At 40.8% G+C, this 144,179-nt stretch overlaps 2 protein-coding genes across 5 annotated transcripts; one reads left to right on the top strand and one right to left on the bottom strand.

Moving 5' to 3' along the window:
- Positions 1–37,235: 37,235 nt before the first annotated feature.
- Positions 37,236–115,031, bottom strand: LOC132828172 (6-phosphofructo-2-kinase/fructose-2,6-bisphosphatase 2-like). 3 transcript variants are annotated; one of them, XM_060845103.1, is made up of 15 exons: positions 114,944–114,968; positions 101,303–101,419; positions 100,153–100,278; positions 87,616–87,712; positions 83,135–83,201; positions 82,225–82,299; positions 81,391–81,447; positions 80,160–80,284; positions 68,472–68,679; positions 67,834–67,980; positions 67,420–67,524; positions 59,258–59,387; positions 52,321–52,383; positions 46,856–46,920; positions 37,236–37,627 (listed from the first exon to the last, which is right to left on the bottom strand). In XM_060845103.1, the coding sequence occupies exons 3-15, from the start codon at positions 100,262–100,264 to the stop codon at positions 37,568–37,570; spliced, it is 1,311 nt and encodes a 436-aa protein (XP_060701086.1). In that variant the 5' UTR covers positions 100,265–100,278; positions 101,303–101,419; positions 114,944–114,968; the 3' UTR covers positions 37,236–37,567. The 3 variants fall into 3 exon arrangements, with proteins under 3 accessions (XP_060701086.1, XP_060701085.1, XP_060701087.1); XM_060845102.1 differs by lacking the exon at positions 101,303–101,419 and having other exon boundaries at positions 114,944–115,031; XM_060845104.1 differs by lacking the exons at positions 37,236–37,627; positions 59,258–59,387; positions 101,303–101,419 and having other exon boundaries at positions 114,944–115,031.
- Positions 115,032–115,173: 142 nt separating this feature from the next.
- yod1 (YOD1 deubiquitinase) lies at positions 115,174–143,794 on the top strand. 2 transcript variants are annotated; one of them, XM_060845191.1, is made up of 3 exons: positions 115,174–115,241; positions 139,071–139,284; positions 142,917–143,794. In XM_060845191.1, exons 1-3 carry the CDS (start codon positions 115,188–115,190, stop codon positions 143,618–143,620), a joined length of 972 nt encoding a protein of 323 aa, XP_060701174.1. In that variant the 5' UTR covers positions 115,174–115,187; the 3' UTR covers positions 143,621–143,794. The 2 variants fall into 2 exon arrangements, with proteins under 2 accessions (XP_060701174.1, XP_060701175.1); XM_060845192.1 differs by lacking the exon at positions 115,174–115,241 and adding an exon at positions 135,349–135,406.
- Positions 143,795–144,179: the final 385 nt, after the last annotated feature.

The following is a 144,179-nucleotide window of genomic DNA, read 5'->3' as shown; positions in this document are numbered from 1 at the left end:
ATGGCAGCAACTGGTAAAGAGTTCTTCAACAGTCCCTTCAAAATCTGAGACTTTTATCACCTTAAAGAATAAGGGCAGCAAACTCATGGGAAACCCCCCATCTGTAGGTATCCCATAAATGACATACCATCCTGACATGAAACTTCACCTCCATTCCTTTACTGTTGCTGAATCAAAATTCTGGAACTACTTTCCTAACAGCAGTAGGGGTGTACCCTTACCAAATGGACTGCTGTAGTTTAAGTGGCTAACCACCACTTTCCAAAAGGTAATTAAAGATGAGAAATAGATGCAGGATGATGTGAGGTGAGATATATGGAGGTCAGCACACACAACTTACAATGCTCATCATTGTTGTCATCAACATTCATCAAACAGAGTCCATCTTGTGAATACAGTCTCATTAAAAGTTTCCATTAAATGTGATAACATGAATTTTTTTTGTCAATGCAAAATAACAGTGTTACATTGTAAGATGCTTGTAGAAATCTGGTGAAATATTTGTCTGATTAAGGTATGGAATTCCTAGAATTGCCAGTCTATTCAGGCAACCTACGTGCAGCCATATCATTGTTCACTGACGTTAACCATGGGATAGGTTGATTAAAAAAAAATTGTGCAGTGCAATGCCAATGCTTGTGAAATCCAGGAAGTGTTTTCTGTGACTCAAGTATACGTTATTTAACAACAGCACATGTACATGTTGAAGGAACAATGTAATCCCTCAGAACAAATTAAAAACTGAATAATACTGAAAGCAGGTAACTTGTATCCTACAATTATCAATAAATACATTTCTCAGGAACAAATTCAATCTTATGTCTTAAATATTGTTAATGTTTTCACCTGTTTTCATTCTCTCTATTATCAAGCATCTGCAGGTTAGATCATTCTGAGTTGATTGCGAAACAAACATGATACAAGCCAACAGAACACTCCTTAATTTTCCATTTCGACCATTAGTTAGATACATGAGCTGAGTCCAGGAATGCAGTAAATCCAGTTTATATATATATTAAAAATCAATTTTCTGATGAATGACCATTTATCTGTAACATCTTAATTATATTTTCTCCACAGATAGAATAGAATAAAATAGTCTGTATTGTCACATGCACTTGAATGAGTGCAGTAATAAGTTTGTAATGTTGCCTCTTGGTGCCATCTTAGGTACAGAGTATCTAGGTACACATGCTTTAAATGTTGTTACAGAATTAAAATAGTGTTTAAAAAAGACTAGCACGGGAACACAGAGTTTAAAAAGTACAGTGTGAAATAAAAAGTATCTTTAAAGTACTCAAGTTATGTTCCTTTTTTACTGAGTCCGTGCCTACTGGGTTTCAGAACACGAGGCCTCGTGTCTCCACGCACTGGCATTTGCTCGTCTCCCATCCTAGACTCGCTTTGCTTCTGCTTCAGCCATGACTTGACTCTCAGCTCAGCTTGCACTCACTCTGTCCCCACTCCAGGCAATAGTTGCTTCTCCCTTCCAGGATACGGCCCACTCTTATTCTTCTGCTGCTTCCCGCCGCAGCTCACTTCTGAGACTTGGCTCCTGTTTGCTCTGTGCCCATCTCTAATGCTGGGCTGGTCTTGGATTCCATTCTCCATCCCTCCCAGAACAGTACTTTAAGAAGTTAAAAGTTGGGGTGGGGTCAAGAAAAGCAAGAGGGAAAACAAAGAAAGAAAAAGGAAAAGGAACTGGTGAGCATAGGAGTTCCGGCTGGAATATCTCAGTCTGCTGCTATTTTAACCAGAAGATTAGCCTTACAGATGCTGCCTGACCTGCTGGTATTTCCAACGTTTTATATTTATCACATATGTTATAAATGTGTATCTGTACTTTTTTTTCTGTAGAATTCACTCCGTGTCACAATTTCCTCATAATTTATGTCTTTCTCTCTCTTTTGCAAGCTTCTTCTTCTGGTGATGACTACAAAAGAAGTGCCAATGACCTCATGATATGTCTGTAAGCAATACATAGCCCAGAAGTATCGACATTTGCGAACATCTGTAACGGTTGCAACATCTCTCCTTTCATCATCATCAGAACATTTCCAGTTAATTACTGTGTCTATGTTATATCCAATAATGGGAAGGCTTCTAGAACCATTTTCTTTTACAAAGAATGAATGCTTATGGGTTGTTAAGATGGTTGCTAAGGGAACAGATGACCTTTGCTGATTTAACACAGTTATTACTACACTTCTGGAAAATACCAAATTGAATCATATTGGATGGGAAAGGCTCTATGTTGAATGGATATGCCTGGTCAGCACTGCTTTGTGGAAGTAACACCTGTCATTTTTCAAAGGTTGCTCAAAACACAGAACAACTCGTTTCCTCCACTGATTAGGCAGAATTTTCTGTTATTGCTGATAGTGAACATGGAGACAGAAAAGGCACTTAATTAAGCAGAATATTGGTATATTTGAACCCTTTCACTTTCCCATACCACTAGAACTAGTGTCTATGCTGAAAGGCCCATTGTCGCATCTTACCCTCAATATGGTACTCAAGCAGACAATTAATGACCATTTCACATTCTGAAGGAAAATTTGTCTTTCACGACAGCCTGGGCGATTGTCTGTGTGGAGTTTGTGTGTTTTCTGTGCGGGTTTCTTCTCAGTACTCTGGCTTCCTTGCACAGTCCAAAGATGAGCAGTTAGGTGGATTGGCCATGCCAAATTGCCCGTAGTGTCCAGGATGTACAGGCTGGATGGATTAGCCATGGGAAATGCAGGATTGCAGGGTAAGGTAGGGAGTGCTTTTCGGAGTTTTAGTGTGCACTCAATGGGCTGAATGTCCTGCTTCCACGCTGTAGGCATTCTATAATTCTATGATTCTATGATTTAAGGGCTTTATCTCACTGTTATTGGGATTAAGCCAGAGGCAGCATAGTACATGGAACCTAAACTGTGGGTTATCTTGTCACCTTAGATGTAAATCTAATCTAATCTCAGTGTATGGGAAAGTTCCTCAAACCAAGGTACACTGTGTCTGTTTGAGAGACTGAATATTGGGAACAGCATTCCTGAAAAGAGGCAAGCAAGACCCCAAATGCTCTCCAAGATTTTTCAATATGCGATCTAACAAAAGAAACCTGATGAAAGCCAATTATCCACAAGTTGAGGGAAAGGCCACCTAGTATCTCCTACTGTGTCATACTGGTTTTGGACTTCAGAATCACTTTGTTTGGATAATATTGTTCATAAGACTGAAATTGGCTTGAGATAAAACACAAAAAAAATTAGCAGTCTAAAAGAGAACGCTAAGGATTGAAGAAGAGCAGTATTAACAAGTGAATGCTATTTTTGTATTTTTAAAAACAGAAAGCTGGAAAGCATTTTAAAAAGAAACTTCCAGCATGATTCCAAAACTCCAAGTCCACCTGTTAAGATTTTGTATCTGCTTATACAAAGTCATTAGTACTCACCAACATGATCTGTTGAATATGCACCTCACATTTATCCAATTATACTGCACCTGCCATGTATTTCCCCACTCACTCAACTTGTCCTAATCACACCTAAGCATCTCTACATCTTCCTTACAGTTTAGCTCCTTACAGCTTTGTGCCATCTGAAAACTTCAAAAATCCAACATTTAGTTCCCTCATTTCAATCATTAATAAATGTTGTGTATATTTAGGTTCCAAGGACTGGTGTCAACAAAACCCCACTAGTCACTGGCTGCCACTTGGGGAAAAAATTGTTTTTATTCCTACTCCATTTTTATTTCCTGTCTGCCAACACAGGTTAGGGCAGCCCCTTGCCATCCTGGCTCGGAACTGTATTGTTGGATTACTGGATTGGAATCCTTGAAGTACCTTCTGAGCAGCATTTTGGATGAACCGGCGCTAGATAGACTAGATAGATTGCAGCAGTTCAAGAAAGCAACTCACCACGACATTGTCAAAGCAATTGACAGTGATGGACATTGAGATAGCCCACCTTGTATTGGTTCTGGTGGACTCCGGAGCCACACAGTCCTCTGCACCTCTCTCTGTGGACCTTCCTGTTAGCTCACAATGTGGATATCTCTGGAGTGCCCATAGTTGAACCTCTTTCTGCACCTGTTCCTGTCAAGGTAGGTTATTGACATGCCAATTGATTCCACACCCCCCACCCCTCCCCATTACCCTGCTTGGTCGCTAAACCCTCTGTAAACTCAATGCATCCATTCATTTCTTCCCTCAGGGTCTCCCTCATTCCCAATATCCTCTACTACAAGCCATCATGACCATTCCACCACCATATCTCCCATGCACATCCTTTACTTCTGGTTATTTGCTTACATCAAGTGCACACCTTCCTTTCCTCTGTACTTCTGTGTCTGTCCCAAGCCTCCCCTTCTCCACCTGCAGCCTTTCTTATATGGATCATTCAAACTAGTCGTTTCTTGTGCAGGATTCGCTGCACTGCGGCTTACCTCAACTGCCAAATCCATCTTAGTCCACTATTGCAGACCCACACCTCAATATATCCTCCCTGTTGTCAATAACTCGCTTCTATTTTGACAGGATGGAGGGAGTAGCAGCAGAGGTCCTGCTCAATGCTGAACAGGAACTGCTATTCTGACACGATTCCGCCTCTACCTCATACATTTCTGTCCAGGTTAAACCCCCATGGCACCTGAAAGATTTGGGTCTTCTGTCCACCGGCTCTGATGCCTACCAAGAAATCCAGCCTTTGGATCCCACAGACCCCAACTCTCCAAAGGTCGCCACTCTCAGTAAAGACGAATTCTGCCTGCTTAGCAATCCTGCTTTGGCTGAATGCCTCTATACCTTACAAACTCAACCATTGTCCCTTTCCTATGATATCGCCTTGTTGCTCCATTGGCTGCCACCATTATTGTGGACCCAGCCCAGCACTCCAGTCATGCCAGATTGGTCCTCTCAGCCCCACCACACATAATCACTGGAAGACATGGTGTGGCCTTACCGTGTATAACTTGTCTCCTACTGCCAAGGAGGGGATGAAACCAGTTATTGATTTCTTCCTGCAAGAAGGTATTCTGTTACCCACCTTAATCCCTGTAATACCTCCATCCTTCCTATTCCCAAGCCAGGGAGACCAGACCAGTGGCGGTTTTTGCAGGACTTGAGGGCTGTCAATGCTATTGTTGTCCCCTGCTGGCCAGTAGTGCCAGATACCAATGCCATCCTTATTGGCCTCCTTGCCAAGGCCACATGTTTTCTGTTATCGACCTCTGTTTGGCCTTTTTCTCCATCAAATTATCACCTGAAAGTTAATACCTTTTCGCTTTCACTTATGACGGCCGCAAATATACATGAACACGGTTTCCCCAGGATTTCACTGAGAGACCCACGGTATATGCATCTTCAGTATGTCGTACCCTGCAAACCCTCCTTCTGCCATGTTGGAGCGCCTTAATTCACTACACCGATGACGTTTAGTGGCGTCAGATTCCCCTGATGCCTATATGTGAGACATTGTTGCCTTACTTCACTGCTTGACTGAGCATAGACATAAAGTGGGTATTGAGACACTGCAGCTCTGCCAACTGACAGTAACGTATCTAGGCTATGAACTCTCCCACGGTTTTCAGTCCCTGTCGCATGGATGCATCTAAGTCATCCTCCATCTCTCGCCTCCTACTACACGCACAGAGTTACTATCTTTCTTGGGTACAGTAAATTACTGTCAGTACCGGATCCCAGATTACTGCATTCTCGATGTGCCTCTGTGCAAGGCATTCTCACCAAAACAGCCTACTCACGTGATCTGAACACCTGCAATGGTGTGACCCTTTGTGGAACTCAAAAGTTGCCTCACTACTGTACCCACTGTATCCCTGGCTATACACAACCCTTTCATTTACATATTAGTGGGAAGGAGGGATATGCATCAGGTATTCTAACACATCTGCCTGGGGATATCTGATGCCCAATTCCCTTTTACAACTTCCACCTTTTGTGAGGGGAATGCTGACCTGTTTGCGAGCGATGGCAGCTGCCACAGTGATGCTCGAAAAGTCCATCCCTATTGTATTGGATAATCTGTGCACTGTGCACTGTTTTTGTACTCCATTTCAGTTTCCTTGCTGTTAAATTGGACAGCAACTCAACATTTTCTCCCCCTAGAAGAACTGGCTATGAGGCTGTCTCACTCTCCCGGACCAGTTTAAAGTTCCGGCAGGCCCCCACTCTGATTCCAGGCACCCTGCTCCCTGTCCATGATTCTCCCACTGGTGACCACGACTGCATACGTACAGGCTGTGAGGTTGTTACTCCACGCCCTGAACTGTCCAAGACCCCATATGAAAACCCTAACATGATCCCCATCACCGATCCTCTCCTTTTGCCCCTCCAATCACCAAATGTCGACTATGCAGTTTGCTCTCCTTCCAAAACTCTCGAAGCCGCTGTATTACCAGGAGGGACCTTTGCCCTTACCAGGGCCTGTGTTTTCGCTTACAAAGGATCTGCCAATATTTACACTGATTCCCAATATGCGTTTGGGGTAGACCTTGATTTTGGGGCCCTGTGGAAATCTAGAAGCTGTATCATCTTCTCTGGATGACCCTTGTAGCATGACCTGCTCATTAACAACCTTTTATAGACCATCATGCTTCCATCTGTAGTGACCATATTAAAGCGCGCAGCCCATACCACTGTTGATGATCCAGTCACCTGAGGAAATGCGTGCATGGACCATGCTGCGAGACAAGCAGCACTAACTCAACTAGTTGTGTTCTCCAAGCTCCCAGGCCAAAGCTACCGCCAACAATTTGTGATCCTGTAGTGGGCATTAGGGCAGCTCACAAACACGTCCCACAAGTGGAGAAGGATAGTTGAGCATGCATGGGGGCCAAAGAGTCTAAAGGACTAGGCGTGCTCATGCACTCCCGATGGACAAATCATTTGTCCCAAGTCTCATCTGCATGTTCATGCAATGGCTACCCATGGGATTGGCCATGCAGGAAAGGGCAGAATGCTACATTCTATACGACAAACCTGGTACGCATCAGGATTTGCAACAGCAGCACAGGTGCATGTCTCAAGCTGTTCAATATGCTTGCAGAATAATAATGCTAAACCTTTAGCAAAGTATGATCATCCGCCCATCCCTGATGGACCCTTTAATCACTTGCAGATTGATTTTGTGCACATACCAGCTAGATAGGGTCTTAAGTACAGGGATTAAGCCCTTCCTGATGAAAGGCCCCTGCCCGAAACGTCGACTTTATTGCTCCTGCCAGACCTGCTGGGCTTTTCCAGCACCACTCTAATCTTGATTTTGATCTCCAGCATCTGCACTACCCACTTTTGCCTAGGGTTTTAAGTACATTCTAATCATTGTTGACATGTTTTCCAAATGGGTAGAAGCTTTCCCCACTAGGAAGGATTCCTAGATTTGGAATCCTGGGTAGCATTAACAGTGACAGAGGCACTTTTTACTTCAGCGGAGCACTAGGCGTCGCATTGAAAATCACCTCCCATACCAACCTCACTCCTCGGATATGGTGGAACAGATAAATGGCACCCTCAAAACCACTCTAACAAGAATCACACAAGGTATGAGACTGCCATGGCTGGAGGCTCTACCATTGATCCTCCATATCATACAGAACCAGGTCAATAGAACCAATGGCCTGTCCCCATTCGAGGTATTAATGGGTTGACCAATGCCCATGGGGGCAAAACCTCCTAAATTCACTGTGGACGTGGCATTTGACACAAGAGGCCCTCCTTGATTATGTGAAGGCCTTCTGCAATATGATTGCCTGCAATCATGACATCGTAAAAGAGGCCCTTTTACCTCCTAGCGATGATTCCATGCATCCCTTCCACGCTGGGGACTATGGTATGATCAAATTGCTTGAAAAGAATTCTCTTTCTCCTAGGTGGAAAGGCCCGTACCTCGTCTTCCTGGTAACTCGCACAGCTGTCTCGGTCAAAGGCAAACCCGAGTGGATGCATGCCACCTGCTGCAAATGAGTGTCACTACCAAAGGAGCCTGAACATAAAACGCCGGAGACAACAAAGACCAAAGGCAGCCCAAGTCCAGGAACCAGTCCGCTGAAGTCACCTGAGTGACTATAAGCGATGGGCCCTTCATATAGCCTAAAGACTATACTTGCACTCTGCAGCATTATGACCACCTTTGCAGTATTGGGCCTGCAGGACAACCTGTTCTATAAAACTCATGTGCAGTTGCATGTTAATTGAACCGTTTGCTACCTTTGTTCCCAGACAGTCGAGGCATTATTTGTAGCCATCCCGGAGCAAACTCCCCTTCCCCTGTACACCACAGACTATGCTGACGTTCCCTGCATAGGTCACAATGGTTGCTTCCGAAGGTTGTCCTCAGAGCGATGCGGAGAACTGATAAATTCGAATAGAGCGCAGTCCTCTAACTGCGAAGGGACCCAGGGTAGAAACGGCACAATTTGCTCTGATCCCAAGACCTATCTGCTTTGCTTTTTGGGAAAAGGGTTTGGCTGTGCCTACGCCTTAGTCCCAACAGATACCCCTTGTGTCCAGAGTGTCCATAGATATTGCCGTGTACACAACGGATATTCACTTGCACCTGCAACAAGGAAAGATGTTTAAACATTAGCACAGGACGGCAGATCATTTGTGGGCTCTGTAATAGCAGCCATGTCAGTCCAGCCTTGTGGTCATGTCCTTTTGATTGGAGCAGGGGGGATCTCCCTGGAGATCAACTGGAGATACATGCAGTTCACGAGTTAAAATAACAGAGAGGTTAAATGTTACTGGGCCAAGCCAGGTTTAGTTTTCCTCCTTAACGGCTTCTTTACTCCAGCCACTCAAATATTCCCGGTTCTATTTGCTGTAGGGACCATAGGGCCACTCACTGTCCCATACCCACAGCGGGTACATACCCACCGCAGAATAATCACCCCAGCTATTAGCGAGGAGTTTTGCGCAGAGTGGAAGGATCCGGTAACTCTGGGTACATTCCTTGACTATGGGTCTCTAGAGACATTATCTCTCGGAGGTTCAGTGGGAACAATAGCAGCAAAGAACAGATATTACCTCACTTGTGGGTTAACTATTCTAGGAAACAGTACAATAAAGGGATTAGATGCTGTTAATAAGGAATTGGCTGAGTTACGGCTCTATGCACAGCAGATGAGATATACTGTGGTTTATCATTTGGCCCAACAAGGGGGAGTGTGCCTAATCGTGGAGGATAAATGTATCACCCATGTTACAGATGATCTGTACAATATAACCCATACTATCCAATCTATCCAGAATCAGTTGGATGATTTTGGATAAGGTCCCACAGCAGGAGATGGCTGGCTGGGACGGCTACTAAGAGGGTCCTGGGGTCTTATTTACAGCATTGGCTGTAATAATCATTTTGTGTTGTATTGTCATAACATGCTTAAATACCGGCTGTAAGGTTCTAATGAATAGGTTGATCGTGCCCCTCACTACCCCATTAACTGCACAGTTGGCTAGTATTCTCCCTGCAGAGCACTCCTACCCTGAGATGGAACCCTAGGCTTTGCTGCCCTTGGCTCCATCTGTGACAGAACTTGATGCCTATTTTTATGACTGTGTATCCCGACCACCAGATAACCCCCTGGGCTCTGGCTATGCTCCCCCATTTGTGGGCACTCCCGACCTGCTCTTTTGATCTTGTGATCAAAGAGGAAGGATTTTGGAAGAAAATTTGGCACATTCGGTCTGGCAGCCATTTTGTCACATAACTGGTCTCTGAAGTTAAAGCATAGATTGCTGACATGCTATTTTGAAGCCGTGCTGCTGAGACTATCTTTCTAAAATAACCTTGCCATTGTCTGAGAGTCCTTATTTCCCCCAGACCCTAGACCAGTTCTGCTTTCATAATGATGTATGGCTCACTGTGTTGTTCATCTGTTCTGATCAAGCTTGCTCAGCTGGATAACATCTGTGGCAATAACAGGGACTGACCATTGACTTCACCAGACCCCATGACTAATGGTCAGCCCCCTGTCTAAAATGTTATATAACCTGTAAACTTTTGTATTACTTTGGACTATGCCTGTCTCTCTCTGTGAGGCACAACATATTCCCCATGGCCAAGCAATAAAGTCTGTTAATATTCAAGGTCTGCCACCGAGAATTTCTTCAACAAGGGATGAGCAACAAATACTAGCCTTGCCAAGATGTCTACATCCTTTGAAAAAGTAAACGTAAAGCTAAATCCTATGTTTTGTGGCTCTGTCTGTGATATATTGTGCCAACAGATGAAATGGAAATCCACAAGCTTTGTCCCAAATAAGTGTGTTCACTATGTAGTCATTGAATCATACAGAACAGAAGAGGTCCTTTTGCCAAAAACATATGACTATCTACACTAGTCCCACTTTCAAGTGCTTATCTAAGTTCTTCTTAAAGTTTGTGAGGTTTTACACCTCAACTCCCTTCCCAGGCAGTGCATTCCAGATGCCCAACACTCTCTGGGTATTCTCAACCTTCCTTTTTTTACTTTTCCCAGCCTTGAATTTTAAAACCTTCGTCTGATGCAGAAATCAGGATCTAGAACCCCAAATGGAAAATCCAATTGCCAGCAGCAAGCAAAGCTGCTCAAACATGGAAATGTCTGATTCAGAATAAGGTTGTCTATTCTTTCTAAACAATGTGATTTTACCATAACTTTAGTCACTGACCTTATGGAACATGTGCATAAAACAGCCAGTTTGGGAATGATTTGTAAGTGGATCATGTCTGCTAGAAACTGGGTTAATTCAAGCAAAACTAATTACAAGTCCAACCCTTGGAGATGACATAGAGATTGATTTCAACCACTAATTTGAAGGGATCGCATGGTAAATAATTGCTCCATCTAATTCTTAGCATAAAAATAACTCTATCATTAAAGACAAGAAAGTATCTGGCAGAATTTAAAAGTTCACATTTCAAATAAGCTGTTCTTATTTAAACATAAACCATGTTTACAAACACTTTACAAACTATAATCTAAAGAAATAAACACAAATTACAGAACAACATGTCTGAATTAGTATGTATTTTCATGCGTCTTATCATTCCTGTTTATATCAAAGCCATTATTTACTTCCACCATTAGACCTTGCTCCCATAAAGCATTAAAGCAATAAATTTGTGCAATGAGGTGTTCTTGACCTTAACAAACAACCTGTAGCATTATTGCTTTGTGATTGGCACTGCTGCCTTACAGCATCAGGGACTTGGTTCAAACTCCAGCCTCAACCATATGTCTGTGTGGAGCTGGAACATTCTCCCTGTGTCTGCATGGGTTTCCTCTGTGTAATCTGGTTTCTTCCCACAGTCCAAAGATGTGCAAGTTAGTTGGATTGGCCATCTAAACTGCCCATAGTGTCCAGGGATATGCAGGCTAGGTGAATTTGCCATAGGTAACGTGAGGTTACAGGATTGCCTTTTGAGGTTCCGTGTTGGCTGAAATGCCTACGTCTTCACTGTAGGGATTCTATGATTCTAATATAGTGTGACCTCATACAAGCGTGGCAGCATTTAAACTTGGTACTGCAAACACGCTTTGATATATACCACACTTAAAATAAAATACTCCCTTAGAATAAACATTTGTGCCAGGCTGGTTTTAAGAAACCAAGTCAGAATTTGTAATTCCCAGGATATCACAGCACAATATCTATTTTAATCTGCCCTTAAACAAAGTTGGATTTGAATGTCCATTTGCAATTGAAATTAGTTTTTATAGGTGTGGAAAATATGTTTGTGAAAAATGTAAGTATTGCTTCTGCAGAAACCACAATCAGAGATCAAAAGGCTCAGTGTGGGCTATCAGGGGAGGAAGTGTTGCTTTTGCAAGCATCTACGCAGAAGCCATAGTACTCAGCTTTCAGTGAAGATGAGTGCATGCTAACAATAGACCACAGAAGGATGTGGTAAAATGACCAAGCTATGTGGTAAAACAGTCAAGCTAACACCTGCAATTTTTCATGAAGAAGGAACTGGATAGGCCAAATAAGGCAAGAAACAAACAAGAGTAAGGTGCGACAGGCTTAGAGTAGTGGGAGAAGTAAACAGAGGAATGAAGTGAGTAGCTTGTGATAGGTTTGACACTTTGCATGCTAAGCCAATATAGATAAAAGAAGAGTACCGAGAGATTCAGTTGAAATGTATAACTTGCAATATAACTGTCTGATTAGTGTGACTACTTGTTGGACACCTATTCTTGTAAGAATGTTTCAATAACTACCTGCTTCGGAATTTGACTCAGACTGAAATTATTGATGAGTGAGTGACATCTCTCACATTTGAATGCACCCATTGTTTTCTAAAGATTAACTGGACTATTAGACTTGCATCTTAGCTAAAATGTCTACACTCTATTTTCTCAGTTTCAATTTAGATTCTCCAATGGTCAGATGGCATTGTTCAAATGTAGATAGCAGTTATACATGGAGATCCTGTGGAATCTCCATTGTAGGAGCCACTGAAGGAAATTGAAGATTCTGCTGACAATTCCTCTATGCCCAGAGCCCTCCGAAAGTCTACATTTAAACTGGACAATTTGAAGTGTTCAAGTGAAATTAAGTAACTAATTTCTGGAAAAGTTGTTAAATACATATTCTTGCTCCTGAGTAACTATTCAACTAACCCTGTACTAACATCAAACTCTCCCCAACCAAATCTCTTCCAGACTACTTACAACCCCATGACCCCTGACCTGACATTCTTTCACTCCCAACCCACTCCAAACCTGATCACATTTCACCCGGTCCAGACCCTAACCCCTTCCCCAGGTCCAAATCTGACCCTCTATCCCACAGTCTGGAGCTGACCCCCAATTCATTCCCCACCACCCACTCTGGATTGATCTTCCTCCTTGCAGGACTTGATCAGACAAACCCCCACCACTGGACATCACTGCTTTCTCTGACCTGACACTCACCAACTCTCCACCACCATCAGATCCAATTTCTGCCATCCATTCTGTTATATCCTTAACACTGCGTGACATGGATGGCCTCCTTATAACCTGCACCCTACCCACCTGACATCCCAACTGTTGTCAACTTCTCCCCTATCCACTTGGCATCCTATACATAGAGTCATAGAGATGTACAGCATGTAACCAGACCCTTCAGCCCAACCCGTCCATGCCGACCAGATATTCTGACCTAATCTAGTCCCATTTGCCAACACTTGGCCCATATTCCTCTGTATCCTTCCTATCATATATCCATCCAGATGCCTTTTAAATGTTGTAATTGTACCAGCCTCCACCTCTTCTGCTGGCTGCTCATTCCATAGGCGCACCACCCTCTGAGTAAAAACGTTGCCCCTTAGGTCCCTTTTAAAATTTTCCTTCTCAGCTAAACCTATGCCCTCCGGTTTGGACTGCCTCACACCAGGGAATAGACCTTATCTATTTCAACAGAAACTTTACCTCTGGCACCCTATTTCTAATGAGGTGGCACTCTAAACAGCAGGCACACTACTTACTGAGACCCCCACCTTCCCGGCAAGTTAACTTCACCCTTACTCCATGTACCTGCCATTTGACAGCAGCTGTCAATGTGGCTGTGGGAGAATCTTGACTTTTAAGTCCCAGAAGACAGCAGCTCCTTCTGAGAAAAATGGTTTTATTTGTTTTTTCCCAACAATTCTGCCCTACAATAAAACTGTCAAAGTGGTTTTGGAAGCAAGCCAGAGGAAATGACTTGTTAAGTTTAAACTTGCCCTTTTCACTTTGTGATCCAGATCTGAACAAACACTTAAAATGTGACCTAACTAAAGTGTTACATAGCCATTCTTAGGGCAGGAAAAAGCAGAAAATTGTCTTGGATTCCCATTCATATGCCACTGCTCATTTAGCTTGTCACCACTCACTGTCACCCCACACAGAGTTGTGCTAATATTCATTACCAATGTTGCCTTGGTAGTATTTCCCGTTGAACATCAACTGATTGCATTTATGTGATACAGTCCATTTCATATAGCAAAACACCCAAGGTGCTTCACATCATATCCCATATAAGGAGATATCAGAATGGGGAACTAAAAGCATGGTCCAAGAGCCAAGTTTTAAGGACAGCCTTAATGACAGAGAGACTGTGGAGTGTCTTGGAGATTTAGAAGTGAATTCTAGATGATAGGGTATAGGAAACTGAAGGCAAGGCCTCCAATGGTAAATTAATCAAAATCAGACACTTGTTAGTAGCCAGATTGAAGGAGTGGAGACCTAAGAGTTTTGATGGAATGGAGGAAGTACTTTGATAAAGAGGTGGTATGAGGCAGACCCTGGAGTTAATTGAAAACAAGAATGAGAATTTTCAATTTGAGGTGCTGCCAGGACAAGAACCAATATCGATCAGTGAGATTTAGGATGATCAGAAAGATGTAATTTACCATTTAAATGGGGGATGTTATGAGAGAGTGTAAGATGAAAGAAAGGCATTGGAATATTGAATAGATAAGATTTTCAACAGCAGCAAAATTAAGTTGGGGCAGTGATGTCTGATTTTGGCTCTTTGGAGAGAAATAAGGCACACCTAACGATTGTCTGTAATCTGCTGTTGATTCTGTTTTTGCAATGTGTCACTGAATCTAATCATCAACAGGAGGTTCCAAAGTTCAGAGTACCATTGTGTTTGTAATGAATCCCTTGATGATGCAAATCATCTGAGTACAGGGATATAGTAGAACACACAAAGTGAAGTCATAGACAACTATGTGAGGTTTCTTTGTTATATATTTGTTTTGCAATTGTAATCATCATTGCCTTATGTTGGTAAAATGTACAACAAAGATGTTTGGATTCCACAGTTAACAGTCAGCAAACTGTGAAGGAAATGCCCCCAACAGCACTAGTTGATACAATCTTTGTAGCGAGAACTTTAATTTTCTCATGAATTGATCATACTGAGGCTGAAAGGAAATTTCCAGCTGAGAGCCATAGTAGTGCCATCAAACAGTGTAAACAATCAATGACAAGTAAAAAAAATTCTTGCTGAAAGCCAACTTGGAAAACACAAATAAATAAATCACTTCTAAAGTTTTTGCAGAGAGCAAAATAAAGTTTTGGACATATCCCAAATGAAGAAGGTAAAGGTAGAAGTTGTAACATCATGAAGAAAACGCTTGATAAAAAATAACTATTTTTTAAAAAAATCTAGTGGTGAACATAAATAGGCATTTAACAACATTTCACAAATGTAACATTGTCTCTTCAGACCAAATCAGTTGTTCAACTATATTTGTGATGCAAGTCTCTGTTAAACAGACAGATGCATTTTATGAAGTTAGGTTATGACTATGATGTGGTTTCAAACAACAAAAGGGAGACTAGGAGGAAATGGAAATGCAAGATCAATTGATTTTGCTGATTGCTAGTTCTGGAAGGGTAATCCACAGAACAACGAATTAAAATGCAAACTTCAGGACTTCCCCATTAATCTGCACTTGTACTGAATCATAAAGTTGTGGTCAATTTCAGAGGAATAATAACAGCTCACTATTCACTATCTAAAAAACCTCTATGCCTTTGCATTCTAATTTGTGTGTGGGTTAGTTCTGTAGAGTTTTAGGGATTTTATTCCCTTTTGCATTGATTTTTAAAAAACTCTACAATGCAGGATGAAGGAACTAAGGTCAAAAATTGTCCCCACACTTGGCTTCCGCAGTTTGTATGGAAGAGTGTGGCACTGGAAAGCACAGCTGGTCAGGCAGCATCCAAGGAGCAGGAGGATTGACATTTTAGGTATAAGCCTTTCATTGGGAATGTGGGGAGGGGAAGGGGGCTGAGAGATAAATAAGTGGGGGTGTGGGTTTGAGGGCAAGGTAGCTGGTAAAATGATTGGTAGTTATAGGTGGGGGGGTGATGGTGATAGGTAAGGGAGGAGGGGAGAGCAGCTAGGTGGGAAGGAAGGTGGACAGGTAGGACAATTCAAAGGGTGATACCGAGTTGAAGGGTTGGATCTGTGATGTGGGGAGGGGAGATGATGAAACTGGTGAAATCGATATTAATGTTTTGTGGTTGGAGGGTCCCAAGGCAGAAGATGAGGCATGTATCCTCCAGGTGGCGGGTGGGTTGAATTTGGTGGTGGGGGAGGCCTAGGACTTGCATGTCCTTGGTGGAGTGGGAGGAGGATTCGATGGAGTCAGCCACAGGGCGGTGGGGTGTTTGGCATGTGTCCTGGAGATGTTCCCTGAAATGTTCCGTGAGGTGGCATCCTGACTCCCCATTGTAGTGGAGACCACATCAAGAGCAACGGACACAGTTGATGAGGTATTTGGATGAGCAGGAAATTCTCTGCTGGATGTGGGAGGATCCTTTGGGGCTTTGGACGTAGGTGTGGGTGTAAGTTTTACACCTCTTGCAGCAGCAAGGGAAGGTGCTGGGAGTGGAGGGTGGATTGGTCGGGGGTGTAACGGATCAAATGGTCTCTGCGGAATGCTGATAGGGGTGGGGAGGGAAATATATCTCTGGTGATGGGGTCTGATTGTAGGTGGTGGAAATGGCAGAGGGTAATGCATTGGAATATCTCTGGAATTGTCTTACATGTCCACTTTCCTTCTTACCTATCCGCTCCACCCTCCCCTCTGACTTACCTCCTACCTGTATCTACCTACCACCTCCTTCCTCCAGCCCCAACTCACCCCCACCCTCTATTTATCTCTCAGCTCCCTTCCCATCCCCATATTCCCAATGAAGGGCTGATGCCAGAAACATCAGATATCCTGCTCCTCGAATGCTGCCTGACCTGCTATGCTTTTCCAGCACCACACATTTCGATTCTGGTCTCCAGCATCTGCAGTCCTCACTTTCTCCTATTTGCAGTTGATATGAGTACCTCAAAGAGTTTGTGATGTATTCAAACCCAGAATTGGTCACAAATTGGCTGAAGCACTGGATAGCAAACTGTGGACCAATATGACTGTATTGAGAATTCGGTGCACTTCAAACATTTCATGCAGTACCTCGAAAACTACACAAGTAGTGACACTAAGTAATTATTTTCTTATCCCTATCCACCTTACAAAATAATCAACAAAAGTAAGGTGATACTTCCTGTCAAATATGATTATATCTGTTCCTGCTTGTTCCCATGGTCTGGTGGTCAGAGTGTTAGGTATCAGCGACTCACACTGCTTAAGACTTTGAATAGCAGGAAGTTCATTGTTGCTTAAACTCTTTCAATATTCTGGCAAGCACACCATTGACTAAATTCTGGCTTGCCATATTGTCAACTATAAGTATCCCTGGAGCATCTTGTCTAGACAACCTCTTGCAATGACCCTTAAACTACCAGGCTTTAATCAAACACCAGTAAACTGCCTACTATTAGGAACTGCCGATGCTGCTCAAAATAGACTTTTATAATCATCCCATTGCCTTTGGTCTGATCAAACTTTAACACAATACTAATGAACAGTGACATATTCTTGGTCTCTCTTTTGTTCCTGTTGTATTTGTTTAAGTCCATTTGGCTTGGTGGTACCTGTGCTGCTGTGGCCTGAGTTAAATATATAAAAAAACTCCTTGTCATGCCTGGTAAGCTTTTCAGCAATTGCTGTGGAGTGCAGATCTTCTATCAGCTGTAGTTTTCCCTGTTCATATATTATCTGAGGTAAACCTTGTAAAGCAAGGTCAGAATCTCTGCATTTGGGGAAGCATTTTTGCCAACTCTGTCCAATACTAGGTGGATCAGTAGTTTACGATCTATCCCTTTGGTACTTTCAAGCCAAGGAAGTCGTCTGAAAATCTACAGCAAGGCAGTCTCCTTCTCTATGATGGCATAAAGTGTCCATGTGTCTGAGAATGACCATGAAGCATAGATCAGGAACTTATACACCCTAATGTATTCATCCCTTATCCATGTGGGCGGCATGGTGGCACAGTGGTTAGCACTGCTGCCTCACAGTGCCTGAGACCCGGGTTCAATTCCCGACTCAGGCGACTGACTGTGTGGAGTTTGCACGTTCTCCCCGTGTCTGCGTGGGTTTCCTCCGGGTGCTCCGGTTTCCTCCCACAGTCCAAAGATGTGTGGGTCAGGTGAATTGGCTATGCTAAATTGCTCGTAGTGTTAGGTAAGGGGTAAATGTAGGGGTATGGGTGGGTTGCGCTTCGGCGGGTCGGTGTGGACTTGTTGGGCTGAAGGGCCTGTTTATACAGTAAGTAATTAATCTAATCTAATCTAATGGGGAGGCAATGGCCTAGTGCTATTATCACTAGACTATTAATCCAGAAACTCAACTAATGTGCTGAGGACTTGGGTTCAAATCCCTATACAGCTAATGGTGAAATTTGAATTGAATACAAGAATCTGGAATTAAGGATCTAATGACAACCATGAGACCATTCCCGATTGTTGGGAAAACCCATCAGGACTGATGCCCCTGAGGAAAAGAAATATCCTTACCTAGTCTGGCCTACATGTGGTACCAGACCCACCAACAATGTGATTGACTCTTCATTGTCTGTCCTCGAGTACACATGTCAATAAAGGGTATTCTATATTCTATATTCATTCATTCCAGGTACTCCTGTTCAAAGGAGTTCTTAATCTTTTGCTGTTTAATCTCGTTGGCCTTTTGAAGAAATTTGAGGGCAAGACACCCATTCCTATTCAAGAGTGAGAATTTTTGATTGTGAAATATGCATAAGTTTTCTGCTATCTGACAACCTTGATTTATAGACTTGCTATGGCATGTCATTAATCATATAAAATACATCTGGATTGAATAGGAAGGACTTAGAGGATTATGGGCCAAATGCTGGCAAATGGGACTAGATTAATTTAGGATATCTGGTTAGCATGGATGAGTTGGACTGAAGAGTCTGTTTCCATGCTGTACAGCTCTACAATTCTATGACTGTGTTCGGTGCTATACTTCCTGGAACTTGTCCTTGCACTGCCATAGCATATAGACAGCATTTAGAGTCAGAGTCATAGAGATGTACAGCATGGAAACAGACCCTTCTGTCCAACCTGTCCGTACCGACCAGATATCCCAATCTAGTCCCACCTGCCAGCACCCGGCACATATCCCTCCAAACCCTTCCTATTCATATACCCATCCAAATGCCTCTTAAATGTTGCAATTGTCCCAGCCTCCACCACATACTCTGGCAGCTCATTCCATACACGTACCACCCTCTGCGTGAAAAAGTTGCCCATTAGGTCTCTTTTATATCTTTCCCCTCTCACCCTAAACCTATGCCCTTTAGTTCTGGACTCCCGACCCCGGAAAAAGACTTTGTCCATTTATCCTATCCAAGCCCCTCATAATTTTGTAAACCTCTACAAGGTCACCCCTCAGCCTCCAACGTTCCAGGGAAAACAGACCCAGCCTGCTCAGCCTCTCCCTGTAGCTCAAATCCTCCAACCCTGGCAACATCCTTGTAAATCTTTTCTGAACACTTTCAAGTTTCACAACATCTTTCCAAAAGGAAGGAGACCAGAATTGCATGCAATATTCCAACAGTGGCCTGACCAATATCCTGTACAGCTGCAGCATGACCTCCCAACTTCTGTACTCAATACTCTGACCAATAAAGGAAAGTATACCAAACGCCTTCTTCACGATCCTATCTACATGCGACTCCACTTTCAAGGAGCTAAGAATCTGCACTCCAAGGTCTCTTTGTTCAGCAACACTTCCTAGTACCTAACCATTAAGTGTATAAGTCCTGCTAAGATTTACTTTCTCAAAATTCAGCACCTCGCATTTATCTGAATTAAACTCCATCTGTCACTTCTCAGCCCATTGGCCCACCTGGTCCAGATTCTGTTGTAATCTGAGGTAACCGTCTTTGCTGTCCACTACACTTCCAATTTTGGTGTCATCTGCAAACTTACTAACTGTACCTCTTATGCTCGCATCCAAATCATTTATGGAAAAGCGCAGCAGGTCAGGCAGCATCCAAGGAACTTATGCCCGAAACATCGATTCTCCTGTTCCTTGGATGCTGCCTGACCTGCTGCACTTTTCCAGCAACACATTTTCAGCTCTGATCTCCAGCATCTGCAGTCCTCACTTTCTCCTCCAAATCATTTATGTAAATAACAAAAAGTAGAGGACCCAGCACTGATCCTTGTGGCACTCCACTGGTCACAGGCCTCCAGTCTGAAAAACAATCCTCCACCACCACCCTCTGTCTTCTACCTTTGAGCCAGTTCTGTATCCAAATGACTAGTTCTCCCTGTATTCCATGAGATATAACCTTGTTAATCAGTCTCTCTTGGGGAACCTTGTCGAACACCTTACTGAAGTCCATATAGATCACATCTACTACTCTGTCCTCATCAATCTTCTTTGTTACTTCTTCAAAAAACTCAATCAAGTTTGTGAGACATGATTTCCCACACACAAAGCCATGTTGACTATCCCTAATCAGTCCTTGCTTTTCCAAATACATGTACATCCTGTCTCTTAGGATTCCCTCCAACAATTTGCCCACCACTGAGGTCAGGCTCACCGGTCTATTGTTTCCTGGCTTGTCTTTACCGCCCTTCTTAAACAGTGGCACCACGTTTGCCAACCTCCAGTCTTCCGGCACCTCACCTGTGACTATCAATGATACAAATATCTCAGCAAGAGGTCCAGCAATCACTTCTCTAGCTTCCCATAGAGTTCTCGGGTGCACCTGATCAGGTCCTGGAGATTTATCCACCTTTAACCATTTCAAGACATCCTCCTCTGTAATCTGGACATTTTGCAAGATGTCACCATGTATCTTCCATATCCTTTTCCACAGTAAATACTGATGCAAAATATTCATTTAGTATCTCCCCCATTTTCTGTGACTCCACACAAAGGCCGCCTTGCTGATCTTTGAGGGGCCCTATTCTCTCCCTGGTTATCCTTTTGTCCTTATATATTTGTTAAAAAAACCCGTTGGATTCTCCTTAATTCTATTTGCCAAAGCTATCTCATGCCCCCGTTGTGCCCTCCTGATTTCCCTCTTAATTATACTCCTACTTTCTTTATACTCTTCTAAGGATTCATTCGATCTATCGTGTCTGTAGCTGACATATGCTTCCTTCTTTGTCTCAACCAAACCCTCAATTTCTTTAGTCATCCAGCATTCCCTATACCAACCAGCCTTCCCTTTCACCCTGAAAGGAATATACTTTCTCTGGATTTTTGTTATCTCATTTCTGAAGGCTTTACCTTTGAACATCTGCCTCCAATCAGCTTTCAAAAGTTCTTGCCTAATACCGTCAAAATTGGCCTTTCTCCAATTTAGAACTTAAACTTTTAGGTCTGGTCTATCCTTTTCCATCACGATTTTAAAACAAATAGAATTATGGCCGCTGACCCCAAAGTGCTCCCCCACTGACACTTCAGTCACCTGCCCTGCCTTATTTCCAAAGAGTAGGTCAAGTTTTGCACTTTCTCTAGTAGGTATATCCACATACTGAATCAGAAAATTGTCTTGTACACACTTAAGAAATTCCTCTCCATATAAACCTTTAACACTATGGCAGTCCCAATCGATGTTTGGAAAGTTAAAATCCTCTACAATAACTACCTTATTATTCTTACAGATCGCTGAGATCTCCTGACAAGTTTGTTTCTCAATTTCCCTCTGACTATCGGGGGTCTATAATACAATCCCAATAAGGTGACCATCCCTTTCTTATTTCTCAGTTTCACCCAAATAACTTCCCTGGATGTATTTCCGGGAATATCCTCCGTCAGTATGGCTGTATTGCTATCCCTTATCAAAAGTGCCACTCCCCCTACTCTCTTGCCTCCCTTTCTATCCTTCCCGCAGCATTTGTATCCTGGAACATTAAGCTGTCAGTCCTGCCCATCCCTGAGCCATGTTTCAGTAATTGGTATGATATCCCAGTCCCATGTTCCTAACCATGCCCGGAGTTCATCTGTCTTCCCTGTTAGGTCCCTTGCATTGAAATAAATGCAGTTTAATTTATTAGTCCTATCTTGTCCCTGCCTGCCCTGACTGTTTGACTCACTTCTGTTCTCAGCTGTACCCGTCTCAGATCGATCTCTTTCCCCACTCTCTCCTTGGGTCCCATCAACCCCCCCTTCCCCCCCCCCCCCACCTTACTAGTTTAAATCCTCCCAAGCAGTTCTAGCAAATTTATATTAGTTCCCTCCCAATTTAGTTGCTATCCATCCTTCTTGTACAGGTCACTTCTACCCCAAAAGAGATTCCAATGATCCAAAAATGTGAATCCTTCTCCTGTACACCAGCTCCTCAGCCATGCATTCATCTGCTCTATCCCCCTATTCATGTCCTCACTAGCTCGTAGCACTGGGAATAATCCAGATATTATTACCCTTGAGGACCTCCTTTTTAAATTTCTGCCTAACTCTCTGTAATCTCCCTACAGAATTTCAATCTTTTCCCTTCCAATGTCGTTGGTTCCAATGTGGACAATGACCTCTTGCTGGCCCCTGTACCCCGTGAGAACATTCTGTACCCCCTCTGAGACATCCTTGATCCTGGCACCAGGGAAACAACACACCATTCTGCTTTTTCTCTGCTGGCCACAGAAACGTCTGTACCTCGACTTCAGAATCCCCTAACACAATTGATCTTTTGGAAGCCAACGTACCCCTCGTTCCATTACAGCCAGTCTCAATACCAGAAACTTGGCTGTCTGTGCTATGTTCCTCTGAGAATCCATCACCTTCTACATTTTCCAAAACAGCATACCTGCTTGAAATGGGTATTTCCACAAAAGACTCCTGCCCTAGGTGCCTACCTCTCTTACTCTTCCTGGAGTTAACCCATCTATGGTGACTGTATCTGAGACTTTCCCCCTTCCTATAATTGCCATCCATCACATACTGTTGCTGTTGCAAATTTCTCATTGCTTCTAACTGTCTCTCCAACCGATCCATTCGATCTGATAAGACTCGTATCCAACAGCATTTATGGCAGATATAATCTGCAGTAACCCTTAAACTCTCTTTAAACTTCCACATCTGACAAGAAGTACATATCACTGCAAAGGCCATTTTTGCTCCTTCACGATCTACAGACCCAGAAAATAACACCGTCTACAAACATTGCCCCAGGTTAAATTAATAGCTATGGCTTATATTTTAAGTTTAATCAAGAGACTTATCTCCACAAACATATAATCAAGAAAGAACCCACAGTACTCATTAATACAGCCTCTCTCTTGGACAGACTTAAAACAATTAACTTATCTGATTCTGTGGTGTGAACTTCGCCCAACAGTTCCTCCAAGATTAGTTGTGAAATTCACTGTTTGTTAATTTTCCCAGATGCACTCTGATGTCCAGCAATACACGAATTCAAACAGCAAAGGCGGTAACTGTGCAGGTTCTCTCTCTCTCTCTCTCCTGCACTGTCCTCACCATGTGCTTCCTTTGTCTGCTCTTCTCCCATTTAAAACTGCTGTTGTTTGACATTTTTTTCCAACGTTGCAAAACAATACAACAGCATTAAAACAGTCATTGCTGCTCCTGGAATTTACATAATATTCAACTCCTCTATATTTCCTGCCTCACATTCTTTCAAATTATGTTACATCTACCAAGTTTTTTCCAATTCATTTAATCTGTATACATCCTTCTGTAGACCTTTGTGTCTCCTCACCACCTGCTTTTCCATCTATTTTGTGTCACACAAGACATATGTGAGAAGTCAGTAGAGTATAGGACAGATACTAGATGCCATCAATCACTATCAGAGCAGTGGAGCAAGGAAATCTCATGGGTGCAAGTAGTTGGTTGCTCAACTCTTAGTAATTAATGCTTTATCAGCCCCAGAACAGCAAGAAGTAAAATAGCTACTCACAAAAAGTTAATGAGGTACAACACCATAAAATATAAGGCAACAGATGATTCAAATTTAGTTTCTTGGCAAGAAGATATTATGTCAATGGACATGTCACTAATTATAACCTTAAACAATGGTGAGTGTCATTATATTATCAGACAATATACTATTCGTAATCCAAGATGGAGGACGGGAAAAATTTCTGGCTGTAAGAGGTACTCCTTTTTTGAGGTATTTTAGGTGTTGGAGGTGATTTCCTCGAATTTCAGTAGCATGGGTATATCTTTTAGATCTGGACAATTGGCGGATCTGAATAAGGAGCTCGGGCTAGTAGATGTGTGGAGGTGCCTTCAACCCCTGGGCAGAGACTTTACTTACTACTCTAACCCACACAAGTGTCATGCTAGAACAGATATGTTTTCTGCTCCCTTGAACCTTTTGAATTCCATGTTGTTCTGCAAAATAGGTAATATAGCAATCTTTGATCATGCCGCAGTATATATGGAAGTTAAGACTGGGGACGATGGGACAGGCCCCCGACATTGGCGTATGGATTCTTTCTTAATGAAGATAGCAAATTTATAAAATATTTTTCTCAGGAATTCAAAACCTTTTTGGACATTAATTCAGGTACGGCCAGTAACCTGTTGACGATGCGGGAGACCACTGAGGCTTATGCAAGAGGTTTGATCATCTCATATTCTGCGACCCAAAAAAGACAAAGGGGTGAACAACAGCACCTGCTCCAGGTTCGCTTGAAGGCAGTGGAGAAAGCGTGTGTTGATAGGCCCTCCATTACTAAGCTACAAAGGATCACAGCCCTTAAGACAGCCTTGAATATCGCACTTACCCAAACAGCAAAGAGGGAAATGTTATTTGCAAAGCAAAGAATATATGAATATGGCGACAAGCCTGGCAGATACCTAGCGCATGTTGCTAGGAAAAAAAAGGCTCCTCAAGCTATCACGTCCATTAGGGAAAGTGCTGGTACTCTGACTTGTGATCGTAATAGGATCAATACAGCTTTTAGAAAATTCTATTTTGAACTGTGTAAATCGCAGGACTGTGAGGATAGAACTAAGAAGATGGAGTCCTTCTTTAAAAACTTGGCCTTTCCAGATTCAACCTCAGAACAGTTGTCGATCCTGAATGCCTCCCTGACAACCCAGGAAGTACTCGACGCAATTAGACAGCTTCAGAGAGGCGAAGCACCTGGACCAGACAGATTCCAGGTTGAATTTTGTGAAGAATTTATAAGGGAACTGGCTGGTCCACTTATAGACATGTATAATTACTCACATAATTAAAGGCAGGCTGCCTCCTGCCTTTGTTGAGAGAAGCAAATATTTCTCTCATTCTTAAAAAAGGAAAGGCCCCAGAAGATTGCTCATCATATAGATCCATATCCTTGCTAAATGTGGATTTCAAAATCCTCTCTAAAATGTTAGCATTAAGATTGGAGAGGGTCTTACCATGTATCAAAAAAGAGGACCAGACGGGGTTTATCAAGAGCCGTAGATCATCTAATATCATTAGAAGGATCTTAAATATGATACAAGCTGTCAATAGGAAAGAATACCACAGATAGTTGTCTCTTTGGATGCAGAGAAGGTATTTGATTGGGTAGAATGGTCATATCGTTTTTACACACAGGAAAGATTTGGAGTTGGAGAGGTATTTTCTAAATGGGTCTCAATACTACACAATTACCCCAAAGCTGCCGTGATTACCAATTGTTTAAGTTCAGATAGCTTCAGTGTGAGTTGGGGCTGTCGTCAGGGATGTCCTCTCTCACCATTATTATTCACTATTAGCTATACGAACCGATTCTAACATAACGGTTCCAAGGGTTTGTTCGGGTAAACATAAAATCACTCTCTATGCACATGATGTTCTCCTTTTCTTAAGTAATCCTTTGATATCCATGCCCCACTTAATTCAAGTAGTCAATCTATTTAGTATGTTCTCAGTCTATAAAATCAATTTTATGAAATCGGAGGCCATGCCGTTGGGAGGTCTTGCTAGTATATCCAATTTATCGGACGGATCTTGCTTTCCCTTTCGGTGGTCACTGAAGGGTTTTCTATACTTAGTATTTTTATCACCCCAGCTGTATAAAGCCAATGTTGTGCACCTACTAGAGAAAATAAGGCAGGACTTTCAATGCTGGAGAGATCTTCCAATATCCTGGTTAGGCAGAGTAGCTCTAGTTAACATGAATATTCTGCCTCGTCTCCTATATCCTATGAGAATGCTTCCTCTGATGTTGTCGAGACTAGTGTTGCACAAACTACATGGCTGGCTTGATTTCTTTATTTGGAATCACAGACAGCCCCTTATCAAATTAGAAAAACTGCAGCTACCATAAGCAAGGGGAGGACGGAATTTTCCAGACTTTAGGAGTATCAGTTGAGCTCTTTATTATGAAATGTAGCTGACTGAGTATCTTGTGACCCACAATCAATTTAGTTAGACATAGAGACCTCCCAAGCAAAGTGTTCTCTCATCAACCTTTTATTTTTAGATAAGATGAGCGCTATTATGGACTATTGCAAAAACCCTATTGTATTAAATACAATTAAAGCCTGGAGGATAATGTGGCAAGATGAGGGTAACCTACAATAAACCTCTTCTTATACTCCTATAGTGGGAGCATCGAGTTTTCAGCAGGGCTGACAGACGCTACATTTAAAACCTGGAAGTCCAGAGATATCTCTTGCTTAGGGGACCTGTTTGATGGGGAGGTTATGATGTCTTTTGAGCAGTTTCACCAGAAGTTTGGACTGCCCAATGGAGACCTTTATTGCTATTTCCAAATACAAGATTATATACAGAAGACGACCACCTTATTAGACAGTCCCTACAAATCGGATAGGGAGAGAAGAGTGTTATGGCTAACGTGTCCACCCTCGGTCAGAACTCTTTATCACTCATTTTATAACAAGGTATTGAAAGAGATGGAGCAACTGTTTAAAACATGGAATCAGGAATTGGGGTTAGAAATCCCTCTAGAAATGTGGGAAGACATCTGGGAAAATGCCAGAAAGAAATCTATTTGTAATAGAACCCAAGCTATTCAATTAAAGATACTCCATAGGGCTCATATAGCACCTGAACGGCTTGCAAAATTTAGGGTAGGAATATCCCCAATGCGTCCTAAATGCAAGAAAGAAGTGGGCACTCTCATGCACTATTTATGGACATGTCACAAGATCCGTAGATACTGGGACAGAGTAGTGAATGCTCTGACAGAAATCTTGGGAACAGAGATTAGATTAGATCCAGTGTCTCTTCTCCTGCGCTTTTCAAATTTGCCCTCCCTGGATGTGCACGGGAGGAAACTATTTTCCATTCTCTCTTTTTGTGCAAGGAAAAATATCTTAGTGAATTGGGTAGCTGAGGGCTCTTCGCATTTGCACAGGTTAATCATGGAACACATCCCCCTTGATTTCCTCACAAAATGGTGCACCAAAAAACTGAATTATTCTATAAAATATGGCAGACCTGTTTGAACTATATCGACACAAATATTTCGGCCATATTGTCAAGGGCTTTTGTTTACCTGTGGTAATGGCTCTGGCTGGTCCGAGGACCCCCGGGAGGGGGAATCCTGTATAAATATGGGTTTAATTATGACTTGATGTTAATTCATTTTGAGTATGTACTTAATTATTTAATTATTGTTATTTTTCGCTAGTAATGTATAATATCCTATCTTATGTTTTGATTTTTTGTAGGATAGATTAGTCATTAGTTGGGGTTTTTTCTCCCTTTTTTTTGTATTTTGGTTATTCTTTATTTCTTTATATATATTTATTGTATATTAGTGTTTATACTTGTTGGTATTACTTTGTAATTTTGTTAAAAATGTTTACAAATTTCCTTTTTTTTCAATAAAAATACCTCTATAAAAAATGGTAAGGTCCTAGGGAGTTTGCTGAACAGAGACCTTGGAGTGCAGGTTCATAGTTCCTTGAAAGTGGAGTCACAGGTAGATAGGATAGTGAAGAAGGTATTTGGTATGCTTTCCTTTATTGGTCAGAGTATTGAGTACAGGAGTTGGGAGGCCATGTTGCAGCTGTACAGGACCTTGGTTAGGCTATTTTTAGAATATTGTGTACAATTCTGGTCTCCTTCCTATTGGAAAGATGTCGTGAAACTTGAAAGGATTCAGAAAAGATTTACAAGGATGTTGCCAGGATTGGAAGGTATGAGCTATTGGAAGAGGTTGAATAGGTTGGGTCTGTTTCCCCTGGAGCATTGGAGGCTGAGGGGTGACCTTATAGAGGTTTATAAAATCATGAGGGGAATGGATAGGATAAATGGACAAAGTCTCTTCCAAGGTGTGGGGGAGTCCAGGACTAGAGGGCATAGGTTGAGGGTGAGAGTGAAAAGATATAAAAGAGACCTAAGGGCAACCTTTTCACACAGAAGATGGTATGTGTATGGTATAAGCTGCCAGAGGAAGTGGTGGAGATTAGTAGGGTTGCAACATTTAAAAGGCATTTGGATGGATATATGAATAGGAATGGTTTGGAGGAGTATGGGCCGGGTGCTGGCAGGTGGGTCTAGATTGGGTTGGGATATCTGGTCAGCAGGACAAGTTGGACCGAAGGGTCTGTTTCCATACTGTACATTTCTATGACTCTATAATAGTGGGGGATACAGTGATGGTAACACCATTGACTATCAAGGAGTGGTGATTAGATTGTCTCATATTGGTGATGGTCATAGCCTGGCATTTGTGTGGAACTAATGTTACCTTGCTGAAAATGTGTTCTGGAAAAGCGCAGCAGGTCAGGCAGCATCCAAGGAGCAGGAGAATCAACATTTCGGGCATGAGCTCTTCTTCAGGAATGTTACCTTGTACAATCTTGTCACAAGATTCTCTTCTGTCTGTTTATTGAACATTCAATGGTTTCAGCTGTCAACTGTCTACTCGAGTAGCCATCTTAAAGCTGTTTGAAGATTTTCCATGGCTGACAGCATTTAGTGTGCTGAAGATTAATGGAGTCTTTCACAATTGCCATTCTGTTGTAAGATGAATCTTAGCACTGCTCATCTTGATATAAATTCACCTGGTATTTTTGCACCCACCATTTTCTGTCATGGATATGAATTTTACAGGGCTTTCTTGTGTTGGTGGGTTTGTGGGCTACCATGATGCTAAGGGGTCTGAGTGGGCTGGCAGCCTAGCCACTCTCCCCTACATCAAAGACATCTTGGAAATGACTGCCAGACTACTCAGACCCCTTGGCATCATGGTAGACCACAAACCCACCAACACAATAAAACAGCAGCTAATGAACTTGAAAGATCTTATACAGATAATGAGCAAAACTAATGTCATTTACAAAATATCGTGGAAGGACTGTAACAAACACTACATTGGACAAACAGGCAGAAAACTAGCCACCAGGATACATGAACACCAACTAGCCACAAAAAGACATGACCCTCTTTCATTAGCGTCCTCACATACAGATGAGGAAGGACACCACGTCAACTGGGACAACAAATCCATCCTAGGACAAGCCAAAGACACACACAAGAATTCCTAGAGGCATGGCATTCCAACCGGAACTCTATCAACAAACACATTAAGTTAGACCCCATCTACTACCCCCTGAGAAAAAGAACAGGAAATAACATCACCACAGGAAATGACATCACCAACCCAAAGAAACCCAAACACATAAATAGAAAGCAAGAATTTTCAGCATTGCTTGCCTGAGGCCTACTGAAGATGTTACCTAGTAGGGTAATGAAACGTCTGGAAATGAACCTTCCAGCACAGTGAATAAACCTACATCCATGGCAAATATGTCCTTTTATATAAAGACACACCTTGAGAGGGAAGAGGGGAGCCATTCAACCTTTCCTCATCTAATTAAAAGACATTGTAATTATAGGTCTCCCAAAGAACTGACATATTAGCAGTGAGCTGAGTGGCCTCCTTATGCCTAATTCTTTAATTGAGAATTTACAAACAAAAAAATCTTGAAACAATTGAGTTACTGAATGAATAACACAGAAGACATAAATTATTTCACACAGAAGGCTTTTAAACATGTTGTATGTTGATATGATGCTCTGTTTTTGCATGGTTTGTTTGGAAGAACACAAGGAATTGGATTTTTTGACCCCAAGGTGGGTGGGTTAAGATTTAGGTGGGCACCAAATTTTGCAACACTGGCTGTATTCTGGTATTCTAGCCCCATTCTGCCCCGGGCCATTTTCACTCATGCAGAATGGGGACTGGATGAGAGGCAGTTTCACATTCCAATAAAAGTCACTTTCATCTTTAAAGATCTGTTCAAATTCATTATCAGAAGCGGACTTGAATTTTCTAGTTCCTAATAGCTCCACTATTCCATGGCAACCTGATGGTGGCAACCTGGCGGGGTCAGTGCTCTAAAGGCTTTGAGGCATCTCCTGCTGCCATTCGGAAGCTCTGTTGCAAATGAATCTCCTTTTCATAGTACTATCTGAGTTGAACTGCCTGAACTCTCATTTCCCTTAATTTGAAAGAGTTTATACAATTATATAACACATAATAACCTCTGCCTGTAACTGGCTTAAGGAGCCAAACAATTTGATTTCTATAACCGTGTCTTTGATCTGATTCCCAACATGGTCTGGTTGCACTGAATCGCCAGTTTCTATTTGGAATGCCTTTAAGTAACCATTTTAATACTTTTAAAGGCTCTCTTATTAATTTTCTAGGTAAGGACTACTATAGAATGTTGAAGGAGATGAAGAGAATCACTATCTCATAAGAAATAAGGTTTTTCTAAAAGACTGCATCTAAAGTCTTTTCCCATCCATTAATCAATCTGATACGTGAGATGGAGTGAACCATGTTGAGCAATCTATGCATGCAAAGTCATACTTTTATTTCCAGCTCCTTAATTTTTTTCTTTAGCATTAATGTGCTACGATGAACCATTCTTAGATTGTGCCTTCCAAAGTTGCCCTTCCATGATGTATTTACATACATAAGCCAATATGATGTAACTGGTTTCTGCAACTTTCATGGTCTTAATTTTGATTTCCCTGCAGTGTTTAATTGCCTATTCAATTTTTTTTGACAGCTTTTAAGCTTAAATTCATTTTTGTTTCCGCTTATTCCATTAATGTGATATGGAAATTGCTGGCAAGGCCAGTATGTGTTGTCCATCACTAATTTTCCTTGCACTGACTAGATTGCTAGGTCATTTCAATTGCAAGTGAACACATTACTGTTGATCTGGAGACAAATATAGGCGAGACCAGCTAAGCATGGCAGGTTTCCTTCCTTACAGCATGTTAGTCTTCTTTTGTTTCATTTACTTTAAAGGGCAATCTCCTTATATTGTTCAGGTGACGTGAATGTCTATGGGAGATAATGGTGGATATCAAAGTGCTGACTTGTGCCATCCAAATATTTGGTTGAAGAATAATTTGAGTTTGCTCTGACAATATTCAATTGTCAATTTTGTGGGGGCAAAGTAAATAGCAAAATAGAACAGGATCTTCATCACTATATGTAGGAAAACAAACTAGTTGGCCATGGACAAACTATCCAATGTTGTCATACAAGGAGGACCAGACAATGGGTGTGAACACATAAAAGGAGCCAATATCACCTTGCACCAAAGCAGATAGAGATAGAAAAGGGTTTATTGAGTTCAATCCATGATAGAAATATGGAAGAAGCACTCAAGAATGGGACTCTAACCAGGACAATTGTGGTTCCATGGGAGGGCAATAATGCTGTGCTACAATAACCTGGACAAGGTACCTTACATGCTATTATCCATTCTGAAAAAGGATCAATATTTAAACTGGCTGTGCCTTTAGAACTATTGATCCAACCTTTATAAATCAATCTAAATGTAGCTACTACCAGTAAAAGAGGTTTACAGGGTAACAAGATGCTGACAGAATAATTTTAGCTCTCAGGCGGTCTGTAAGCATTCTTCACCAAGATTATATATCACCATTGGTATCAGTATCTGAGGATTGCCTTTCTTTCTGAGAAACATTTTACAGGTTTTGATTTGACAGATAATTTCAGTTTTATTATGGTAAAATAAAGTGTAATTAAACAAGGCCTAAAATCAATGTCACCACTTATGGAAGTCATGTAAACAGTAACATATCTTTCAGTTCATAAAGCAGATCAATTTACATTTCTTGTTGATTATAGATGTGCTTAGTTTTGTAAATGAGAACTCTATTACAAAAATACTGTTTATTGAAGCAATTCTAAAAGATAACCAACTTAATTTTGCTTTTACAGTCATAGAGGTCTACAGCATAGAAAAAAGCCTTTCAGCCCTTGGAGTCTGTGCTGGGCAAAAACAACCACCTAACAATTCTAATCCCAATTTCCAGCACTTGGTTCATAGTCTTATATGCTTTGCCATCTAAATAGTTAAATGTGGTGAAGGTATCTACCTGTCCAGGCAGTGAGTTCCAGACATGCAACATTTTCTGGATGGAAAACGTTTTCCTCACATCCCCTCTAAACTTCTTGTCCCTTAACTCAAATCTATGCCTGCAGTCTCAAAGTGGGCATTGCTGAGCAGGTGCTGTTTGATAGCACTTTTGATGACACCTTCCAGCACCTCACCGATGATTGAGAGTAGACTGAGGGGACGCTAATTGGCTTGGATTTGTCCTGCTGTGCACGCGCAGGCCACACCTGGGCAATTTTCCACATTGTTGGGTAGATGGCAATGTTGTAACTGTACTGGTAGAACATGGCTAGGGCAGCAGCAAGTTCTGGAACACAAGCCTTCAGTACTATTAATGGAATCTTGTCAGAGCCTTTAACTGTTCCACTATCCAGTTCCTTCAACCATTTCTTAACATCATGGAGTAAACAAATTTGCTTAAATTAAGGTATCCATGATATTGGAGACCACAAGAGGGACCAAGATAGATTGTCCTCTGTATCACCACCTCTGCTGGATCTGCCCTGCCAGTGGGACAAAACATTTCCAGGGATGGTGATTGTGGTGTCTGGAGCCTTGTCTATATGGTATGATTCTGAGAGTATCACTATGTCAGGCTAGTTTGAGAGACAGCTGACACAATTTGGTACTAACACCTCGGGGCTAATAAGCAGGACTTTGTAGGGTTGACAGGGCTATTTTTGCCAGTCATTTCCAATACCCAGGTCAATGCCAGGTGGTCCATCTGGTTTCATTTCTTTGTTGAGAAATCATAGCAATTGATACAACGGAGTAGCTTTCTAGGCTATTTCAAAGGGTTGTTGAGAGTCACATTGCAAGAGGTCTGGAATCACATGTAGGCCAGACCAGGTTAGGATGGCAGATTTCTTTCCCTGAAGGACATTAGTGAGTCAGATGGGTTTTTCCAGATAATCTTAATTCCAGATTTTTAAAATTGGAATTCAAATTCCACTATTATCCGTGGCAGAAATCAAAACACATTAGCTAAATTTCTTGACTGAGTCTATCGACAATACCACAGGATCATTGCTAGTCTCACCCATTTACTTGATAGCTTGAGTTACCAGTAACGAACTGTCTCACTGCTGTCCACCAAGAGACCATTCTTAATTTACACACTGAGCACCTAAGTTTATCTGGAAACTCAAAATAATTGCATACATTCACAATCTATGATATGCATATGCATGGACTATATCTGCTAAAAAATGAAACCAAAGTGCATAATATGTCTCACCAGGATAAACTGCCAATAAACTGACAAAATTTACCAATTGCTCTGATTCTACTAATCCATGAACGCATTTATTCTTGGAGCACTTTTAACGCTACTGAATTAGCTTAAACTCGGATGGAGATAATAGTTATAATGGACCAATCAGCAAAGACTGAAAAGGAAGAACAGTATCAATTATACTGTTAAGTGATGTGAAATCAAATGAATGTCAAGATACTGCATATTTTATACAGGATACAATTTATTTTTTTCAGATGAGTACATGTTCCCTTCTTGAGAATTATACATGCAGAGAAATGAAGCAATATTTTTCTTAAAGAATAAAAAGCATGTACATAACTGTCCATAGACATGAATTATTCCATTTTAACCAATGGCCCGCAGTTCCTCCCAATTATAACAAAGTACAAAGATAAAATGTGATTTTTGAGAAGATTTGTAGCTCAGGTTGGGGTTCAGGTTGTAAGTTTTCTCACTGACTTGGTAGGTCTATTCTCAGATGCCTTGTTACCATAATAGGTAACACCATCATTGAGGCTTCAATGAAGCATTGGTGTTCTGTCCCACTTACTATTTAGGTGTTTTGGTTGCTGAGGCGGATGATATCATTTCCGGTTCTTTTCCTAAGAGGTTGGTAAATGGAGTCCAAGTCAATTTGTTTATTGATGGAGTTCCAGTCTGAATGCCTGCCCTCTAGGAAATCCCCTGTCCTGTTTAGCCTGTCCTGGGATGGATGTATTGTCCCAGTCAAAGTGGTATCCTTCTTTGTCTGTGTGTAAGGATACTAGTGATAGCTGGTCATGTCTTTTGGTGGCTAGTTGGTGTTCGTGTATCCTGGTGGTTACCAACACACTGAAATAGCTACTGATGAACCTAAAGGAACCTAAACCAACAACTTGCCAAATGAATGTCATTTTAAAAATACCCTGCAAGGACTGTAACAAACACTACATTGGACCGACAAGAAGGAAACTAGCCACCAGGATACACAAACACCAACTAGCCAGCAAAAGACATGACTAGCTATCACTAGCCTTCTTACACATAGACGGAGGCCATCATGTCGACTGGAACAACACATCCATCCCAAGACAGACTAAACAGAGACATGCACGGGAATTCCTAGAGACCTGGCATTCAAACCGGAACTCTGTCAATAAACAGATTGATTTGGACCCCATTTACCAACCTCAGAACTGGAAATGATATCATCCACCACAACAGATCAAGACAGCTACATCAAAAGTGGAACAGAACACCAGCGCTTCAACGGAGGCTCACTGATGTTACCCAGTATGGTGCCGAAATGTCTGAGAACAAACCTATCAGCTCAGCAAGCAAACGTGCAACCTGAATAAAGATAAAATATTTAAGATTAAAAATGGACAGTTTAATGAAGATGAAAATTTTTTTCTACTGCTTTGTGCAAAAATGGTGGTATAGCATTTCTTTTGAATGAGCTTTTCATTAAATTAAACAAACCTTTTGGACAATGAAACTACCATAGAACATACACAACAATTCAAAATAATCTTATACACTTCAAACTACAAAGATGGATTTGTCAGCTACATTTAAAAATATGTCCCAATATTAAATTTACAACATTTATCATAGTTTACAATACATTATTCTGGGAACTTGTGCAGTGTGCATTTAGATGCATCTAATTGTGCGTTTAGACCATTATCTTCTCACAGTAAATAGGTCTATAAGCAATAGACTCAAGACTTCTGTAAACTCAATTTGCTTTCGATACCAGTAGTTACGTAGCTGGATGGTAGCATCAAAAACTCTCATAAATGCTGCAGTATCCAGAGGCATCAACTTATTTTCACTTGGCTTTGGGGACAAAGAATTTGCTGACTAATAATTGACAGCCAATCTGTGTTCTTTCTCCCTCAGTGGGTTTAACTTGCAGGCCCTTTTCATAACAGCAATGCATATTTCCACTTTAAAAAATGTTCCAAAACAAAAGACAGAGAAAAGTTTACTTTGTGGGAGGCACAGTCATATTTATAACATTACTTTACAAAATGTTGAACTGATAACAGGTAAGATGACCCAAGGCAGATTAACATCGGATAACTATACCACTGTATGCAGTTATAGCAAGTTACAGTGAACTCTATGTAAATGGACTCTTCCAAAAACTGAATGCCTGCATAAACAAACAGACAATTAGGAGATTCAAATAATTAAATGATGACATATTCAAGAGACATTCTGGAATCAGACATTCTAAAGTAAAATCTTTAGGTTGTGTTCAATATATAAACACTTTTATAAATAGGACTTAGCCTGTTACAAAGCTTCTGTATTCGATAAGTTAACAAAGTCAGAATCACCAATAGTTTATTTTGAGGCTCACTACTTTTCAGCCCACAACTTCTTGGGATCAATTCACCCCATTTAGAGACAGGTGCTACAGCTTTTGTGAATAAATGGCTTTTGTTGACTTGGGAACTATTTACACAGCATGCATAGCACAGAGAAACTCTTCTTAGGGATTAAATGCTTTAATCTCAGTTATACAAAAGTTTCTCTGTGGCAATGATTGCTAACCAAAGAGTTCTAGATTTCATTGGAGAATGTTTATAGTACAGGAAATAGTCATTTTGAAAATAAGGACACTTGCAATTGAACGCCACAATAACATTTGACATGTTAAAATTAAATTCACAAATTTTACTGTAGTACAAATAAGGTTTGAAGATCCACTTGCGATTGGAAAGAAACTCAACAAGATGAATACCTGATTAGCATTTTGTTAATCTTGAAATTTTTGACGGTGCAGTATTGAGAAATTACTGATTTCTAATTAATAATCTGGCCACATAAAATATCTCAAGCCCTATTAATTAAGTAGTTAAAAGCTTAAGCACAATTGAAATTGTGGTTATGCAGTCCACAAGTCATTTTGCTGAAACTCAGTTATCAATACAAAATACTGAGGCCTCCATCTTGTTAGTTGTGGCTTCCTTGTTGCAACTCTGCATTGCTAGATAGTTTTCCAGTTCTATTAAACATTATCATAGTAGCTACCAAAAAACACATGTGGAATATGTGCAACAGAAATGAAGCAAAACAATTCAGAACAATTGTACTAACAAAAAAAAATCACTTGTCTACCACCCTACAAAAATACCCACCTCTTTTTATTTAAAAAAATGATTGTCCTCATAACAAACATAAAATGCTATAAATAACAAAACAGGATTAAGGCCTGTTATACAGCAGTTGAGAAGAAACATCTGCTTCAAAATAACCAAGTTTGACCTTGGTAAAAATGTTCCAAATTAGTGTTGAAGTGTCATTTTAATTTAAAATGAGGAGTGTCTGGCAGTGTATGCTATCCAGCATGATGTACAACTAATCTATTTTATTTTTTGAGGTTTTTATTTGGTTTAGCTGCTATTTTACACTACCAGTAAAACAAAAGCTTTTGAGAAGACAACCTGATTTTCAAGTGACCTTGACGAGACTTTAAAAAACAAGAATTTGAATCAAATTCATTTAACACACAATATTGTACTCTGGAGGAATGAAACATTATTAGTTTCACTGAAAAAGTTTTAAAAATTTATAGGGAAATAAATAAAGATTAAAATATATTAAATTTGACATATTACTTTCACAATGACTAATACAGATGAACAAAAAATTAAAATGGAATATTTGTAACAAACATGATTCTGTCAGGTATGCGTGAAGTACAAGAATATCTTCACTTTGAGACTGACTTTATAATTCACATGACACAATTAAGCAATCCAGTTGTGAAAATATTTTCCATATTTCATCTGTTCATTTGGCGATGTCTATCAGAATTCCAAGATTAAAGATAGGTTCAATCATAATTACCTCTTTTAGCCAGCTAGTTTCTGGCTATTAACAGAAATAGAATTCTTGTCAAATAGCAAGTTAATTAAGATTTGTGATTTAGATTGTACGTCTGCAAAAATCAAGAAAATTATATAAAAACAGATCTCAGATTATATTATAACCCCATGGTTCTAAAAGATACTAAGATCACTGTTTGTTACATTCTTGGTAAATTAATTCCAGTGGGTCCAAATGAACACCAATTTAATAACTAGTTGAGATACTCATTGAAAAATCTCCAATTACTTCTGATGTGGCACAGTACTCAATGCCTCCTCCCGGGTGCGATTTAATGAAACATTCTGCAGAAGAGAGAAGAGTTAATAGATCATAACAGAACATTGGTCAAATTCAAAGTCAAAAATTCATTTTGTGAAGAATGCAGTAGCATATTTGATTCTGCAGCAATATATATTTGTGGGGATCACCTTTCTTTTCAGAATAACTAAGTAATAGAGGCAGAACCTCATTTTTCTTTGGAAAGTGACCAAATCTAAACTTAGAACAAACCTAATAGAAGCATTCCCAGTAAATAATCCTTGAATTGATTGAAGAACCTATTCAAATTGTAGGGGAAAGCTTGCCAAGATGATTTTTTTTCATCCAAGTACCCAACAGACTGCTTAGCATTTTACTCAAATCACATTGTTAGCAGGTGTCCTTTGCCTGCAGGAGGTGATCTAATGTTACTGCTGGAGTGATGAAACAGGTTAATTTAAGATTAAAAGTTTTTTTATACAGCTTTTCCTGCTTTGAATGCTGGAATTATTTATTATCCCTTACATCCAAGACAATCCTTGTTAGGCTTTAGGCACTTTAGTTTTGACACTACATTTTCCTTAGAGTGACTCATGAAGAAGAACCCATATTGACCCTTATTAACATAGAAACATCCTGCACCACCATTCAATACGATGATGGCTGATCATGCAATGTCGGTATCCCATTCCCACTTTTTCTCCATACTCTTTGATCCCTTTAGCCACAAGGGCCACATCCAGCTCCCTCTTGAATATATTTAAAGAACTGACCCAACAGCTGCCTGTGGAGAGAATTCCACAGACTCACAACTCTGAGTGAAGAAATTTCTCCTCATTTCAGTCCTGAATGACTTACCCCTTATTCTTAGACTGTGACCCCCTAGTTCTGGACTTCCCTAACATTAGGACCATTCTTCCTGCATCTAGCCTGCCCTGTCCTATTAGGAGTTTACATGTTTCTATGAAATCCCTCTCTCATTTTTCTAAATTCCAGTGAGAACAAGTCCAGTCGATCCAGTCTTTCCTCTTATGTCAATCCTGCCAGCCTGGGATTCAGTCTGGTGAATCTTTGCTGGATTCCCTTAACAGCAAGAATGTTCTTCCTCAGACTAGTAGGCCAAAACTGCACACAAAATTCAAGGTGCTGCCTCACCAAAACCCTGTATAACTGTAGTAAGACATCCTTAGTTCGATACTCTCATCATCTCACTATGAAGGTCAACATGCCATTAGCTTCCCACACCACCTACTGCAATTGCCATGCCAACCTTCAGTGACTGTTCCATCATGACAGCCAGGTTTTGTTGCGCCTTTTCTTTTCCTAAACTGCCACCATTCAGATAATAAGCTGCCTTCCTGTTTTTGTGACCAAAGTAGATAACCTCACATTTTTCCACATTATATTGCATTTGCCCACTCATCCAAGTCACCCTGCAGCCTCTTGGCATCCTACTTACAGCACACAGTCACCCAAGCTTTACTGTACAATTCTTACAAAAGGGGGTAAATTTCGAATGGCTGATATCCAGATGAAAACAGCAAGTTCAAAAGTCTTAACCACAGTCCACCAAAGAACAATGATAAATTTCCTCTGGCTTACTAAAATATAGCTTTAATGATAGATCGGATACATATTCTATCACAGTTCAGGTTGTGCCACTTGATAAATTTAGTGAAGAATAAACAGGAAAAGAAGAGTAATCAACACAGTAATAGTGACAATGAACATTGCAATCATCCTTGAAATACAAAACAAATAACAATACTTCTGGTGGACACCAATTAAATCTTGAATCATGTCATTATTTTTGGTATGACGAACTGGAATGTTTATGTCAGATATTCTTGATGGTTTCAAATTGACGGCTGTATTTACCATTGAAGACTTTGCTTCAAATTTCTTTGAGATAAGCAGACACTGCATCTCTAATAATTAGATAAGATCATCAGCTATTTCGAGGCACAAATACACCTGTCAAACATGCCCTATAAGCGAGAGTCATGATAACAAAACATTTGACACAAAAACAGAAAATGTTGGCAACACTCCAGTCAGGATGGTTAGTTGAGTTCAATGGTTTGACCTAAGAATTTGTTCCACAAACTTTGAATTACCTGCAAGATGGGTCCCCATTCAAGGGCATTGTTAGAATCAATTCAATTGTCCATGATTAGTCTATGACAGTACTGCATTTAGGTGTTTATCCAATGTTGCAAAACATGGATTACATTCAGGATTGCTCCACATTACTACTAAGCAATTATCAACAAAAGAAGCTCTGGCCAAAGTCTGATTGACATACAGAAGCATTAACATCACTGAAGCTGCCGGGATCAACATCCTGAAGCAGAGTCATCACTGATCAGAAATTTAACTGGAGTAGCCGCATAACTGCCATGGCTACAAAAGAAGGTCAAATTCTGGGAATTATGGTGAGCCACATGGACTTCAGGACGAGCAGCCTGATGCCTTATCCACTGTCTTGATCATTAGTTTCATCATCACCACCATACTTCGGCTACAGCATATACCATCTATGAGATGCACTATTACAACTTGCCAAGCCATTTTCAACAGCACCATTCAAATCCACACTCAACGTTCCCCCTAAGCTGTGCATCTGTGTGCACACGCAGCCGCTCTAATGCAGCCACGGAGGCCCTTGAAATTGGGATGGAATGCTGCCCACAATCCATCCCAAACTGAAGGTCAAGGAAAGCAAAATCTTGCAAACTCCACATGCAAGATCCTCGCAAAGTCTCACACCATCTTGACACAATATCCCAGTTCCTTCACTGTAAAAAAAACTCCTGAACAAATAGCACTGTGGGCGTACCTAAACCATACGTTTTGCAGTGGTTCAAGAAGACTACCTATTTCTACATTCTTCTTATTGCCTACCTCAACTCATCAGCTGCTCAAACACTCTGGACAAGAATTCTAATGCTCTCCTAGAATTGTACATGTCAAAACTCTAATGCCTACAACACTAACTTGCATGATCCCTTTACCTGTCCCTGCCTGAACTCTGACCTAATCACTTCATTTTAAAATTTCACTCTTGATGGCCTTGCCCTTCCCATTTCTAACCTCCTCCAAGCAAGCAATAATGTAAGCAGTACACTGTTAATGGATGATGTGTTTTTGGAGAAGACTTTTAACAAGATCCTATGTGATAATTATTAATGAAAATAAGAGTTCTTTGAACTGTATGTGATCTTGTAATGTAGATTGGCAATTGTTTGGTGGGTAGGGTTAGAAAATATGCTCTGATTAGTAAGGTATGACAAGTGGCATTCCAGTGGGGACAATCCACAGGTGGACTTGTGATTGTTTATATTTTACTATTGTCCTGATAGCTGTGATTATGAATTAGAATACATGAGAAAGATAAAATGTCATGTAGAACACGTCACCACCAAATTTAACATTCAAAGAAGTTCTGATCAATTTGTGACATGCACTAATTGACTTTACTATGTGTGGAAATTGCACATGATGCAGCCCAGTTGGTGATGCAACTTTTCAATCAGTTCATGTAAATCAGTAAATGTCAATCAGCGAATGTCTCAAACTGATCAGAACTTTTTTTTTAATGTTAAATTTGGTGGTGGCATGTTCTGCATGTCATTTTATCTTTCTCATGTATTCTAATTCATAACCACAGCTATCAGATCAATGGTAAAATATATAAGTAGTGGTGGAAAGCACACAGTAATGCTCAAGATACTGCACTTTAATAATAATCTCAACCTTTTTTGTTATTTTCCTGATTATAAATGGGTTCCTTAATAATCCTAATGGATTTCTCAACTTACCACACCTATTTGAAAAAAAAGAACATGACTGCATGAGAGGGATGTGTGCCATCCTAGTCTGTGAACAGATATGAGCATAAATATCTGCAAATATGTTTGCCAGAAATATGCAAAGCTGAGACAGTTGGTTTGACCACAAACTCCAGGGTGCCAATGACCATTTCATTTCTTACATGTTACATCTCACTAGTGACTATCTTAGGGAAACAGTGTCCGAGTCAATAGGCTGTACTATTTGATGATAGGATCTGTTGTAGAGGATGAACACAACCTGTCTCTATGCTCGTTCATATTATAAGGTGACACATAGGAATAGTGTCATGATATGACCAAAGGGTCAAGTGCTCTAATTATCAAACAGCTTGGGAGTTGTACTGCACCATCACTTGCTTGAAAACATGTGCTTGCATCTTGAGCATTCCCCCCCCCACCCTTACTCTGCACATTGTCTCAACAAACTTCTGTTTGGAAAGTTTTCATGGGTTCAATTGTCTTTCCATGATTTTCTGAATTCTATCAATGAACTGACCTTGGAAAATTGTAGTAAGAAAATGAGAACACTTAAATATTTATTTAGTTAAAACTAGTTTCTAATAATTTAGTTCAAAACTGCAGCCCATCAGAAAATCTCGATATTGCCTATACAATCTGTTCTAAGACATTTGATTGGGTAAATTTAAGTGACAAAGCATTGTTAGATGGAGAAGTTACATAGTGCTGAATACAAATCATGGAAATACTTAAATTCAATTGTCTGCCCTGAGGATTGGAATTGCTATCTGTTTACTGTGGAGAAAGGTATCGACAGTGGAAAAGCAAGTATTGATTAGGGATGATCAATATGGTTTTGTGTGTGGGAAATCATGTCTCACTAACTTGACTGAGTTTTTTGAAGAAGTAACAATGAGGATTGATGAGGGCAGAGCAGTGAATATGATCTATATGGACTTAAGGCATTTGACTGGCTAGCAATGTTAGATTACATGGAATACAGGGAAAACTAGCCATTTGGATACAAAACTGGCATGAAGATAGAAGACGGAGGGTGGTGTTAGAGGGCTGCTTTTCAGACTGAAGGCCTGTGAGTAGCGGTTTATATAAATGATTTGGATGAGAACATAGGACATATGGTTAACAAGTTTGCAGATGACACCAAAATTGGAGATGTAGAGGACAGTGAAGAAGATTACCTCAAGAGTACAATGGGGTCTTGATCAGATGGACCAAAGGATCGAGGAAGTTTAACTTAGATAAATGTGGGGTGCTGCATTTTGGAAAGGCAAATAAGGACAAATCTTATACACTTATGGGAAGTCCTGGGGAGAACAAAAAGAGACCATGGAGTGCATGTTCATAGTTCCTTGAAAGTGAAAGTGCAGGTAGATAGGATAGTGAAGAAGGCATTTAGTATGCTGCCTTCAATGGACAGTGCATTGAGTAAAGGAGTTGGGAGATCATGTTACGCCACTTTTCAAATACCACTTTCAATTCCAATGTCCCTGCTATAGGAAGGATATTATGAAACTTGAAAAGGTTCAGAAAAGATTTACAAAGGTGTTGCCATGTTTGGAAGGTTTGAGCTATAGGGAGAGGCTGAATAGGCTGGGGCTATTGCCCCTGCATCTTCAAAGGCCGAGGGGTGACCATTTAGAGGTTTATAAAATCATGAGGGACATGGATAGGATGATTATCCAAGGTCTTTATCCAGGGTAAAACTAGAGAGTGATAGGGAAAAGATTTAAAAATTATCTAAGGGGCAACATTTTCCACAGAGAGTGATGCGTGTATGAAATGAGCTGCCAAAGGAAGTGGTGGAGGCTGATACAATTACAACATTTAAAAGGCATCTTAGATGAGTAGATGAATAGGAAGAGTTTAGAGGGATATGGGCCAAGTGCTGGCAAATGGGACTAGGTTAATTTTAGATTTCTGGTCAGCATGAGTGAGTTTGTCTGTTTCCATGCTGTACATCTCTACGACTCTATGAATGGGACTTGATAATTGTAAAAAAAAAATTAATTTTCAAACCTAGTGAAATTATTCAATAGTAATTAAGACTCATTAAAAAGTAACTTAGATCTAAACGGCCGAGCACCAAAGAGTGGTTATAATAAAGATATTAGCAGAATGCTGAAGTCATGAATTTTGTGGGTAGGAATCCAGAGCAAAGGAGGGAACAACAGCGCATATACTGTACAGAAACAGGCTATTCCAGCCAAGCAGTATACGTGATTGTTTAAGCTCCATTCAAGCCTTCTCAAATATTTTCTCAAGTAAATTTACTTATGACAATTAGAAGCAAGAATAGGCCATTTAGCACTTTTGCCTGCTGTACCATTCACAATTTGATCATGACAGATTTTCTGTTTCAACATCATTTTTCCTGCATTATTTCCATAACCCAAAATGATTTTAATGTCAGGAAAGCCATCCATCTATATCTTGAATATACATAACCACTAAGCCTCAACAGCGCAGAGGGAGAGAATTTCAAAGTTCCACCACTGTCCAAATTATAAGATTCCTCCTTATTGCAGCCCTAATAGTGAGCTGCCTTCTTAAACTACTGCAGTTCATTTGATGTAGGTACACCCACAATGCTGCTAGGAAGGAAATTCCAGGATGTTCATGCAGCATTGCTGAAGGAACAGTGATACACTTCCCAGTCAGAATGGTGACTGATTTGGAGGGGAACTTGCAGGTGGTGGGGTTCCCATGTATCTACTGCCCTTGTCCTTCTCGATGAAAGAGGTTGTGAGTTTTTATCTAAGGAGCCTTGGTGAACTTGTGCAGTGCATCTTGTAGGTACTGCTGCTACTGAGCATTGGTGGTGATGGGAGTAAATGTTTGCAAATATAATGTCAATCAAGCAGGTACCACTGCAGTTTGTGCGCTGTAGGTAGACCCACAATGCCTTTAAGGGGGTTCCAGGATTTTGACCCAGTGACAGCAAAGGAACGGTAATATATTACTAAATCAGGATGGTGAGTGGCTGGGGGGAGATTTGCTGGTGGTTGGGTTTCAATGTATCCGCTGTCCTTGTCCTTCCAGATGGAAGTGGTGATAAATTTGGAAGGATCTTGGGTGAATTTCTGCAGTGCATCCCTAGATAGCATACTGCTGCTACTAAGCATTGGTAGTGATGGAAGTGGATGCCTCTGATTATGGTGCTAATCAAGCAGATTGGTTTCTTTCCTACATGGTGTCAAGCTTGAGTGCTGATGGACCAACACTTATCCAGACAAGTGGGAAACATTCCATCACAATTCAGACTTGTGCCTTTTAGCTGATGGATAGGCACTGGGGTGTCGGGTGATGAGTTACTGCACTCTCCATTGAGCAAAGATTGGCTTGATTGTCATGGTTGACTGGGGAATATGCCAGACCAAAAGTTTGCAGGTTGTGCTGGAGTATAATTTTGCTGCAGTTGACAGCCACAGCATCTTATGGATGCCCAGTCTTGAGTTGCTAAATCTATTTGAAGCCTGTCCCATTTAGTAAAGTGATGGTAGCACATAACACAATTGAGGGTATTCTCAATGTGAAGGCAATACAAGGACAATGCGGTGGTCATTTTTACCATCACTGTCATGGACAGACGCATCTTCAGCTGGCAGATTGGTAAAGGTGAGGTCAAGCATGTTTTTTCCTCTTATTGATTCCCATACCATCTGCTGCAGACCCAGTCTTGGCTAGCTATGTTCTTGGTAAAAACAATGACTGCAGATGCTGGAAACCAGATTCTGGATTGGGGTGCTAGAAAAGCACAGCAGTTCAGGCAGCATCCGAGGAGCAGTAATCTCAATGTTTCGGGCAAAAGGGCTTTTGCCGAAATGTTGATTTTACTGCTCCTCGGATGCTGCCTGAACTGCTGTGCTTTTCCAGCACCACTAATCCAGCTACGTTCTTGAGAACCTGACGGGCTTGAATCAGTTGTGTAGCTGCTCAACCATTCTTGCTGATGAGCATTGAAATCCACCAATCAGACAGTGTTATGTACTCTTGCCAATCTCTATGCTTTCGCTAAGTGCTGTTCCACGTAAAGGAGTACTGTTTCACCAGCCAAGGGAGGATGATATGTGGCAATAAGCTGGTTTCCTTTCCCATGTATAATCTAATATCATCAGACTTCATGGGTTCCAGAGTTAATGTTGATGACTCCCAGTGCAACTCCTTCTCAACTGTATACCACTGTGCCACCATCTCCACTGGGTTTGTCCTGTTGGTGGGACAGGAGATATCCAGGGATAGTAATTGTGGCATCTGGGACCTTGTCTATAAGGTAAGATTCTGTAAGCATGACCATGTCAGGCTGCTGTTTGACTAGTCCCAATTTTGGCATTATAATGCAGGTGTTAGTAAGGGTTGTTTTCTTTTTAGTCATTAATGTGCCTAGCTCAAAGCCAGGTGATTCATCTGGTTTTATTTCTTTGTTGAGACTTCGTAACAGCCAGTATAATTGATCACCTTGGCCATTTTAGAAGGCAGTTGAGTATCACTGTGGGTCTGGACTGACAAGACCAGACGAGGTGAGAATGTCAGATTTCCGTCCCTGAAGGACGATAGTGAGCCATATGGGCTTGTCCCTGACAATTGACGATGATTTCATGGTTATCAGTAAATTTCCAACTCCAGATTTTTTAAAACATTGAATTCAAATTTCACCATCTGTAATGGGCAGGATTCGAATCCAGATCCCCAGAACATTAGAATCATAGAGATGTACAGCATGGGAACAGTCCACATCATCCATGCTGACCAGATATCGTAACCTAATCTAGTCCCATTTGCCAGCGAATTCTTCACCCAAAGCGTTGTGAATCTGTGGAATTCCTTGCCCAGTGAAGTAGTTGAGGCTGCCTTGTTGAATGTTCTTAAGGCAAAGATAGTTAAATTTTTGAGCTGTAAAGAAATTAAGGGTTGTGGTGAGTAGGCAGGTAAGTGGAACTGAGTCCACGATAAAATTAGCCATGATCTTATTGAATGTTAGAGAGGTCAGATAGCCTATTTCCTGTCCTATTTCACACGTTATGAATCTCACCAGCTCAGTCAGCAGGTTGTTGTGTGAAGTGGACAGTCCAACATCAATACACTGATTATCTGTTGTCATTCCCTTTTGATCAGTGAATCAAAGTTCTATAACTCCACACCCAAATTTATAACTTCACTGTTAAGATCTGGAAGATGGGATAAGGTGCTAGTTTTGGCTTGCATCTGTGCAATGAATTATCTGTTTTCTTTTTCTTCACTGTACAAGCATCTTTACCAGGCACAGCTATATTCAACAGCAATATTGGATGGGCAGGAAGTGCTAGTTTTCCCAATAATGTGCATGTACAGAGAATAATAATTATTCAAAAAAGAAAAATAAGACAAAAAAGACCATTTACATTGTAATCTAAGCCTTAACACACAATACTGTGGAGATAGTCAAAAACAAAGAATCTTTACCAGTGGCCGTTCGCGGTGTGTGTTTACTGCCTCTACATTTAAGTAAACTGATTCCATTTTGCATCCTGAAAGAAAATAAAGTCTTAAGTATGAATATAGAAATTATAAGCAGCATAGTGTGAACACTCAGATTTCTTTTAATTGTCAATGTTGATTGCCGAATCCAAATGCATCTGAATACGAAAAGATAAAATCAAACTTTCCTTATATTAATCCTGATTTACTGTTTGAAATACTCAGTGTTTATTAGATCAACGGTGAAGGAAGGAAAATCATGAAACCCTGACTTGAACATATCGTGTTGCTTTATTCTATTTTGTTCTCTGATGTGGAAGTTCGGTAATTTTTCCAAATTTAATACATTTTTAAGAAAAATGTATCTGGAAGTTCTGTTTAATGAATTTTATGAATTGGTATTTATAAAATTATTTTCTAAAAAAAAACAATTACAAAGTTTGAGGTTCTTTTATACATTTATATTATTTATTTATTTGGCAGCCTTAATATGCTGAATGTGAATTGCCAAAATATGTCTACAAATGAGTGGAATCACCACAGATATCATCTCCATCCACTTTATTTGTCTTAACAGCTTCATCATTTCTGACATTACCTACACTTCTTGAAATTATACAGAGGGATTCAATAGAATGCCAATTTTCATTGATCGATCGGACAATGATTGAGAAGTCTGGTTGTCTGATGGTATAAATGCAAATGCTCTGGTGTATAACCATCATTCCACTTCTGGAACTTCAGCTGTCTAAATGGCAATAGGAAGGCTCAACCTTTCTCCTATGCCCAGGGGTGTGGCTTGGGATTTCAGTTTGCCCTTTCAGATTAGCAAATGTTTAACATTTTCCTTATTGACATCAAATTCCAATGTTATCACATTGGATAGCACATTTCACAGAAATGTTTATCACTTTATGTTTGAAGGCTGCATGTAACTTGTTACTTTCTTTACTATGTTAATGTGTGAGGAATCTAGTCTTATGCTTATCACATTGTATATGATTGATCAACTAAGCTATAAAAGCTAGCTGGTCAGCAATCGCTATAATTGTAAAACCAGATATTTATATTTATATTTTATAACCTATTGTCCCTGTTCAGAAGGGTCACTGGACTTGAAATACTAACTCTTTTCTCTCACGATGTTGGCAGAGATACAAACATGGGATCAGTAGTAGGCCATTCAGCCCTTTCAGCCTGTTCCATCATTCAATGAGATTATGGAGATCATGAGAAAATATCTGCTGAGTTTCTCCAACATTTTGTACTTCTGTTTCAAATTTCCAGCATCCACAATCCTTTGATTTTAATTTGTCTTATTACTGTAATGGATGCAAAGTGAAGTAGTTATATATTAATTTTCAGAAAATGGAAAATTTAAAAGTGACATGAAATTGGATTATATTCAGCTTGATAGATTGTTTGAAACAGATTGTGGAATCCAGGAGTAAATAAAATCTTCAATAAGTTAGTGGTCAGAAGAATTTACTTTCAGAGCTCTCAATTTCTGCAACAGAATATTAAAGCAACTGATAAATAAGGATTAGGGACAGTCCTTCAGAAAGTTGCTGAAGAAACAGTTTACTAGAAAGGAGATTTCCACTTTCCAGGACAGATTGAAGGTTATTTGGGAGTTGGAAGATTTACAGCTTCCTGCAATATCCTGCCACTTTACTTGATTGTCATCAGGTACTTGGAAATGAAATTCCCTCAGGTGCTCCTTAAACTGGATGAAGGTTTCCCATGTTTTTCTTTGAACTTTCCCAGGAAATGGTATATATGGCTATACCATATGGGTGGGCATCCTTGGCAGATTAAAAGTCCCCATGTCTACCAATATAAATAACAACTTGCTACACAACACTTTCAATGTAATAAAATATGCTAAAAATGGTAAAGAGACAAAAACGGAGAACTAATCAAAGAAAGACATTGGAACAACTTCCAAAGGGCGTTAAATAATGTTAGGCAAAAGAGAGAAGTGGAGAGTTTTAGCAAAGGGAATATTACAGCTTAAAGCCCTAGACATCTGAAGATATGGCGAAGCCTCTATGTGGGGTGAATAATTTGGGGTTGAATAATATTTAATAAGTTAGAGGAATGCAATATTCTCAAAAGATTGTTCAGGTGGAAGAAATGGTAAAGAGGGAAAGCAGTGGAACATAAAAGGATTTGAATACCAGGATAATAGTATTAAAATCACATTGCTCATTTTTCCTTGCTTATAAATATCACTATCTTCTACCACCACATTGGAACAGACAGTCAGTGCCACTTATATCACTGTTGTAAGTTTGTTGGTGCTACTTTGACCAGTCACTTCCTCTAGTTGCTCACTCTTTTGTCACCCGCTCGGATAGTGAAGCAGCAGTGAGGAAGTGAGGTGTCAAGGGTTTGGGGCAGAATAGTGAGAGGGTCGAGAAGAGAGATAGCAAATGCAAGGTGATTGGTGTGACAAACAAGGTGACGAAACAGCGAGCAGGGTGATTGGGGGTTGCCTGTGAGGCAATGATCAGCAGGCATCCAAAATATTATTTTTGTTGCAGGCATTGCTGTCAATGATGTTACAGATCCTGAGGTGACTTGTGACATAGCTGCACCTCTGCAGCTGCAGCGACAGTAAATGCAGCTATAAATATTACTTTATGACTATGATATGTCTCCTATTGCCAATTTAAAGTATGTTATAGAATCAATGATTTGTGATAGGATTTGGGATGAACATGAGGATTCTTCAGTTTAAAAAGTTTCTGACCTTAAAGAAACTGAATGGAAGTTAGGAACGGATTCTAGAAAAGGTGAAAAATAAATCAAATTGCATCCTTTGTACTCTTGTACACATTCTAATAGTTAGTTACAGAATTGTGTTAGCAAAGGGGTTACTTAAACTTAAGTTTTGAAGGATTGTGGAAACTGAATTTGTAACAGGTTTTATGGAGGTACTTGGAATAGTTCTTTAAAAAGTCATTGACAGTTCACAATTAACAAGGTTTCATTGAAATCACATTACTGGTGATAATTATTTGCTTTGCTGTAGACCCCTGATGGGTATTTTGAACAGTGATCGGTTTGTAGAGGTTCTTGATTTATTAAGCTCCGTTGGAAAGAAGCCTGCTAAGTACGAGTTGGAGGAAAGTTTGCTAAGAACAACTTGCCCAGCTGTCCCTAATTTCTGCAAAGTAAACCTTTTATAGTTGAGTTCAGGGTGAAACCTGATGTTCTTTGAAAAAGTGGTTGAAGAAACATCAAGTTTTTTTCTCTTAGTTTGTTTGTAAAACTTCAGGGGCATCCATGCCATTTCACCACACATGTCAGAATATTACAGAAACAAACTTCAACACCTTCCACGCTTTCACATTTTGTCTTCAAGAACAACTGACTTTTTTTTTGTCAGAAAGCCAATCTCTTGCAAACAAAGCATTTATTTTCATGAAAAGGAGGTGCTTTTTAAAGGATATTTAGAGGGATAAGTATTTATGCTTTTATATTATTAAGTATTGTAACTTTAAAGAATAAGGTTTAATTGATAATAAACCCATAATTTTATTGATTAGGAAAACTGGTTGATGGATTATGATTAGATTAGATTACTTACAGTGTGGAAACAGGCCCTGAGGTCCACACCGATCCGCCAAAGCGCAACCCACCCATTCCCCCACATTTACCCCTTTACCTAACACTACGGGCAATTTAGCATGGCCAGTTCACCTAACCTGCACATCTTTGGACTGTGGGAGGAAACCGGAGCACCCGGAGGAAACCCACGCAGACATGGGGAGAATTCCCGCCTGAGTCGGGAATTGAACCCGGGTCTCTGGCGCTTTGAGGCAGCAGTGCTAACCACTGTGCCACCATGCCGCCCACAAATTGTTGTTTAAAATCTGATAAAAGTATCTAATTACCCATCTTGGTTACTAGAAAAAGTATTTTTATTTTATGTTATGGACCGGTGGGACTAGGGCAACAGTGTTATGTGTGAGAGGCATGCAAAGTCTAGAAAATAGTCCTCAGTGGATGACTCAAAGAGATAACTGGAGAGACAGAGATAGCAAAGGAAAAAAGGAGAGAAACATAACTTAACAAAATGAAAACAGAATTGAAGTCGGAAATGTGAATTCTAGAAAATACGTTAGATCCCCATTCATGATATTCCCATGCCCTCAAATGTTGTTGTGTCTCATTTGGACACAGAGCGTGACACTTATTAAACATAATTGTGAATACATAAGCTGTACTGTGCAAAATTATAATCAAATTTCTTTCCCAAGAAAGAAAGAAAATAGAACTAAATAGTAATCAAGGATAACTAGGCCAATTCTGGAATATATAAACCAAGTCTTGCTTCCATAGTTTAGTAACATCATTACTGTAATACATGTTTGAAAGTAAAACCACAGGCAGCAGTAAATAAGTTGAAATAGAGCATGACTATGGGGATATATCCCTATAAATTGTATTTAAGAACTCTATAGATGTTATTTAGTCATACAAAACTTGAGAATTGCTGAAAAATGTTGAGAAGTTGCAGACAGATTGACCATATACATGCACTGCACCTATTTCAGCTCAACAAAATAGATAGCAACCACTCATTGGTTCATTTTCTTAGAGCCCAACGCCCCGATAAATCAGTTAATCTACCTGATTTAAGATTTAAATAGAGCGTGGCAGTTAACTGTCAACTGATAAATTCTCCATGGCAAGACCTCTAACAGAATACATCTGCCACCCAAGCAGTATTCTCCTTTCATGTAATATAAAAGATGGTTTTCCCCTTTAATTTTTTATTCTTGTAATCTGTCTCTGAGTCCTGGACAAGACGATTTGACAGTATATGACTTAGCATAATCCGTACATCATTTACTTTTTGAAATCTTTTTGTTTGAACTTCCTGTAGTGTGAAAAGTGGTACCAGCATTTTGCAATATCATTTTTCAAGATTTATATGTATTTTGGACATATAAATTGAAGAATGGTTATTCTAGGATGATAAAAACCACAATCAGGGCGGCACGGTTGATTAGTGGTTAGTACTGTTGCTTCATAGTGCCAAGGACCTGGATTCGATTCCACCCTTGGGTGACTGTCTGTGTTGGAATTTGCGCATTCACCCTGTGACTGAGTGGGTTTCCGCCAGATGGTCCGGTTTCCTCCCACAGTCCAAAGATGTGCAAATTAGGTGGATTGGCCATGCTAAATTGCCCACAGTGCTCAGGAATGTGTACTTTAGATGCATTAGCCATGGGAAATGCAGTGTTACAAGGATAGGGTAGAGGGATGGATCAGGTGCGATGCTCTTCGGAAGGTCAGTGTGGGTTCGTTGTGCTGAAGGGCCTGTTTCCACACTGTAGGGGCTCTTCAAGTTTAACAAATTCAGCATCTGACCCACAATTTCCTGTGCTCGCTGTTAAAGACAGATTTGAATGATAGTATAATGTTTGATTACTGACCATAGGCAACAGGTGTTAGTTTTAACACAGTATGTAGAGGGCACTTCAGGTATGGCAACTCATCTGTAATAAACAAAAACAAAAAAAATTAAAATTACAAGAAATAAAGCTGGTCCTGTACATAAAAAACTCTTTTCCATCATTGTTACACATGGGGGCACTGAATTAGAATGAAGATCACTCAGTTATGTACTAATCTGTTTGTGGCTTTAAAAAAAAACTACTTTAGCAATGTTAGGTATCAATGCTGGAGAATGACTCTTGATAGTTGTCAATGCTGATCATTCACAAATAGACTTGGTATAACTTTGCATGATATTTTATCAATGCAAAGTTACTTCAACCTCAGAAAAGTACCTGTGCCATATTTTCTCTTTCCCTAAACAGGAAGATTGTGGATTCTATATCAGCTTGTAATCTTTACTCCACTTTATACTGAAACATTCAGGCATTTCAATAAATACACAGATTCATTCTCAATAAATACTCAGTTAAGTTCACTAAACATTTCATGTGGAGCCTTACACTTGCTTTTTATTTCATGAACTACACTGGATTTAGAACAGTTTCCACGAGATGAAGAAAAAGGATGTTAACTTATACTACACAAAGTCTCCTAGAATCATATGATGTCAGATAATGGTACAAAACGTTTCAAAAACTGGCAATTTTTTGGTCTCCACAATCCAAAATATATATTTTATTTCCTTGCTTTATAAGAAAAAGCAAGGTTGCAAATCGGTTAAACCTATGAATATCTTGTTCGTGGTTCACGTGTTTTAGTAGTTTAAAATGGGATAAGTGCAACTGTATTTTTGATGTCTCGTGATTTTAAGATGGTGGAGTCATGTTGACTTAAGAGGTTAATAAATAGGAAAGAAATATTAAAATGTCAGATTTTAGTGACTGCAGCTCAAAGATAATTCACCACTATTTATTGAGTAGAAAAAAAGTAGAAGAGATATAGTAACAGAATAGATGGGTTAGTTAGCTGGAGTCTGGGGTCTGCAAACATTTTGGAATAATGACAGTCCAGAGGGAATTTGAGCTAAACCAGCTTTGAAAAAAAAACTTCCGTAAACCCTAAAGTTTTAACCTTAAACAAATAGCTATATGGTTATGGAGATGGTGAAACTTAGGAAGGTAATCAGGGTTCAATATCTCTCTTTTTGCTGAAAGAAATTAGTTGCAGTTTGGTGATAGGAAAAAAACTAGAGATGCTGAATATTATTTAAATGGGTAAAGACTGCAGAAAGTTGTAACATAGAGAGGGATTTGAGGGTTCTAGTGCAACAATCTCAAAAAGCTGGAATATAGCAGGTAACGGGAGAGAGAAATGGAATATTGGTCTTTACTTAAAATGTAATGGAGTATAAATTTAGGGACCTTGCTAAAACAATACAAAACACTGGTCAGAACACAGCTGATATACTATAAATAGTTTTGGTCCCCTTGGTCAGGGATAAATATTCTGGCTTGCAGGCAATTCAGAGAAAATTCACAAAGGTGGAAGGATTTTCTTATGATGAGAGGTTGACTAGGTTGGGTTTGTTCTCACTGGAGTTCAGTAGAATAATTTAAAAATACTTATTGAAGCATTACGGTTCTTAGAGGCTTGGCAGGATCAATGTGAATAGATTGGCTCCCTTTGTGGCAGAGTCTTGGACCAGTGGCCTAATCTTGGAGTAAACAGTTGTCCATTTAAAACAGGGATGAAGAGTTTATTTTTTTCCACAAGACGCTGGTGAATCTGTGGAATTCTTTACCAGAGAAGGTTGTTGAAGCTGGGCTGTTAAGTAAATTCAAGAAAGATTTCAAATCATTAGAGAAATCAAGTGTCATGGGGAGATGGCAGAAAATTAGAGTTGAGGATTATTAGATCAGCCACAATCTCATTGAATGACAGCAAGCACATCTGCTCCACTGTCTTCTGGTCTTTAGGATAAGTGGGAAGAGACTAGGTGAAGGGAGAAAACATGAAGTCAAGATAAGAAAAAACAAAATGCATCACCTCACACATTTGAGGATTCAATTCCATTTGCTTTTGTTCAAACTATTTGATCAGCCCATCTATATTGTCCTGTAGTTGTTCCTCTTTGCTCATTACAACAACTTTCATATCATCTGCAAACTTACTGATCTCATTTCCTACATTCATGTTGAGACCATCAATGTTCACGATCAAAAGCAAGAGACTGAGCACCAAACCCTGTGGTACATCACTGGTCACAGGCTTCCAGTCAAAAAATACACCTTCAACCATCATACTCTGTTTTCTGCCACTAAGCCAATTTTGGATCCAACTTGTCAAATTGCCTTGGATCCCCTGGGTTCTTAAGCTTCTTAATTAGCCTGCCATGCGCTATCTTGTCCAAAGCTTTACCGAAACCCATATAGACTACATCAATGGTATTGCCCTCATCTACATACTTAATCACTTCCTCAAAAAAATTCAGTTAAATTTGTTACATATGATGTTCTCCTTATAAACCCATGCTGTCTATCCTTGATTAATCTTTGCCTCTCTGAGTGAATATTAATTCTGCTCCTCAGGAATTTTTCCAATAGTTTCGGTATGACAGGTGTTATTCACTGTTCTGTAGTTTTCTGGTTTACTCCTACAATCCTACTTGATTAACAGTATCACATTGGCTGTCCTCTAGAAACCATCCTATAGCCAGAGAGGATTTGAAAATTAACGTCAGCGCCTCTGCAATCTCTTCCCTTGTCTCCACAGAAGCTTGGCATACATCTCCCTTGGGCATGGGGACTTATCCACATTCCAGTCACCTAAAACCACTAGTACCCTGATTTCTATATCTATGTTGTCCTTCACTAAACAGTGAATACTCTCTGCACATCTGACCCATATTTTATTATTCACACCTATCATTAACACCTTTTTATTCAACTATCTTTCTCCTTTACTACCATTAACGTTCCCTCTGACTTTTGCGCTAGATACCTTTACTATTTGTTCATCCCTCTTCAGTTCTAAAGAACAGTCATATGGCATTAGAAATATAAACTGTTTCTTTCTTCACACGTTGCCAGATCTGCTGAAGCTCTCCAGTACTGTTTTTGTGTCAAACCAATACAATACAAATAAGTTGAAATAAATAGAGGAACCTTGATTATCCAAAGGACACGGGTGGGGAGTATTTCGTTCAGTTCATCGAATTCTAGATGAGCGAGTGTCAGATAACAGTTTAGCCAAGCATTGGGACCTTGTGATCATGCTGAATAATCAAATGCCAGATAATCGAAGTTCCTCTGTACCACAAGGTTCCTCTGTACCAGAGGGTTTCCATAATCTACAACAGCCAAGCAATAAACTTACAATCACTCAGTCAAAATGTGTGGTGTTGGAAAAGTGCAGCCATTCAGGCAGCCTCCAAGGAGCAGAAGAGTCAACGTTTCAAGCATAAGCTCTTCATTAGGAATGTGAGGGCGTGGTGTGGCGAGAGAGGGGGTGTGCAAGGGGCTGACAGATAAATGGGAAGGGGTTGGGGCTGGGGTGGGGAAGGTTGCTCGGAATGCAATAGGTAGATGGAGGTGGGGGGTGATGGTGGTAGTAGGTTGGAGTGGAGGGTGGACCGGATATGTGGGAAGAAAGATGCACAGGTGGGACGTTCAAGAGGGTGGCGCCAAGTTGGAGGGTTAGATCTGGGATAAGGTGGGAGGGAGGAAAGATGAGCAAACTGTTGAAATCAACATCATTCCTGTGTGAATTAGAATCCCTACTGCATGGAAACAGGCCCTTGGGCCTAACAAGTCCACACTGACCCTCTGAAGAGAACCCCACCCAAACCCATTCCCCTACATTTACCCATGACTCATGCACCTAACCTATACATCCCAGAATACTATGGGCAATTTAACATGGCCAATTCACTTAACCTGCACATCTTTGGATTGTGGGAGGAAACTGGAGCACCTGGAGGAAACCTGTGCAGACATGGGGAAAACATGAAAACTCCACACAGACAGTCACCCGAGGCTAGAATCAAACCCGGGTCCCTGGTGTTGTGAGGCAGCAGTGCTAACCACTGAGCCATCATGCCACTATGTGGTTGAAGGGTGCCAAGGCGCTGAAGTGTTCTTCCTCCAGGCATTGGGGGGGGGTTAGAATCTGGTGGTGGAGGCGGTCCAGGACTTGCATGTCCTTGGTGGAGTTGAAGTGTTTGGCCACAGGGCAGTTGGGTTGCTTAGTGTGGGTATCCCAGGGATGTTCTCTGACATGTTCCACAAGTTGGCATCCTGTCTCCCAATGTACAGGCAAGCACATCGAGAACAATGGACACAGTAAATGACATGTGAGGAGGTGCAAGAAAATCTCTACCGGATGTGGAAAGATCCTTTGGGGCCTTGGATGGAGGTGAGGGATATGATGTGGGCATAGCTTTTACAGCTCTTGTAGTGGCAAGGGAGGGTGCCGGGAGTGGAGGGTGGGTTCGTGTGGGGCATGGACCTAACAAGGGAGTCACAGAGGGAATGGTCTCTGCCAAATGCAGATAGGGGTGGGGAGGGAAATATATCTTTGGTCTGCTTGTAGGTGGCAGAAATGGTGGAGGATGATGCGTTGCATCCAGAGGTTGGTGGGATGGAAGGTGAGGACCAGGGGGATTCTGTTCTTATTGTGATTCAAGGGGTGGGGTTCAAGGGTGGAGGTGCTGAAAGTGGAGGAGATGCACTGGAAGAATGTGATAGGGAGACATGGTTGGTGAGTGATGGTGATAGTTTGGAGCGAAGGGTGGATCGGAGAGGTGGGAAGGAAGAACTCCCAGTTCCTGTTACCAATATGTAAGTTGTTAAGACTCTATCACATAGGATGTGCTAATAAAGCACTCAGAGAACTGTGATTGGGCACAGTCACATTGATTTGAAAGAAAGAAATTGGATGTGACAGATCTGCTGAAGGTTTTGAGGCTGTGGCCATCAGAGTGGGCAGTGATCAAACAGATGATATATTTTATTTAGCTTGTCAGAAAATATTTTGCAAGGCTATTGTATAGGAATTGGGAGTAATGTGTTGATATGGAGCCATTTTAAGGTTTGGGAATCAGTAGGTAAATGAAGCTCAGCTCTTTATAAGCTATAATGGTGACGTAAACAGAGGAATTAAAAGTGGTGTGTCATGGTTTGTTGACGATACAGGCCTGGATCAGGGAGTAAGCTGTGGTGGCAGGTGAGGCTTTGAGGGAAAATTGTAGGTAAGTTGACTGGGGTATGCAACAACATTGCAAATAGAATAAAATGTCGGGAAGTGAACTGAAAAGCTATCCACTTGCAAAGACAAAATGGAAAAGAGACTGGAAAATGCTGGTACTCAGATGTATTTGGGCGGCATTGTATACAAGTCACACAGAGTTGACAGACCGTATATATTTAGCAAATGGGAGGACAACAAATATCTTGTTAAAGGTAGATTTGGATTAATGGAGTGTAGAATTCTGACGGTAGTTCGCTGATGCCTTGGTGAATTACATTCTGCAGTGCTGTGCACAGTTTGGGTCACCTGACCTGTGGTGAGGTTTGATTGCCTTATTTGGAGCAAAACAAATGTTTCACCAGACTAATTTCTGGGATGAGGCAGGTGTCTTTTGAGGAGAGTGAGAGTGGATTAAATTTATATTCATGACATTACAGGCATTCTCAGAGACATAAATTTCCCAGGGGGCTTGGCCAATTTGATAATGGGGGGAATATTTACCCTAATTGTAGGATCTAGAACGGGGAGATCAGAGTCTCAGAATGAGGATTGATCATTTAGCATTGTGATAAGGACCAGTTTCTTCATTCAAAAGGTTATGAATGTTTGGAGTCCACTGTCCCAGAAAGCTATACACATGTATATTCAAGATGGACACCAATAGATTTTTAGATAGTGAGTGAGTTAAATATGGGTGTAGTGCAACAAAGTGGAATTGAAGTAGAAGATCAATTGTGATCCCTACAGAATTATAGGGAAGCTTGAAGAACCAAATGGCCTACTCCAGCTCCTTATTCTTATCTAAATGTTGGAATCATTCTTTTTTTTATACTATCTTGGATTCTGGGCAATTTCAATTGCTCCCTATCTCTTTAAAAGTGCTGAATACGTTTGACCCACTCAAGTGAAAACTTTATATATAGTTTGGGCTTTTCAATCTTACTTCCCAGAAGAAATATTAATTCTTCAGGATTAATTTCAATACATGTTTGGTAAGTTGAAAGTCATGTCATCCTACTTAGCTATTTAAAAAAAGAGTTTGCACAAATAAATAAATTTTAATTTCAGACCTGTTAAGACAGCGGTAGAATTCAGGGAGTTTATCCAGTAAGTAGCATGCAAGTGTAGGTAAAATCTACTGTCTGTGCTGAGTTAGTCAATCTCAGCTACAGTGGGACTACAACTGATCTGAAAGCTCTTGTTTTGGGGGGGAAAAATTAATCAAAGTCACAATTTCTGATTACTGTGTGTTTTGTACTAACATCACATGGCCAAGTACATTGTTGACATTCTCAGGCTACGCTCACATCCGTAATGCCCATTTGTGCAAGTGGGAAGAGGTACCTATGAAAGACATTCCAGCAGAGTGAATATCTGAGGAATGGAGACAAAATGTTGAAAAGGAAGTAAAGAAAAGTTGATCTCAGTCAGGGTATAGATAGTAAATGCAGCAAAGGGTCTCAGGGAGGTAGAGGTAAGGGGTATTTAAGTTCCCATTTTTTTTCCTTATATGAAATCAACTGGAAAGTATATGTCCATGCTGAGTTCATCTGCAAACCTTTACTGTTCATCAACATGGTACTAATACTCACTCTCAAGGCTTATAAATGAAGAAAGACAGTCAATATTAAGGAAAGTGTGTCTTGTTGCAAATAAGGTTAAGAGAATTAGACAGAAAGGATAAGTCTGAAAGGTATAATACTGTTCACTTTCTTTTCACTGTACCTGCTCCCTTATCCATAAAGTAAGCAATGAGGCACCGCATGACAGCCTGGTGTGCAATAACAAGGACATTTCCCTGTCTCTCTAGCTCCATGATGACAGGCTCCACCCGCTGGACCAAATCCTGGTAGGACTAAAAGCAAGTAGGTAGGTTACTGAAAAGATAACATTGTCATACATATCTCCAAATACAGGCTGTGTTTGGTTTGCAAATGGATTCTGTTCTGGGGTCTGTTTGAAAGTTGATTTATATGCATGTAGAACACAATGCAGTACCACTGTAAAGCAGCTGTTCATATATAGGTTTGTAAAATGAAACTGCTATATGGAATCACATTGGTAAGTACAAGTGTTCTTAAGTCTGACATTCATAACTCTAAATCCTTGCACATACTTCTGGAATGTAGAAAAACATAAACAAAAAAAAAATTCCTTTGTGAATGGTTTAGATGTGGAAAATGCTATGTGTCTCAAATGCCACAACACTAACAGCTAATATTTTCCTTATTAAAATTGCCAAAATTGATCACATAACAAAGCACAGCAAGATGCCCCTTTTGACTTCTGATGAACTTTGTGATTAACACCAGTCCAGTTCCACTGACGACAGATTTTTAAAATCAGGTACAGTAGGTTAAACCAAAAAACAATATGATTTGCATGCTTATAGTTAACTTTTAATATTGGTGCACCCTCTTGTGGTGGAGTGATAGAGTTTCACCACTGCACCAGGAGGCACTGGATCAAGTCTCACCTGCCCCAGAAGTGTGAATTAAGTCTGAACAAGTTGATTAGAAAAATGGATTAATCATAAAAATATTAAACATACATTACCTGACAATTTTCTATTTTATGTTTTAATGCCTGCATTTATAATAGTAATCCAATAATTAGGTGCTGAAACACTGGAGGTTGGCTAACGTGTTGCCACTATTTAAGAAAGGTGGTAAGGAAAACATAGGAACTATAGGCCAGTGAGCCTGACACTGGTGGTAGGCAAGCTGTTGGAGGGAATCCTGAGGGACAGGATTTGCATGTATTTGGAAAGGCAAGGACTGATTATGTATAGTCAACATAGCTTTGTGTGTGGGAAATCATGTCTCACTAACTTGAGTTTTTTGAAGAAATAACAGAGGATTGTGGACGTGATCTATATGGACTTCAATAAGGCGTTCAATATGGTTCCTCATGGTAGACTAGTTAGCAAGATTATATCACATGGAATACAGGGATAACTAACCATTTAGATACAGAACTGTTATGAAGGTAGAAGACAGAAGGTGGTGGTGGAGGTCACTTTTCAAACTGGATGCCTATGACCAATGATATGCCACAGGATGGATGCTGGGTCCACTGCTTTTTGATACTTATATAAATGATTTAGATGTGAACATAGCAGATATAGTTAATAAGTTTGCAGGTGACACCAAAATTGGAGATGTAGTGGACAGTGAAGAAGATTACCTCAGAGTACAATGGGATCTTGGTCAGATAGGCCAATGGGCTGAGGAGAGACAGATGGAGTTTATATAAACAGGAGGTCTGAATTTTGGAGAGGCAAATAAGAGCAGGACTTAGACACTCAAATGGGAAGGTCCTAGGAAGTGTTGCTGAACAACACAGTGTGGTGCAGCACGGTGGCTCAGTGGTTAGCACTGCTGCCTCACAGTACCAGGGTCCCAGGTTCGATTTTAGCCTTGGGGCGAACGTCTGTGGAGTTTGCACATTCTCTCTGTGCCTGCGTGGGTTTCCTCCGGGTGCTCCAGTTTCCTCCCACAATCCAAAAAGATGTGCAGGTCAGGTGAATTGGCCATGCTAAATTGCCCATAGTGTTTGGTGCATTAGTCAGAGGGAAATAGGTCTGGGTGGGTTACTCTTTGGAGGGTCGGTGTGAACTTGTTGGGTCGATGGGCCTGTTTCCACACTGTAGGGAATCTTAAAAAAACAGTCCTTGGAGTGCACGTTCATTGTTCCTTGAAAGTGGATTCACAGATAGATAGGATAGTAAAGGCGGCATTTGGTATGCTTGCCTTTATTAGTCAGTGTGTAGAGTATAGGAGTTGAGAGGTCATGTTGCAACTGTACAGGATAATGGTTAGGCCACTTTTGGAATACTGTTTTCAAGTCTGGTCACCCTGCTATAGTAAGGATGTGAAACTTGTAAGGGTTCAGTGAAGATTTACAAGGATGTGGCCACGATTGGAAGGTTTGAGCTATTGGGAGTCGCTGAATAGGGTGGGGCTGTTTTCTCTGCAGCATCGAAGGCTGGTGGGTGACCTTATAGAGGTTTATAAAATTACAAGGGGCAGGATGGATAAATAGAAAAGTCTTTTTCCCAGCATAGGGGAATCCAAAACAAAGGGCATAGGTTTAAGGTGAGAGGGGTAAGATTTAAAAGAGACCTAAGGGGCAATTTTTTCATGCAAAGGGTGATGTGCGTATGGAATGAGCTGCCAAAGGAAATGGTGGAGGCTGGTACAATTATAACATTTAAAAGGCATTTGAATGGGTTTACGAATAGGAAGGGTTTAGAAGGATATTGGCCAAACACTGGCAAATGGGAATAGATTAATTTAGGATACCTGGTTGGCATGGACAAGTTGGACTGAAGGGTCTGTTTCCATACTGTACACCTCTATGACTCTAATTATACTCCTCGTCAAGGGAGGTAATGTAGAAAATTTTAATGGAAAGGAAAGTAAATAAATACTTCAAAATGGAGATTGAATTACACTTGTGTAATCTGGTCTAATTGTTCTCAGCGTCGAGAATGTAGTGGTGGAAAAGGAATCTGATGAAGTGTGTATAACCGAAACGTTGATTCTCCTGCTCCTTGGATGCTGCCTGACCTGCTGTGCTACTCCAGCACTACACTCTCGACTCTGATCTCCAGCGTCTGCAGTCCTCACTTCCTCCTAATTGTTCTCAGCATCTAACTTAATACCCTCGAAGACTTCACATGGTCTCAGCTCTGTCAGAGTACCACCATGGGAGATTAACTAGTTTTGTTTTAAAACTACCACAGTTGTAGTTTTAATGCAGACAATTACAACAGGAGAATTCAATGCCAAATGTTGATAACTTACAGCAAATACAATGTGAAAGAGTTTAAAACTGAATGCAACAAGTTGCTTAATTTAAAAAAAACAAATCTTAATGCAGAATAAACTGCAATACCCAAGGGCCTGCTGAAATATGTTTATCAAAAACAAATGAAAAATGCAGTGTAGTGAAATGAAGATATTGAAAACAACAAATGCTGGAGATTACAGCAGGTCAGACAGCATGCACGGAAAATGAAGATGTTGGGTTTACCTTCTCGCTTCTCAAGTACATATTGGTTTTAGTTAAAAATCACACAACACCAGGTTATAGTCCAATAAGTTTATTTGGAAGCACTAGCTTTTGAAGCACTGCTCCTTCTTCAGGTGGTTGTGAAGCAGGACTATCAGACACCAAATTTATAGCAAAAGACTGCAGTGTCATCCAAGTAAAATGATTATTTAACAAACCTAGATTATTAAGTCTTAAATCTTGTAGAATGGGTTGCAGGTTTCGGTTCATTTATATGTAATTTCAAGAACTTCTTTTAAGTCACATTGTCAGGATAACTTAAGTTTTTATTAAAAAAAGGTGACATCTCATCTCAGATAATGCATAAAAGGTGTAAGCTTAGAGTCTGTCTGTATTCCAATCTTGAGTCAGACTGGTTCTGTTTCCAAAGTGGAATTTACAAAATATTATATGGATTGACTGCCTGCATTGCTTGCCTACAGGTTGTGTATTTTTTGAGCAAATTAGAACGCAAATACAATTCTGCAAATTCACACACACTCTCTCTCTCTCTCTCCTGTACACGCATACACATATTAGTCTATGGAGTGAATTTGTATTTGCAGCTAAATTGCATTTTTGCTCAAAAAATACACAACCTGTAGGCAGTGAATGCAGATAGTCAATCCATATAATATTTTGTAAATTCCACTTTGGAAACAGAACCAGTCTGACTCAAGATTGAGATACAGACAGACTCTTGCACCTTTAATGCATTGTCTGAGCTGAGATGTCACCTTTTTGTTTAATAAAGTCTTAAGTTATCTCGAGAATGTGACTTAAAAGAAATTCTGGGATTTACATATTAATGAGGAACTGAAACCTGGAACCCATTCTAAAAGATGAAAGACTTACCAACAATCTAGTTTAGTTAAATAAATCATTTTACTTGCATGACATAGTAATCTTTTGCTATAAATTCGGTGTCTTATGATCCTGCTTCACAACCACCTGATGAAGGAGCAGTGATCCAAAAGCTAGTGCTTCCAAATAAGTCTATTGGACTATAACCTGGTGTTATGTAAGTTTTAATTTTGTTCACCCCACTCCAACACCGGCTTCCTCCATATCATCTCTGATTTTAATTTAACCTGTGCTTATAATGCCATCTAGTGATGAATTTCATAGCTGGTCTAATACAAAAGCAAAAAAAAAGTTCAGAATAATAAAAAAGGTGAGTATTACACCACATCCCAATCTTTAGGTTTCTACTAAATTGACTCCTAGGAGAAAGTGAGAACTGCAGTTACTGGAGATCAGAGTTGAGACTATGGTGCTGGAAAAGCCCAGCAGGTCAGGTAGCATGTGAGCAGGAAAATCAACGTTTTGGGGATGAGCTCTTCATCAGGAATGAGTCTTGCGGGTCGGGGGACTGAGAGATAAATGGGGGATGGGTGTGGTGGAGGTAGCTGAGAATGCAATAGGTAGTTGAAGGTGGGAAAGGTGGTGATAGATTGGAGAGGAGGATGGAGTGGATAGATGGGAAAGGTGATGGACAGGTCAAGAGAGCAGTGCTGAATTGGAGACTTGGGACTTGGAGGGGTGGGGTGTGTGTGCGCGCGTGTGGATGAGAGGAGGAAACTAGGAAACTGGTGAAATCTACGTTGATCCTGGTGGTTGCCGGTTCCCAAGGTGGAATATGAGGAGATGAAGTGTTCAGCCACATGACAGTGGGTTGATTGGTGTGGGTGCCCCAGAGATGTTCTCTGAAATGATCTATGAGTTGGCGTCCTGTCTCCCCGATGCAGAGGAGACCACATCAGCTGCAACGGATACAACAGATAACATGGGAGGAGGTACAGGTAAATTTCTGTCTGATGTGGAAGGAACCAACCCCATGGCTGAACATTCCAACTCCCCCTCTCACTCCGCCAAGGACATGCAGGTCCTGGGCCACCTCCATCGCCAAACCCTTACCAACAGATCCTGGAGGAAGAATGCCTCATATTTCGCCTTGGGACCCTGCAACCACATGGGATCACTGTTGATTTCACCAGTTTCCACACTTCCCCTCCCCAACCTTATCCCAGTCCCAAGCCTCCAACTCAGCACAACCCTCTTGACTGTCCATCGTCTTTCCCATCTATCTGCTCCACCCTCCTCTCTGACCAATCACGTTCTCCCCCACCTTCATCTACCTATTGCATTCTCAGCTACCTCCCCCCCCCCCCCCCCCAAACCCACTCCCTCCACCCATTTATCTCTCGACCTGCCGGCCTACAAGCCTTATTCTTGATAAAAGGCTAATGCCCAAAACATCAATTCTCCTACTCTTTGGATGCTGCCTGATCTGCTGTGTTTTTCCAGCACCACACAGTCTCAACACTAAACTGACTCCTTCCAGTCTCTTTCCCATGGGCTTTGGAGACAATTTCATGATTTCTTTCTCAATCTGCTCTGACAGCCTAAACTTTCTCTGTTCTAATAACTTGAAGATTTCTATCCAAACTCTCCAGGCCCGTTTTACTTTTGTGAGGATGACTGGCTGCTCTGAACCAAACTGAGAAACTCCTTTTAGGAGAGGAAATAATACTTGCTCCTGAACTGAGCCCTGGTCTTGTCTAAACTAAACTATAAAAACCTGTTTCTGAACTCAATTCGTTTTGAACTGAAATCAAAGCTAATGATCTTAAAGATGTTTACGTGTCATGAATGCAATAGTATGAACATCTGTCCATTAATGTCACAGGAATTAGCACACACAAGCTTTGTGAGCAATGTTAGATCTGGTTCGCTCTATCTGAATGACTTGCTACCCTTTTTTTCCTTAAAGGAAACCTTCACATCAGTAATTGAGATCCAGTTGTCTCCCTCTTTAAACCAATCTAAATTCCAAATGATAATATACATTATAAACCTTTCATCATAAAACCACTGTGGAGGGAAATCCTTAACTTGCCTTCATCTGTGTCGAACAATTTAAAATGCAGATAATTTTTAAAATTAATTTTATACATCCTTGGTCTTTTCAGCCCCATAAACTACAATAATCAGATAGATTAGGCATATTAACATACCAATCGAATTAGAAAGTATGATAATTTGCTTCATGGTTGGAGTTCCATAAACCTGTGTAAAAACTTTGGGGTTGGAATTGAATTATCAAACACTGGGATCTTGGAGCCAGATTATGGAACACAAAGAAGTTAATGAAGTTAGTTCCAATTATAGTCAGAGGGAGAGGTGAACATTAAAATGCAAATTTTAAACCTAAGGAACAGAACCTGGAACTTCTGACTGGAATTGTAAAGAGTTATGATGCAAATCACTGCTTGACACAGCCAGCATAATCTAATGTAGTGTCTTGTAATTGCTTATGGTTAATGTAAATTGCTAAGGCCATTTGCCCAGTGCAAGTGGATGTCCAGGTTAAACAGGCAAAGATTGAATGGCAGGACCAAATACTCATTAAAGGCAAAGGGATTCATAGAGTTTAGAAACAAGCCCTTTGGCTCACCATATCTAGGCCAACCAACCAACACCAAACTACAGTAATCCCATTCACCTACACTTGGTCCATGGACCATGTCCAAAATTTAGAACACTCATCTAGATGCTTAAAAGTTGAGGAAATAGCTACCTCCACCACCCTCTCAGGCAGCATGTTCCATATTTCTCCCACTCTTTGGGTGGAAAAATGTTTTCCCAGATATCTTTTAAACAACTTGCTCCTCAACTTAAAATTACGTCCTCTGGTCTTAGACAGATTTGCCTTGCAGATAGAGATTCTCATGATCTACTCTGTCTGTGTGTCTCACATGCAGCCCTCTCTCAGCCTCCTTGGCTCTAAAATAAACAAACCTAGTCCTTCCAGGCTATCCTCAAACCTGAGACTTTTTATCCCAGGGAACAGCCTGGTACATCTATTCTGCACTCTCTGTATTGCAATCACGTCCCTCTGATAACGTGCTGGCCAGAACCACACACAGTATTCCATCTGTGGCCTATCTAATATTTTATAAGTTTGTCAGAAGATTTCCCTGCTCTGATAGTTTACACCCTGGCTAATGAAGACAAACATGTAACTTGTACACCAAGATCCCTTTGCTCCAGAGTAGTCCCTAAGGGCCGACCATTAATTGTGTATGTCATAGAGACATACAGCATGGTCCAACCTGTCCGTTTCCCAACCCAATGAAGTCCCAACTGCCAGCACCTAGCCCATATCCCTCCAAACCCTTCCTATTCATATACCTATCCAAATGCCTTTTATATAATGCAATTGTACTAGCCTTCACTACTTCCTCTGGCAGCTCATTCCATACATGCACCACTGTGTGTGAAAAAGTTGCCCCTTAGGTCTCTTTTATATCTTACCCCTCTCACCCTAAACCTATACCCTCTAGTTCTAGACTCCCCAATCCCAGGGAAAATACTTTGTCTATTTATCCTATCCATGTCCCTCATAATTTTGTAAACCTCTACAAGGTCAACCCTCAGCCTCTGACGCTCCAGAGAAAACAGCCCCAGCCTGTTCAGCCTCTCCTTACAGCTCCCAATGAAGACATTCATCATCTATGATTTTTTTAAACAGATTTTAAAATTCTTTTGCAATACTTACTGTTAGTACTTTGTAAATGCAGCAGTTATAAGTTTGAGTTGTAGCCAAGTATAAGTTGCTGTGTGGGTTCCACAATCTAACAAGATACTAGCCCAAATATAAACCAAAAGCATACTTACTAAATATAAACAAAGTATGTTTTTGGCTTATATTTAGTAAATCCCTCTTAAGGGATAGGTGTCTACTCTTCAGCGCTAAATTTTGATGCTGTGATCCCTATTACACCAACTTACAAAATTTTAAATATAGAAAATAACCCATACTCACACACCTCTCCACCTGGGTAACGGTAATGGTATTTGTCCTGGTCTCGCAGAGCAAATTCTTCTGGATATCGGTCCTGAATTTCACTGTAAGTCAATTCTTCACAAACACCCTTTAAAGTGAGGTTAAGCATATTTACTTGCAGACACCATGATACAAAAACGTAATACAATAGTATTTCCACAGTTTCCAAAATGTAAAGATAAACTTTAAACTGACTTTGTAATTAAAGTTCAATGCATATAAAGCTTTTTTTTAAAGACTCAACATTTGACTGTAAAAAGGTACTTTTTAAAAAAAAAGACATTTTTTAAAAGTACAAACTGACAACTATAGTTAAAAACAATTTTCCTTTCAATTCATTTTGAATTTTAAGTACTAATAAACTGACTTGGAAGTTGAAATTTTTTTTTGCACTTACAGCATCAAGCTCATTGAGAATTTTCCATTGTTCATAAGGAACCCCCAAGGCTTCTGCTGTTTGAATTGTTCGCTTCAGCTGACTAGTCCAAACTTTCAGGTCAGGAATTTTCTGTTCTTCAACAAATTTATGCAATGCTTCAGCATACTATGGAAGAAAATCAAAAAAATTAATACTTACTAATCAGTACAATTTATTTAAAAATTCTTTTTCAAATACAATGCCAATCAGTTCTTAAAATTTACTTGCACATAGTTAATCTATCTCAATGTTATTTATTGACCCAAGTTAGTTACTTTAGCTTGCAAAAGGTAAACCTCAAGTTTGCAAAGGAAGAAAAACATTAATTAACGTTTCAGGTCCAGTGACCCTTCTTCAGAAGTTCAGAAGGAGGGTCACTGGACCCAAAAAATTGACTCTCCTATCTCTCCACAGATGCTACCAGAATTGCTGGGTTTCTTCAACAATTTCTGTCTTTGCTTCAGATTTCTACCATCTGCATTTCTTTGTTTTATGTGGAAAATATTAATGTTGCTTCTGGCATTTGAACTTAACTGTAATTTTGTTGTAAACAGTGCATCACTTCTATGCATTTTATTAAGCAAATAAGACTATTTAAATAAAACACTTTTCAGTACCTGTTTTCCTCGGTGTGATAACCCTGCATCACCGCCAAGCCTCCCAGCACTGTTGTATTCACTCTCTCCATGCCGACTCAGGTAGATTGTACGTGGATAGACATGAATGTTCATCAAGTAATAAACTATCTTACTTTGAATATAATCCTGGACTCTGTTCACTAGAAATCGTCGACCAACATTAATTACTTTAATGAAGGATAAATCCCTAAGAAAGCATAATCATAGATATTACACATTAATTAACATGAGCAGTCCAAATAAATTTTCACTTTTAGTTTCCCCAGATAAATTAAATGAAAGCTAAAAAAAAGTTTAATAAACAACATTCAAACGCATAAAAAAAATGCAAATGGTGCAAAACAGCTTCACAGGTATAATAAAAGTAAAATCACCATACTCCTAGAGAAGCATCAGACTGCTTTCTCATTACATCGAGAAAACTGATGGTGAGTTTGACTGCTTCATAGTAACTTGAGCCAGTGTGGCAAGTGAACCCTCTCTGCTGGTGTTACTCTGTATCACAAACTACAAACTGTGCTAACCGATGCCCCATTACTCAACTTTGTGCTGTTTTTAGTTATGTCACAGACACTGGTGAACCTTGTTAGTGGTTTGGGATCTATTTGTAGCTATTTTCTAATCAACCTATTGAGAGATGTTATGACACATTTCTGGAGCAGGTGAGATTTGAACCTCGGACTCCTGGCTCAGAGGTAGACACACTACTACTTCAACGTGAGAGCCCTCAGGATATGTTTGCATTCTTTCCCTGTAATTGTTGTTATTTCACAGAAGTTTGCTCTTGCTATTCCAATGAAGCTGAAAATTATGATCACATTTAGCCTTTTATAGATTTAAAGAATCCATTTTTTTTTAACAATTTACAGTTAATCACTTTCCCAGGATGTACCATGGTATAAATTCAGCACTGGGGACATGATTTTGTAAACAAGCCTAGACAAGTTGTTGACCAGAAAAATCTGAAAAATATTGATACAGCAAAAATGAGAGAGGCAATGGATGGAACAAAAATTGAGAAGCAGACTATATTGGAAACACTATATATGCTTGAACTGGAAAAGTCACTTGATCTGATATCTTGCATCCAAGGTTGTTGGAAAAGTGGAAGGTTTGCCATAATCTTCCAATCTTTCCTGATCATAGAGGGGATCCAGAGGAATTTTCCATGGCAAATTTAAAACCTTTATTCGTGGGTGAAACGGACATTCCAGGCAAATACAGCAGTTATTTTAAATTTGTTGGGGGCAAAGTTCTCCAAAAAATTATCAGGGGAGAGAAAATATCATCAAGCCCTTGAAGAGGTTTAAGTTAATTAAGGAAAGGCAAGATGGACTTTTAAAAAAAGGTCATACTTGAATAATCTTATTGAATATTTGAAGAAATAACTGAGAAGTTTGCAATTTTAGAGAAGTTTTGTGGTTTAGGTTGTGAATCAGGTTGTAAGTTTGCTTGCTGAGCTAGTATATGTGTTCAGCTGTTGCAGCGTGGTGGTCGGTTTTTGGGCTACCATGATGCCTAGGGGCCAGAGTAGTCTGGTCATCATCACCGAGATATCTTTAATGTATGGCAGGGTGGCTAGAGTCTCTGGGCGTGTCGTGTCTTCTTGTTCAGGTCTGTTGTGTGAGAGTCAGCAAACTATGTTTATCAGGTACCTGTCATTCCTAAATACATTGTATTGATGATTTTCCCAAGCTTCTCATAATTCCTGGGTGCTGCCGTGTGCTGTGGCTTGTTTAAATAATGCCCTGATGCAGCTCCATTCGTGGACCTTGGGATGATTCCACCTGTAGTTGAGTATCTGGTAAGTGTGTGTGGCTTTCCTGTAGACGCTAGTCTGCAGCTCTCCATTGGCTTTTCAACTTACTATGACATCTAGGAAGTGGAAACTTGTTGTTCTCCTCCTCTTTAGTAAACTTGATACCGGTAAGGATGTTGGTTTTGTTTTTGTTTGTGAGCTTCTTCTAATTTGGTGCATTTCGTGACAACAAAAGTGTCATCCACATAACTGACACCTGCATAACTGCTCCTGCAAAGAGTTCTAATATTAGTGATCTCATAGGTGTCCCATTGATTTGTTTATAGATCTTGTCTTTGAAGGTGACATGAGGCACAAGTCTACTAGTTTGAGGATGCTGTCCTTGCTGATGGAGTTAGTGCTGTCAGGTATTTGTGTACTTGGTTCGTCTAGCGGTGAGGCCAGTGTTTCTTGGGCTGGGGTGATGTTTATTGATGTGAATAAGGCCATCACATCAAAGGAAACCATGACCTCGTCATCCTCTACTTATTCACATCAATAAATCACCAAAATCAGGATTCTTAGCAGATGTGGTTATGCAGAGGTTAGAGCAAACACGATCCAGCCCAAACTTTAGGGTTGGTATATGGATGACCACTTTGTCATCATGAAACGCAAGAAATTTTTTAAAAACCCCACAAACACAAACAACATCCTTACTGGTAGAAAATTCACCAAACAGGAAGAGAACAACAGACTCCCCTTTCTAGACATCACAGGAAAATGAAAGGTCAATGGAGAACTGCAGACCAGCGTCTACAGGAAAGGCACACACACACACTGACCAGATACCCAACTACAGCAGCAATTATCCCAACACCCACAGAGCTGCATCAGGACATTATTTAAATAAGCCACAACACACTGCAGCACCTAGGAACTACAAGAAACCAAGAAAAAAAGTACCTATACAACATATTCAGGAACAACAGGTACCCAACAAGCAGTCCACGATTCCTACACAACAGAACTAAACAAGAAGACACAACACGCGCAGAGACTCTCCACCGTGCCATACATTAAAGACATCTCGGCGATGATGACCACTCCAACCCCTAGGCATCACGGTAGCCCAAAAACCCACCACCACACTGAAACAGCTCCTGATGAATTTAAAGAATCCCGTACCAGCAACTAGCAGAACGAGTGTCATATATAAAATAGCCTGCAAGGACTGCAACAAACATTACATGGGTCAAACAGGCAGGAAACTAGCCATCAGCATACATGAGCAACGACTAGCCACCAAAAGACATGACTAACTTTCACTAGTATCTATACACACAGAAAAAGAGGGGCACCAGTTCGATTGGGACAATACATTCATCCTGGGACAGGCTAAACAGAGTCACAAATGGGAATTCCTAGAGGCCTGGCATTCAAACCAGAACTCCATTAATAAACATATCCATTTGCACCCCATTTATCAACCTCTCAGAAAAAGAAATGAAGTGATATCACCCATCACTACAGGCCAAGACACACAAAATAGCAAGCGGGACAGAATACCAGCGCTTCATTGGAGGCTCACTGCTAATGTTACCTAGCATGGTGATGAAACGTCTGAGAACAAATCTACCAGCTCAGTGAGCAAACTTGCAACCTGATAACTGAGATGGTTGATGAAAGGAATAATGTCAAAATAAATCTCACAAAGTACCATTTAAAAGGCTTGTTAATTATATTCTGGCCCATAGAATAGCAGAGTCAATGTTGACTGGGAAAGGAACACTGTCTTGAAAGCAGGGAATTATTTTTTATCCCAGAAGATGATATGTTTCACAGGCAATACTAGGGCTATTGTGTTTTTTTTCAAAATATGTATAAGTGACTTGGATATTGCAATACTGAGTAATTTGCTAATCATACCAAATTTGGAGAAGTGGTGAACTTTGAGGGTGATACTAATCTTCCGCAACAGGACACAGGCTAGCAGAACGGGCAGACAAGTGGAAAATGATATTTAACAGAGAAGAATGAGGCAATGCATTTTAGGCAAATAGATTCGGAGACATGACACATGACTCATGACACATCTCTAAATTGTGTGTGCAGGGACAGAGGGAGTGATGGCCCTGGAATGCATTTGAATCAATCTTTGAAGATGTCAGGAAATGTCGTGTAAAAGATTAGCAAAGCATATCAAATCTAGGGCCTCAAAAATTAAAGTACTGAGTACAAAAATAGGGAGGTTATTCAGAACCTTTATAAAGTTCGGGTCAATTCACAACTAAAATGTTGCACCAAATACTGGGGACCACACTTTAGGAAGGATATGATAATATTCCAAATGAGAGGTTACAGTTGTTTGCATTGTCTTCTTTAGTTTAAAGGAAATCAGCATGCTCTGGAAACAGTGGATAATATTGCATTGAACTGTGTCCTGCAACAGGTTAGGTGATAGTTGCCATAGGAACAGGGATTCTGGATTAGTGGTACTGGAAGAGCACAGCAGTTCAGGCAGCATCCAAGGAGCAGCGAAATCGACGTTTCAGGCAAAAGCCCTTCATCAGGAATAAAGGCAGAGAGCCGAAGTGTGGAGAGATAAGTTAGAGGAGGGTGGGGGTGGGGAGAAAGTAGCATAGAGTACAATAGATGAGTGGGGGAGGGGATGGCCTCCTTCACCGCTGCTCCCTCACCACCAGACGCCTGGAGGAAGAACGCCTCATCTTCCACCTCGGAACAATTAAACCCCAGGGCATCAATGTGAACTTCAACAGTTTCCTCATTTCCCCTTCCCCCACCTCACCCTAGTTCCAAACTTCCAGCTCAGCACTGTCACCATGACTTGTCTGGACTTGTCCTACCTGCCTATCTCCTTTTCCACCTATCCTCTCCACCCTCTCCTCCCTGACCTATCACCTTCATCCCCTCCCCCACTCATCTATTGTATTCTATGCTACTTTCTCCCCACCCCCACCCTCCTCTAGCTTATCTCTCCACGTTTCAGGCTCTCCGCGTTTATTCCTGATGAAGGGTTTTTGCCCGAAACGTCGATTTCGCTGCTCCTTGGATGCTGCCTGAACTGCTGTGCTCTTCCAGCACCACTAATCCAGAAGCTGGTTTCCAGCATCTGCAGTCATTGTTTTTACCTCGTTGATAGGAACAGGGAGCCCAGGTGAGAACTTATTGAACCACTGTGCCACATTTCACAACTGAATACAAAGAGGGGTGGCTGTCTTGCCTTGAGTAGACTTACACTTTTTAAGCAGTCTGATACCCAGGCAGTCTGGCAAGGCTGGGAGAAAAAAATATCTGAATGGGCCTACTCTTGATATCAATTCCCAAATTCTAACAGCAATGAAGGAGGGGACCTGAAATCGTTGCTGCATATTATGATTTGGGAAAATAAGGAAACATTACATCATTGCAAGCTGGAAATTGTTGAGTTTATGGTCAGCTACAACCATAGAACAGGAGGTGGGCAGAAAGTTTGAAAAAGGAACAATACATTGCGCATCCTCTCAGCTCCACAGTTGATCCCTCTAGCTCTCACCTCTGGGTCACCTCACCCACTATCAAAGGGGCAACACACACCCAAATACATATATCACATGCGTCTCCCTTTATTTGCATACTCCCCTTTATATATGTATTATTGACACATGCAACAATTATAACTATTATACAAGAATCATAGCCAACATATATACATTGTCAGGATAAAAAAAGAAAACCGGCATCCTTCCATTATTTACATTGACACAGAGAGTTTCTGTGTAGCTCCTGTTTGTTTGCTGGTCCGTCCCTCTCTGATTGGCTGCTGTTGCCCTGCATTGAGTGTCTCCTCCAGACCAGTTCATCCCTAGTCTGCACTGTGCTAAGATGACGGTCCCTATTTGAGTCACCACCACAGCAGGGATCCATTTCTCGCCAGATATATAATTCAGGCCAATGTGGTTTCTCATCTTTGGAATACCTTCAACCGCAAGGTTCCCACCCTACTTACCTTGTCTTTGATTTTGCTCTAGCACTTCTCTGGTCTCTTCCAGTCGCAGTAAGTCAAATATGGTCCTCAGCTAGTGGTTGAACATTAAGAATGCTGCTAAATATTGAGACATCACATGTAGCATGTTCTTGTACATGCTGAAGAACTTGTTGTGGTGCCATTCCTGCGAAATCTCACTTTCAGAGGGCTTTAAGGCCTGTTTCAAGGTTTGAACAAATCTCTCTGTCTGGTCATTTGTCACAAGGTAATATAGAGCCAATCTCACATGTCTGACTCCATGATTTTCCAGGTACTCCATGAATTCTTGTGCAACAAACTGTGGACCATTGTCATTCACAACTTGTTTGGTGAAACTGGTGTGGAAGGTTCCTGAACCTGGCAATTATTTCATCCAGTTGGCCTATCATCACTTCTGCTGATACAGAATTCTTGACTGCATCATCAGGTCACTTGGAGTGGGCATCAAATGACCACTAGTAATGGTCCCATGAAAGTGACATGAATCCACAGCCACAGTGATGGAGGCTAGTCACTTGGGCAAAGGGGCAACAATGGTGGAGTCTTCCTTACTAATACATAAGATTCACATGATCCCACTTTCTTCTCAAGCTGGGAGTTCACATTCGGCCACTAAAAATAACTCCTGCCTTTTCTTTCATTTGCTCCATTCAGGGGTGCCCTTGGTATTCTTGTTCCTGTTCCTTTCCTCCCACAAGGAGAGGGATAACAATTCTATTTCTCAAAATTAAATACTCGTCTGATACAGATAACTCCCACCTCCTGGACAGATAAGGGTGTCGTTCTAGGCAGTTTCTCAAAACTAAACTCATTCCAGTAATGTTCTGCACTTGACTTGCTCATACTGCTACCTTGTCTTCTTGGGGAAAAGTGCATCATTTTCAGGCTGTATCTGGTTCCAGACAGGAGCATTTTTATTTCCTGGTAGTGGTAACCTTGGTAAAGCATCCGCATTGTTGTCCTTCTCCAGCTGTCAGCATCTGATTCCATATGAGTAGACAGACAGAGCTAGTGCCCATCTCTGCAAGCATGCTGCTGCTCTTGACTATATTCCTATATACAGGTCAAAAATGAAGGCTAGCAGCTTGTAGTCTGTCAACAGCACAAAATGACTACCATAGGTGAAATGGATGAACTTAATAGAGAACATAATGCTCAAATCCTTCTTTTTCCACTTGAGTATACCTACCCTCCATCTTCATTAGTCACTTTCATGCGGGCATAGTGGGCTTTCCCTCTCTATTTTGCCAGATGTGTGCCAGTACAGCACCAACCCCATAAGGTGAGATGTATCACCCCAGTGGTAACTGCAGGTCAAAATAAATCAACACTTCAGACCACCTTAAGGCTTGCTTCACCTCCCAGTAATCCACCTCACATTTCTAGTTTCATTTCCATGGTCAGCCTTTTCCTAGCAATCAATGGAGGGTTTTAGCACTGTTGCAAGATCAGACACAAACTGACATAATAGCTTTACAAGTCCCAAGAACGATCTCAGTTGAGACATAATTTCTAGTTTAGGGGCGTTTATGATAGCCTTCTTCTTCTTGGCTATGACGTGGCCCAGGTACACTATGGAGTCTTTTTTTTAAAAGAACTCTCATTTTTCCCTTTTTACTTGAAGGCCACATTCCTACAACCTTTTTAGGGATTGAGTTTCTCAAATGCTCATCTGCTAAGGATCCAGTAACAAAAATATTGTTTAGGTCTACTAAAAATTTGGTTCATGGCCTTTTGGAATACAGCCAGTGCTGATGTGATGACAAAAGACAGTGTGTCACTATTGTCAGCAAGGGCTGGGACTCCTTCATGAACAGTCATCCACAAGTAGGCTTGAGACTGATCCATCTTTGAGAATTTCTTTCCCCCAGCCAGTCCCCGAAACAAGTCCTTAAAGTGTGGAAGTGGATATTGACCTTAAAGTTACCACAAATGCTCACCGTACCATTTGTTTTTAAGACCGGGACAATTTGAGTGGCCCACTAATGGTTACTGGTTCCACTTTCACCAGCCATACCAGTTCTGTCTCCACTTTGGGCCAAATGGCATACAGTACTGAATAGGGCTTCAGATTCCTTGGACAAGCCTCTCATTTCACCCAAAGTTTAACTTCATTTTCCCTTCATTGTCCAAAATCTAATCAACTCATTTTTGAGTCTGCCAGCCCATTAGCCATGTGTTAATTTAACTTTATTTTCTGTAACCAGGTGCCAAATTGAGGCATTTTGGCACACTGACTCCTAAGCTGTACTTATACCAGTACATAGCTGTTCAGTGGCATCAATTGTCCCATGTATGTCCAAAGTGTAATTTTGGCAGGTTTCAATGGCAATGCCTTTAACTTTTCTTTATATATAGATTCAGGAATCAGACACACTACTGCAACTGAATCCACTTGCATCTTTATTGACTTGCCTTCTAATTTTGGAAGAGCCCAGAAATCAGCTTCATCCTGTAGCAACAGAATGCTTAGCTGATACGCTACTCTGTTTCTCCCACAGTCAAAGCTGACCCCTGTTCTACTCCTCGGCTGGTGGCATGTACTTTATAACTTGTCCTCTAAATTATGTCATTTAAGTACTCCTTTTCCTGCTTGATTTGTGCTTGGTAATGACTTGCTGGCTGACACCTCCAGCACTGGGCTTCTTAAGACAAACATGTTGACTCCTTGTGACCACTCTTACAGCATTCTAAGTTAGTTCTGCACTCTGCCAAGTTTCCACTACTTTTTCACTCGGGTGACAATAGTCAATTGGGTTGCTATGCTGGCAGACAACTTCATCGAGGTAGCCATTTGAAAGCTGCCCTTGAAATCCAGGTCTCTCCTTGTTAGTAGCTTGCACTAAATGGCTTGACACCGGAGGCCACAAACCAAACCAAACCTTCCAAATTCACAAAGTTCTGCGAACATCTTTAAGGCAGCTACAGATTGGGCAATGGACTATCCTTCAAGCTGCATCTTTTTTAAAAACTGAAACATTCTGCAATCATCGGAGCTTTTGTGCAGAATAACTCCAACACATTCCATTGTTCCTGCTATGTCTTCTGTGGGTTTCTCTGGTTTCACTAGACTTGTTAGAATTGTGAAACTCTTGCTCTCAAAAGATACTCAAGAAAACCAGCAGGTGACTCCACTGTACCATACACACTCCCTCTCTCTCTCTCTCTCTCTCACATACACACACACACAAACCCTCTCCTCTCATACATAAGCTCTCTCTCATCCACGCACACATGCACTTCCCACACCCTCTCATATTCTCACACACACACACACACACACACACAGTTAAAAATCACACAATACCAGATTATAGTCCAAAAGGTTTATTTGAAAGCACTAGCTTTTGGAACGCTACTCCTTCAAGAGATGATTGTGGAGAATAAGATTCTAAGACACAGAATTTATAGCAAAAGTTTACACTGTGATGTAACTGAAATTATACATTGAAAAAGACCTGGATTGTATATTAAGCAAGTTTATACATACTTTTTCATATACACTCACATCCACGTGCACACAATCATGTATACACACCCACTCGGTCTCCCCTGTACACCCGCATATGTAAATTTATGGGGTGGGTCTGTAGTTGCAGAATTACATTTGCTCAAAAACTGCATAAATCCATGTGGGATTCTGATAGTCCCACTTTAGAAAGAAAACTGACTCAACATTGGGACAGACTTTAAGTTCATACCTTTAATACATTGTCTGAGATACCATAACACCTATTGTTAGATATATTGAAGCCACCTTGAGAATGTAACTTAAAAGGAGTTTTCAGATTTTCATATTAAAAGAGCCTAAAATAGCACATCCCATCTGAAAAGATGTAAGACTTAATGTAAGTTTGTTTAATATTCATTACAACTGTGACACTGTAACCCTTTTGCTATAAATTCTGTCTTCTGGTCCTACTCCACAATCACCTGAAAGCGGCAGTGCCTCAAAAGCTCATGCTTTCAAATAAACCTGTTGGACTGTAACGATTTTTAACTTTGTCCACTCCAGTCCAACACCGGCACCTCCAAATCAAGAAAACCGGCCGCATTATCTCTTAACCCACTTTATTCACCCTTAAATGCACATCAAAACATTCGGTGTACACATCCAACACTTCTTCAAATGGTCCTATCGTTTCAAATTGGCACCTATCCCCATTTTTGTTTCCTGCCGGTGGGGGTTTTTGCACTACTCAAGTCTAGTAGCTGCTCGCATCCCAAGACCCCTTGGTGAATGTTCTCTGCGCAGACCTCTCCTTTACTGAGTGTGTTAGCGTACCACTCTTCCCTGCTGTTGACCACAGCCCAAGTCCTCCACGGCTGCTATCCATGTCGATTTCAGTCAGTGAATGAGTACTGAAGAAGGGCCTATGCCCAAAACGTCGATTCTCCTGCTCCTTGGATGCTGCCTGACCTGCTGCGCTTTTCCAGCAATACATTTTTCAGCAGTGAGTGAGTACTGCCCTCTTCAGCTATTGGCTGTGATCCTGCCCCTCGTGACCGCTTCCCTCAATGCTACCTCCTCAAACTTGCACCATTTCTGAAGTTCAAAAAGAAACCAGCAGTCACACAGAGTTTGTGGACTGGATCCCATTCTTATCATACAAACACAATAACTGGTGACATGTACAGAGGATAAACTTGAACAGGGAATACTTTATCCTCTCAGCTCCACTGTCAGTTCTAGACTGCCCCTCTAGCTCCCATCTCTGGGTCACTTAACCTGCATCCAACACTTCATCAAATGGTCTTAAAAGGCCCACACACACCCAACTACATACATAACAGAAATGACTGTGGACTTTTACCTAAAAAGACTAATATTTTGGACTGTGTTTCATAATCTATATTTGCAGTGTGGGGCTCCCAGTCACCTTATATAGTTTTATTTCTTTAATGTCTTATTAAATAATGTTTAGTAGCAGTCTTAAAACTTGATGTCTTGTAATGTTGCTCTTAAGTTGCTTTTGGGAATTTAAGTATTTTTTAAAAGGTTAATGGTCTGTACAGGATTTCAAACAGTAAAGGTAGTTTAAAGGGTGCCCAGGAGATTTACCAGAAATTTACTTAAAGGTTAGGTTACAGAAGCTGCAATTCTTCTCCTTGGGATTAATGGAAATTGGCAGGGAGACTTGATAGATATGTTCATGACTACGCCAGGTTTGGATAATGCGGGCATGGAAAGAATGCTCCAATTAGCTGATATAACAAGAAATAGGAGATAGTAGGTAGCCGACAGCTTTTCACCATGATCAGGGAGTCTAAAACTAGAGGGCATAACATTAAGGAGAGAGCAGAAAGATATAAAAAGGGTACAGAGGAGAATCTTTTCACACAGAGGGTGGTGAGTGTCTGGAATGGGCTGCCAGAGGTAGTGGTTGAAGCGAGTACAATTTTGTCATTTAAGAAACATTTGGAACGGTACACGAATGGGATAGGAATGGAGGGATATGGACCAAGCACAGACAAAGTGAACTAGTTTAAATTGCAAAAACTGGATGGCATGAACAAGTTGAGCCAAAGAGCCTGTTTCCCTGCTGTCAACCTCTATGACATTATAAAAATTCAAGTTCTTGGCAAACAATGCAGGACAAAAGGTAAGAAAGAACATTTTTACAATGAGTGGTCATGGAACTCTCTGCCCATGAGCATGGAGGAATCGAAGACAATGAAAAGTGTCAAAAGGAAATTGATTGGGCACTCAAAGGAAATAAACTTGCAAAGCTCCAAGAATAGAAGTAGAGAATGGAACTGACTGGATTGCTCTACGATAGGCCAACTTAAACTTGATAGACTGTCTGTACATAAATGACTTAAGAACATATACATTCAACAAGAAGCTGATCATAATTTAAGCCACCTGATAATAATTGAATATTTATTTTAAAACCCTTACTTGTCGTAATTATCAGGATCCAGTGGCTCATAGGTGATTTCGTAACATTTAATTCGTTTGAGGAAATCATCCATAATACGGTCTTGATCACATTCTGCATAATCTGGGCTTGATACCTTCACCTCCTGTACATATATGCGAAAGGTCTTATACTTGCTATATCAGACAATGCTCACATATAGAATCAGTAATAAATAATGCATCTATAATTTTCTAAATTCTGACATTCTCCTGGATTGGCAAAGATCTTGCATCAATAAATGTTTAGGATGTCATTGGTTTTGGTGAGACCAAATGCCTGTATAATCAGATTAGGTATGTAATCTAAGAAAAAGACCCTTAGTTGTAACTCAAATTTATTGCAAGTCAGAGGGAGGTGATGTGTTGAAACATGGGGATTTGGAGGAGGGAGTCTGGGTGGGGCATGGGGTTGAGAGATGACACACCAATTCTACCTACATTTTTTTAGAAAAAAATTAAGGTTCCTTACCATTTTGAACTTGCTGCCCTATGTCCATTAAAGCAGCTTTCAAACACTGCCGTAACTGATACTACTGAGTAATGTAACAGAATTTTTAAAAACATTATTCTCAATTATCTATAATAACAGAAGAAAGTGCTTCCTGGTTCTGCATTAAAATTTACTTTAGATGCTTTTTTTCTCATGAAGGAAAGGATGTAAAATAAAATATCCCCTTCCAGACTTTCATTAACCTTTAATAAGCAGAACAGCTTAAAAAGCTGCACAGCGAATATAATCAATGTAAGTTAATGGGAAACCAAACAAAGTGGAGATTTCCCAGCATGAGACCACTGCTGTAGGCAAAACTTTTAAAAGGCAGCATATTGGCAGAGTTTGAACATATGTTTCCCCTTGTTCATAGATTCTATTATACTTGATTATAAGAAAGTAAATCTTTTGACATTTGTCATAAAAACATATATTTCATAGGACAATTTAACCTGATGACATTCAGCATGACAAGGTAGCAAAGTCTGAATATTAGAGGCCCACAGTAACAGCATTCTCCAAGTAGCATGCAGTATCAGCTGTGACAATGTGCAGAAAAGTCAAATAGAAGCCAAACTCTTTGTCACAAAGAAACAGGAAAAAACAAAATCAGACAGTGACCTGCTATAATTTACTACAGTGGGGATGATGGAATTTCTTTTACAAGAAAATAGTTTGTTAGATCTTTATTGGGAGGAATCGCTGGATGCTACTACATACCTTGATATTTGCAGCAATAACTTCTGGGTCATCACAGACAGATTCAACAAAGAACACCTGGGAAAAAGTTATTCTTGCTTAGTTAAGCAGTCAACTAAAATCACGTAATACCTAAAGATTTCTCATAATCAATGCCATAACAATTGCAGTCAATTTCTATAAAAATGTAAAATCTTTGGTAAATTTCTTTCACCAGAAATTCATGAAGAGTTCACTAAGAACCTTCTACGCCACAAATTAATGCTTCAGTAGACTCTGTAGATATTTCATTTTTTTCTTCAGTCACAGGATTTGGCTGTTGCTGGAAAAGCCAGCAGTTATTGCCCATCCTTGACAACTATTCAAATGAACCACCTTCTAAAGAATCGAGTAGTTTCTGGGACATTTCAAATGACAGTTAGGATGCAACAAAATTGCTTTGGTTTCCTGAGAGGCTGGGTGAGAGACACAGATTTTCTCCCCAGACAGCATTACTGAACCAGTTGGGTTTTACAACAATCCAGAGGTTTTGTAGTCACCAGTACTAATATTAATTTTGTACACGGATTATTCAACGAATTGAATTGAAATTCCCTGACTGCCATAACAGATTTAGAATTCATGTTTCTGGATGACCAGTTTACATCTTCAAGTCTTAAATGCCATAACATAATCACTACACTACATTTCTATCAGTCGTTGCTTTAACTCGCAAAATTATGAATGAATAAAGATAATGTTAACAAGCACTCTGTTGAATTGATATATTTGGACAAAATATTTACTTTGAGAGTAGTGAAAATTATTCTGTTAATACCAACAAAAGAAAACTTGCTCCTTCTTCTGATTTCTAACCTTAAATGCATTATCACGTACAAAACTCAGGATTAAATCTCTTCTTTCTCTAGTTGTGTTAGTTGCATCAAAGACCTGGGATAGAGAAATAAAATGAAAAAAATTATATTGACTTTAAATCTATACACAAATTATATTTTTAATGAATAGAAATAATGATCTCTCAAAGTTACGAGAGAACATGACCCTTCATTAAAAAGAAAACAATATTGTTAATACTAATGTCATATTTCCAATGTGAACTTCAATTTTGTTTTGTTAAACTATCACTTCAGGTGATTAGCCACATTATGTGCCGGTGGCTATGCTATCTAGTGCTACACTGAAGGATAGGGGTGTGTTTAAGATAGAAGGAATGACTAGCCAATATAGTGTAATGACAGTCAGATTTTATATCATTCATCAGATTCTTCTCTGAGATCAACCAAACTGTATTACAAACCACAGGGTAGCAACTTGGAGCAGCATTGGAAGGAAGGGGTAGTAATAACACAGTACCCATAATGGAACAGAATAAGAATAGGAGCAGCAACAAAGAATAAAGTTAGTGGACAAACATTGAACAAGAAATGGGATGCATTTCACAATTCCTCTTTTGCTTTGAGATAACTCATTCATAACTTGCAGCATTAATTTCCCATTCCATGACAATTCTGTTGTCCACACAACCAAACAAAACTGGTAAAGCTTCTATGTTAATACATACAATGCAATAAGTAGAAAATTCATTCACATATTTGTTTAGACACAGCTATGAACGTACGCAATATTAGAAACTATAAGAAAATAACTGAATGTTTCAATGAAATAGTCTAAGTGCACACTTTTATTCTTTGTTGCTGAATATCAAAATAAATGACAAAAAATAATAAGTTGCCAACGTAAGTGTAGCAATTTTAAAACATCTTACTGCAATCTGTCCCTTTTCATCTGTAAGGTACGTTTTCACATCCTTCAAGGCATCTAAGGCACACCGTCTATTGAAAGCAAAGGGAAAATTAATATTTGAACAAATAGCTCTTATATAGTAGAATGGATTTTGAATGGGAATGCCAGGATTTGCCAAGTTTCTCTCTGCAAAATTGGAACAGGCACAATAAAATCACAGCTACTCTGCAGCACTGAGCATACCCTAAGGTGATATGCAATGCTCTCCATAGTGCTCATAATGGTTCTTTCTCAAATTTCAAACTTGCCATCTAGAAGGCTAGATGCTGTTTCATTACATTACTGAACTTTGTAGACATTTAGTAATGTTCTCATGAGATTAGCCCAATAAATCATAAAAAGACAGCGAATAGCATGTAAATTAACTAGTCAACACCACAACATGCATTTTGAATCAGACTATCTTGCACAGTATGTATTCTATTAGCAAAGTAAGTCTTCTGTGCTTTAAAGTTTCCCCAATATTGTGGGAATATATTCATTCTTTTAGTCACTGTTTTTTCTCCTGTGACTTGAACAATCACATTCCTTTTTGTTTTTCCCCTTTGTGCAGCGAGCTTCATGATGTAGTCACCTCCAACTAAAAGGAAAGGTAGTGTCTTGACACAGGTTTTGATCATTCTGGCGTGAAATGGACAGTGGGTCGTTATGAAAACAGAGGTGATACCTTTTTGTTCTCATATTCTGATATAAACTGCACAATGCATAGAATATGGTACGGACTACAGTTCCTTCACAATTTATGTAAAAAAGTGCTAATTCAGTGACACAAGTGCTCAACTTAACAGATCATTAATATCCAAGGTTGATTTAAATTTTGGCTGAGGTAAGAAGTTTCCACTCAAATTGCATACAACTTCATACTCAAACTCTGAATTGCCTAGCCCTTGGCACTAAATTCAACACTTAATTTACTTGACCTTTCTCACCACTTTTAATATTCTTTGAGATCTGAACTGAAATTCACTTTTTTGACCAATCTTTTGATAGGACCTACTACACTTTTGCTCTGATGCTTGATATGTGTTTTCTCAACATTTCTGTGAAGGAGTTGTAAATGAACAAACATAAATTCAAGTACTTGACAAATTCAGTGCTCTAGAGCACAATAGGGAGAAAGTGAAGACTGCAGATGCTGGAGATCAGAGTAGAGAGTGTGATGCTGGAAAGATACAGCAGGTCAGGCAGCATCCAAGCAGCACGAGAATTAGATTTTGGGCATAAACCCTTCATCAGGAATAGGACAGGAGCAGGCTGAGACTATAGGTTGAGGGGGGAAATCAGGTTTGTGGATCTTTGGTAGGAGGTAGAATCAAGCGGTGTGGGGTACGCGTACAATGAGGTTGGAGACTGTGGATAGGAGATCCCAAGAGGTGATAAGATTGTGGATGGCCTGGGAGATAATGGTTTGGTGATGGGAGGCAAGATCGTGGTCGAGGGGGCAATAGGAGGAGGTATCTGCAACTTAGTGCCTGGCTTCAGTGGTGTAGAGGTCCATTTGCTAAACCACTAAAGTGCCCCTTTGTCTGCAGGTTTGAGAGTGATGTTGGTTGGAACAGAGGGTTGCGCATTGTGAGGGTGGGAGGTTGGGATGGATGAGAGGGGTGGACAGGTTGAGGCGGTCAATGTCATGATGGCAGTTAGAAATGAAGAGGTCAAGGGCAAGTAACAGGCCAGGTGAATGGGGTGTGTTGGAGGTGAGAGCAGGGATCCTTGGTGGGTGGGCGGGAGTCTTGTTTGAAATAGTGGGCCCAGAGGCGGAAGAAATCTTCAAGGTCATGGCACATGTCAAACTCATTAATTCAGGAGTGTAGGGGGATGAAGGTGAGGCCTTTGCTGAGGAGTAAACGTTCATCTGCAGTGAGGGGGAATCTAGGGGAATAGTAAAAACACAGCACGGCTGGGAGCTAGGACCTGGGGTGGGGCTGGAACTGAGTGTCAATAGATAATAAGTGGAGTAGGCCATTCGGCCCTTCGAGCCAGCACCACCATTCATTGTGATCATGGCTGATCATCCATAATCAGTATCCTGTTCCTGCCTTACCCTCATAACCCTTGATTCCACTATCTTTAAAGAGCTCTATCCATCTCTTTCTTGAAAGTATCCAGAGACTTGGTCTTCATGCCTTCTGGGGCAGAGCATTCAATATATCCACCACTCTCTGGGTGAAGAAGGTTCTCCTCAACTCTGTTCTAAACGACCTACCCTTATTTTTAAACTGTGTCCTCTGGTTCTGGACTCACCCATCAGCGGAAACATGCTTCTCCCTCCACAGTGTCCAAACCTTTAATAATCTTGTATGTCTCAATCAGATCCCCTCTCAGTCTTGTAAACTCAAGTGTATACAAATCCAGTTGCTCCCATCTTTCAATATATGATAGTCCCGCCATTCTGGGATTTGATCTCGTGAATGTACACTGCACTTCCTCAATAACTAGAATGTCCTTCCTCATATTTGGAAACCAAAACTGCACACAATACTCCAGGTGCGGTCTAACCAGGGCCCTGTACAGCTGTAGAAGGATCTCTTTGCTCCTATACTCAATTCCTCCTGTTATGAAGGCCAGCATGCCATTAGCTTTCCTTACTGCTTGCTTTCATTGACTGATGCACAAGAACACCTAGATCTCATTGTACTTGCCCTTCACCTAACTTCACTCTATTTAGATAGTAATCTGCCTTCCTGTTCTTGCCACCAAAGTGGATAACACATTTATTCACGTTAAAGTGCATCTGCCATGCATCTGTCCACTCACCTAGCCTGTCCAAGTCACCTTGTATTCTCATAACATCCTCCTCACATTTCACCCTGCCACCCAGCTTTGTGTCATCAGCAAGTTTGCTAATATTACTTTTAATGCCTTCATCTAGATCATTAATGCATATAGGTAAAGGGTGTTGGGGTGGAGACGGCCACTTGAGTGGGCATGGTAATAGGGTCAGGAGTGATGTCACCAACGGAAGTGCCGCTCGCTATGGGGGCAGAGGTGGGGCCTACAGCAGTGCCCACAGGAGCGGAAGTGACTTCACTTGTGACGACAAGATTGAGTTTCAGTGGGTGACGTCACTGGTGGCAGAAGTGACATCGGTGATGGTATCCTCCGTGTCTAGGTGAGTGACGTCTTTTGGGGTAGAAGTGGCTGCAGTGTCGGCAACAACGTGCAGAGTAGGTATTGTGTCTATGCCAGCAGCGATGGATCTAGCAGTAGTGGCGGATCCTGCAGTGGTCGCAGAGGCAGAGATTGGGACAGCAATCGCGAAAGTGGTGTGGTCGGCAGTGGTTGCAGTCTGAGGGGCGGCAGGGCAGAAGTGACATCATAATTCACTGTGCCAATCATAGGAGGAGTGGCCGCATGGCTAATGGCGTCTGAGCAGTTCCAAAGGCCAGAGGAAGGTTCTGAAATGATTGAGGAAACATATGCATTGAAGTAAGTACTTGAAAGTTGGCTTCACTTATGTTCTTTTATGTCAAATATGGTAGAGAAAAAAAACATTTGTTGAGTGTGTGAATTCTTCTCAGGATGTAGAACAGCAGAGGTCCATTGTAGGTCTGGGAGAGTGTGACTCTGAGCTGAGGCAGGGCTGACTGCAGGTAGAGTAGGTAGGGCGGCACATGGCCGCGAACATAGAGCGGAGGATCCGGAAAGAAAATTGTTGCTGAAGATTTTGAATGTGTAGTATGTACCGGTAGTCCTGTTCAGGTCCAAATTGTGTTGATCTGAATGTAGACCGGAGCTCATGTGGGATCAGTTGATTCCATAGGCAGGCACTGAGGAAGGAGATGTGGCTGTTACAGAACGTGGCTGAAGAGCTTCAGGGCCGAGGAGATGACGTGGTGGATGTAGTGAGAGAGAGAGACTCACCGAGATCCTTGTAGAGAGAGGAGAACTTCTTCAATGTAGGCATTTTTGGATTAGGTTTCGCAGGAGGGTTGAAATCAACTAGGAGAAAGTGAGGACTGCAAATGCTAGAGATCAGAGTCAGCAGCGTGGTGCCAGAAAGACACAGCAGGTCAGGAAGCATCCGAGCAGCAGGAGAATCAACTTTTCGGGCATCATTCCCGATGAAGGGCTTATGCCTGATACGTCAATTCTCCTGCTCCTTGGATATCTCCTGATCTGCTGTGTCCTTCCAGCACCACACTCTCGACTCCAGAGCCAACGTCAACTAAGATTCCAGTTTCTGATAAATAGAATATAAATGAGCTCTGTAGCATGATGTACCTAGCAGCTGAACAGCTCAAAGTAAATATATGAATGGGACTCTGCACCGTCACCTATGTTCGGCAAACTATGGGATCATGAGTGGAAATTGACAAGTGGAAGAATAACATTTCTTCAGTAGCATATCACAAGCCTGATTGAATACTAGTTAGCTACATCACTCATTGGACAATATATTAAGTATTCTGTACTCAGCATGATACAGGAAAATTTGCTTACTTTCTGATTTTCATAGCTTCTTCATTATCATGACGGAAAAATTCAAATGACTTGTATGATTTCACAGCTTCACGGCGGTACTCGCCCAGATTAAAAACTGCAAGTCAAAGAAAAACACATAAGTAATAAAGAAACTGGAAATTCAGAATGGATTTATTTGGAGTTGATTCCAATTATGAGTCCCCTGGAATTTCTGGAGAGTTTGAACCTCCCCTTTACAGAATCTGGAACAGTTTGTTATGTTATGTCACATGCTCCTTATTTGTCCAACACTAATTTTCTCTTGTTTCCAGATGACAATCAAATGTATTTCCTATTATAAAGTAAATAGCTACAAACTTTCCTATGTACTTACATCAACTATATTGCAACAACTAAATAACAGGTTTGATTAATTTTATTTCCAGAACAATTTGCTTTAGAGTGGACTTCTATACCATACTTGTTCAGTAATAAATCAAAGTATTGCAGTAAAACTCCACCTTTCACATATTCACCATTCATGAATTTCCTTATCTGCACACAATTTTACTCATTGCAGCTCTAATTTTCATGTACTCCCAGTCTTAAGGAGCAAAAAGCTGTAGAAATTTTCAGAAGATGTCAAACAAATGAAAAATTGCCCATCAAAAACTAAGATATGTATGCAATTATGACATGAAATTATATTTCTGAGGCAGGAAAGTGAGTACTGCATGTGTGTCTGTTGCCATATTGCATGGTAGCCCTTGCACATATACATATTAGATAGCCGATAACTGTGGTCAATGTAGCAAATTTTATACACCTTACTTTGTTATATCATTTTCTCAGTAGAATATCTCTTTATATTTATTAAAACACTGTATTTCATTGAATGTTGTCTCCTGTATTCCATAGGTACCATAATTTTGGATGGTTAGAAATAATTTATTCCGTTGCAAAACATGCTTGCTGCTTCTAAATCCACTGTTTGAGATGTGTTCTAGATACTTAATCCTAATGAAAATTAGGATTATGCTATATGAAGCAATTTGATATTAGGCTTGAGACAGAGAAAGGAGAGTGTCAAAACAAGGATTTAAATTTAAATAAGGGAGATTTCAAAGAATTGAGAAATGTTTTGGCCATCATAAATTGGGTTGAACTGTTAATAGATAAACTTACAACAATGAAAATTGTTCAAATAAGTTTGATATGATACAAAACAAACATGCAGCCTAAAAGGCAAAAGATCCCATGCTGTTAACTGACCGTGGTCAATAAATGAGATGAGATGAGTAAAAACATCATGTCATGATGATGCTTCCTTTGAAACCATGTATACCAGGTAGACAAATGGTAAATTTGAGCAGGAACACTTTATTGACAATGCTGACATTTCCACAGGCAGTTCTAGACTGGACACAAGCTTTGCACCTCCAGGTCCTCCTCACCAGCTCTTTTAAAAGGGGCAGCATGCCCCTCTACATATATCACACCTTTTTCCCTTTATTTTAAACGTCTCATTAATAAACATATATACAATTGTCAAGATTGTACATATATTGGCTAGAATGCATATAAATAGTCATGAATATTTACAAAAGCATGGCAACAACAGAAGAATGACTACTCCTCTATTATACAAGACATTCCATCTATAAACTACATTGACATAATTAGTCTCTGAAGATATGTCTCTAATTGGCTGTTGTTGCCCGTGATGCTGTTGACATCTCCTGGCTTTGACTAACCATGGCTCAGACAGACATTACTTGGTCAACATCACCGGCCCTAACCTAACCAGCTCAGTATTCTGAGGGACTGCCCTTTGCTGGTGAGGTGTGACAATTTATCCCTAGTCTTATCCTATATGACAACAGTCATTTCATATCCTGGGATTCATTTTTCTCCAGAAGTATAATACCCTCGACCTTGAAGTTCCTGTCCTTCCTGGTTTCACTCTACTAACTCTCTGATCTCTCCCAGCTGCAACAAGTCAGACATGGGTCTCAGCTGATAGCTGAACAACAGTGTTTATATACATAGTGAGGAAGTTGTTGACTTGCTGTCAAAGCAACCCTTCCCTTGTAAAGCCTTCAAGGTTTGAAAATTTCTCTCTCCTTGGCTATTTCTTGCCAGGTGATATGGAACCAAACTCGCATGTCCAACTCCATGATTTCCTCAAATTCTTGTGCCAAAACTATGGACCATTGTCACTCAACTTGTTCAGGGTTTATGAACCTCGAAAACATTTCAAACCAATCTATCATTGTTTCTGCTGATACCAACTTCATGACTGCACCTTCAGCCACTTTGAGTGGGCATCCTCAAGCACTAGTAACATCTCTAATGGTCTCATGAAATTGATGAAATTTTGCTGCCACAGTGTTTGAGGCCATTCCCATGGGTGAAGGGTTGATAAGGCAGCGCCTTTCTAACTATTGAACAGGCTTCACATGATCTCACTTTCTCGTCAATCTGCAAGTCTACATTCAGCCACCAAAAATACCTCCCAGTTATTGCCTTCGAAGCACCGTGTTGCAGTGGCCTCGGTACATTTGTTCCAGCACCTTTCCTCTTAATTGGTGAGGAATAACAACTCTCATTCCCCACGTTAAACACCTGTCCTATATGGATAACACCCACCGCCTGGATAGTGAAGGATGTAATTCTGGGCAATTTCCACAACTGGTCCTCCCTCTCAGGAATAAGTCAAGCACTCAGCTCAAAACCAGCTTATACTGATGATTTGTTGACCCTGACAGCCTGGGCAAAGTATATAATTTTCATATTCCAGTTGGGAATACCTTCATTCCCTGGTACTGGCAGCTTTGATGGTCAATCTACATTGCTATGTTTCTTTACCTGTCAGTATTTGATCTCATATGAGTAGACTGAGCCAGAGCCCATCTCTGCAGTTGTGTTGTTGCCAGTGATGGCATCCCGAGCAACGGGCCAAAAATGGAGGTTAGCAACTTCTGTTCTGTCTTGGAGTGCTTGCCATAAAGGAAATTGGCAAACTTCCTTATGCTGAACACTACACAATTTTTATTTCTCAACTTGAGCATAATTCTCCTCCGTCTTGGAGAGTGACTTTAATGCAAACGCAATGTGCCTTTCCTCTCCATTTGGTAAGATACACAACATCTCAGCGCCAAACCCATTAGGTGAGGCCTCACAAGCTAACTGTAATGCAACTTCAGGTAAAATGCATTAACACTTCCAACTTTTATTTTAAGGTTTGCTTCACCTCCCGGTAAGCCACTTCACATGCCTGGATCCATTTCTATGGCCGCCTTTTTCCTAGCAACTGATGCAGGGGTTTTAGCACAGTTCCTAGATCAGACACAAATTTACCTTTGTAATTTCCAAGTCTCAAGAACAATCTCAGTACAGACATATTTGAGTCTAGGGGCCTTCATGATAGCCTCCCATGAAAACTGCCGTGTGTCACTATTGTCAGCAGCAGCTAAGATACCTGTGTGACCCTATCTGGAGGGTGGCCTGCAACAGATCCATTGTTGAAAATTTCTTTCCCTGGCCAGTCCACTGAATTAGTATAGGAGTCCAAAGGGGTATTGATCTACTCTCAGGGCTGGCTTGACAGTGACCTTAAGTCACCACAAATCCTCATCATCCCATTAAGGCTGGAATGATGGGAGTGGCCTAAATCACTGGTGGTTACTGATTCCAATGCTAGTTCCACCTTCACTTTAGACTGGATGGCATAGGGTACCAGATGCACCTTCAAGCTCCTAAGTCAAACCTTTGGCTTCAACTGTAATTTAGTTTTGAATCCTTCCCTTTTCCCCAAAATTCCATTGAAGACATCTTCCTATTTGTCCAGGATTTGTTGCAAATTCATTTTTGAGTCCGCCAGCCTATTACCCACACCCTAGTTCAACCTCAATTTGAATAATGTGGGGTAGTCACCTTTAACTACATAAAGTAGCAGTTCTGCACGTGGTCCCTTAACTATACTTTCAACAGTACATAGGTTTTCAGTGACACCACTTGTTCTGTGTATGTTTGTGGCATAACCTTGACAGGCATGAATGGTAGTGTCTTTAACTTCTCCCTAGGGACCAATTCAGAAAGCAGGGACACCACTGTGCCCCTATCCACTTCTATTTTCAATGTCTTCCCTCTACTTTGGATAGAATTCAGAAATTAGCAGTTTCACCCTGTACTGACTGCACATTTAACATAAACTGCTGACCCTGGGCCCTTCTGCCTCTTCCACAGATCCCACTGATTCTGTCCAGTCCCTAGTTGGTGGCACATACTTTATGCCTTATCCTCTAACTTATTGCCAGCAGTTTTGGGCAATATGACTCACTGACTTACATAGGTAGTGCTAGGCTCCTCGAGTCTTATGGCCACTCTTGCCACATGGATGGCATTCTACAGTTGGTATGGCACTCTGCTGAGTTTGCACTATTTGGCACAAGCAGTTGATGATAGCCAACTGGGTTGCTTCCCTGGCAGCCAACTCCATCAAGGCAGCAATTTCGAAAGCTGCCTTTAAATCCAGGTTTCTCATTGTTAGAAGCTTCCATTGGATGGCTTCATTTCTGAGGCCACACACTAAAGGTCTCACAATGCATCTTGGAGGAACACTCTGAATTTGCAATGTCCTGCTAACTTTTTGAAAGTAGCAGGAAATTTGCTAAAAGATTCTCCTTTGTCCTCTACCTATTTGTAAAAACACAAACCTTCTGCAATCATCAGTGGCTTGCATGTGAAATAATTTTCTAACACTTTGCATAGCTCTTGGAATGCCGTCTCTGCCTGTTTCTGTGGCTGTAGCAGACTCCTTAAAATTGCAAAAGTCTTGATCCAGAGATACTTAAGAAAACAAGTACCACATCCTCAGCCTCTGTTCACCTTTAAGGGACTGAAGTGCTCCATGTAAAGCTCATTTTCTGACTCTTCAAACGATCCCACTACTCCAAATTGGCCTGCCATTTAGTTTTCTTGCCGCTTGAGTCCAGTAGCCATTTTCAACTGGTGTCTCCTTGCTGAACCATCTCCATTTTGGCTGCTTCCTCACTGGCTGTGCTAGCATACGTTCTTTCCTGGATTTACCCACAATACGAGCCTCCTTGCAACTTTTGTCTGCAATGTTACATCCTTAATATTGCGCCCTTTCCAAAGTCTGGATGATGTCCTCTCTAGACAAAAAAAGACTATTTACGCATAGTTTGTGAATTGGATCCCACTCTTCTCGCCGTTTGTTATGATGGTGTTTCCTTTTTGAACCAGGAACTATATGCCAGGTAGACAAATGGCAAATCAGAACAGAACACTTTCCTCATGATAGTCACACCTCCAAAGCTAGTTCTCTAGACTGCAAGTTCTGCTCCTCTAATCACCTGAGCAGCTGTCTTAAATTGGAAGCACCCCCAATTACATATATAACACACTAAGCTTAAAGAAAAAGCTTGCACAAAATGCAAGGTAAAGTGAAAAACAATCTAAATGGCCAGTCAGAAAACAATAGAAAACCACAACAAAAGTATCTGCAAGTGCTATTGAAGTTAACAAATTTCACAATTACTTTAGAAAAAATTAAAGGGTAATGTGGGCTCATTAAAGATGGAACAAAAACAGAAATGACTGGAAAAACTCAGCAAGTCTGGCAACATTAGTACAGAGAAAGCAGATTTAACATCTAAGAACTTTCTGCCAAAATACAGTGGGGGTGTGTTCAGTTATTGGATCCTCCCGATGCTTCAAATACATGTAAATAGTACTTTGCACAATTACGAAGTGCCTTTGTGTTTGTTGTAGCTATACAGAAAGTCAAACCCCAATGTTTGTTTTCAATATGCAAAGAATGTATGGAACTGAACAGCTCTAGTGACTGTACATAAAGAATATTTTATGATTAGAAAGAAATTTGTAAAAAAAAAGTTTCAGGTCCATTGTTCATCTAAACACTTTTTAAATGTTGTAATTGTTCCCATCACTACCAGACTTGAAAAAAGAAAGCTTCAGCAGTCTCCATTTCAGACAATAGTTGAGAATGGCAATAATGTGGTTCAACAAATAGGGCCCATTTGTAGATTCCTGTTCCTGAAAATTGAAACTGCCTTGCCTAAAGTGGGGCATGCCAAAACACATTCTTCAAAGCTGATGGGTAGGTAGCTTTTACACCTACCAAGCCACTTCAAAGTTGTTCCTGCTTTTTGTTGCACAAGGCCTCAGATCCACATTTCCTTTATGTTCCATATTAGATTACTTACAGCGTGGAAACAGGCCCTTCGGCCCAACAAGTCCACACCGACCCGCCGAAGTGCAACCCACCCACACCCCCACACTTACCCCTTACCTAACACTATGGGCAATTTAGTATGGCCAATTCACCTGACCCGCACATCTTTGGACTGTGGGAGGAAACCGGAGCACCCGAAGGAAACCCACGCATACACAGGGAGAACGTGCAAACTCCACACAGTCAGTTGCCTGAGTCGGGAATTGAACCCGGGTCTCAGGCGCTGTGAGGCAGCAGTGCTAACCACTGTGCCACCGTGCCGCCCACAATGAAAAGAAGTGTGGAACCAATGTGTTTCAGCAGGCAGGTCCCAAGTCCGTTTCATCTCCATTTGGTACTCTGGAGATGGGACATAAGCAGGTGCAATCAATTGAATGCAAATACACTGATACATGGTGCAAATAATCACTGTCGAATAACTGAATGGCTTCTATCGATACCACAAACTGCCAGCTCAAAGTAAAGAGAATCCACCCAAATCCAACACTGGCACCTCTATGTCATTAACTGAATGCTTAAGGATTAAATTTTGAGTGGACTTACATAGTATGATCTTTGGAGAAATGTTGAATTACTGTCAAAACATCTAGACTTCTCCATTATTCTGCATCTGTGACTCCCAAAGTTGCAAACAGGTCTACTGGAGTAACAGCAGTGAGTACGGATAGTTTTGTCATATGATACTTTTGAAGGACAATTTTCCATTATTATTTGTGAATATAGTTTATGGATAATTAATATTAAAATTACCCTCACCCAATGTACTTTGCATGAAGCTTTTATTCCTAAACATGTACATATATAAATATGTACTGTCCAGCATTAATTTGAACAGATGTAAACTACATTTTCAACTTTGCAAAACGTACTAAAGATAGCCAAATCCAGTCACTTGCTTCATATTTCGATAGGTTTTGAGAAACTACAATAAATAGAACTTCTATATGTCTATACAGTATATCAAGACTTTAAAATTGCATTTTAGAGGAAGTGATTTGTTTTAAAGTGTTTGTAAATGCAATTCAAAAGTCCAATTTAGTCTCATTGTATGGTCATATGTTTCTAGTTCTTGTTGAACTTGCTTAATACTAGGTAGTAAGATGCTACTTGAGACTGACCAGTCAGTTCAACCCCCTTTTATAACCGAATGATGGGACACGCTCATGAAACTGAATGATTTGGAGATGCCGTGTTGGACTAGGGTGTACAAAGTTAAAAATCACACAACACCAGGTTATAGTCCAAGAGGTTTAATTGGAAGCACACTAGCTTTCAGAGCGACGCTCCTTCTTCAGGTGATCACTATCACCTGATGAAGGAGTGTCGCTCTGAAAGCTAGTGTCTCCAGCATCTGCAGACCTCACTTTTTACTCGTGCTTCCAATTAAACCTGTTGGACTATAACCTGGTGTTGTGTGATTTTTAACCATGAAACTGAATGGTATGTTTACAGGGGTGACAAAACAAAGTTTTAAAAAAAAATCAATGGCACGAGTTATCAAAGTTGAAAAAAAACAGAAGACTGGAAATAAAAAAAGTAGCTATCATTAGAGAAAAAGAAGCTGGAAAATTAATGGAGCTAAAAGTCAATACTCCCTTAGACTTGTTGCAACAGAGTCATTAAATTAGCACTAAAAATAGTGGATACATAGGTAGTAATTTTACAAGCATCATTAGATTCTGAAAAATACAAGAGGATGGGAAAACAACAAAGATAATGCCTTTTTTCAGAAAGAAGTGACAAAAACAAACAAGCAAATGTAGGCCAGTTAACTTAAAATACATGTTATTGGGAAAATGTTGGAGGCAATTATAAAGGATATAAGAACAGAGCTTTCAGAAATACATTGCATAATCAGACTCAGCATGGATCAATGTAGAAGAAATCATTCCTAACAAATTTATTGAAATTCTCTTAAGAGATTATAACTAGGATGTGTTAAGACAAAACGGTGTCATATACTTGGGTTAAAATAAGGTGGTTGATAAGTTACCTCCCTTTCGACTACTTAATTAGAGCCATAGTGTGGCAAGTATGACATCAACATGGAGAGAGAATTGGCTAACTAGCAGAAGACAAAATTGGGATCAGAGGGGATATTTCGAGATGGCAAACTGTGACTAGTGGTGCATAACAGGGATCAGTGTAGTATCCATAATTATTTTAATATATATTAATGACTTGGATGAGAAAAGTGAATGTACCATTACCAAGTTTGTGAATATAACAAGAATAGATAAGAAGGCAAGTGACAAGGATGGCATAAAGAGTCTGCAGAGGAGTACAGACTAGTTAAAGCAGAGGAGTAAAAACTTGGCAGATGGAATAAATGTGAAAAAATGAGAGGTTGTGCATTTTAGCAGGATGAAGAGAGTGCCAAATATTATTTAAATAGAAAAACTGCAAAAACTGCAGCACAGCGATTTGGGAATCCTTGTGCATAAATCACAAAAATGGCATATAAGTTCAGCGGATATTAAGGAAGGCAAATGGAATATTTGATTTTAATTCTAAGTGAATGGAGTAGAAAAATAATGAAGTTTTACTAAAACTATACAAGGCACCTGGAACACTGAAAAGTTTTGATTCCCCCATCAAAGGTCACTAGAGATACCAGAGAAAGTTCATCAGTTGATCCCAGGGTATGAAGTTTAGAAGAATGGGAAGTGATAAATACACCATTCTTGAAATATATACAACATTCTTGGGGGTTTGACAGGGCAGATGGAGAATTGTTTCCACTGCAGGAGAGTCTAGGACAGAGGGCATAAACTAAGATCAACTAAGCAAAAATGAGGACTGCAAATGCTGGAGATTAGAGTTAAGATTAGAGTGGTGCTGGAAATGCACAGCAGGTCAGGCAACATCCGAGGAGAGGAAAATCAATGTTTCAGGCAGAAGCCCTTCATCGGAAATGAACGAAGGGCTCCTGATTCCTGATGAAGGGCTTCTGCCCAAAACATCAATTTTCTTGCTCCTCAGATGCTGCCTGACCTGCTGTGCGTTTCCAACACCACTCGAATCTGGGCATAAGTTAAGAGGCTGCCCAGTTAGGTCAAAATGAGGAGGGATTTCTTCTAAGTGGAATTCCTTACCATAGAGGGCTGTTGAGGCTTCTTTGTTTAGTGTATTCATAGCAGAGATAGACAGATCTTTGATCAGTATCTGAATCAAATGTTATAGGAAAAAGATGGAAGTTGAGGTTTATCAAATCAACCAAAAGCACATTGAATGATAGATCAGACTTGATGGATGATTGGCCTGCTTTCACTTCCTATTCATATGGTCTTACCTTCCAAACCATAACCTCTACCACCTAGCAAGTCAGCATGGCAGATGATTGGGGCCCCCGTCACCTCCAAACTTTTTAAGCCACATATTATCCTGAATTATGACTAGCTTGCAGTTTCTTTACTCCTGTTGGGTCAAAATCCTGGAACTCCTTTCTTGAAAGCACTGTGGTTGTGCTTATACCCATGGACTGTGGTGGTTCAAAAAGGTGGCTCATGGTCTTCTTGAGGGCAAATACAAATGGCCAGTGCTGATCCAACAGCAACACCCCATCAATTAATCGTGAAAATAATCAAAATTTGTAAGTGGGGACATGCAAGAATAGAGTGAATGGAGATGAAGTTGTAGTCTTATTCTTGAACAGCAATAACAGGACCAGAGGGACAACAGGATAATCCACAAACCTTGTGGGAAAAGATTTGCTAACCTACGATAGACTCACAAAAGCAAATTGGCCAAATTGTACCAGGACACCCAGAATTCCGGAGCACCTCACGAACTGGATCAGATGGCACACAGACAATGGAATATGCTTTCAAGCTCCCATGACATGACAAGAGGCTCAAAGGCCTAAGGGCAGTTTCACAACCCAGCAACAGCAAAACCACACAAAGAGTAGGACAGACAGACAGGCACCACAGGACAATGGAAGCACCTCACCAATTGACTTTAATACCTACCTGTGAAGATGAATGGAACCATGGATACTGTCAAGAAGGAACAGGACATTCATTGATAAACTGTTTTCCAATTAGCACCCTTACAACTAAATTACTCCATTTTCAGAAACATCGTATTTTCCCATTTCTTAATCAGTGTCATTGTGCAGCATTACTATAAAACTGGTCTCATCCTCAGCTCTGGGAGGAGAAATCAAATTCTCTGTGCAGACTGTCTGTTTTCTCCTCCAGCGATATTGCTTGCAATAAACTGTTTGTTAATTTCACTTCGAGCTGTGTTTTGTGATTCCTAACCTACTGGGCAAATTTCTCCGACAAACCCTAAAAGCATATTTCAAATTCAAGTCTTTAGATTAAACAAAAAGTCATCGCTAGCCCCTAATAGCAAAGACTTCACCAAATAGTGATTCACCATCAACAGCTAGGAGATTGGGAAAGAAAGAAATGCAATGCTTAGAACTTAGAATTCAGTTGAAATCCCCTTTCAAGATAGTGGATAGCTTCAGAAGAATGATGCAAAGTGTAAACGTTTTGGTGGTGAATTCAAATCTCATCATGATACATTATACAATTAAATTTAATAAATCTAGTATTTTTGGACTGGTACTAGAATAAAAGACAATATTGTGTGCTTAGTTAAAAATCACACAACACCAGGTTATAGATGAACAGGTTTAATTGGAAGCACATTAGCTTTTGGAGCGCTGCTCCTTCATCACCTGATGTAGAAGCGTCGCTCCGAAAGCTAATGTGCTTCCAATTAAACCTGTTGGACCATCACCTGGTGTTGTGTGATTTTTAACTTTGTACACCTCAGTCCAACATCGGCACCTCCAAATTGTGTGCTTAAAGGAAGATTTGAGGTTTTTAATATTCATAAACAGATGCCTAAAGAAAATCCAATATTATAGATTTTATATAAAATCAGAATACAGCCATATGGATAAAGCTGGAAATAGAATAATGCAGTGATATACACAATAATTTAAAAAATTATCTATTCTAATCTAGATTTTGACCCAAAGCTTTCATTTTTTTCCGTTTCTATCTTGGTGCAGCTTCTGCTTTCATTCTTCCTTCCATCTATTTTGTTGATGCAAATGGTATGCACAGGGAGAGCACGGAAAAACACACAGGCCACCCTCAAGTCCAAAATTATTCTGGGCCAGAAACAAAAAGCAGACAATGAGCTTCAGCGTTAAACAATGCTCAATACAAGCAGCATGCATCATCTATGTGTTGTACTGCAGAAATTCACCGAAGCCCTTTAGACAGCACTGTCATAGAATCCCTACAGTATGAAACCAGGACATTCGGCCCATCGAGTTCACACCAATCCTCTGAAAAACATCCCACGAAGACCCACCCTGCCACCTATCCCTTAACCCTGCATTCCCCATGACCAGTCTAGTCTAAACATCCCTGGACAATTTAGCATGGCCAATCCACCCAACTTGCATATCTTTGGACTGTGGGAGGAAACTGGAGCACGCTAAGGAAGCTCATGCAGACATGGGGAGAATGTGCAAACTCTACACAGACAGTCACCTAAAGGTAGACCCAGGTTCCTTGCACTGTGAGGCAGCAATGCAAACCACTGTGCCATCATGCTGTCCCAAATCCATGAACACTACCATCTAGAAAGCCAAGGGCAGCAGATATATGGGAACACTAAGACCTACACATTCCCCTCCAAGCCACTGCGCATCCAAAGTTGTAAATCTACTGACATTCCTTCAAATCCTGGAACTCTCTCCCTAACATCACTGTGGGTCTATCTACAGCAAACGAATTGCAGCAGTTCAAGAAGGCAGCACACCATCACCTTCTCAGGGGCAACTACAGATGGGCAATAAATTCTAGTCAGCCAGCGAAGCCCACATCCCATGATTTTTTTTAAATTTAAAGAAACCAGCACTTACTGCATCAGGAAAGACAAGCAAACAGAAAGTAGGTTCATGCTCCAAGGCTGTAGATTTAGATAAATAATATGGTTGGTTCAAATCAGCAGTAATTTTCTGCAAGTATTTGGTCTATGATGATATCAGTTCTACAATTAGTGCTAAACCATAGGATAATAAATAAAACACTTGAGGATCATAATACTGCACCAGCAGAATGGACTATATCACCACAGCGAGACAAGTACTTTAACAAAAATGAGCACACTCATCAGATAAAAAACAACTACCCTTGTATGAATAACACCCTTGGTTATTACGGTGATAAATTAATTCCCTCTGTGTATCTTTGCTGCCAGTGTTATGTGGTTGATCAAATATATCATAATACAAGAGATTAAATCCATGTAATAAGGTGACTCACCTTTGGTGGGGACACCGATCCAATTGAGATAGCGAGTGAGTTTCTTAGAAACATAAGTCTTCCCACGAGCAGGCAATCCCACCATTACAATCAATGTGGGGGAATTGGTCATGTGAGATGCCCAGGCTGCAATTAAAAGAAAATATGAAACAAGAATTTAAAAAAATGAAGAGTCTCATTCGCAGTGTTAAGCATCAGAGGCTACCATGAAAATTTAGGTAAAACTGTATTAGTGATATCCAAAGTCCTGGAAAAAGTAATACAGTATTAAGTACAACGTGCGAGAAGCAGATTTCAAAATCAGCAAATTACAGTGGGCAGATATATACATGAGAGTATGATAGTTTTAATACTTTAGTTACAACAGAGAACAGTTTTGAAATTAAAGAAACTGCTAGAAATAGCTCTAAAAGATTCTGCAGTCTCTTAGCAATAAAGTTTCTCTGTTCCCAGTTCAGGGGATAACAATGAGACAACACAATCAATTGTCCATTGTTCACAAGGATGTTATCTAAGTGACATATATCTTTCAAGCACAGTCTCCATATCGACATTCCTGATGAGATGGAATATTTTGTTCACCAAATGAATACGATGTGCATACAATATATAAGCTATAAAATGATGTCAGGGGTAAGAGAAAGCTGTCCACCTTGTCTGCCTGTTTGTGAGTAATTGGACATTTGAATTCAAACACACTCACCAGTCCACTTGGATGTAAAGTATATAAATTGAATCAAGAGTAGAATACAATTTCAATAGAGGAGAGCTTTTTGAAGTGGACCCACATGGTTTCTGCCTGACACTTGGGTTCGCTGAAGACAGAGGAGAACAGAAGAGACCGATACTATTTTCCCATTCAGTCCTAATACCAAATCTGGAACAAATACACTGTCTCATCTATTATAACCAGATGCCTTTCCTGTATATTTAACTTATGCAATACAGTTTCCAGGAGGCCTCTTATGCAGTTGTAGAGACCTCACCTCAGAACCTGAAGCTTTGGATTCAAGTCCCATCTTGTTAGCCTCAGTAAGTGTGTCACAACAGCCAAAGGGGTTGATTACCAACCTGCGAATTCTTCCGATATGCCTATGGCTAGAGATAAAAGTGGGCAGCCAGACTGTCGTGGCAGCTGGAGTACAATTACCTTCTCACATTAAAAAAAAGCCTCCATGCACAGGTTCTTTCTGCGTGCAAGCAGCATCCTCAGAAAGTTTCACATTACTTGGTTTTCTGCTGGAACCATCCTGTAATGGATTGAGTTCTGGAATGTGAAACAACCAAAAAAAATTGCTTTAAACCCCATTTGTGATCTTGACCAACTTTTGGCAATAATCTTTGACTCCCAGAACAAATCTTAAGCACACACACTAAAGAGTTAACTAGTTGAAGTTCAGCCACAAATTAACAGGATAACATTCTTTAACCCTTAGGCTGAATTCATTTATTTCTATTCAGAATTGGGGAAGGGCTTATGCCCGAAACATTGATTCTCCTGCTCCTTGGATGCTGTCTCACTTGCTGTACTTTTCCAGCACCACACAGTCGACTTTATTGTTCTTTGCCAGGCATATGAAGCATGCAAAAACTAATGTAATGCAGAGAATTGGGATTTTTGAATACAGGAATTCATGAGTGGATGACAAAATAACTAATAATAAGGGAAAAATTTGATTATAAAAATAAATTGATAAGAAACATAAAAACCAAAAGCAACTGACTTCCACGAGTATTCAAGATCAAGTTGAAGATCTCCTTGGAAAAAGGCATTGGTCTGCCCAATCTTGAAATTTATAAACCACATGAAAAATGGCTTCAAGGTGAAGGCCCCAAAGAATTCTGGGTGTGGAGAGAGATGATGGATGAGAAATAGAAACATGTTTTATACCTGCAAAAATCTGTTTACATGCACCAGTTATTGCTTTACTTACAATGTGATTTATTATTAAAAAAAATAAGAGGGTAGCTAAAATAGGTGTGAGGCTTTTGGAGGATGCAACTGCAGAATTAATCATGGGGTGCAGGGAAATGTTAGATAATTTAAACCAATATTTTGCATCAGTCTTCATAGTGGAGGATACTGTAAAAACCCCAAAAATAATGCAAATGTGAGGAAAGATCTCGTCATAGTCTCTGTCACAAAGGACGAAGTATTTGATAAACTAATGGAACTGAAAATAGATAAGTCACAAGGAACTGATGGACTGTATCCAAGGCTTCTGAAGGAAGTGGTTGCAGAGATAGTAGAGGCATTAGACACAACATTCCAGAACTCACTCAGTTGCAGGAGGGTTTAGCGGAAAACCAGTAACGTGAAACCCCTATTCAAGAAGGCAGTGCGACAGAAAACAGGAAACTATAGGCCACTTGGCTGTCATTGGGGAAAACCCAGAATCTGTTATTATGGGAAAAATAACAGGCTACTTAGGAAAGCTTTATGCAATCAAACTCAACATAGCTTAGTAAAAGATAAATCACATTTGACAAATTTGCTAGAATTGTTTTAGGGCACAAGTGTATAAATGGGAATCAATAGGTGTAGTCAAACTTCCACCAGGCACTCAATAAGATGCCACATAAAGGGCGATTGCACACAATACTATGATGTATCAACAGTTCCATGTAACATCACATCCTGCAGGTTACCTCAATGGCAATCACCACTTTGACTTCGAAATACATCTCTATTTCACCAGCATAATTGAGTCAAAATTCTGGAATTCTCTCTCTAACAGCATTATGGGTCTACCTATAACACATGGACTGTGGCAGTTCAATGCAGCAGCTCACGATCAACCTTTCATGGGCAACTATGGTTGGGCAAGCAATACCGATTCAAACGTGCACACCCACAATCCATGTGTGAATAAGAAAAGGAGACAATGATATTAGGCGTAAGGCACTAACATGGATGAATTGGTTAACACACAGAAAGAATTGGAAATAATGGGTCTTTTTCAGGTGAGATGCAACTAGTGGAGTTCCACAAGGATTAATCCAAGGGCCTCAATTATTTACTATCTATATTGATGACTTAGAGGAGGTGGAAGAATGTAATATATCCAAATTTGCTCGTGATATGAAAATAGGTGCGAGGGTATGCTATGATGAGATCAAAAGAAATATGCAGGGGAAAATTGATGGATTGCGTGAGAGGGAAAAACAGATGAAGTTTTATGTAGGAAGTTGTGAGACCATGCACTTTTGTGGCAAGAATCAGAAAGGTGGGAATGTTATTTAAATAGAGATCAAGTCATTTTTAGAGGCCAAAACAGTGCAGTCGAGGGGGACTTGGGTGTTTATATGCTTGAAACACAAAAATTTAGTATGCAGGGACAGCAAAGGAATTAAGCAAATGGAACTTTGGGAAAAAAACAAAAATGCTGGAGAAACTCAGATTTGAAGTCATACTGCTCAAAAAACTTATCTCCATTTCTGACTCCACACATGCTAACAGACCTGATTTTCTGCTGTATTTTTACACTGAGTCACTTCCAGCATCTGCAGTATTTTGCTTTTAATGGAATTTTGGCCTTTACTCTTAGGAGATTGGAGTTTAAAAATAAGAAAATCATCTAACAACTATAGAAGGTGCTGGTGAGGTTGCATCTAGTGTACGGTATAACTTTGATGCCTGTATTCAAGAGAAGACAGGGACCTGCTGTGCTTTAACCAGCAACACATTTTCAAGAGAAGACATACTGCTCGGAGGCAGTTCAAGAGATTCACCCTAGGCTGATACTGGGATGAAAGGGGTGACATCAAGAACAGCGAAACATTAGATTATCGCGAAATTTTTAAAAATCTATTGAAACATACAAAATTCTGCTTGGGCTTGACAGGGTAGATTGTAAGGTGATGTCCCCATTAGTGGGGAAATCTGAAATAAGGGATATAGTTACAGAATAAGGAGACACATTTATCATTGAAATGAAAGGCAATTTCTTCTCCTGGAAGGCAACAAAAATCTGGAATTCTCTACGCCAGAAAGTTGTTTAAGTTTGATTACAAAAACCATATAAAGCAATCTAGATAGATTATTGAAAGGCAAAAGTGAGGACTGCAGATGCTGGAAACCAGAGTTTAAATCAAAGCAGTACTGGAAAAGCACAGCAGGAAAGACAACATCCGAGGAGCAGGAAAATCGACGTTTCGGGCAAAAGCCCTTTATCAGGAATAGAGCCAGGGAGCCCCAGGGTGGAGAGATAAAATGAGGATGGGATGGGGGGGGGGGCTGCTGGGGAGAAGGTAGCAAAGAGTACAATAGGTGAATGGCGGATGGGGATGGAGGTGATAGGTCAGAGGGGAAGGTGGAGCGAATAGGTGGGAAGGGAGATTGGCAGGTAGGACAGGCCATGGGGACAGTGCTGAGCTGGAAGGTTGGAACTGGAGTAAGGTGGGGGGAGGGGAAATGAGGAAACTGGTGAAGTCCACATTGATGCCCTGGGGTTGAAGTGTTCTGAGGCGAAAGATGAGGCATTCTTCCTTCAGGCATTAGGTGGTGAGGAAGCGGCAGTGGAGGAGGCACAGGACCCGCATTTCCTCGGCAGAGTGGGAGGGGGAGCTGAAATGTTGGGCTACGGGGCTGTGGGGATGCTTGGGTGTCCCGGAGATGTTTCCTGAAGCGCTCTGCGAGGAGGTGTGCAATCTCCAATAGGGGAGACTGCATCGGGAGCAACAAATACAATAAATGACATTGGTGGTTGTGTAGGTGAAACTTTGATTGATGTGGAAGGCTCCTTTGGGGCCTTGGATGGAGGTGAGGGCGGACACATGGGCGCAGGTTTTGCAATTCCTGCAGTGGCAGGGGAGGACGCCAGGACGGAAGGGTGAGTTGGGGGGGGGGGGGTGGACCTGACCAGGTAGTCATAGAGGGAATGGTCTTTGCGGAAAGCAGAAAGGGGTGGAAAGGGAAATATATCTCTGGGGTCCGTTTGGAGGTGGCAGAAATGTCGGCGGATGACACAGCTAATGCCAAGGTAAGGTAGAAAGTGAGGACTGGGGGGGGGGGGGGGGGGGGGGGGTCCTTGTTACGGTTGGAGGGGTGGGGTTTGAGGGTGGAGGTGTGGAATGTGGATGAGGTGCGTTGGAGGGCATCTTCAATCACGAGGGAAGGGAAATTGCAATCTCTAAAGGAGGAGGCCATCTGGTGTGTTCTGTGGTGGAACTAGTCCTCCTGGGAGCAGATACGGCAGAGGAATTGGGAATACGGAATGGCATTTTTGCAAGAGGTAGGGTGGGAAGAGGTGTAATCCAGGTAGCTGTGGAAGTCAGTGGATTTGTAAAAACTGTCAATTAATGGAGATGGAGAGGTCCAGGAAGGGAGGGAGGTGTCAGGGATGATCCAGGTGAAAATAAGGTCGGGGTGGAATGTGTTGGTGAAGTTGATGAACTGCTTAACCTCCTCACAGGAGCACGAGGTGGCGCCGATGCAGTCATCAATGTAGTAGAGGAAGATGTGGGGAGTGGTGCTGGTGTAACTACGGAAGACAGATTGTTCTACGTAGCCGACAAAGAGACAGGCATAGCTGGGGCCCATACAGGTGCCCATGGCTACACCTTTGGTCTGGAGGAAGTGGGAGGATTCGAAGGAGAAATTGTTAAGGGTGAGGACCAGTTCAGCCAAATGAATGAGAGTGTCAGTGGAAGGGTACTGTTGGGGACGTCAGGAGAGGAAGAAATGGATGGCTTGGAGGCCCTGGTCGTGGCAGGTGAAGGTGTAGAGGGATTGGATGTCCATGGTGAAGATGAAGCGTTGGGGGCCCGGGAAACGGAAGTCTTGGAGGGCGTGGGTGGTGTCTTGAACGTAAGCAGGGAGTTCCTGGACTTGGGAGGAATAGGACAGTATCGTGGTAGGTGGAGATGAGTTCGGAGGGGCAGGAGCAGGCTGAGACAATGGGTCGGCCGGGGTGGTCATGCTTGTGGATCTTAGGAAGGGGGTAGAATTGGGTGGTGCGGGGTTTCCGGACTATGAGGTTGGAAGCTGTGGGTGGGAGATCTCCTGAGGTGATGAGGTTCTGTATGGTCTGGGAGATGATGTTTTAATGATGGGGGTTGGATCATGGTCAAGGGGGCGGTAGGAGGAGGTGTCTTCGAGTTGGCATCTGGCTTCAGCGGTGTAGAGGTCAATGCATCAAATTACCACTGCAACCCCTTTATCTGCTGGTTTGACAGTGAGGTTGGGAGTGGAGCAGAGGGAGTGGAGGGCTGCGCATTGTGAGGGTGAGAGGTTGAAGTGGAGGAGGGAGGAATATCAGGAAGTTGACGGATATGCAGTGTTGGGCATGAAAGAGGAATTGAGGCTTGGTGCAGTAAGCCATGATCTTATAGAATAGCAGGGTAGGCCTGAGGCGCTGAACAGTCTACCTCTGCTCATATTTCTTGAGGTAACATCTTTTGAGACTGAATACCGGGACTGAGCGGCTACTGCTAATTACTGACCTGGTCTTACTTCATGAAAGCCAGGAATTTTGAGCTCAAATTCCTCTTTACTTTTCCATGAGACACCATTCAAGCTTCATGTGACACAAATCAATGATGGTTGGAGCTCTCCATAGGCAAGGTTTTCCTTTTGCACTACACTTTTAACTACTGTATCTTGCACATGGCAAAGAGGGAGCTCCTTAGCTACAATTGCTAGCTCAAAACCATAAAGAAGAGCTGTATGGACTTCTTAATATCACAAGTTTAACCTTCATTGGTACTTTACTATCATTTGAAAGATTTGCCAAAATCCCTTATCTAAAAATCTGTATGCAGCAAGTGTTTCTGGGAACATTGAAATTTCTTACTTGTTACAAGTGACTTTCTATCTGAATGAAAATCGATGTCACTCATATTTACTAAAAAAAACCCTGAAAGCTATGAACTACAGCACCTGAAACACAACGTGTGAACATATGCCCAGGTTCCACTGAAAGATTATTACATGAAAACATTAACTTGGTTTCAATTTCCACAGTTGCTGCCTGACCTCCTACTCCAAACTTTATAGTCCAAAGTTTATAGAAAAGACTTGATGTCTGATAACATATATTTTGAAATAAAGCAAATCTTAATAGGATGAAAAGGCTTCAGGTTCACAAGTATAAATTAAAAGACTTTGGGAGGTCTCAGTACAATAGATAGTTGAAGAAGACTCTCAGCAAGACTCTTGACTGATTTGAAACTTTGGGTAGATTTGGAGCAAGAATATGTGTAATAAGAGAGAGAAAGAGCTTTTCATGTATGCCAACCATCCTGCCTGATCTGGTCTAGTACTTACTACTTATAGTTGTCTGTTTTTGCTATACAACTAGTGTAAAATTTATCCCACCATTGTGTTCACAGTTGATCTTGAATGACATTCTAATCTCTTTAACATTCAATATTACAATCACTCCACTAATCATTATGAACATGCTAAGAAACACAAAACTTCACTAAATTAGTTCCATAAATAGTACGCCAGTTAGACCTGGTCAGAAGTTGTGTGTTCTGCAGCAAACAACACAGAAAGAAACAAGGTGCAAAACCATCGCTGACCTAGAGCATGGTTATAGCATAGTTCTAAATTCCAATAGTCAAATTCAACCGGCTGATTAATGAGGTTTCAATGTGGAATGATGACCATATGTTGATTACTCCTTTTGAATTTGACCATTGGAATTTAGAACTGTGCTGTATTTTCTGTGTCTGTACTAGTGATGGTTTTACATTTCATTTCTATCTGCTCCAACCCTTATTAGCCTAAAGGCAAAGAGTAGGACATACCAGAATGAGAATTTTAAAATTGAAGACAGAAAAAGCATAGCATCAATGGATGAGTGGGAAGTAACTGTAAATAATAACAGTGACAACTTCAGAGAAAACAAAAACATGTAAAAACAAAAGCAAAGATATGTTCCAACTACACAATGCCCTTTCATTTACAGTGACAAATGATCTTGGTTTGAGAATCAATTTGGATAAAGATAATTGTGAAAGGAAAAATGTCAGGGATAGTCATTTGTAGGATACCTGACAGTAGTTATACAGTAGGACAGCAAAAATCAGGAAATTCTGAGAACTTGGAAGAAAGGTACTGTGATAATTGTTGAAGACATTAATCTTCACATAAATCAAATTAATCAATGGCAAAGTTATCCAATGACCAGCTATCCTTAGTAGCCACACACGCAGATGACAAGCAACATGAATTCGACTGGGACAACATTACTATTATAGGACAAGCCAAACAGAGAACAGCCAGTGAATTCCTAGAGGCATGGCACTCATGCACAGACTCAATCAATAAGCACATCGACCTGGACTCAATATACCGGCCACTGTAGTGGACAGCTGGAACTGACAACTGGAAGCGGCAGATTCAAACCAGTATAAATGCCAGAGGAAAGATCACAGAAGCGCTTCACAGGAGGCTCCCAAGCACTAAGGATGTCACCTATACAGGGGACAAAACGTCTGCAACACAAATTCCCAGCTCGACGATCGGAACCACAACAACGAGCACCTGAGCTACAAACCTTTTCACAAACTTTGAAATGGCAAAGGTAGTTTGGAAAATGAATATTTCTAATGCATTCAGCACATTTTCTGACAGCAAAACATTCCGTAACCAGAGATGTACAATGATTTGTCATCAATTAATAGGCTCATGGTAAAGGCTCTTCCAGGGAAGAGTGATCCCAATATAATAATATTTCACAGTCAATTCAAAGATAGGTCTGAAACTTTGAAATAAAGCTGGGCATGAAGACAGAGGTAGCTAGAGTGGAATTGGGAGAATATGTTAAAAGGTAAGATGGAGAGAAGTGGTCACAGACATTTAAGGAAATATTTCATGACTGTCAACAAATATAAAAGACAAACTGAAACTAGAATAAGAAAGATACATCATCCATCTAAGGAAGCGCGTTAATGATGATATCATATTAAAAAACTATGCATAATGCTGCAAAGGCTACGGGTCACCTAAAAATTGGGAACATTCCAGAAATTAGCAAAGGATGATTTTAAGAATGGGAGAAATTAGAGTGAGAGAGAAAACTAGCAAGAAATATGAAAAAAAAGGCAGTAAAAGCTTTGACAAGTATTTCAAAAATGAATGGGATGAGATTGGGGAATAAACACTGGAAAGTAAGGAAATGGCAAAGACTTTGAGCATTTTGCATGTCTTCACAATAGAAAACACAAGTATCCAATACAAGAAAATCAAGAGGGAAAAGGGAGGGATAAATTTAAGTATTAAGAAAACTAACAAGCTAAAAGCCAATAGGTTTTTAAAGAGGTGGCTTTAGAGATAGTAGATGAGTTGACTGTAATAATCTAAAATTCCCTAGATTATGGAAAGGTCCTGGTGGGTAGGATAAATACACAAAGTGTCTTCACAGTAGTGTGGGAGTCCAGAACTAGCAGGCATAGGTTTAGGGTGAGAGGGCAAAGATATAAAAGACACCTAAGGGGCAACAGTTTCATGCAGAGGGTGGTATGTGTATGGAACGAGCTGCCAGAGGAAGTGGTGAAGGCTAGCAACATACCCGTTCAGATGCCTTTTAAATATGAATAGGAAGGGTTTGGAGGGATATGGGCCAAATGCTGGCAGGTGGGACGAGATTGGGTTGGGATATCTGGCCGGCATGGACTGGTTGGACTGAAGGGTCTGTTTCTGTGCTAAACATCTCTATGACTCTATGACTGAAATCTCACAAATGCAATATTTATAGTTGAGAAGAGGGTCTCAGTCTGAGCAGACACAAGGGCATATTTTGGACTATGCAGTCATTTTTTGACATAAAATGTTGTAAAATATTTATATTGTTTAGTATTGTCACACATAGAACATAGAATAATACAGCACAGAACAGGCTCTTCGGCCCACGATGTTGTGCCGAACATTTGTCTTAGCTTAAGTACCTATCCATGTACCTATCCAATTGCCGCTTAAAGGCCACCAATGATTCTGACTCTGCCACTCCCACAGGCAGCGCATTCCATGCCCCCACCACTCTCTGAGTAAAGAACCTACCCCTGACACCCCCCCATACCTTCCATCCTTTACCTTAAATTAATGTCCCCTTGTAACACTCTGTTGTACCCGGGGAAAAAGTCTCTGATTGCGTACTCTACCTACTCCTCGATCATCTTATAAACCTCTATCAAGTTACCCCTCATCCTTCGCCATTCCAATGAGAAAAGGCCTAGCACTCTCAACCTATCCTCGTACGACCTATTCTCCATTCCAGGCAACATCCTGGTAAATATCCTCTGCACTCTCTCCAAAGCTTCCACATCTTTCCTAAAGTGAGGCAACCAGAACTGCACACAGTACTCCAAATGTGGCCTTACCAAGTTTCTGTACAGCTGCAGCATCACCTCACGACTCTTGAATTCAATCCCTCTGCTAATGAATGCTAATACACCATAGGCCTTCTTACAAGCTCTATCCACCTGAGTGGAAACTTTCAAAAAGCTATGAACATAGACCCCAAGATCCCTCTGCTCCTCCACCTTACTAAGAACCCTACCGTTAACCCTGTATTCCGCATTCTTATTTGTCCTTCTAAAATGGACAACCTCACACTTGACAGGGTTGAACTCCATCTGCCAGTCCTCAGCCTAGCTCTGCATCATATCTAAGTCCCTTTGCAGCCGACAACAGCCCTCCTCACGATCCACAACTCCACCAATCTTCGTATCGCCTGCAAATTTACTGACCCACCCTTAGACTCCCTCTTCCAAGTCATTAATAAAAATTACAAACAGCAGAGGACCCAGAACTGATCCCTGCAGAACTCCACTTGTAACTGGGCTCCAGGCTGAATATTTACCATTTACCACCACTCTCTGACTTCGACCGGTTAGCCAGTTCTCTATCCAACTGGCCAAGTTTCCCACTATCCCATGCCCCTGACTTTCTGCATAAGTCTACCATGGGGAACCTTATCAAACGCCTTACTAAAATCCATGTACACTACATCCCACTGCTCTACCCTCATCCACATGCTTGGTCACCTCCTCAATAAGACTTGTAAGGCAAGACCTACCACTCACATATCCGTGCTGGCTGTCCCTAATCAAGCAGTGTCTTTCCAGATACTCATAAATCCTATGCCTCAGTACCCTTTCCATTACTTTGGCTACCACCGAAGTAAGACTAACTGGCCTGTAATTCCCGGGGTTATCCCTATTCCCTTTTTTGAACAAGGGCACAACATTCGCCATTCTCCAGTCCCCTGGTACCACCCCCGTTGACAGTGAAGATGAAAAGATCATTGCCAACGGCTCTACAGTTTCCTCTCTTGCTTCCCACATAATCCTAGGATATATCCCGTCAGGACCGGGGGACTTGCCTATCCTCAAATTTTTCAAAATGCCCAGCACATTTTCCTTCCTAACAAGTATCTCCTCTAGCTTACCAGTGCATTTCATACTCTCCTCTTCAACAATACGGTCCCTCTCATTTGTAAATACTGAAGAAAAGTACTCATTCAAGACCTCTCCTATCTCTTCCGACTCAATACACAGTCTCCCACTACTGTCCTTGATCGGACCTACCCTCGTTCTCGTCATTCTCATGTTTCTCACGTACGCATAAAAGGCCTTGGGGTTATCCTTGATCCTACCCGCCAAAGATTTTTCATGCTCTCTCTTAGCTCTCCTAATCCCTTTCTTCAGCTTCCTCCTAGCTATCCTGTATCCTTCCAACGCTCTGTCTGAACCTTGTTTCCTCAACCTTATGTAAGCCTCCTTCTTCCTCTTTACTAGACATTCAACCTCCCTCGTCAACCAAGGTTCCCTTACACGACCATCTCTTTCCTGTCTGACAGGTACATACATATCAAGGACACGTCGTATCTGTTCCTTGAAATCCAAATGTTGGTTGGATTTGAAATGCACGCTTTTTAAATCAAATTTGATAACATAAAACTTGCTTGTCATGTATAAAATAATGCCCAAGTTTTTTTTAAGATTAGATTTTCTTTCAGCTTTCATTATGAGGCATAATGCTAATGCCACTGGACTAGTAGTCTACAGGCCAATTTTATACTCTGTAGATACAAGTTCAAATTTTAAAACTAGTGATTGTTTTAAATGAATTCAAGACATGTTTTGGCAAAATGTACAGAGTTAACTTTTACAAAATAATATTTTGGACAGTCAGCAAAGAACTGTGTTAGGTATTCAGTCTTTCCGTTTCAAATGCTTGCAGCTTATAAGGAAATGTTCTTTAGTAAAAAGGAAGCCCAAAGAAGTATATTTTTCGTAATCCTTTTCCTCTGGGCCATGAGACTATGAAGACCATTCAGTGAATGTAGTTCCGCTTCTGGGAAAGTTTAATATGCGTGATGATCATACAAATCTTGCACGTTATTTTGCATTTTGTTCCAACCTTACCTCTGCCATTTCAATGACAAATTAAACTTGCCCAACACCTTTGTGAAAAAATTGTACTCTGCGATCTAACAATGACGTAGATAGAACAGAAAACCCCTGCTTCAAATCCTGCTCGCTGAGGTATAACTCTGAACACAAGTGGGAAGTGAGTTGAGTTGGAGTGATATATACTAGAAACTTTGAGGTGACATTTACATGGGCTATTTGAAAAATTAAAGATTTTTGGTCAAAAATTAGAAACCAAATTTAAACAAGTTTTAATGGGTGCCATACAATGCCATAAGATAGAAAAATCCATCCAGTTTGCCATTCTTACTCAGTCTGGCTTAAAGATGACTCTATTCACACTTCAATATAGTTCACTCATAAATGACCTCTGAAGTGATTTAGCAAGTCATTCAGTTAGATCACAAAAGCAAAATAATCCAAACACTGGAAATGTGAAATCAAATTTTAAAATGCTGGAAATTCCCAGTATATTTGGCATCATATATGAAAAAAGAATTCACACTTTAGGTGGATGACTTTCCTGTTCTGATGAAAACTCTTCTGTTTCTTTCCATGGATGCTTCCTGACTTGCTGAACATTTCCAGAATTTATTTTATTTTAATTCAGTTGTATCAGATTGCTACAGAAAAGCCATAGAAGACACAAATTTGGACAGATCACCAGGCACCAGAAACATCAAAGCCACACTTTACCCAGTCAATCATACAAACTCCTGCTTAACACCTAAGGGTTCACAACAAATCCGTGTCGGTGGTACCACAGACTTAACCAATCAACAGCCTGACAATTATTTTCATGAAACCATATCTGAGAACAATAAAAAAACACCAGACTGAATTCTGGAATGGAACGGTTGCCAGGAGGATAAATAGAGAAGGGGCTTGCATGCTGCAGAACTCAGAAGACTAAGTGATCTTGTTGGAACAAAAAGCTCAGAGAAGGCTTGATGCTCAGTGGCTATCATATGTTCAGTCTCAAGGACAAGTAGTCAGCCAGGAGTAGAAATTTCTTCGCAGAATCATAGTTACAGCACATAGGAATGACATTTGAACCATAGTTTCAGACTCTGTACCAATTATCTACAAGAATAATTTAGCTGGACCCAAACCCCTATCTTTCCTCCATGGCCCTCGGAGTCATAGAGATTGACAGCACGGGAAACAGACCCTTCGACCAGATATCCCAACCTAATCTAGTCCCATTTGCCAGAACTTGACCGATATGCCTCTAAACCCTTCCTACTCATATAACCATCCAGATGCCTTTTAAATGTTGCAATTGTACCAGCCTCTACCATTTCCTCTGGCTGCTCATTCCATACACACTATACCCGGTGTGAGAAAAACTTGCTCCTTAGGTCACATATCTTCCTCCTCCCACCCTAAACCTATGCTCTCTAGTTCTGGACTTCCCCCACCCCAGGGAAAATACCTTGTCTGTTTATCCTATCCATGCCCCTCATGACTTTATAAACCTCTGTGAGGTCACCCCATAGCCTTCAAAACTCCAGGGAAAACAGCCCTAGTCTATTCAGCCTCTTCCTGTAGTTCAAATCCTCCAATCCTGGCAACATCCTTGAAAATCTTTTCTGAAACCTTTCAAGTTTCACAATATCCTTTTGATAGGAAGACTAGAATTGTATGCAATATTCCAAAAGTGGTTTAAATCAACAGCCACAACATGACCTCCCAACTCCTTTACTCAATATTCTGACCAATAAAGGAAAGCATACTCTCCCTTCTCATCTTGCCATTCAAAATCTTATGAAGGTTGATGAAAGGTCATCGATCCGAAACGATATTTCTATCGTGCTCTCTCCACAGATGCTAACAGACCTGTTAAGTATTTCCAGCCATTTCTATTTTTATTCCATATTTTTAACACCCGAAGTATTTACTCCAGAGTTTAAAAGGGGGTCACGGTCTTTTTTTTCCTTTCGTGCGTAGATTGTTCCATTGAAACTTAACTCCTGCCGGATCTGGCTGTCCCTAAGATACAGGAGCAGGATTAGACCATTCGGTCCATTGAGTCTGCTCTGCCATAGGATCATGGCTGACGTTTCTCGACCCCGTTCTCCTTCCTTCTCCCGGAAATCTTGATCCCCTTACTAATCACTTTGATAGTTAAATCAACATTTTTAAGAATGCTTTACAATAGTGCAATGCCGTACAGTACTGAACGTGTAAACCAACCAGGTTTACTGTAACCTTGCACCGGCCACCATCGGTCAAGAAGATTCAACCGCCAAGTGCACGGAATCTGACAGCCCGGTACCACTCCTTCTCAACACGCAACAGAATGTTTATTTCGGGAGGGAGGAGGTGAGGGGAAGACAGTAAATTTCGGACGACAGTCACCAGCCACTCGGGTTCTGGCGTCGATCCCGCGTTCTTTCTCACTCACCCTTCCTCACTGGCAGGGACATGTCGCCGGCGGCCGCTTCAAATACAGCAACCGCCAGCCGGCGTCCGCGTGACGTCAGCCGCAGAGACCGATGCGATGGCTCGCGGGGCGGGTCGACACCATTCGCAAAGGATCGCGGTGTGTGTCGGTCTGGGCGGTGGGGATAAACACGTGGTAGGCGCTGCGGGCTTTGTGATGTCATGCACATGCGTAGTAACGACGCGCTGTATTGTCCGTGGAGTGAATGCTTGTTGTTTGTCGTTGTTTTGGGTGCAACTTCGGGTCCTGTCCTTTTTATGTGAGTAAATAGATGTCTTTCTAAAACTTATGTAACGCTTTCCGCTGTTGGAAGTAGAAGATGGGTACGGGCCTGTTCGCCTTTTTCATTTAGGAAAATGGTGATTGTTAAAGAACATTGTGTCGGTCAGTTGGTTGTGGTGGTGATGGGCGCGCTGGGGTGATTCATTAGGCCCCGCTATTATTTGCGTATCCCTTTAACCGGACAGTTTGTAACTGGGAGACTGTGCATTTATTGAGAAACATAGGTAATGCATAGCTTCTGCTGGCCCAAATCCCATTTACGAAATAGTTCTGCTGAAAGCAAATGATTTAAATGGTGTAGCTGTGTTCACCATGAATATTATATAAATTTAGAAATCAACGAGGTGACCGATGCTTAAACAGGTTTCCATCGAGAGAAGGACGTATTGGCCGATATAAAAGTGAAAAAAACCGAGAGATCCGCAGCCCTAGAAGTATATACCACGGTGCTGTAGGAACCAAGAAAGCAGTAGATTTGGATTTTAGTCATTTATTTTCAGATTTTTACTGATCTCAGGAAAGATGCCACAAGACTGGATGACCGTGAAGGTAGTACCATTGCTTAGAAGTAATCGTGATAAACTGAGAAGCTACAGGTCATTGAGTCAAACATCATCTGATTATTTTAGTCACGTGTACCTAAGTACAGTGAACTGCTTTGTTTGTGAGCAGTACAGGCAGATCACAGGGTGCTTATACAGAATGAGGCATACAGGTTACACTGCACAGGAGGTGTGTGAAGCAAGATCAATATTATTTAGTGAGTCCATTCATCAGTCTATTAACAGCAGAGAAGAAGCTGTTCTTGAACCTGCTGTATGTGTGTGTTCAAGCTTCTGCCTGATGAAAAAGTTTGAGAGTTGTTGTGGCTCTGTTCGCCGAGCTGGGAATTTGTGTTGCAAACGTTTCATCCCCTGTCTAGGTGACATCCTCAGTGCTTGCGAGCTTCCTGTGATGTTTCCTCCGGCATTTATAGTGGTTTGTCTCTGCCGTTTCCGGTCGTCAGTTCCAGCTGTCCGCTGCAGTGGCCGGTATATTGGGTCCAGGTCAATGTGTTTGTTAGAATCTGTAGATGAGTGCCCTGCCTCTAGAAATTCCCTGGCTGTTCTCTGTTTGGTTTGCCCAATAATAGTAGTGTTGTCCCAGTCGAATTCATGTTGCTTGTCATCTGCGTGTGTGGCTACAAAGGATAGCTGGTCATGTCGTTTCGTGGCTGGTTGGTGTTCATGGATGCGGATCGTTAGCTGTCTTCCTGTTTGTCCTATGTAGTGTTTTGTGCAGTCCTTGCATGGGATTCTGTACACTACATTGGTTTTGCTCATGCTGGGTATCGGGTCCTTTGTCCTGGTGAGTTGTTGTCTGAGAGTGGCTGTTGGTTTGTGTGCTGTTATGAATCCTAGTGGTTGCAGTAGTCTGGCTGTCAGTTCGGAAATGCTCCTGATGTATGGTAGTGTGGCGAGTCCTTTGGGTTGCGGCATGTCCTCGTTCCGTTGTCTTTCCCTTAGGCATCTGTTGATGAAATTGTATTTGCCAAATTCAGATACCCGCGCAATTTCATCAACAGATGCCTAAGGGAAAGACAACTGAACGAGGACATGCCGCAACCCAAAGGACTCGGTGACTTTTACTTTAGTGATGGAGAGGGATAAGTGTGCACTGCAGGGCAAGAGTTATAGCTGGGGGCAGGGAAATTATGATGCGGTGAGGCATGACTTAGGATGTGTGGATTGGAAAAACAGGCTTCAAGAGAAGAATACTAATGATATGTGGAGATTGTTCAAGGAACAGCTACTGAGTGTCCTTGATAAGTATGTACCAGTCAGGCATGGAGTTAAGGGTCTTGTGAGGGAGCCGTGGTTTAATAAGGAATTGGAATCCCTTGTGAAAGGGAAGAAGGCGGCATATGTAAAGGTGAGGCGTGAAGGTTCAGTTGGGGCGATTGAGAGTTATAAGGTAGCCAGGAAGGATCTAAAGAGAGAGCTAAGAGCAGCGAGAAGGGGACATGAAAAGTCCTTAGCTGGTAGGATTAGGGAAAATCCAAAGGCTTTCTATAGGTATGTCAGGAATAAAAGGATGACTAGGGTAGGTATCGGTCCAGTCAAGGATAGTAGTGGGAAGTTGTGCGTGGAGGCGGAGGAGATTGGAGAGACACTAAATCAATACTTTTCGTCAGTATTCACTCAGGAACAGGACACTGTTGCTGGTGTGAATATTGAGTCACAAGTGATTAGAATGGATGGCATTGAAGTATGTAGGGAAGAGGTTTTGGGAATACTGGAAAGGATGAAAATAGATAAGTCTCCTGGGCCTGATGGCATTTATCCTAGGATCCTCTGGGAAGCGAGGGAGGAGATAGCAGAGCCATTGGCCTGGATTTTTATGTTGTCATTGTCAACGGGAATAGTACCAGAAGACTGGAGGATGGCGAATGTGGTCCCCTTGTTCAAGAAGGGGAGTAGGGATAGCCCGAGTAACTATAGGCCAGTGAGTCTGACTTCTGTGGTGGGCAAAGTCTTAGAGAGAATTGTAAGGGATAAGATTTATGAACATCTGGATAGGAATAACGTGATCAAGGATAGTCAGCATGGTTTTGTGAAGGGCAGGTCGTGCCTCACAAACCTTATTGAGTTCTTTGAGCAGGTGACTAAGGAGGTGGATGAGGGTAAAGCAGTAGATGTTGTGTATATGGATTTTAGTAAGGCGTTCGATAAGGTACCCCATGGTAGGCTAATGCAAAAACTACGGAGGTATGGCATTGAGGGTGCATTAGAGGTTTGGATTAGAAATTGGCTGGCTGGAAGGAGACAGAGGGTAGTAGTTGATGGTATAGGTTCATCTTGGAGTGCAGTTACTAGCGGTGTACTTCAAGGATCTGTTTTGGGACCATTGCTTTTTGTAATCTTTATAAATGATCTAGAGGAGGGGCTTGAAAGCTGGGTGAGTAAGTTTGCGGATGACACAAAAGTCGGTGGAGTTGTGGATAGTGAGGAAGGATGTGGCAGGTTACAGCGGGATATAGACAAGTTGCAAAGCTGGGCAGAAAGGTGGCAAATGGAATTCAATGTAGCTAAGTGCGAAGTCATTCACTTTGGTAGGAGTAACAAGAAGATGGATTACTGGGCTAATGGTAGGCTACTTGGTAGTGTGGATGAGCAGAGGGATCTTGGTGTCCATGTACACAGATCTCTGAAAGTTGCCACCCAGGTAAATAGTGCTGTGAGGAAGGCATATGGTGTACTGGGCTTTATTGGCAGAGGAATTAAGTTCCGGAGTCCTGAGGTCATGTTGCAGTTGTATAAGACTCTGGTGCGGCCTCATCTGGAGTATTGTGTGCAGTTTTGGTCGCCATACTATAGGAAGGATGTGGAAGCATTGGAACGAGTGCAGAGGAGGTTTACCAGGATGTTGCCTGGTATGGTAGGAAAATCGTATGAGGAAAGACTGAGGCACTTGGGGCTGTTCTCATTGGAGAAAAGAAGGTTTAGGGGAGATTTGATAGAGGTGTACAAGATGATTAGGGGTTTAGATAGGGTAGACACTGAGAACCTTTTACCGCTAATGGAGTCAGCTGTTACAAGGGGACACAGCTTTAAATTAAGGGGTGGAAGGTATAGGACAGATGTTAGGGGTAGATTCTTTACACAGCGGGTTGTGAGTTCATGGAATGCCCTGCCAGTAGCAGTGGTGAACTCTCCCTCTTTATGGTCATCTAAGCGGGCATTGGATAGGCATATGGAAGTTATTGGGGTAGTGTGAAAGCTCAGCCACGCTACCTGGCTTTCTGTGAACGCCTGTCCAAGAACAGAGAACCACCACTTAATTAATACACTTCAACAGTACTGTTTTTATTCAAGACTATCAGTATATGAATATACTAACAAGACTTGGGAGAGAAAAGCCACTCAGACCACACTGGTTACTAGAGAGTGGATTCTCTCACCGTAGATAGGGAAAGTTGTTACATTTATACATAACTTCTCACGCAATACAGAGTCCCATGTCATTAAGCTATCAAAAGTATATTAATCAAAGTATACTTAATTGTAAGCTTACACATCAAAACATGCTTTAAATCTAACACACAGCCACCAGCACCCATCTGGTTAAGATCTTAACACTATCTTTAAAGTCTGACATTAACTCCCATTATTTTTCTAACCATTCAAAGCAACAGTCAATTCTCAGAGATGCTCTTTAAATGTAAACATTCAAACCTCATTAGTGTGTTACAACTAGACCATAAGGCTTCAGTACTCTTCTGATGGCTGCCCTTTGACCTAATGCTGGTACTATGTCATTCTCAGATCTGTGGGATTGGACATGTTTACCCAGCCTGTGCAAGTTGCTGTATTAGCAATTTGTTCGCTCAGGATGCTGGGCAATATAGCCAATGTGCTTCAGCCATTTTAGTTAACATTCTAAGCTCCATTTTCTATATGGTCACTATATCTATTTCCAACTTATCATTCCTCCCTTTTTATCATTTCATGATAACCTTCAGATATTAATACGTTGAAGTCGAGCAAACTCTTTTTCTGTTTCTACCTCTAAATTGCCATCAGTCAAAAGTGTAGGTGTCAATCTGTTCTCCTGTGTCCATATAGGGCTTGTCTCCTTTTTACATCGGTGTCGTGCGGGACAAGTTTGACAACTTCTCTTAATAAGGGCCCAAGCGATTCGAATACTAATACAAATGCCAAGAATGATGGCCAGAATGGAGAGAATGTCCAGCCAATAGACTTTAGCCATCCCAACAGCTGACACAGTAGGTTCCACCAGGCACAGGCCTCCTTTGAGTCTGTATGGTCCAGATCATATGCTTTAGTGGCAACATCGTTAATTAGTGAAGTGTCATTATATACAGCCGAGCTCTCATCCTCAATATAGGTACAACACTCTGGGCCAATAACTGCACATGCTCCCCCTTGGCTTGCTAAGAGATAATCTAAAGCCATCCTATTCTGTAAGGTCATCATTCGCAGGGCAGTCTGCTCGTGTTCCAAATGATCCAGGGCATCAGCAGTGGCCTTAGCCATTTCCTCAAGCCCGTGACTGAGATCACGAATCTGGTCCAGAGCTTGATTGACCCCATAATTGGGCAGAAGGGCGCCAAAGAATCTGCTCCAAAATGTCTGTTGGTGGAACAGATCTCTCCTGCCTCGAGCATGAGGTTTGTAATTTGAATTAAGATCATGCCACTTCTTCCATTCGCTGTTAACCTCTGGGGTTGAATTCAATAACCGGAATGCTGGGAGGTGATATATCAGCGCACAGGTGCCCTTAAAGTTAATAGGTAGGTATTCATAGGCTGTGTGATTGCATAACCAAAATGTCCCGTTAAGTGCAGGCGTAATACAGTGTTTAGCGTGGAAGAGGACAGCACCCATGCGGCTTGTAGGGGCGTCGGGACGAGTCTTTTCATTAACACAAAGGTCCCAATCGTCCTCCGGGAGGCCCCCAAAGGGGTCTGACCTGGTTTGATCATGAGATATTATTACCTGGCATCTACTGTCTTCTAAATCTCCCATGGCATGTTTTCCTGTATCACTATGAATGCACCATTTAAATTCTGGCACCACTGCTACTACAAAACCTTTTGGTACCACTTGCCAGGTGTCATAGCAACGCCTGAGGTAACCATACTGGATCGGGTATTGGTCAGAAATGTCTCTATAGGGAATAATGTTTTTGGTTTGTTGGGTACGCCTGTAGGTAAGACTGCATAATTCATCCTGACCAGTAGGGGCCGCCATCATGAGGAATCCGGACCCTACCGAGTGTGGGCCTGGGACACATACTACTTTGGTATTCTTTCCTTCATCAGTCTGATTGTCAAGATGAGTTTTTACTTTTTCAAGGAAGCCAGTAAAGGTGTTGCCGGTAAGGCTCGTTGCTTCCGGTAAATTGCTTCTTTTCTTTCGGTGGGTCTTAAGAAAACGGTGCAGTGTGCGGACGAGATTTTTTAATTTTAAGTAACCGGGAAAGTTGAACAAATAGTCTCTGGGGTCCGCTGCAGTATTATTCACAAAGGCATGGCAGCACGTGCGTGTATCATTTAAGTACGTATAGGTATCCTCGGATTTGGTGCCATTTCCTCGTAGGCATACATACATTACTTCCTGGCAGATGCCAGTATTATGAATTGTTATATTACTGGGACATTCTGTCCTAGCATCCAGAGTTGTAATATTATATCCAGGGCACCACTGTTGAAGTCCTGTTAGGTTTTGCAAATGCTGTACGCAATCCTGTGACCAGGCAATATTTTGGACAACTATGCTGCTATAATTAGAAGTGGCCTTAGAGTAGTCAGGAAAACCGACCAAGGGACAAATTGTCTGGTTAAACCCACTGTTACCTGGGCCATGACGATCACACGTGGTATTCACTCTGACCTGAACTATTCTCATGGGGCCTATGTTATTCAGCGTTATGCTATTCTCCTGTCTCCATACCCACCAATCCCTGATGAGGTTGCAAGGGGTAGCTAGGGTCTGACTGGACTCACTTATATTATTAGACTGGGTACCTATCACTCTGGACAGTGATAAACTCATTAGGGGGGGTGCTAATAGTCATATTGTCACTCATAGTACTCACGAGATCCCTCGGGACCATTACTGTACCATTGGGGCCATCAGAAGCAATACGTGGTGCCATACTCACAAAACCATTAGTCATTTTAGTAGTAACATCTGTAGAGTGTGAAGTCATCGCGGGGGTGCCTGTTTTTATCCACGTCTCCGCAGTGGCTGCACTAGAGTTGCTTGTAGGCCCTTGGAGAGTAGGGAGTGCACCGCTGGTGGTGTTACTGGTCTGCATTGATGTCCATGTCGCTGTTAGGCAGAGGCCAAAGAGAAAGAGGATAGGTTTCATCGTTTCACTTTTCTTCAGTCTTCCTTCCTTAGTGGCACCTATGTCAAGGGAAGAGAAAATACATACAACAGTAGCTGCCCCTTATTCTCATTCCTCCCCAATAAGCTTGCAATGGTGTAGGCTGATCCAGGCTTTACGACCCTCAACCTTAACAGCAGTAGGGGTGGTAAGAAGGACTTGAAAAGGGCCCTCCCACCGGGGTTCCAGGCCGTGCTTTCTGGCAAAGTTTTTGATCAATACAAAGGTGCCAGGTCGGATGTTTGGGGGCAACGGCAAATCCGACCGCAAAGGCCTAGCAGCTTTAACCATCGCATGGTTCATGCGTAAAGCATCAGTTAAAGATAAAACATAGGAGATCATCCCATCTGACATCTGATGTATGTCAACAGGAGAATCAGAGAAGTCAGAGCTAAAGGGAGTGCGGAAGGGCCGCCCATACAAAATCTCGGCGGGGGAGAGACGGTGGGCTCCTGCCGGGGACACCCGGAGTTGAAACAAGGCAATGGGCAAATTTTGGAGCCACGAGAGACCATTGTCAGCTGACAGTTTGGCCAATTTAGATTTCAAGGTCTGATTAGCACGTTCCACCACTCCCGCGCTCTGAGGGTGGTAAGCACAGTGGAACTGCTGCTTGATATTAAGAACTTTACAAAGTTCTTGACTAACAAGGGCCACAAAATGAGGGCCGTTATCGGAACTGAGTGTCCGCGGCACACCAAATCTAGGAATAATCTCCTTGAGTAAAGTCTTAACAACAGTGTCAGCCTTGTTATCGGCTGCAGGATAAGCCTCAATCCATTTACTAAAAACATCTACAATAACTAAAACATATTTACACTTGGCCATTCTGGGTAGCTCAATGAAATCCATTTGCAACGTATCGAAGGGGCCTTCAGGCAGCGGGGTTCTACCCTGATCACAGGGGACCCCCTTGCCGGGATTATGCTGCATGCATGTCAAGCATTTTTTAGTTTGTGCACTAGCCAATTGCAGAACACTGGGATGCCACCAAGATTCCCAGACTAAGTCTGCAGTTTGTCTAGCCCCACAGTGTGTTAAGTGATGGACAACATCAACCACCCAGACGGCTAAAACATCAGTCATACACACCTGGCCTGCTGGGGTTTTCCAAAGACCGTCAACGTCCTTGAAACATCCCAGATCAGTCCATTCATGAAGTACATTGTCAGGGGCGTCCCCCTGTAAAGCAACAATATCAGCGGTGGAGGGAGGCTGCTTGTCAGGAACTGAGGCCCTAATAGATTTCCTCTGAACCATCATTAAGGAGCCAGGGAGCTCCGTAGCCTGTTTATTTCCCATAGAAACCGGATCTGTTCCGGCAGAGTGCGCGGAACATTTAATAATGGCCAATTCGCGAGGACTTTGAATGGCCTGTAACAAATTAATGACTTCCTCCCTGTGTACGATAGGAGTCCCCGACGAGGTGAGAAAACCTCGATTTTCCCATAGTGTCCCAAAATCATGGGCAACCCCGAAGGCATATCTAGAGTCAGTATATATATTAGCTGTAAGTCCGGAGGCTAGCTCACATGCCCTAGTTAATGCAATTAATTCAGCTTTCTGAGCCCTTTTGGTTTTGCCAGCCTGGGACATAAAAATCCGGTTCCAGCTGATAGCCTCTATTGTCAGACTGCAGCTGGGGACCGGGTAATCTCCACAGCCCTTGCTGCTGTGTCTGCTGGGGAGGGATGGGAGGTTGCCGCAAGGGGGCCATGGTATTTTGATCACTTTCCCGTACAACAAATTCAGATTTAATAGGTTTTTCGGCCTTAGGACCGTCACCCTCGCCCCATAATGCTTTAATTGCCCTAGCTGTATCACCCTGTGAGGAATTGATCCAATTTAAGTTGTTAGTTTTCCATCTATCTTGTGTAGGTTTAGGCAAAGTGTTCATCAAAAGACTATTATACTGTTGTGAGACAGCCCCCGCTCCCAAAGGGAAAAGAAGGTCCCCAGAATATGTGCCATAAGTTTCATTAAACCTCTGTAGGTATTCCTCAGCACCCTCCCCCTTTTTTGGTTTTAAATTAATAATTTTTGCTAAGTCAACCAGTTTTCTGAGGACCTGCCGCATTGCTTCTTTAATTTCCTGCTCCTGTTGTTGTTGATTCAGGTGTTGTGCTATAAAGGCAGCCCAACTGTTGGCACCAGGGGGCATATTTAATATTTCTAAAAATTTTGTCCACTTCAAGCCAATAAACACAACCCTCAAAAAATTCCAGATATCTTCTCCCACTGCCCCGTAAGCCTGCCAAATGCTTTCAACTGATTCACACCATTTTTGTGGATCGTTATCTTTGTCAGGGAGATTCATAGTCAGTGCCAAAATTTCCTGCGGTTTCCATGGAGTAAAAATTTCTAGGGTAGGAGGGTGAAGAATTGCAGCGACAGGAGGGACAGCGTTCGGCTGGGCAGGGACTCTTACCCGTCCCGCTTGAGGGTTAGGAACAGTACGCATAGGGAACATGTGACCTGAGGGTTCCTCTCTCTCTGAACTGTCATCGTCAGCCTCCTCTGTCCCAGGGTAGGGCAATTGCTGTTCAGGTTCACACTGTGGTGGAGGCCGATATCCTTTTTTTACCTGTGCTTGGGGTAAAACTCCTTCCACTACGTGCCTCCTGGGGTGCTGTACCCGATGGAGGGGGTTGGTGAGGGGATTCCACATTCCTAGAACTAATTCCCTTATCCTCCCATCCTGCACCCAGCCTCAGGTCTGACAATGCCGTCTCCACCGCTTGGTTGGCCAACCGTTTGTTCTTATTAATATTTTCATCAAAATTTGCACATGCAACCTTGAGCTCATGGAGGGTCAAAGGAAGCCCATCCTTAGTGACACTTAACCCCCTTTTTGTAGCATTATGTAACCAACTGTTGTAAACCTTCTGCTCGTGTTGTTGTTTAGCTTCCTCTTTCTTTTTTTAGCATGCATCTCTTAGTTTAGCCATAATTTTCTTACCCTTCTTTCCCCCGTTCCCTTTTTCCATACTAACTCCGTAACTCTTTTTACAATCTCCAATTTCCACGTACCCCCTGCAGGCCATTCATCAGGTCCCAATTTTTCTGTTAACCATCCTGACAATTTCCTGAGTGACTGTGCATCCTCAGGATATTCTGCGCAGACTGTTACAATTAATGATCCCGGATCCTCACATTTATCCATAAACTGTCCCATAATATTCCCTAAACTTTCCCTAACCTTTTGTGAGTATTGCTTTTATGAGATCCTGCTCAAGGGTCTTTAAACCCACTCACACACACGTACGTATCTAACTATTCTTCCCAAAACTTTCCCTAACCTTTTGTGAGTATTGCTTTTATGAGATCCTGCTCAAGGGTCTTTAAACCCACACACACGTACGTATCTAACTATTCTTACTTCTTACCGCGCTCCCAGCGCCTTTTTTTTTCCTACCTTCTATAGCACTCCCAGTGCTTTTGTGGTGGTCCCTTTAAAAAGCTGTTCACTGGTTCGTTCTCGATCCCGTCCGGTAGCAGCTCCTGCTGCGGTGAGTTGGATCCAGGTCCGCCCCTGACTTGGGGAGACACTAGTTGTGAGTCCCAAACGGTATACTCACGTCCTAGTTGGGCCCGTGTCCACCTTGCCACAGCAAGACCGTGTCCTGTTCAACCGTCACCAGGAGCCGCCTTCCGTTGGGATCCCACCGCTGCCACCAAAATGTGAAAGCTCAGCCACGCTACCTGGCTTTCTGTGAACGCCTGTCCAAGAACAGAGAACCACCACTTAATTAATACACTTCAACAGTACTGTTTTTATTCAAGACTATCAGTATATGAATATACTAACAAGACTTGGGAGAGAAAAGCCACTCAGACCACACTGGTTACTAGAGAGTGGATTCTCTCACCGTAGATAGGGAAAGTTGTTACATTTATACATAACTTCTCACGCAATACAGAGTCCCGTGTCATTAAGCTATCACAAAGTATATTAATCAAAGTATACTTAATTGTAAGCTTACACATCAAAACATGCTTTAAATCTAACACACAGCCACCAGCACCCATCTGGTTAAGATCTTAACACTATCTTTAAAGTCTGACATTAACTCCCATTATTTTTCTAACCATTCAAAGCAACAGTCAATTCTCAGAGATGCTCTTTAAATGTAAACATTCAAACCTCATTAGTGTGTTACAACTAGACCATAAGGCTTCAGTACTCTTCTGATGGCTGCCCTTTGACCTAATGCTGGTACTATGTCATTCTCAGATCTGTGGGATTGGACATGTTTACCCAGCCTGTGCAAGTTGCTGTATTAGCAATTTGTTCGCTCAGGATGCTGGGCAATATAGCCAATGTGCTTCAGCCATTTTAGTTAACATTCTAAGCTCCATTTTCTATATGGTCACTATATCTATTTCCAACTTATCAGTAGTGTAGGTTAGGTAGGATTCGGTCGGCGCAACATTGTGGGCCGAAGGGCCTGTACTGCGCTGTATTTTTCTATGTTCTATGTTCTATATAATCTAACAGGTTTATTTGGAAGAACAAGCTTTCGGAGCACTGTTCCTTTGACAGGTAGGTAGTGAGGCAGGATCAGGCTATACAGAATTTATAGTAAAAGATCAACTGATGCAATGTATTGAGCATGGCTAGATTGCTGTTAAGTCTTAATCACTTAAAATAGGTTGCAGGTTTCGATTCGTTAATATGTAAATCTCAGAACTACTTTCAAGTCACAGTCCTGAGATAATTTAAGGTTTTAATTTTTAAAAAAAGTGATATCTCAGCTCAGACAACACATTAACAGTGTGAGGCTAGCATCTGTCTGTATTCCAACCTTGAGTCAGACTGGTTCTATTTCCAAAGTCGGAATTTATAAAAGTCACATGGACTGAATGCCAGCAAATTGTTTGCTTTTTGAATAAAATAGAATGTATCTGCAAATACCAATTTACCCCATAGACTTGTGGGTGCGCATATGCATGTGCACGTGAATGAGAGAGGGAGTAAGAGATTGTGTGTGTGTGTGTGTGTGTGTGTGTGTGTGTGTGTGTGTGTGTGTGTGTGTGTGTGTGTGTGTGTGTGGAGACAATGATGGTTGAATAGACATTGCAACAATCACCAAACAGGGCTGTCCCCTCCCAGTCGGGGAACACTTCAGCAGTCAAGGGCCTTTGGCTTAAGATCTTAGAGTGACCGTCCTCCAAAGAGGAGTGCGGGATACGCAACAACAGAGTCACTGAGCAGAGGTTGAGAGCCAAGTTCGGTACTGGGACCTTGGGTTTGTGTCACTACAGGTGACCCTCGCTACCCTCTCCACTCTCTTGCACACACACACACACACACACACACACACACACACGCACACACACTGGCACACGATTACACTCATGAGATGCACACACCTGCACTCTTGTGTGCACACCCTCTCACAGGCATATGCTCTGTCACATTTGTGCACACACTCTATCAAGCACACATGTACATGCACACACTCTCTCCCTCTCTTCCTCTCACATGCACACACATCGTCTCAATCTCTCCCTCATGCACATACATATAAGTCTTTGGGATCAATTTTCTGAAATTTGTGCTTGATTGTATGTTATTTAATTTTTGAAAATACTTTTCTTTGGCTCAGAACTCTGGTATGTTCATGAATGGAGTCACCTATGATGAGTGCTTGTTTTGTGGTTACCTAGGCATCTTTATTGTGTAAGGCAGCCAAATGATGTAACAGCACTGTAATATTTGAATTATTTCAGCAGTGAAATAAATAAATATTCATATTGTGCCTTTTGCTACCTTGGGACGTCATAAAGTATTTTATAGTGTATTCCTGTTATAAAGTAGGAAACGTGGCAATCAATTTGTGCACAGCACAGTCCCACCAGCAGCAATATGATCAGAATATTTGTTTGTGATGTTGTGGATTAAATGACACTGGAGATAACTTCCCTGCATCTCCTGAAAATAGTGACACAAATTCTTGGTGCGTCCTCCTGAGAGGTTAACAGAGCCACAGGTTAATGTTTGAACCTGAAGGTCACACCTGCAACAGAAAATCAATCCTTCCATGCATCTCTCCATAAAATTAGTGCAAGTTAGATGTTCTGGTCTAATAAATCTTAAACGTCCAACCATCTCACTTGGAAAACTGTTACTATTGTTCACGTTTTCTAGTTTGAAGGTGAGATTATTCAGTATTTTTTCAAGTTAGATTCCAAAGGGTACTTAGGCTTCCATTTAGACAATTCAAACCCAGACCTGCATGGAGTTTTTGATTTACTACACAGATTGATTGATTGGATTTGGCATGGAACTTACTATTGTACCACGAAAGGTAGTTGACATAGGAGAATTTCTTCTGGATTGGTTGCATTTTTGTTATTGCAACATTGCATATTCTTGTATTATGAAATATGTGAAAATTGATTAACCCTAATTAATTGAGCATGCCTTGCATCCTTAAGAATGGTAACTGAAACCTATAAGGTTGCAACAATAATGTTAAGAAAACTATGCATGCAAAGTTTGTAGCTCAGGTGGGGATTTAGGGTGTAGGTTTGCTTGCTGAACTGTAGGCTTGATATCCAGAAGTTTCATTACCTGGCTAGGTAACATCATCAGTGATGACCTCCAAGTGAAGCGAAGCTGTTGTCTCCTGCTTTCCATTTATATCTTTCTCCTAGATGGGGTTCCTGGGGTTTGTGGTGATGTCATGTCCTGTTCGTTTTCTGAGGGGTTGATAGATGGCAAGAAGATCTGTGTTTGTTTATGGCATTGTGGTTGGAGTGCTAGGCCTCTAGGAATTCTCTGGCATGCCTTTGCTTAGCCTGTCCCAGGATAGATGTGTTGTCCCAGTCGAAATGGTGGCTTTTGTTTTCATCCGTGTGTAGGGCTACAAGGGAGAGAGGGTCGTGTCTTTTTGTGGCTAGTTGGTGTTCATGTATGGCTAACTTTCTTCCTGTTTGTCCTACGTAGTGTTTGTGGCAGTCCTTGCATGGAATTTTGTAGATGACGTTGGTTTTGTCCATGGGTTGTACTGGTCTTTTAAGTTTGTTAGTTTTTGTTTGAGTGTTGGTGGGTTTGTGAGCTACTAGGATTCCGAGGGGGGTCTTAGTCTGGCTGTCATTTCTGAAACTACTTTGATGAATGGTAAGGTGGTTAGCGTTTCTGACTGTGTTTGGTCTGCTTGTCGTGGTTTGTTCTTGAGGAATCTGCGCACTGTATGTTTTTGAGTATCCGTTCTTCTTGAATACGTTGTATAGGTGGGTTCTCCACAGTTTTGCGTAGTTCGTCTGTGCTGCAGTGTGTGGTGGCTCGTTGGAATAGTGTTCTGATATAGCTTTGTTTGTGTGTGTTACATAGGACTACATAGGACAAACAGACAGAAAAGTTAGTCACCAGGATACATGAACACCAGCTAGCCACAAAAAGACACAACCCTCTCTCCCTTGTAGCCCTACACACGGATGAAAAAAAAAGCCACCATTTCGACTGGGACAACACATTTATCCTGCGACAGGCTAAGCAAAGGCATGCCAGAGAATTCCTAGCGGCCTGGCACTCCAACCACAACACCATAAACAAACACAGAGCTAGATGCCATCTATCAAACCCCAGGAACCCCATCCAGGAGAAAGATATAAATAGAAAGCAGGAGACAACAGCTTCGCTTCACTTGGCGGTCGCCACTGATGATGTTACCTAGCCAGGTAATGAAACGTCTGGATATCAAACCTACAGCTCAGCAAGCAAACATACACCCTAAAACTATGCATCTTTCCTGCAGGATAGAATTCTCTTAATTTTTGTTATATGCATCTTTCCTTCCTTCCACCCTATACTAATTTCTTGGGTCACATGCCAGGAAATTGTGGGGATTGCTATTACACCTTCTGTTGGTACGATAGGAAATTCTGCCAGATTGCATTTTCTGTACCACACTTATGATCCCAGCTGATAATATTGGATAGTATTAGTCACAATGTGATCCTGTACACAATAAAACTTTGCTTGATAGTTCAGGTATTTAATTTTTGTAGTTGATTATCATAATTGTATTAAAATAGCGATAGGAAAGGATAGACCAGATCTAAAAATTCAAGTTCTAAATTGGAGGAAGGCTAATTTTGACAGTATTAGGCAACAATTTTCAAAAGATAATAGGGGGCAGCTTTGCGCAGGTGAAATGACAACTGAAAATGCAATCACTAGAGTCCAGCGATAGTAGGTTCCTGTTAGGGTGAAGGGCAAAGCTGGCAGGTGTAGAGAATGTTGGATGACCAGAGAAGTTGCCATTTTGGTCAAGATTAAGAAATAAGCTTATGTATAGACAGCAGGGATCGAGTGAATCCTGAGAAAAGTATAAAGTCAGTAGGAATATACTTGAGGTAAATCAGGAGGGCAAATAGAGTTAAGGAGAATCCAAAGAGATTCTAAAAATACATTAACAACAGAATAGTAATTAGGAAGAGAATAGGGCCCCTTAAAGATCAGCAACACTGCCTGTGTAGAACCACGGGGGATGCGGGAGATACTAAATGAGTATTTTGCATCAGTGTTTACTGTGCAGAAAAATATGGAAACGAGAGAACTTCAGAAAATAAATAACAACATCTTGAAAAATTTCAATATTACAGAGAGGAAATGCTGGATGTCTTGAAACACATAAAAGTGGATCAGTCCCCAGGACCTGATCAGGTGTACCCTAGAACTCTGGGAAGCTAGGGAAGTGATTGCGTGGCTCCTTACTGAGAGATTTGTATCATTGACAGCCGCAGGTGAGGTGCAGGAAGACTGAATGTTGGCTAACATGGTATAATTGTTTAAGAAAGGGGATAAGGAAAAGCCAGAAAACTGTAGGTTGGGGAGCCTGACATCAGTGATGGGTAAACTGTTGGAGGGGACCTTGAGGGACAGGATTTATATGTATTTTGGAAAAGCAAGGACTGATTAGGAATAATCAACATGGCTTTGTGCATTGGAAATCGTGTCTCACTAACTTGATTGAGTTTTTTGAAGAAGTGACAAAGAGGGTTGAAGGAAGAGTGGTGGGACGAGATCTGTATGGACTTCAGTAAAGCGTTCGACAAGGTTCCTCATGGTAGACTGGTTAGCAAGGTTAGATCACATAGAATGTGAAGAGAACTAGCCATTTGGGTACAGAACTGGGTCCAAGGTAGTAGACTAAGTGTGGTTGCGGAAGGTTGCTTGTAAGACTGGAGGCCTGTCACCAGCAGTGTGACCTTTATTGGTCAGTGCATTGAGTATAGGAGTTGAGAGATCATATTGCAGCTGTAGTAAGGGCACCTTTTTGAGAACTGCATTAAATCCTGGACTCCTGCTATAGGAAGGATGTTATGAAACTTGAAAGGTTCAGAGAAGATTTGCATGGATGTTGCTAGGGTTGGAGGGGTCGAGTTATTGGATGAATAGGCTGGCGTTATTTTCCTTGGAGCGTTGATGACTAAAGGGTGACCTTGTGGAAGCTTAAAATCATGAGGGGTATGGGCAGAATGAACAACCAAGATCTTTTCCTTGGGTAGGGGACTCCAAAACTAGATGGCATAGGTTTAAGATAAGAGGGGAAGATTTAAGGGGCAACTTCATGCAGAGAGTGGTGCATTTATGGAATGAGCTGCCAGAGGATATGGAGGAGGCTGGTACAATTGCTGCATTTTAAAAAGGCATCTATGGGTATAGGAATAGAAAGATTTAGCGGGATATGGGCCAAATGCTGGCAAATAGGACAAGATTAATTTAGAATGTGTGGTCGGCTTGGACAAGTTGGACCGTAGGGTCTGTTTCTGTGCTGTACAACTCCATGATTCTCAAGTCCCACCTTGTGCAGAGGGATGTCATAATACGTCTGAACATGTTGATTTTAAAAATATATAGAGGTGTGGTGAAATGGTTGTGCCCTTCTTTCTGGTTCAGAAGGTCTGGGTTCAAGTCCCACTTACCCAGATGTGTTAATTAAAAAGAACTGTAAAGGGAAAGGGTGGATGAGTTTAATGCTGATCCTTTTAAAGAATGGTGCTGATTATTATTTGTGTTTTTATCTGTCTTTACAGGATGAGGATAACCTGGTTGAAATGAGGATAGTTAGAAAAATAATGAAATAAGTAGGCGAGGGACTTGTACAATCTTTTATGATTATTCTAGAATTATAGAGATGTACAGCACGGAAACAGGCCCTTCAGTCCAACCTGTCCATGCCAACCAGATATCCCAACCCAATCTAGTCCCATTTGCCAGCATCTGGTCCATATCCCTCCAAACCATTCCTATTCATTTACCCATCCAGATGCCTTTTAAATGTTGCAATTGTACTAGCCTCCACCACTTCCTCTGGCAGCCCATTCCATATACATACCACCCTCTGCGTGAAAAAGGTTGCCCCTTAGATCTCTTTTTATATCTTTCCCCTCTCACCCTCTAGTTCTGGACTCCCCCACCCCAGGGAAAAGACATTGTCTATTTGTTCTATCCATGCTCTTCATGATTTTATAAACTTCTATAAGGTCAGCCCTCGGCCTCCAACACTCCAGGTAAAACAGCCCTCGCCTATTCAACCTTTCCCCATAGCTCAAATCCTCGAACCATGGCAACATATTTGTAAATGTTTTCTGAACCCTTTCAAGTTTCACAACATCTTTCCTCTAGGAAGGAGACCAGAATTTGCAGAAAACAAAGTGGCCATATAGTTGATAATGAAGGGGATGGCTATCAACTGCAAAATATCATCAGTGGTATAAAGACAACTTTAAAATTTATTTTTCTGTATTTTTAATTGTGGTCTGAAATGGAAAATTGTTTCTTAAATAAAGAAACATTGCTGAAAGATTAGTGCATGGGAAAGTGTGAGGTCATCTACTTTGGTAGAAAGAATAGAGGCATGGACTATTTTCTGGATCCTAGTCTAGGTTTCTCTTAAGGTAAAGTTGCAGGTTGAGTTGGTAGTTAGAAAGGCAAATACAGCGCTGTCATTCATCTTGAGAGGGCTAGAATATAAAAGCAGGGATATACTTCTGAGGCTTTATAAGGCTCTGGTCAGACCACATTTAGAGTATTGTGAGCAATTTGGGCCACATACCTCAGGAAGGGTGTACTGGCCCTTGAGCACGTCTAGAGAAGGTTCATGAGAATGATCCCAGTAGTGAAAGGCTTAACAGAAGACGAACATTTGACTCTGGGACTATATTTGATGGAATTTAGAAGGATGAGGGCATATCTATATGAAACTTACAGAATACTGAATGACCTGGACAGAGTGGACGTTGGGAAGATGTTTCCATTGGCATGAGAGATGAGGACCCGAACGCACAGTCTTAGAGAAAAGGGAAGACCTTTTTAGAACCGATCAGGAGTGACGTCTTTAGCCAGAGAGTGGTGAATCTGTGGAATTCATTGCCACAGAAGTCTATGGAGGCCAGGTCATTGACTTTACTTAAAACAGAGGTAGATAAGATCGTGATTGCCAAAAGGGATCAAAGGTTATGGGGTCAAAGTGGAAAAATGTGGTTGAAAAACCCATCAGCCAGGATTAAATGGTGGAGCAGATTCAATGGGCCGAATGGCCTAATTTGTGCTCCGATGTCTTGTGGTCTTATTATCACAGCTTTGAAAGATGGTATAATGGGCCAGAGCAGACCGCCCAACAAAATTTAGAAAGGTGGCCTGTACCATAACTTTTTTTCTTATTTTAATAGTAGATGTGAAGTGCACGTTGCAGATGTGATGCAACTGGTCAAACCACTCAACATTAAGCAAAACACAATGTATTTGAACACTAACATTAAAATACAAACAAAAGGAGGAGCTATTTCAAATAACTTAATTATTGGAAAACCTAACCAAGTAATAGATACAGTACCTATTACAGAACCTATTGTTCCAATATCATAACATCCCATAAAGATACCCTTGGCGAAAAGGTAAATTGAGACAAAAGTTCTTTCTTTCAGTTTTCCAATCCAGGAGGGAACAGCATCAAGAGATTTCAGAGAATGTAGCAGTGAGGAATCATTTTACTGAAGCTCCAATTCTTCTGGGACCCAAACAGCTTCTGACTGCTACAGCTAAAAAACGAGAAAACCCAATCTGAGGAAAACTGGCCACTTCCCTTCCATTGTTACAACTATTTTAAGGTGGCCTCAGATTTTTGATTTAGGCTATTTCCGTAGCCACTTTGGCACCTCCCTTCAAAGAAAACCCAGAATAAAATAAACTTTTTAAAGTGACCACATCTTCACACTCGTCACCTGACATTCATAAATGCCATTAACACAGTCTCAAGCAGTTGTTGAAGCGTGGTTTACTGATGAGCTGCAGACAAGGGGAAGTTGAGATTCAGCTGGTAACAAGTAGCTTATTGATCTGTTGGCGATTGACTGGTTATTGATGAGAAAGGCTTTTTGCCTGTCAGCATCTGTGTGATTGGTTCTCGGATATCTGAACAGCTTGTGGTTATGAACAGGACAGTTAGAAGGCAATAGACTTTGACTATTTAGGAGATCTCGCTGTTTGTTCTCTATGGTAAAACCCACTTCAGACCTGGAAAAAAATTGTTTATATTTCCTTCAGTTGCTGTACGCTGTGACTTTTTAATTTAAAAAGTCAGACCTTTTCTAAGTGTGAACCAGTTACCCTGTGTCTCATGGAAACCATGGAAGTATTCAGAAAAGGAAGACGAAATAACAGCGTTCTGATCAGCACAAGGATGATCTCAGGTGCCACTGAACTGCTTTCCCAATTTTACCATATTCCCATGTCTTTTTTTTTGTCTGTGTGTTGTAAGGGGCCATTTGTGACAAGACCAGAGTTGTAACTAGTAGAGTTTTAAACCAATGGTTCATTATTGTTTTTCTTTAGCTGGAATGCACTTATGTGTAATGAATAGTAACTCTTGTTAAGTACTGAAATTTGATACATGCTATCTGTCACCCTGGGCCAGAAAGATTGGTACATTGGTGAATTTTGCATAATTTTAAGTATCTTCAATAGTTATGACAAACCTGAGAGTATCAGTTTGATTTCTAGAGTGTAACCCCATTGATAGTTCATTTGAGTTGGCAAAAATTGGCAAATGAATTCATTTATGGAAAATTGTGAGACTGTTTGTTTGGGAAGGGAAAACAAAGAAGAGAATACACATTAAGTCGGAGGATATGAAGAGACCTTGTTCATAGTGTTTATGTCCATAGGTCCCTGAAGGTGACTGAACAGGTCGATAAGATAGTAAAGAAGGCATATGAGATGGCTTCCTTAATTGGGTGAGTTATTGAATACAAAAACAGAATCTAATGCTGGCACTATCTAAGATATTGATTAGGCCATAGATTGAGTTTTATTTACTTTTCCTGTCACAATATTAAAGGAAGGACATAATTGTTCTGAAGAAAATACAGGGGAAATTTGGAAAAAATGTTACCAGGGATTGAAAACTACAGCTGTGAGGAAAGATAGGGTGGTCTGGGGTTGTCTTCCCTTAGACCTGTGAAAAGTGAGGAGTAATTTAATTGAGATGCATAAATAATGAGGGATTTTGGATAAGACTGAACAGTGCAAACCAATTTACCCAAATGGAAAGATCAGTTACGTGGGGCCACAGACTTAAGGTGTTTGGTAGAAGGATTAGAAATCTTAGGTAGAAAAACATTTTCACGCAAATTTGGTGGATGTCCGAAATTCGCTATCTGGTTCAGTACTTGAAATAGAAACATTCAATTTATTTCACAGGAACCTAGATCTGTACCTGCACAGCCTTAATCTCCAAAACTATGGACCAGGAGCTGGAAGTGAGATTAGAATGGGCAGCTAATTTACTCAGTCAGTGCAAACACAATTAAAATTTTCTTCCATCTTCAATGTGACCCCACCCTTTAAAAAAGGATGAAGGGAGAAAACCAACTGTTACACACCAGTTAGTATCTCACCAGTAGGGAAAATGTTAGCGTTATGAAGGATGTGATAACAGGACACTTAAAAATTACTCTGAGTCAACATGGATTTATGAAAGGGAGATTTTGTTCTATAAAGATTCTGGAGTTTTTTTCAATGAATGTATGTCGAGTCATAGATGTACAGCAGGAAACAGCTCGCCTATGCTGGCCAGATATCTTAACTTAATCTAGTCCTATTTGCTAGTACTTGACCCATTTCCTTTTTAACCCTTCCTATTCATATACCCATTCAGATGTCTTTACCAGCCTCCACCACTTCCTCTGGCAGCTCATTCTTAACATGCACTACCCTTTGTGTGAAAAAGTTACCCCTTAGGTTCTTTTTATATCTTTCCCTTCTCACCCTAAACCTATGCCCTCTAATTCTGGAGTCTCCCATCCCAGGGAAAAGACCTTGTCTATTTATCCTATCCATGCCCCTCATGATTATATAAACCTCTATAAGGTGGCCCCTCAGCCTCCGATGCTCGAGGGAAAACAGCCCCAGTCTATTCAGCCTCTCCCTATAGCTCAAATCCTCCAATCCTGGCAACGTCCTTGTAAATCTTTTCTGAACCCTTTCAAGTTTCATAACATCCTTCTAATAAGGAGGAGACCAAAATTGAACACCATATTCCAATAGTGGCCTAACCAAGGTCCTGTACAGGCACACATGACCTCCCAATTCCTCTATGCAATACTCTGACCAATAAAGGAAAGCATACCAAACACCGCCTTCACCATCCTATCTACCTGCGACTCTACTTTCAAGGAGCTATGAACCTGAACTCATCTCTTTGTTCAGCCTTGCCATTTAGTGTATAAGTCCTGCTAAGATTTGCTTTTCCAAAGTACAGCACCTCACATTAATCTAAATTAAACTCCATTTGTCACTCCTCAGCCCATTGGTCCATTTGGTCAAGATTCTGTTGTACTCTGAGGTAACCTTTTTCGCTTCCACTACACCTCCAATTTTGGTGTCATCTGCAAACTTAGTAACTATACCTCCTATGTTGACATCCAAATCATTTATATAAATGGTGAAAAGTCATGGATCCAGCACCAAACCTTGTGGCCCTCCACTGGTGACAGGCCTCCAGTCTGAAAAGCAACCCTCCACCCTCTGTCTTCTACCTTTCAGCCAGTTCTGTATCCAGATGGCTAGTTCTCCCTGTATTTCATGAGATCTAACCTTGCTAACCAGTCTTCAGTGGGGAACCTTGTCGAACGCTTTACTGAAGGCCGTAGAGATCACATCCACCACTCTGCCCTCATCAATTCGTTTTGTTACTTCTTCAGTAGACTCGATGAAGGAGAGCCAATGTGTGATTAAATAGATATTTTCAAAAAGCTTTTGATAAAATCCCGTGTAAGTGATTATTATGTAAAATTAGCGGAAACACCCCTGCATAAATTGAGAATTAGTTTATAGATGGAAAACTAAATAGGAATATGTGGGCTATCTTTGGAATTGAATGTGGTGACAAGTATGATATCAACAGTTGAATGAAGGAATCAAGTGTATTCATTCCAAGTTTGATGACTAAACAAACCTAGATAGGAGTGGTAAGGAGGAAGTGAAGTGGCTTCAGGGAAAATAACCAAGTTGAGTGAATAGGCAAATACATAGAAGGTACAATATAATGTGGATAAATGTGAAGTTATCCACTTCAGTAGGAAAACAGAATGGCAGTGTATTGCTAAAACTGATAGATTGGGGACTATTAATGCCCAAGGCACCTGGGTTGTTGAAAGCTAGCATTCAGTGCATCAAGTCTGAGGCAGATGGTATGTTGCTCTTCATTGTAAGAGGGTTTGTCCACAGGAGAAAATAAGTCTTACTGGAGATCTACAGTGCCTTGATGTGACCAGCCTAACTTGGGTCTCCTTATCAAAGACATACTTGGTGAACAAGCATTCACCAGACTGAATGCTGAAATGGTAGCATTTTTGTCAAGAGATTTTATTGGTGGGGGGAGCAGGGTGTTCAACTCAAGAGGTCATTTTATGAGGATATGCAGTAGGGCATTTTGGACTGCAATGAGAAATTTCTTCCACAGATGGTATGGAAGTAAAGTCACTGTTTTTAAGAAAGACATAGATTTTTTAGAAACAAAAGATGTAGAGAGAGCAGGAATATAGCATTGAGATATTGGATCCACCATGATCCTTTTGAATGGCAGTATGGGCTTGATGGCCTAATCTTATTCTGTTTCTCTTGGCTGTGTTCATGGTAATACATGTCTATAGCCAGAACTTCATCTATCAACTATGACACCAAGGTTGCCATGGTCTGATTTAATTGTTTAATTGTTTTAGGAGAGTCTGGGAGTCAGTAGCTAAAACAGAGATAGTTTTCAGTCCTCTCTTACATGACGTCAGTCTTATGAATATTTAATTGAAGGACATTTCTGCTTATTTAGAACAGGTATTTGTGAAGAGGACTTATAACTTAGTTATTGAGGTGATATTGAGGTAGAATTTGAGAGTTGTCAGCATATCTGAGAGAATTAAGTCTGCTTTTCAATTAACCTGACCAAGAAACAACCTGCATATGACTAATAGGAGAAGCCAAGAGTAAAACCAAGCTAAAATAACCAGCAATACTTGACTGCTTGTTCATTGTCCTCTCTGAACTTTATTGTGGGCTGTCAAAAATAGTTGTTGAAGGCAAAAGAAGTGTTCACTTGTATGTTGAACATAAATGTACATTTACTCCAGTGATTTGAGCTTTTGTTCATTTGAAAAAGAGATGCAAAGTTTGATTGTCTACATCTATTTCAGAAATTCTGGTGAGTGGATTATTCCCTTTGAGAATATTGCAGATTACTTAAGTGATGTATTTTAATAACTACAAGAAAATTCTCTCATACCTAATTCGTATGGTATAAATGTGCAGGTGATGAAATGAAAGATCAGATCTTCTGGAGCATATAGGTGGATATAAGATGGATATCTCATTGCAATTGTCATCTATTCACCTTGCCAATTCTAGAGTATCATGCTACGTTTACGATGTAAAGCAAAGAATGGAACTCATCTGATGCAAGGACTGACTTCAGTATCTAATATCCAAGAGTTAAAAGATAAAGTGGAAGAGTTAACTGGAATTCCAAGTGCACTGCAAAAAATCATGGTGGGATTTCCTCCATCCAGTCTAGATCTTCGGAATGGAGAACTGCCTCTCAAAGATTGTCCTATCAAATCTGGTAAGTCTGTTGAAGATAAAGTATAGAGAGGGAGATTGAAAAATCAGTATTGGTTAAAGTCGTTAACCTGAATTCTTATGCTCCGATAGTGCTACTCCTTCATCAGGTAGGAGGAGCAGTGATCTGAAAGCTAGTACTTCCAAATAAACCTGTTGGACTGTAACCTGGTGTTGTGATTTCCTTTGCTTTCACATTTGGGTTTCTTTGTTTGGGACATTGAGCTACTGTGAGACCAGGTTTGACTGCTTAAATATTGATCAGCTGAATTTGCACTATACTATTAAGGATCAGGGAGACATTTCATAAAGTATTGACTAAGAATTGTTCTAATTCAGTTCTCAAAATGCAGATAAAATTGGCATGTTCAGTTGGAAGGAAATGCACAATTTTTTTCTCCCTTTTGGCTTTTTCTTAACAGTTTTGCTGTATTGTGATTACATGGCAGTAAACTGGTTTAAATGTGTGCAGATTGAACAGTCCAACAGTTTCATACTATTCCTTATATAATGCCTTATGCAATCGCATAAGCTGCAGCAAATCCAATACGAAGGTTCACAATTCCTTGAAAATGAGATGTATGCAATGATGATCCAAATTTTTATTTGGTAAGAAGGATATTAATTGGATAACCTAATGTTGATCTGACTTTTTTTTTGTAAAGCTGTATTATTCATACAAAGTGTATGTAAATATAATTTGATCATTACAGGGGTCCTCACTTTTTGAACATCTGACTTACGACCACGATCCCATACAGGGTGAAATTTTAAAGACCTGACATGCAAATGTTTCCTGTACTTTCAATTGGTTATTTTATATCCTCCTGTATTGTGTTCTGATTTGTGTATAAATCGACTCACGACCCAGGAACTGCCTGTATTGATAGTCATTTTTTTTCTGCTCTGTAGCTGGCTTGCCCTGACACCCAAAGATTTTTGCCTGTCTTGGTCAGACCATCCTGCAGAAAAATCAGAACACAAACTATTTCACTAAAATATAATCACTAGAAAAAATTAAGATCGCGGTTATAAATCGTGGCTCAACTGAGGATGCTTGCTATCCTTAGGTTACAATTGCATTTTCCATTGCCTGGAACTTACAAGACTCTACAAAGAATCATTCTGAAAATTATCCTAAATGTAAATAATACCAAGATCTTGCGATATTGTTAAATTGCTTTTGCATTTTGATATTTACAGCCATTCTTTGCAATTATTTCCTGTCCAATGATCCACCAATTTGGGAAATCTCATATTATTTTTCATATAATGCCCATGGAGGCAAAGCAAAATTGTTTTGTTATACCAATGTCTTACTATTGCACCAAAGTCTAGTGAGCAACAACCAACCCCAAGCAGGTTAATGTTCTTCTGAGAAATTTTCAATCATAGTGCAATTTTTTTCTTTACAGGTACAGAACACAACTTGCAATCTCCAGAAAGACTTTGTTTGCTAGTTACTGATCCAAAAAATAACATAAAATTATATTTTCCAGAATTTTGGATTTTTTTTGTATCTGTTTCTTACTGTTATGATATTTCACAATGAAAGGATAAATTTCATTCAATTGTCCATTAAGTAAGTAATTTTAATTTCTGTTGTCTGATTGTATCGCTATTGATGATTACCCTCAACAAAAATGCAATGCTTATTTATCTACAATAATAATTCTAGAAATATGTGGTGTGGTGAAATCTAAACTGTCTACCCTGACTTTCAGCTCACCCCCCCGCCCCCCCCCATATCCCTTTTCTAATGACATTGAAACAAGCTGTGGTGTAGTTTTCTTAGTGCTCCTACTAGTTGATTCATTCCCAAGTGATATGATTACATTGTCTGTAAATTCAAGAAGTGAAAACTGAAGGGCATAATAAATGTGCTTCTTCATATTGATAGACACGTATTTCCATTTGCAAATCTGTGGTGAACATCAAGGATCACTTGTTCCTTCTCTCTTATTTTCTAATCACAAGTGTTCAGAATATTTTTACACATTTCTGGAGCAGATGGGATTTGAACCTAGGCCTTCTAGTCCAGAGGTGGTGACAAAACTGTTGTGTCACAAGAATACCTATTTGTCCCTTCTCTACCTTGTGTTGCTAAGCTGTGATGTAGTCACAATTGTAGCAATCCCAGAAGAGACAGACAGTCTCCGCCTAGGTCAGGGATCTACCTTGAAACTTTGGTTTGTACAAACAGTACCACTCTGAGGAGTACTTTTTTTTAACTGATTCTTTAGAGGAAATCATTATTAGTAATTTGAAAAAGTTGACTCCACAAGAATTGCATAACTAACCTTTACTTGATTGAATGAACCAATTATAAAAAATGAAAACATTCATGGTGGATCAGGCCAAACATTGTTTTGCAATAGCAAAACTAAAATAAACTAGCAACTAAAGAAACTCAACCTCAAGTCCATCCATAAACTGCAGAAATTGAATAATTCTAAATTTTCCAAAATGTAGCAGCACTAGTTTGTGTAAATAATAACTTGGGTAACTGCTATTAGACAACTGGTTTAAATTCATACTTAATTATTTACTTGGGTTAAGGCATGACTTTGTGTTTGGCAACTGTGTTTAGGATGTAGGCTGAATGCAGGCATAGAAGGAAATCTAGGAAACAGGGCAAACTCTGCTGGTTGGAGTCAGTCAACTAGAGTCATGATGTACATAAGTATACGTGAGTTGTTTAATACCATTCATCTCTTTTAGTAATTGTTTCTTTGTGTGGTTGTGGATACTAGTTGAAGTTGATGGGGAAAATGTCATGATGTAGAATGTGATTAGTGTAATAGAGAGAGTATGATCAATTGTGAAAGATTTCATGTAAAACAATATCCTGTACAAGATAAAAGTGAGAAGAGTAAAGAAGACATGATGAACATATTTAATATATTACAAGGCTTGCATTAAGACTCAATGCAATGTTTATCTGGAGAGCTAGTAGCATTGTATAATAAAGTCACTATAATCCTACCAAACTATATGGCTTCTCTCCCATTAAAGGGAGATTATTGGGGTTAGCTCAGTTGGCAGGAGAGCCAGTTTGTGATGCAGTGTGATTACACAGTATACAACTAGTGACATATCTCTCTTCTAAGCCTGCAAAGATTAATAAATAAAGGTTCATTGTTCAGACTATGAAACCTTTGCAAAAGAACTACAATCAAAATGAATGTGCAGGCCCCTGAAAACATTTTCTGCACACTAGAAATCGCTTTGTTCTTTCATGCTAGATTTAAGTGTAATCCAAATGATTATTGGGGAATGTGAACTTTGAAGCATGATAACAAGTAATGTGTGTAAACATCAACTGTATATGAAACTGTAAGATAAAATGGGCTGTGTGAACCAAGCTAAATATCCGAATTTTCAGCACAATAGCAGTGAATATTTTTAAAAAGACAATATTTCTTCGTTGTAAAACACTTTCCAGTGACTTCTGGTTATGCATAAAACTTTTATAATGTACATTTTTTGTCCAAAAATGAGTGACAAAAATTTATTTCAAAACTTACAGAAATTGAAAATGTTTAAAGTAAATTATTAGTATTAAGCTGGTTATTATGTCATCTTTTTAATAACAAAATAAGATTGCATTAAATGTATCATTTTACTTTTCTGCAGGAGATACTTTGATTGTGGAAGAAGAAAGGGATACTTTGAAGATCAAAGTCTCAGTGTCGAACTTTAGTGCTAAAAGTTCAGATAAAGATACTTTCCCACGTCTGATACGGCATGTTGTGCCTGCAGATAATTCATGTCTCTTCACAAGCATCCACTATGTGGTAGAAGGAGGTATTTGTGAGCCATCCTGTGCTCCAGAAATGCGAAATTTGATAGCACAGATTGTGGCAAGTGACCCTGATTCCTACACTGAAGCTGTACTAGGAAAATCTAATGGGGATTACTGCAACTGGATTCGACAAGAAGACACTTGGGGAGGAGCCATTGAAATCTCTCTCTTATCCAAGTTTTACCAATGTGAAATATGTGTTGTGGACACACAAACTGTGCGAATAGACCGGTTTGGAGAGGATGTAGGTTACACAAAACGTGTCCTCCTGATTTATGATGGAATCCATTATGACCCATTAGAACGACAATTTGAAGATCCTGAAACACCCCCACAAACCATCTTCTCCACAGCAGATGATGTTGTGCTGGCCCATGCCCTGGAGTTGGCAGATGAAGCGAGAAGGAAACGACAATTTACTGACCTTAATAGATTCACTTTGCGATGTGTTGTCTGCCAAAAGGGACTGGTGGGTCAGGTAGAGGCTCGAGACCATGCCAAAGAGACTGGGCACACCAACTTTGGGGAGATATGACAATCAAAATACTGTTACCTACCTCATATTCCTAAAATGTACTGGGATAATTTAATCCCTAGGAATTAAATTGAATTTTAAGGAGTGTTTTTTTTAAATCCTGGATGATTAAACCATGAGCTGGTCAAATTGTTGGTTGTTTGCAAAGGTCGGACCTCATTCTTAATTTTTCTGTTTACATAGCAAGAATTGCATTTGACTTTTTAATTATCTTATTTCATTCAAAGATAAATGTTTTGATTTCATAGCTATTGAAATTAGTTAATCCTATAGTGTGTTAGGTGCCTGAAAATTATAGACATGGATAAATTTCTTTGTCTTAAATTTGGGTTGCTTTTACCTCCACAGAGTTAAACACATCTGCAAGTGTCATATTTGCAAAATTGTTTAATGCAAACTAAGTCAAAAAATAAGCTATAAGTCTTTTTATTTTTGTGACTAGTCATTTCAGAAGACTCAAGGTTTAGTGAACTGTAGTTCTATTGTTTCAAAGTATTTTTTTGTTTGGCAACCATTTTGTGATCAGCTCATGGAAGTCACAGGTACGTACTTAAATAAC

This window comes from Hemiscyllium ocellatum, chromosome 26 (genome assembly GCF_020745735.1).
Source record: "Hemiscyllium ocellatum isolate sHemOce1 chromosome 26, sHemOce1.pat.X.cur, whole genome shotgun sequence".
Classification (NCBI taxonomy): Eukaryota; Metazoa; Chordata; class Chondrichthyes; order Orectolobiformes; family Hemiscylliidae; genus Hemiscyllium; species Hemiscyllium ocellatum.
The sequence above is the reverse complement of the archived record's forward strand: the minus strand, read 5'-3'. Positions and strand labels throughout refer to the sequence as shown.

Coding starts and splice junctions, on each gene's coding strand:
- yod1 (XM_060845191.1), top strand. CDS start 115,188: ATGCTTGTTGTTTGTCGTTGTTTTGGGTGCAACTTCGGGTCCTGTCCT. Junction 115,242..139,070: donor TCGGGTCCTGTCCTTTTTAT/GTGAGTAAATAG, acceptor TGCCAATTCTAG/AGTATCATGCTACGTTTACG. Junction 139,285..142,916: donor AGATTGTCCTATCAAATCTG/GTAAGTCTGTTG, acceptor ACTTTTCTGCAG/GAGATACTTTGATTGTGGAA.
- LOC132828172 (XM_060845102.1), bottom strand. CDS start 114,965: ATGTCCCTGCCAGTGAGGAAGG. Junction 87,713..100,152: donor GATCGGTGTCCCCACCAAAG/GTGAGTCACCTT, acceptor TTTGACTTGCAG/TTTTTAATCTGGGCGAGTAC. Junction 68,680..80,159: donor GATCCTGATAATTACGACAA/GTAAGGGTTTTA, acceptor ATGCTTTCTTAG/GGATTTATCCTTCATTAAAG.